The 144,179-nt window shown below is 47.6% G+C and overlaps 1 protein-coding gene and 1 pseudogene across 1 annotated transcript; one reads left to right on the forward strand and one right to left on the reverse strand.

Annotated features, from left to right (window-relative positions):
• Positions 1 to 16,863: 16,863 nt before the first annotated feature.
• Positions 16,864 to 113,035, reverse strand: PFDN1 (prefoldin subunit 1). Its single transcript, XM_078650705.1, has 4 exons — positions 112,890 to 113,035; positions 109,425 to 109,591; positions 61,085 to 61,169; positions 16,864 to 17,116 (listed from the first exon to the last, which is right to left on the reverse strand). Exons 1-4 carry the CDS (start codon positions 112,920 to 112,922, stop codon positions 17,033 to 17,035), a joined length of 369 nt encoding a protein of 122 aa, XP_078506831.1. The 5' UTR covers positions 112,923 to 113,035; the 3' UTR covers positions 16,864 to 17,032.
• On the forward strand, positions 76,040 to 79,340 carry LOC144767117 (dnaJ homolog subfamily B member 1 pseudogene; annotated as a pseudogene).
• Positions 113,036 to 144,179: the final 31,144 nt, after the last annotated feature.

The following is a 144,179-nucleotide window of genomic DNA, read 5'->3' on the forward strand; positions in this document are numbered from 1 at the left end:
CGAATAATAAAAAGTATTTTGCAAGACAGAATGATAAAGACAACTAGGCCAGGACGTTGTTGGTCTGGCTGGTTAGGGGGAAATACTCCAATTAAACCAATTTGTGTCCTCTGTCAAGAAACTAGGGCAACCACAAATTCTCAAGTTGAAATAAATAAGAAGTTGGCAACCAATATGAAACAACAATGGTTCTCCTAGAGTGGAAAACTGCCTCTCTGGAGGGTCTCTCTTTGCCATATTCAAGACCAAAGAAGTGTGAACTGATAGATATGCCCTTGACACTTAAGTGAATAATGCAACAGACCCATTCGACAACAGTAAAACATCAGGTCTAGATGAACTGCTACTTGAATTCTATAAGACTTTCTAGACATCTTATTCTGATACTTTTATTGGTCTATACAGAGGGCTTGTCTGCAGGATCTCTACCATGCTCAACAAGGGAGACGAAGGTGGTGGTCTGATCAAAACAGAGCAGAGGCACCGCACTGCATGATTTGCTGGGCCATGTTCGCCGGAATGTAACATCAAATACAAAAATCAATAACATTTGCTGTGGAAAAACAAAAAAAAAACAGTAGTGAACCCTTGGATGTGAGGTCATCTAAGCCACTGTCCCTACTTAATTATAAATTTAGGATACTGTCGAATGTGCCGGCAAAAGGATTACTAATGGCGATTAAGAATCTAGTGCACCACAATCAAAATTAGTTCATATCCAGTTGACACATACAATTGTGACACCTTTTGTTAGTACTGGACAAAACTGTTCAATGCACCAGCATGCTACGGCTTCATCACTTTATATTAAAAAGCTGTTTGAAACACTGTTGCCGCCATATTTCTTTGAAGTACTGAAGAAAATGGGTCAAGGAATGGGTATTAGGAACTGGATTGGGTTAATGTATTGCCAACCACTGGCCAGAGCACGTACAAAAAGGATACTATGAAGACATTGGCTTATATGTATGGTGACAAGGGAGGTTGGCATCTTTCACTGCTGTTTGCAGTGGTGGTGAAGCCTCTGGCATGTGCTATGAGAACGAGTGGTCAAAATTGGGCTATACCGTAACCGGACATACTGCATGCCATCTCCCTTATAAGACGATGCACTTTTATTTCTGGGCATCCAGTAGATAGCTTGCCTACTTCTAATCAGAAACATAGGCAAATCCGGATTGGTCCCAGACCTGATCACTCAGCTTACGAGGGAATTGGAGGCGTTCAGGTATTTAAGAGTTCAAGTACATCACACAGATGACAAACTGATGGCAAGAAACCTGGACAGTTGTAGCCGTACGGTGGTCCGTTACCTTTTGGTGTAACATACCCCTTTCCCTTGATGGGAAGAGTGGCTATAGCAGATCTGCTAATACTACCCAGGCTGTATAATCTTTTTTGCATTGTCGCTCATATTCAGAGATTTTTTTTTAAGAATTAGAAAAAGTTGCTATTGGAACTGATCTCGGAGTAGCAACTGGGAAAGGTATACAATCACTGGGATGCAGGGGTGTGGGGGTATTGGTGCCCACAAATTTTGATATGAACTATATAGTATCTCAACTTGAGTGGATGAGGAGATGGGTCTGACTTCGATAGTATGGGATAGTTGGCTGGCACAAAGGGATATTCAATCAATCAATCAATCATGGGTTTGTTGAGAGCGACTACTCACCCGTAAGGGTCTCAAGGCACTGGGGAGGTGCAGGTTCCAGTCCATCAAGGAGGCGGTCCATCGAAGAGCCATGTTTTGAGGTTTCTCATGAAGATGGGGAGTGATGTCGTCTGCCTGAGGTGGAGCGGTAGGGCGTTCCAGGCTCTGGCCCCTAGGAAGGAGAAGGAACGGACTCCCGATCTGGACTTCCTGGTGTGGGGGATCACGGCGTAGGAGAGCAGGGCTGATCGTAGGGTCCCTTGGGGGGTGTGGAATTAAGAGTCGGCTGTTCAGTTATGCTGGTCCGGTGTTGTGGAGGGCTTTGTGTGCGTGGATGATAATCTTGAAGGTGATTTTAGCCTCAATGGGGAGCCAGTGGAGTGTGCGCAGATGCTGGGAGATGTGGCAGTGTCTTGGCAGGTCGACGACCAGTCTTGTAGCAGAGTTCTGGATGTTTTGTAAATTTTTGTTTATCCCGGCGTAGAGTGCGTTGCCTTAGTCAAGTCTGCTGGTGACAAGGGCATGAGTGACAGTCTTTCTGTGCTCGAGGGGGATCCATTTGAAGGTCTTGTGTAGGAGATGGAGGGTGTGGCAGCAGGAGGATGCGACGGAGTCGATCTGGCGGTCCATTTTGAGTTCGGAGTCCAGGATGATTCAGAGGTTACGTGCGTGGTCTGTGGGGGTCCGCGGGTTTTGAGGGTGGGGGACCACCAGGTGTCGTTCCAGGCATCGGGGTGTGGACCCATGATGGGTACTTCTGTTTTGTCAGTGTTGAGTTGTAGGCAGCTGCTTTTCATCCATTTGGAGACTGCTTTCATGCCTTCTTGAAAGTTGTATTTGGCTGCGTCGGGTTCGTTGGATAGGGAGAGGATGAGTTGGGTGTCGTCTGCGTATGAAACTATGTTGAGTCCATGGGTTCTGACGATGGGTGCGAGCGGAGCCATGTAGACGCTGAACAGCATGGGGCTGAGGGAGGATCCCTGGGGGATTCAGCAGTAGGTTGGTGTAGGGTCCTAGAGGAAAGGAGGGAGTCTGACCCGCTGCATTTTGCCAGAGAAGAAAGAGTGGATCCAGTCAAGAGCCTTGTCCCGGGCTACCTGCGTCGTGAAGTCTGCGTGTTAGGGTGTGGTAAAAATTGCAAAGAACACAGTTGATGGACAGAATGTAGAACAATGTCATACATTCACCCCAGTACAAGGATCTGGGCCTATATCCATCGTTTTTTTGCACTCCACACCACCCTGTTAGGGTGTGGTGACAGACTGTGTCGAAGGCCGCTGAGAGGTCGAGGAGGATGAGGGCTGTCTCTCCTCTGTCCATGAGGGTTCAGATGTCATCTGTTGCTGCAAGGAGGGTGGTTTTCGTACTGTGGTTTTTTCTGAAGCCGGATTGGGAGGAGTCGAGGATGTTTTTCTCTTCAATGATTGTGACGAGTTGGCTGTTGATGGCTTTCTCAATGACTTACGCTGGGAACGGGAGCAGGGAGATGGGTCTGTAGGTTTTGAGGTTGGTGGGGTCCACTAAGGGTTTCTTCAGGAGGGGGTTGACCTCAGCGTGTTTCCAGTCATCTGGGAACGAGGCAGTTGCCAGGGAGCGGTTGATGGTGTGGCAGAGCATGGATGCGATGGTGTCGGTGGCTCTGTTGAAGATGTGGTGGGGGCAGGGGTTCGTGGGGGGCCCGGAGTGTATTCCGCGTATCTTCGGTGGTGAGGGCTGTCCAGCTGTCAATCATTGGCTTCAGGGTGTCGGGGGTGGTTGGTGAGGGTTCAGTGTGTTGGCTGTCTTCACTGAAGTGGTCAAATGTTCTTAATTTTGTGGTGGAAGAAGATGCGGAGTTTGTTACAGAGGTCTTGTGAGGGAGGGATGTCTGTAGACTCGCTGGTGGGTTGGGCGAACTCCTTGATGATGCTGAAGAGCTCTTTGCTGTTGTGCGCTTGTGTGGAGATTCTGTCTTTGATCGCTGTTTTTCTTGAATTTCTAATGAGTTGAAGGTGAGCGTTGGTGGCGGCTCAGAAGTTGTTGTCGGCTTCTGTAGATTTGGAGTTCCTCCAGGCGTTTTCGAGGCGGTGGCATGTGCATCTGGACTCTCAAAGTTTGCTGGTAAACCATCTGGCGTTCTTGGTGTGTGTGTTCTTCTTGAGGGGGACTATTATTTTGGCGCTGTCGGCGATCCATCTGTGCAGGGTTCGGGCTGCGGTGTTGGGGTCGTCTTCCGCAATGGTTGGGGTTGGAGTTGACGAGTGAGTAGATGAGCTGGTCATCAGTGATTTTGGTTCCGTTTCTTTGTGGGAGCTGGTGCTGTGGTCTGTGGATGGTGGGTGTTCTGAAGGTGAAGTTGATGCATCGATGGCCTGTCCACAGGAGTTCGGTGGTGTGTCTGAAAGTGATGGAGTTTCCTGTAGTGAAGAGGGGGTCGAGGGTGTGTCCTGCCGAGTGCGTGGGTTCGGTGACGATCTGGCGGAGTCCAATGTTGTGGAAGCTGTCCAGAAGGCACGTGGTGTTGGGGTCTAGTTGGTTGTCGAGGTGGAAGTTGATGTCTCCCAGCAAGATGTAGTTGGTGGATGCGATGGCTTGCAGTGGAGGAGTGTGGCTCACTGATTAGAGCGGCAGACCCTGATGCAGAGGTCTGGCCCGGGACCAGGGTTCAATTCCCGACGCGGCAGGGTCCTGAGCCCAAAAATGTCCACGGACTCAATAATTCTCGCCTCGGTGCCTATTCTAATCATGGGGTCCCACGCTGCAACTCTGGGCAATAGTTGCTTAATCTCCACTACGGCGGCCCACCCGCTGCGGGATGCCTGGCTTTCACCCTGGGGATACCCAGTAGGGGTTATCTCACAGGGAAAAACCAGGACGGGTTCCCAAGGCAAGCGCCTTGATGCCTTCAGGTGATACGTGCGCTATATAAGTCGCAATACATTTACATTTGCGGGGAAATGATGTCCGTGATGGAGTTGGTGAATGGTCCGCGGGGTCGATGAGGGTTCCTCAGAGGGTAGTGGTAGGGCTGGCATGTATCTTGAAGTGTAGGTGTTCCATAAGGTCAGTAGGCTAGTCGAAGAGTGTGCTCAGTCGGAGGGCGGATTTGTGGACTATGGAGATTCCTCCTCCAGGGCGGGTGGGGTGGTCCTTACAGGAGCTCTTGTAGCCTTGGTGAATGGCGATGTCCAGTCCGAGGTGGTGTTGGTCCAGGTTTCGGTGAAGAATGTGACATCCGGGGTGGTGCTGTCCAGTTCCCAGATTTTGGTGGAGTGTTTGTGGAGGGATTGGACGTTGAGGAGGATGCATTGCAGGGTCTTCGATGAGGTTGTGTTCTTGCTGGCAAGTTGTGCTGGATCCATGCTCTTGGTGGTGCTGCAGATGTGCCAGCAGCGGTGACAGCTGAAGGGTCTGTGGATGTCGGCTGGTGAAGCTAGCTTGCATTTGTTGTTGCGCCCTGGGTTGAGTGCGTGGAGTGCCGCTTGGTTGTAGCGTGGCGGTGCAGAGGTCCGGGGTTCCTGGTGCTGGTCTTGTTCGGGTCGCGGACGGGTGCAGGCGGGCTTGCCTTTGGCGCAACTTTAGCACGCCAGCGGTGAACCTGCTGCGTGGCCGCGCAGCGGCCGTCATTAAGTAGGGGTTAAAGAGGGCTAGACAGCTCAGAGGCGGGAGCGGGGAGGTGAACTGGCTTGGGCTGGTCGTGCTGGGGGGTGGGGGGGGGAGAGGAGGGCCCGCGGGGACAGCAGCGGTGGAAAAATGAGCAAGAGGTGCAGGAAAAGGGAACGAAAAACAGCGCAAAAGTAGGAAAAAGATAGCTGATAGCAAGATGAAAAAGTGAAGTAAAGTGATAGGATGAGTAAAAGGGTGAGAAAAAATAAAGAGTGAAAAACGAGATGGAGCAGAAAGGAGAGGATAAAGGGAGCAGAAAGCACAGCGAGAGATGCAGTCAGAGGTCCACTGGACCACCAGGGATGAGGCGCAAGTATAAACTGCGGGTGGAGAAGTACCTCAAACACCAACACTTCAGGAGTACAGGGGCTCAGGAGGGCCTCACAGCTTGTGGAGCTGCGAGGATGGGAGAGCAATTTCACTGACCATGAGTCCGTGGTCTTGCTTCCCTGTCGGCCGTCATTAAGTAGGGGCCGGGGAGAGCTGGACAGCTGGGATCAGGGAGGGGAGCTGGCTTGGGCTGGTCGTCGGGGGGGGTAATCGGGGGCAGCAGCTACAGCGTGAAAAATGGACGGGAAGTGCAGGGAAAAAGAGCAAAAAAACAGCGCAAGAGTAGGAAAAAGGAAGATGGTAGCAAGATGAAAAAGTGAAGAAAAGTGATGGAAGAGTAAAAGGGTGAAAAATGAGGAGACGGAGCAGAAAGGAGAGGATAAAGGGAGCAGAATTCCATACATAGTGTATTGCTGGCAGAGGTTGGATCGTTGCATGATGACCCTAGGCTGTTAGGAAAGACTAGATACTGATCTTAGACTCCTGGAAAAGGTGAAGACTGCCTATAAAACGAAGATTCCTCTATGGTGTTTGTCCAAATTTTTATCCATGCCATGCACGCACGATTAACGACCATGGCAAGAGGGAAGGACACTGTGCAGGGGACCTAGATATACATTGGACATCCTACACTTTTGATGCATTAATGGGGACATATGGGCTCGGAGTGAGTCAGGTTGTTTCCTACAATGGTTTTATGAGGGCAGGTAAGCCTACAGGGATAACGAGAATAATGAACCAACAAACTCAGAGGAGCTTTCTATGATTCTGACATATGGCAAAGTTGAAAATACAGTATCTTTAGTACCCAATGGCTTAGCACCCACTTATTATTCAGACATTAATATGTTGAAACTATAATGGGAGGAGGAGTTCGGGAAAGAGATAACAGCGAGAATAGAATATTACTTTTGAATATGTTGAGTAACTGGTAACCTCTGCTTTAAGTTTGCATCATTTAATTATCTGCAGCAAAACAGATACGCCCCAGATGAATATGTCAAAGACTGACTTCCATACAGATGGGGGGACCCTTTGGGGAGCTTATTGCATTGTTCTCGGAGGTCACGGGCAAAAGACTAGACGCAATCCTTGTGCTGTGCTTGGTGGGTGAAATGTACAAAGAGTTCTGCTGATTTATAGATTTAAGGTGAATAATTACATTATTACCTACTGGCGGTTGCCAGTAGGTAGTTCTAGTTAGGACCTAGTTTACATAGGAAACGTGTTTTGATTTGCCATTATCTTTGGTTCCTTGACAATTCTTCACAACATTTTCAAAACTAATGAGGCGCTCCGGTCAGCTCCGGTCTTGAAAGTTTCGGGGTGATTTGTCAAGCAGGGGCCCAGAAAAAAGGGGGTCCCAAAACGCGTTTTCCCCCATGTAAATTTCCGTAGGAAAATTTAGACATGGCTATAGCTTAAACTGCTGAACGAAATTACACCAAATTTGGCAAAAAAGTAGCTCTTGGTTCAGAAAGCAACCCTTTTTTTTTAAATGGTGTAAATCAGTTCAGTAGTTAGAGAAATCCAATAATTTTTTTTATATATCTGAGCACAGAGGAGGAGTCCCGACTCCTCCTGAGCTTCATTCTAATTTGTTGCCAACACACCAAACCAGGAAATGTTGGCAGCCATCTTGTGATAAAACAGAAAAAAGAAGATGAAAAACAAGAAAAGGAGGCAGGGTAGGAACACCCTGACCCCCGAGGCCTGTTCGGGGGTCCCACGAGGACCCCCAGGACCAAAAAAAGCATTAAAAAAAAAAAAACAACTTCGGACGAATTCACACTGGATGCACAAATCCAGACGAATTATTTTTGAAAAACGAAGCACGATCTCCCGCGCTTCGTTTGTTAAAATGCCTCCGGGTCGGCCAGGTCCCAGGGGCAATTCCAAATTATGATCTGGGGGCCCGTGGGGACCCCCACAGCCTCAGGGACCACCACCTCCAAGGGGCTCTATAATTTATGCGTGGGGGCACGCGGCTCCCCTGCAGCCCTGGGGACCACCACTTCCCCTGGGCATAATTAAAATAAGGGTGGAGGGGCCTCGTGGCCCCCCCAAAGCCGCGGGGACCTCCTCTGCGCTTACTTGAAATTAGGGTAGGGGGGCCTCGCGGCCCCCCCCCCAAGCCGCCACGTCCCCGGGGCTTTGAAAATAATTAGTGTGGGGGGCTCTTGCCCCCTCACACTGCCCCTGGGACCACCACCTCCCCGGTGCATTGAATATGCTAATATGGAGGGCCGTTACGGACCTCCGGCCCCGGGGACCACAACCTCCCTGGGGCTATGCAAATAAAGCGAGGGGGGGCCACAAGGTCCCCCTCCTGGGGCCCTTCATGGCCCTGGGGACCGCCAACCCCCAGGACCGGCTCCTGCAATGTCCCAGGGTGCCCAACCCTGGGACATTGCTGTTTGCTACGGCAGGGTGGGAGCACGGCTCCCACCCCGTCACAGCAAACTCTGCTTTGCTTTTTGGACACGAGAGCAAGAAACCTGCTCTTGCTTTCAGATTGCTTTTGGGCAAGGGGAGCTGCAGGTCGGCAGCTCCCTTTGCCCAAAAGCAATGCCAGCTCCTGCTGGAGGCAGGGAGCTAGCTGGGACCGTGAGGGAATTGGGACTCCCCCCAAAGTATGGCCAGGCCCCGGGGGATGGGGTCTACAGAGCCAGAAGTGGCCAGGAGGGGGGCCACGAGGTGCCCCTCCATTTTAAATATTTATTTTGTTTTTAAACGGAAGGCTGATCCTGGGGAATAGGGTTCCCGGGGCCATAATTGGCCTCAGAAGGGGGGCCACGTGGTCCCCCTCCTTAAAAAAAAACACAGGCTGGCCTGGCCCTGGGGAATGGGGTCCCCGGGGCCAGAAGGGGGGGGGGGGCATGCACCCCCCTCCCGTACTATTGAATTTTTCAAATAAAATAAAAACGAGGCAATGCCCCAGGAGATGGGATCCCCAGGGCCACTATAGGCCTCAGGAGGGGGGCCTCCAAATTATTATTTTTTAAATGCTGGCCAGGCCCCCGGGGGATAGGGCCCCTGGAACCGATAGCAGCCCAGGGAAGGGAGGCCACGGGGCCCCTCTCCCGTTACAAAATAAATAAAAAATGGTTAGGCCCTGGCGGATGGGGTCCCGAGGGCCCAAAAAATAGTAAAAGCAGGGGGCCACTCAGCCCCACTTCTACAAATGTTTAAAAAAAAAAAAGAAATGCTGGCATCTCGCTGGAGGCCCCATCCCCTCCCTGCACCACTCTGCAAACGCGCCCCCTGGCACATTCTAAGTTGTGGAATTAAGTCCCCTTGCCTCCTGAGGGTCCCTGGGGGCCAACTAGCCCACTAGGTACCTTCAGTAAGCCCCACACAGCTGGATTGCTGAGAGTGGTCCGAGGCCACGCCTCCTTTTTACACCACTCTGCAAACCGCGCCTCTTGGCTCACTGCTGGTGGGGCGCTGAGGACCTCAGGACACAAGTGGACTTCATGCCTGAGCAGCAGTGCGCCAGGTGACCTGATGAATGGGTGTGAAACATGTTTCACACAACAAATGGGATGTGGTTGATTGAGGTAACTAACAACTGTACTCCTTACACACGGGTATGAATAAATTGAACAAGACAATTTGTGGATCAGTAAATGTGTATTGAGGATGTATCATTCTTGGGTTGAGATTATGGAGCAGTAAGAACATTATTATTGAGCGAGACAAGGATACTACAGAGTTCTGGATTGGGATTGGGATACCTTAGAGATCTTCTCTACAAGACAGTGTAGACGCAAAATCTTTGTAGAAGGTCTGGGGCCAGGAAACAAAAGAGTTGATGCTAGATGTTAAACTGTTTAACTGATGTATCACGCTTCTGTAATATAGTCTGACTGAACTCCAATATCTCAATAATATACTGGTAAAAACCTAATAAAATTAAAAAAAAAAGTTCAAATCATTTGACAACTACCCTCATTATTGATCAAGAATCTAAACAGTGTATGATTGAAATAATACACAGGAAGACAGCACTTTTCCCCTTGTATTTTCCGTATTAATGAAACCCAAGGCTACAAGTGGATGTCCCAGATTTCCAGTATGAAGATTCTAACCATAAACTTAAATTACATGCTGAGGATCTTTTAGGTTTAATGTCGTACTTCACTGCTTTGCATAAAACCTTTAGAATTCAAAGGCTTAATAACGTTTTTGTGGATACAAAGGGTCCCAATAGAAGACCGGTACCTGCGAGACAATCCTGGTGCTGAGCAAGTGTAAGGGCCTAGCCCTATAGATGCAAAATCATACTTAAATCTGCAGAAAATGTGTCATAGTAGCCAGTTTTAGAAAGTGTCAATTAACATTTTGGTGTCAGAAATGAAGTGATAGGAGGTAGTAATACTATTACAAAAATGTGCAGCATTAGGTTGCATATTTGCCTTTTCTAGGTACATAATTTAGTTAACCCTGCCACATTATTTAATCATCCTCTGCTCCATAATTCTAGGGGCCTGCTAAACTATGGCACTACTGGAACATTCAACTGCAGTACATTTGGTAAACTCCAAACATATACTGATGAATACAGATATAAGAATATATGGATGTTGGTATATAATTATTTTTTTTCCCGACTGTCTGCCTTTTTTATATGCATTCGCTATTAGGGTGCAAATCAACTTTTCAATTGGTCTATCTCACAGCACTTGGAGCTTCTTGTGCCTTTGCCCTTTTTGATTTCCTCTATATACCTACACTGTATGGTGTTTGCACAGGTCTTATGGGGTTGCATGTACTTTCTTAAAAAATTGCTGAAATAGCCTTTCTCTTTGAAGGTTAGTCTTTCATCATAGTGTTTTTGGTTTTGGCACTGCTCAGATAACATCTAAACCTAGAGGCTGATAATGACAACCAAAGGGAACACAGTTAGACAGACATCAGGGCACCTGTTAGTCTGAAAAAGATCACAAAGTGGGTCTTATTCCAAATTCTAAAGCACATACCTTGTGCAGCTAAATATCACAAAATAAGGTTTTACCGGACATATGAGGAATTATAGAAGAACAATTGTATCACTGGACAGCTTACTGGCCTTAAAACAGCCACCTATTTAATTTTGCTTGTCAGTTAAAAGTAAACAAAGATAAGGATTAACAAGCAAATAAAAAAAGTGACTTAAAAGCTAAAAATGAGGATTCAGAGAAGTAATCAGTGTATGCATATTGGTTAAACTCATAGGTAACTATCTTTTCATACCTTTTGGGTTTCGCCTGCCGAAGGCTGCGCTCTGCGCAGCTCTTCAGCGCAGGTGAAATCCTATGTCGACAATAAGGAGTTCTGGAACGTCCCCCGGCTCTCATTGGCTAGCTCCATAAATGGAGGCTAGCCATTGAGTGCCGGATCTGTCCGTCAAGGCCGGACCAGATTCGGGGGCGTTCCCGAGATTTTTTCCCAGGGCGGAGTTACGTTTTTTCCCGTTCCCTCCCCTTTCACTGGAAGTCTGTCCATTCCCGCCCCCTCCGTGTGCCTTTCCGCCCCCCCTCCCCCCCCCTGTCCTGTGCACATTTCCCGCCGTCCGTGTCCTCTCCCGCCCCCTCCCGCCGTTCGTGTCCACTCCCGCCCCCTCCCGCCGTCCGTGTCCTCTCCCGCCCCCTCCCGCCGTCCGTGTCCTCTCCCGCCCCCTGTGTGTATTCTCCAAGGGTAGTCTCCCATCTTTGCCCGCCATCACTGCCTCGCCGGTTTTCCTTCTCACTAGTTGGTTTCTACCCATGGCGGCTCAGGGGCTGCCGGATCTCGCGAGAGCGGGTGCCGCGGGACGAGAGCAGCAGGCTCGGAGCGCCCTGCACAGGCCTCTGCAGCAGGGGACATGGAGCAGCAGCAGGAACCGGAGACCGAGGTCGCGCCCGCGGGGAGCCCGGCGGCAGTGATCTCGGAGGTGGCAGAGAGCCTGACGCGGATCTGTGACTTGCTGAAGAAAAAGCGGAGGCGACGAGAGGAGCGGGGCGAGCAGCGCAGGAGCCGCACGGCTCACACCGCCCCGGCCACCACCAGCAGCAGCAGCGAGAGCAGCGGCAGTGAACCCAGCAGCGAGCGAGAGGAAGAGCCGGAGGAGGAAGAGGAGGTGTCCGAGGTGAGACCCGCTCGCAGCTTATTTCCCATCCCTTAGCATCCCCTTATGAAAACCGTACCCCTGTCCGGCAGAGGGACCCTTCCACGCAGGGTGGGATCTGCCTTTCCAGGGTTGCAGACAGGGGGCAGCACCTTTCAGCCGGTGTCCCCCACTTGACCGTGAGTGACCCCAGCTCTCCCCGGTGATGCAATCCTGCAGCAGATCCGCAGTGGTCATTGACCGACTCGCCTACTTTCTACCCCCTTGAGTAACTCAGACGGTGACACCCAGATCCATACTTGTAGGATAGTACCAAGAACGCGACATGGCACTTTCCGCTGTGAGGATGATACACATGGATGTTTACATATCAATTCCACGTAAACCAATCAAGTTCAAGAAATCATCTTTTGGTATCGTATCCGATTCTGTTTAATGCTTTAGTCAGCAGATCCATTTGTCGGTGCCAGATGGTCGTTGATCCTCATTTGTTACTAAAATGTCGATGTACGCTGGCATTGCCTCGCTTTAAAAAAATATATATTTCAGGCATCTGAGGCTTTCATTGCATTATCCTACTTTGCTGAATCGCTTTTAGCCAATTTTGTTGCTTTTCGAGTACTTTCGCGTTGCGCTATTCCACTTACCTGCAACGGGTGCGGGGCATTCGTGTCAGTTTTACATTCTACCCATTCGCACATTAATGATCGTTTCCTAGGTAAGCACGATAGTGGTTACAAAACACGAATTATAAAATGCAAACCGTCATCTCTCAATGTTCTTTATGAGGAATTGCTTTTTTTTAAATACCAGTAGACGTATGCTCATTTATTCTCAGAGGTGGGTTTCACGGTATTGAGTCACCTCACATTATCCAGTTACGTTGCAGATAAGGAGGAACGGCTCATTATTTGAACGTAACACTTAAGAGTGTCTGAAGGACTTCCACGCCTTTCATCTTCGTTAGGGCGGGAACATTTCGTTGGAATTTATTTTCTGCAGTCTGATATTTAACGCCTCCACCTGAAAGTCTTTATCCTGCAGCTGTATACCAAGCTCCACCTTAATGAGTTTTTTTATTGCTGTGGGACAAATCAGGTTTTCGTACCTGTTGTGTTGATATATCAATTTGGCAAATTATTGCTAATATGTTCTGAAACTCGAGACATGTTTTATTTGTTTCCCTTTCCGTTGTTTTTCTCTTACCTCATCTCATGTTTGCTTGTAAAGTTGACCCAGACAGACATTGTCTGCTCTGCGTCATGGAATTGGACCTTTAATAATGTTGACTATTGGTTCAATGCTCAGTTTATTTTTGTCTCGACTCCGGTTTACAAGAAAGGTGTTTTTAGCTGTAGCCATGGCCGTCATTTAAGTGGCCTTTTTTATTTTGTCTATTAATAAAAAATATAACGCATGAAAATACTAGAGTAGAAATGCTATGCAGATCTGTTTAATGTAGAAAATGGATGGTGCCTAGAAAAAAGAGCAATTGCTACCCAACATGTGCACTCATGTCAAATTCAACCTCTGGTAAAAAGTTCACCATCATTAAGTTACCTTTTAAAGTTTGTGGTCGGGAGGGGGAACATGCCAATATGCATTAGGGTGTAGTGGAATGACCAGACAAACTGGATGACTCGCTTATTGCAAGAGACTGAGTGGTTCAAGGTTTACATATGTTAGTTACATTATTTTGGTCTTCCCAACGGTAATCGGAGCCCGAATCTGGCTTATTTTTTTCTCTCCCTTTTAATTGTACTTTAGAAAAACATTCTTGAATTACAAGACAGCTGTCAGTTCAGTTCTATATGCTTTATTCGGGTTGTGGAACACCCATAAAAGCGATTTACAGAATAAATAACATTCTTTTGAAATCTAGAACACGACATAATGACCGACATATAGTGGAATCATTAAGAGCCAAACGAAGCAAATTCATAACGGCATGTTACAATCTCACATTAGGTCTATTTCATGCGCCTTTTTGCCCATTCATCTCCTTCCTCGCGCCGCATCCCACCTGCTGACAGGGCGCTGATTGCCTACCTAATGCTCGAGTGACCTAGTTTCTAGTTTAGCATTGTCAAAAAATTATGGATTGCTTAAACAGTTCGCGCACAGGAAGAAAAAGACTGCAAATCCAAGAATGCTTTGAGATTTAAACGTGTGCCCATGTTTCTCGTTTAAATCTTTCTCTTGGCAGTGGTTTACCTGGAAGCTCTGATGACATGCACTTGAATTCAATAAAGTGAGGGTGTATGTGGCGCTCGAGCAGCAGGGAGAAGACAGTCCGCAAGACAAGGGCATTAGTGATGAGCATTACAGAACAAGTGAGTTTTGAGAAGGGACCTGAAACGTGCGTAGGGAGAGGCATTTGCGAGAGATTAAGCTAATGGCAATGTAAATGACAATGCCATTTATTTCTGTTTTCAAAACCAACACATAAATACAAAATTTGTCATTTACAATGCCAATAGCTCTAACTTTTCCAAAGGCGAAACCATTGCATTGTAAATGCTTGTATATCTTTGTGTCCTCCCGAAACCCCAACAGCAACCCTAGGTTCATTTAGGCATAAACATGCAGGGTTAACACTAAGTTATAGATTCTTAACTGGCATTTTTACAGCACACATTCACCATAAGGTTTCTTGGAGCTGAGGAACAGCACAAGTTGCATAGCCAAACCATGAGCCAAAATCTAGATTTGAGATGATAGGCTGGCTGAATAGCCAAGTCTTAAGTTCTTTCCTGAACTGCAAATTGTCTGTCAACCTGCGTACTGCAAATGGCAGTGAATTTAAAATCATAGGAGCTTACAAGGAAAATCAGAGCCAATCTGAGATCTTAGCGCGAGCTTCTTGTCAATAATTACTCCAATACTTTTTTGCAGACGTATTGGGGCTAGGAGGATTCCCTATATCAGTAGTCCAAAAAGAATGATTAAAAAATCAGTTTTGTTATTCAGAATGACAGTCATTTTTTTCCTTGTCGAATTAAAAAAAAATGTACTCATGCAATCTATGGTATTTTGGAAGTTTCTTTGAGAGGCTAGGGAACCATCTAGTCTTAAAAGTAAATGGCATTTGCATACTTATACAGTTCATGTTGCCAAAGGCCTGAATAAGAGTTCTAATATAGATGTTAAACCAATCAATCAGGATTTGTAGAGCGCTGCCGCATCATTAATTAGGGTCTCAAGGAGCTGGGAGAACATACTGCCTGTTCTTCTATTGGTTGAACATCCAGGTCTTGAGGTCCTTCCTGCATTGCTGGAGGGATGGTGAGACTGAGGTGCAGGGGGAGGTTGTTCCAGGTCTTAGCCGCCAGTTGGGAGCAAAAGCGGCCTCCACTGTTCATCCGGCAAATGCGTCTGAGCTGAGTTTTCCTGGTAGGTTGGTGGAAAGTAATTAAATTGTTGAGGTACGCCAGTCCTTCATTGGGTAGTGCCTTGTAAGCATGTGTGAGCAGCTTGAACTGGCATGTCTTCGCTACCGGTAGCCAGTTTAGTTTCCTGAGGTGAGGGGTGATGTGAGTCCGTCTGGGGAGGTCAAGGATGAATCTGGCTGCTGTGTTCTGGATAGTCTGGAGTTTTGTTAGGAGTTGGGTGGTCATTCCTACCCAGAGGGAGCTGCCATAGTTTAGACTGCTGGTGGCCGGAGCTGGTGTGACTGTTCGTCTGGTGTTGGGTGGGAGCAATCTGAAGGCCTTTTTTGAGCATTCAGAGAGTGAAGAAGCAAGCGGAGGAGATGGTGCTGACCTGCTTCTTCATAGATAGCTGGCTGTCGTCGAGGATGATGCCAAGGTTGCAGGCACGTTCTGTGGGTTTGGGCCCAGCTCAGGTGGCTACTATTTGTTGTTCCAGAGGGTATACTTGCCATTTCTGAAGAGGAGTACTTCTGTCTTCTCAGTGTTGAGTTTGAGACCGTTGTTGTTCTTCAAGGCGGCCACTTCTTTCATGCTTCTTAGAAATTGTCCTTTGTGGTTATTGGGTCGTTAGTCAGGGAGAGGATGAGTTGGGCGTCGTCAGAGTAGCAGATGATATGGAGTCTGTGGCTCTTGATGATGTTGGCCAGGGGTGTCATGTATACTTTGAAGAGGGTTGGGCTGAGGGATGAGCCTTGGGGTTCACCGCAGGTGAAGTTCTAAGGGAGCAAGGAGTAGAGAGGGAGGATGACCTTCTGTGTCTTCCTGTGAGGTAGGATGCGATTCACTTGAGGGCTGCTCCTTGTATTCCGAACTGGTGGAGTCTATCAGTGTGTGGTGGGATACGGTGTCGAAGGATGCTGAGAGGTCGAGGAGGATGAGGGCTGCTGTTTCTCCATGGTCCAGCAGCATTCTGATGTTGTCCGTGGCTGCGACTAGGGCGGTCCAGGAGGTTGTGGTTCTCTACAGGTCTAGTAAACTAGATTTTGATGCAGAGATAGCGAAGAACCCTGTGGAACACGGCAATCCAAATGGATTGCATAGGGCTTATAAGGGCCAAGCCAGACTAACTGAGCTTGTTCTCCAAGGAAGGTTTCAGCTAGTCAAAAGCTGAGCCTCGAAATCAGCACCCTCCACACGGTACACCAACAGATTATGGCCAACCATGGCAAAAACAACTGACAGGTCTAACAAAACCAAGGCATATTTTTAAGCGTTCACTAAAAATTGTGCATATAATGCACAATTTTGTATTGGAGATGAAAGGGTTACTGTTTAACTAAAAAATGCTATACTTGCAAAACAATTTCAGAAACAGGCAACAGAATTTAAGTTATTCTTCCACAAACATAAATGTTATATTTTGAACAGCAATTTACAAACTTAGTATTTAAATATAGTCGGTATATTATGTATTTCACTTAAGGCTCTAGATAAATAGGTAAAGGAAGGTCACAGAAAATAAAGGTGAGCATGGTAGAACAGAGGTTAGCCAACTCACAGGAAGGGCCTATCATCAACTTCCACCTGGTATTTCCTCTATCTTGAAATATAGTCTGGCAATTTGCAATCATTCTCAGTTTCCAGTGCTGGCCTTCTAACGGACAACCAACATGTCGGGCATGAAAAATTATAATCAGTACATATTTAAAAGAAAAGTATGGTATAGTAGTGTAATTGTTCATGATTAACCTGGGGTGGAGATAAACTTGGACAAGTTTAAGTCAACTGTGTTTATTTGCAACAATGAATATATAAATAATGAAAACGTAATTGTATGAACAAAATTTAGTCAGTGTACATATGCAAGATATCATGTGTCAATGAGTAAAGTTTTCAAGAACAAAACATCCTCGTGGGTATTATTTTTGGCCATATCAATTCCTGCTACTGTGCTCTTCTGGCCATCAGCATTTCCCTTATGTTATCTTCGGCATCTTTTACACTTCGTTCCAAATACGTTTTTTTCTGCTGCAAAATAGAATAAAAAAAGTCAAGAATTGTCAGTAAAATAGAAGCAATAATGCAATTAGGTTATGTTTTCTTCCACGCAAAACGTTTTGGATTTGGTTTTTTTCTATTGACCCATGCTCTCAGGACTGAATCTCAACAGGAAGAACACTGAAGCCCTTCTCTGAAAAACATTTCATGAACACCCAGGGTTGTTGTTTTCCGTTGCTAGCACCAGAAGTATGGAAAAACAACCAAATAGGAGAATACCTGCTAAGAAAAACAACAAGATCTGAAAAAGTTCATGAAGTTCCAAGCTGCGGAGGCTAGCATAAAGAAAGCTTTTCACTTTCTGGAGAACAAGTACAATTCACTACTTGCAGTTCAGTCAGTGCGCAGACTATGCTAGACACTATTTATTGTGCAATTTCAGCAGACGAGATGCCAAGTACTGCTCGATTTACAATTCCCCGATTACAACTAATGTCACTGCAGTAAACGAGGAACTGGCAGTATATCTTGGTTTTAGCCCCCCCCCCCCCCGCACTAGAATAGACAACTGCTAGACTATGAACAAAAGAGCAACATTTTTGATGAATTTAGCGATCAGCAAAATGAGAACGCTACTTGGAATGAATGTATTTGTCTCCACAGCACAGCTCCACTTAGATGTTCTACGGTGCCAAACATCATTGGGGGGGGGGGGGGGGGGGGGGGGAGTTGGGAGCGGGTCACTCAGGTCATCATATCTTTTTTCATTCACACATTCCAATTTTATGGTTTAAATCTTTTTATAGGTTTTAATTTCCATTTTCATAGCGATAATATATATTGAATATGCTACTTACCAGTATGCATCTGTTCTTGGCATGTAGGGCTGCTAACATTCATATCTTAGCATTAGATCGCCGCCTAGTGTTGGGTCCGGATGATCGCACATTGTTGTCCTGGAAGAGTCTTCGAAGTATCCTGAGATAGGTGGCTCCTCCCCTGGACTACAGTGCGCATGGGCATCGGCTCCATCCCCAGATTGTTTTTCGCCATTGTGGCAGAAGATGGAGTGAAAAGTGTAAAGGATGTCCATGCTAGTGATTGAATACAATAGTATATCTGCAGCTGCGACAGGCACCGGGGAGGAGGGTGGGCGATATGAATGTTAGCAGCCCTACATGCCAAGAACAGATGCATACTGGTAAGTAGCATATTCAGTTCGAGGCATGTGGGCTGCTAAATTCATATCTTAGCATAGAATACATAGCAGTCCCTCCATTAGCGGCGGTTGCCCGTGCCAGCTGCAGAAACCTGAAAAAGTGTCTTGAGAACAGCCTGTCCAACAGCAGCTTGCTGCTTGGAATGCACATCAACACAGTAGTGTTTTGTAAAGGTATGTGGTGTAACCCACGTGGCTGCTCTGCAAATGTCCTCTAAAGGAATGTTCCCTAGGAAAGCCATGGATGCCCCCAATTTGCGTGTGGAGTGCGCCCTTGGGGGTATCGTTAAAGTGCGCTTGGCCTTTTGATAACATATTTGGATGCACTTAACAATCCACCTGGCTATTCCTGCTTTGGAAATAGGGTTGCCTTTGTGTTGCGGTGAGAAGGCAACAAAAAGTTGTTTTGTTTTCCTAAAGTGTTGTGTCCTGTCTATGTAGTACATCAACGCCCTCCGTACGTCTAACGTATGGAGCATTCTCTCCGCCACCGTTTGTGGGTTTTGGAAGAATGCCGGCAAGTCAATAGTTTGGTTGAGATGAAACTGTGACACCACCTTCGGAAGGAATTTGGGGTTAGTACGTAGCACTACCCTATTTGGATGAATCTGAATGAATGGCTCTTGGATTGTGAGCGCTTGCAGCTCACTAACACGCCTCAGTGACGTAATAGCAATTAGGAAAGCTACTTTCCACGTTAGGAACTGGAGTTCACACGAGTGCAGTGGTTCAAATGGTGGTCCCATCAGCCTGGTGAGGACCACATTGAGGTTCCACACCGGAGCTGGCGGTGTTCTTGGGGGAATGACTCGTTTCAGACCTTCAAGGAAAGCTTTAATGGCAGGCACCCTGAAGACCGAGAGATGCTGCCTATTCTGAAGATATGCTGCGATGGCGGATAGATGTATCCGAATAGAAGTGAACGCTAGATTGCACTTGTACAGATGCAGCAGATAGCAAATGATGTTAGGGATAGATGCATCTAGCGGGTTGATGTCATTGGCTGTACAGTAAATGACAAAACGCTTCCATTTTGCAGCATAGCATGCTCTGGTAGTTGGCTTCCTTGCCTCCTTGATGATGTTCATGCATTCTGGAGGTAGGTTAAGGTATCCAAACTCTAGGACTTCAGGAGCCAGATCGCCAGGTTGATCTGTTGCGGATCTGGATGCTGAATTTCTCCATGGTTCTGCGTCAAAAGTCTGGGCGTGAGGCGCAGTCTTTGATGCGGCACCACTGAGAGTTCGAGGAACGTGGTGTACCATGCTTGGCGCGCCCACGTTGGAGCAACCAGGATGAGAGTCATCGCGTGTTGCCTTAGCTTTCTTGCCACCAGCGGTATCAGAGGGACTGGCGGAAAAGCGTACGCAAATTTGCCTGACCAGTTCATCCATATCGCATTCCCCTGCGACTGTGGGTGAGGGAACCTGGCGGCAAAGTGTTGGCATTTTGCGTTTTCCTTTGTTGCAAACAGGTCTATCTCCGGATGACCCCACTGCTGGAAGTACGGGTGGAGCACAGATGGGTGTAACTCCCACTCGTGCATTTGATGGCTGTGTCTGCTGAGCAGATCCGCCATTTGATTGTCCTTGCCCGGGAGGTGTTCTGCCATGAGGAAGATGTTCCTCTGAATGGCCCACCGCCACATGCCCTGAGCCAGATGAGACAGCTGTGGCGAGTGGGTGCCCCCCTGCTTTTGAATGTAGTACATCGCGGTCATGTTGTCCGTCCGGACTAACACTACCTTGTTGCACAGATGTACAATGAAGGACTTGAGTGCCATGAAGATTGCCATCAGTTCCAGATAGTTGATGTGCATCTTCTGTTGCTGCGTCGTCCATAGTCCCTGCACTGTGTAAGTGAGCAGATGAGCTCCCCATCCCTGGAGAGATGCGTCCGTTGTCAGGGTAATCTGTGGCACTGGCTCCTGGAACAGTCGGCCCTTGCAAAGGTTGTGTGGAGTCCACCAATGCAGAGAGTCGTATGCCCGACTGGTAACCAACACTAGGTCTGTTAATTGTCCTTGAGCCTGTGTCCACTGATTTGCTAAGCACTCCTGGAGCGGGCGCATATGTAGCCGTGCGTGAGGGACTATGAAGATGCAGGAGGCCATCATGCCTATCAACTGCATGAACACTCTTGCTGGAAGTGAGTGTTGTGGTCTGAACTTCTGGATTAGAGACTGCATGCTGTCTATCCTGACTTGGTTTGGATGAGCCATGGCCGTCAGGGTATTGATCGTCGCGCCTAGAAACTGCCGGACATGTGCCGGCTGAAGATGCGACTTTGGGTAGTTCAACGAGAAACCTAGATCGTGAAGGAGGTGAATGGTAGTCGACATGTCCGCGGCGCACTGTTCTTCCGACTTGGCTTGAACGAGCCAGTCGTCCAGGTAGGGGTAGACATGGATGCTCTGCCTCCTGAGGTGCGCCGCTACTGTCGCCAGACACTTGGTAAACACTCTTGGGGCTGTGGTGACTCCGAAGGGTAGGACCTTGAACTGATAATGTTTGCCTTGGATAGTAAACCTGAGGTATTTTCTGTGGGACGGGTGTAGTGGTATGTGGAAATACGCATCCTTGAGGTCCAAGGTTGCTAAGAAGTCCCCCTGGTTTAACAAGGGAAGAATCTGTTGCAGTGTGAGCATATGGAAATGTTCTGACAGTATATACAGGTTGAGGGGACGTAGATCTAGAATGGGTCTGAGAGATCCGTCCTTCTTTGGAATAAGGAAGTACAGGGAGTACACCCCTGTGTCTTCCTCCTCCACCGGCACGAGCTCGATTGCGCCTTTTTGCAGCATCACCACTACCTCCTGCTGCAATAAGTGCAAGTGCTCTGCGGACATAGGCCGTTGCCTTGGTGGAATGTTGGGTGGAGTGGATCTTAACTCTAGACAATAAACCGCACTGTACAAGTTGTCGCACCCACCTGTCTGTGGTGATGTTTTTCCAGACGGGCAGGAACTGCTGCAGTCTCCCCCCGACAGGTGTTAAGTGGTCGGGGGGCAGCGACAGAGAGTCACTGTTTGCTTGGGGCAGAGGAGCGGGAGTTGTTGTTCCCTCTGCCGCGTCCTCTGGTGCTGTTTCCTCGGTAACCCCCCTTGTTCTGTTTGGGGTACGAGGATTGTGCTCCACCTCTAGAGAATTGTGACTGTTGACCCATCTGTCCTCTGGTGACTCCACGTGCACCTGAGCGACGAAAATTATTGCCACGAAACTGTTGTGATTGTAGGGCCCCCATAGACTTAGCAGTTTCGGTGTCTTTTTTAATCTTTTCCAGGGTGGTGTCAACATCTGGACCAAACAGTCTATCAGGATTGACAGGCTGATTAAGTATGGTTGTTTGTATGTCAGGTTTAAACCCCGATATGCGGAGCCACGCCTGTCGTCTCAGCATGACGCTAGTGTTAATGGCCCTAGCTGCTGTGTCTGCGGCATCAAGTGCACACTTTATGGCTGCGTTGGAGATCAGTTTTCCCTCCTCTATAAGCAGTTTGGTGCCCTCTTGGTACTGCGGAGGCAGGTGTTGTAAAACTTGCTCTAGGGTGTCGTAATGCGCCCTATCATAACGTGCCAAGAGTGCCTGTGTATTTGCAATACGCCAAAAGTTGGCAGCCTGTGCAGCTACTCTTTTGCCTCCAGCCTCTAGCACCTTTGACTCCTTATCCGGGGGAGGAGCTTCACCCGTAGTTTGGGAGTTGGCCCTTTTGCGGGCATTTGCGACCACCAGGGAGTCCAGCGGCAACTGTCCCCGAATGTATGCAGGGTCTGCAGGTGCTGGTCTGTACTTTTTTCCATACGTGGATTGACCACTCTCGCCCTGGTAGGTTCTTTAAAGATGTCCGCAGCATGTTTGAGGACCCCTTTGAGCATAGGCAGTGTCTTTACTGTCCTTTCAGAGACTGAAAAAGTGTCAAATAGAAAGTCTTCTTCTACTGGGTCAGCATGCATGTCCACATCATGATTAGCAGCTGCCCTTTCAAGGAGTGCATGAAAACCTGCAGAATCTTCAGTTGGGGATGCACGTGCACTGAAAGGCTGTGGGTCAGGCTGTGGGTCTTGGCCCACATCCTGGGTGCCTTGGTCACCAATGTCATCATATGAATCCGGCTGTGCATCTGGTTCATTGATGGGGAAATTGTACTGGTCATCTTCATCATATCCCTCACCCTCAGATTGTTCTGGGGAAGGAGTTGGGCTCCTTCTTGGAGGAGGCTGGATAGGCTCCATGAGGCCTGAAGCGTCCTGAGGAAGCCTTTTCTTCTTGAGGGGGATGACATAGGAGTCCACTGGCTGTGAAGTGATCCTCCTCTTGTAAAGGGTCAATTTGCCCGTGTCTGCGTCGATAAAACGCTCCGAATCCTCATCTGAGTCGAGTACCCGACTTGAAAGTGCCCCTGCCGTTGAAGAATCCGACTTCTTTGGCGTCGATTTAGTTGAAAAGGCCTTCGGCGCCTCTTTTGGCGGCAGAAGGAAGAGAAGTTTACCCGCAGGCTTCACCGGAATGTCCATCGGCTTCTGTGGCGATGGCTTTGGAGCCGACGTAGCAGAGGCCTTTTCCCTGATTCTCTGCAGTGAAGAGGCGATGAGGGACGTGTCACTTTCAGTGGCCTTTGGCGCTGACGAGGAGGTCTTGACCTTGCCCTCGGATCCGACGTCCTGGTGGCCCTTCTGAGTCTTGGACGAAGATGCCGCAGCCGCCGATCCAGAGTCCTTGGACCGATGCGCAGATGTACCAGCCTTCGATCCATGTGACTTTGTCGGCTCCGTCTCCACCACGCGTCCGACTAACGGAGTCCCAGTCGGAACCGGAGCCGTTTCGCTGGCTTTTGCGGGCGTTGACGGCGCCGCAGCGGTTGACCCGTGCCGACCATCCTTCTTAGAGGATCCCTCCACCGGCGTCGAATTTGACACAGTGGAATCGACAGATTTCTTCGACTTCTGTGGACCGGAGGTCGACGGAGTCGATGAAGCAGCGGGTTTGGTCGGTTTCGTTGGTACGGCCGCCATCTTAGGTGTGCTCGAATCCATAAGTTTCGGTTTCGATTTTGGGTCGGCCATTTTAGGTGTAGTCGATACCGTAGGTTTCGGTTTCGATACGGCCTGCCCAGCAAGTTTGTCCGTGGCCGGGCCGGAAGGCGGGCCGTGGCTTGCGGTACGGGGTCTAGGGTAAGGCCGACAGGCGATCCCGTGACCCGATCTCGATCTTCGTAACCTTCGGGGCATAGCTCATCCCCTGAGCTATCTTCCGCGGCCCCATAAACCTCTTCGACGTCCCCTACCTCTTCGACGTATGCAAGGCCTTGACCCGCGACTCCGTCGCCGTCTTCCGGATCCGCCTCGACCTCCGTCTCGGGCGGGGAGATTTGAAGATGATGACTCTGGTCTTCGTCTTCTTGGTCGCCGAAGATGTTTTCTGGATCTGGGGCCGCTTGTCTGGCTTCAAGGCGCACCGCGCGCCGAATCTTGAGTGTTTTCTTGGACCTGAACTGCGCGCAGGCCCTGCAGTTGCCGTCGTCATGGTCTGGCGAAAGGCATTTGTTACAGACCGGGTGTAGATCTATATGTGGGTACTTGGACCCACAGAGCGGACAGAGTTGAAACGGACTCCGCTCCATGCTGTAAAGTTGCAGTCGTGTCGCGATGAGAAGGCCTCGATGTCCGAAGAGCGTAAGCACTCCGCTGATTCCGACTACAAGAGACGGAAGAACTCGAGACCGTGCGCAAACAATACCGACGCTATGAAAACAAGGCCTTTTGGCCTTAAAAAGTTCGTTTTTTCTCGGTTCCGACAGAGAGACGTCGAGACCGCATCCGAACCCAATGGCGGAAAAAAACAATCTGGGGATGGAGCCGATGCCCATGCGCACTGTAGTCCAGGGGAGGAGCCACCTATCTCAGGATACTTCGAAGACTCTTCCAGGACAACAATGTGCGATCATCCGGACCCAACACTAGGCGGCGATCTAATGCTAAGATATGAATTTAGCAGCCCACATGCCTCGAACCGACATCATAAGCAAACATAGCTCCATTGTATTATGAATTAAAGGAAACTGATAATCCCCAAACTCCTCCCTGCCCCAGAACCAGTTACGAGTTATGAGTGATGTGATCGTGCACGGTGTCCTAATTAGGACCTCTAAGGTTCGAGCAGACAGAACATCTGTCAATCGAATGAGACGGAGGTATTTGGGCCAGGTAAGCTCCCGACAGTAGGAAGATAATAGAGTAATAAAGGTGCGCCCGAGCTCAGCGTATGACATGCTCTGTGCTGAGAGCATAAGGGGCATCCTTTCCATCCGTAGTATATAGCAGAGGAGTTGAAGCCACCCCTGATAAGTAGGAATCAGGTTAGAGCCCAATGTGATATTTTGTAATGCAGCACAGAGGGCCAGACTAATCTGTCTACCCCTACGTGATTTTAAGGCAGTGGCGTAACGAAACTTGAGGGGGCCCCCCTGCACACACATAGAAGGGGCCCCTCCCCGGCGACCCGACCCACCACCTGCCACTTTGCCTTACCACCCAGAACTCTAGTATATTTTGATTTGACTTCAGCATGACATGGCCAAGTTTTCCATCATATTCACCTGTCCACCGCGTAGTGTACCCCGTCATTGGCGTCACTGCTTTCAATAAACATTATCTGATTCAAATAGGAATACCAAACTGAAAGCAGCAGATGCAAAGCAAAAAAACAGGTTCTCTCGAACTCGGAGTCGCTAATGCAGACCGAGGGAGAGCCCAGCCAGCTACCGTTTCTTACTCTTTGTCGCGTTGATCATTTATTTGTAGTTTTATATAGTGCCTACCAGACCCAGTTGTGACCAAGGCAAGCGCTTTATATAAAGGACAAATCTGTACAAATGTATGTGATGGAATCGGACAAAAGCATTTTAGACTTGGAATCCTAGGTTTTCAATAGCACAACTCTTCCTAGGAGATATTGATGGAACAGTAGGGTGGTCTCCGTTCATTTTTGGAAACCTCAAAAGAGGTGTGTGCATCTGGATGGAGGAATGTTTCCGTTTCCAGCGCCAAGGCCTCGCCCGGGAATGCATCCGAGCCCCTCTCACCACTAGGTGGTTCATGTTTGTGCCAGGGTGGGTACATGTCTCTGTACTGGATGTTGGCCGGATCAGACATCAGCAAAGCCCACAATTACATCACAGGCAATGAACGGACAACCGTCCTCACTACATATTCCTGAATGTCTCCATAAACAAGGTATAGATTACGTCTGCGAGGTTTACATTTCACTGGTGAGATTACCCGATGTATTCGTTTTTTGTGGTTTGGCAGAAATATTCCGGACTATGCCCAAAAAATCTCCAGATTTATTGGATTGGCAGGCTCCTGGCTGAGTGATTCCCCAGACCCTACACTTGCACAGTGTCAGTGTTAAGGCTTGGTGAATGGGGTGTTGTGTGTTGTGCCTTTCCCACCCCTTTTCTACCCACTCTGCAAATGTGCAAACATAGTCCACGCCCCCTTAAGTAACTGAAGCTGGGTCTGGTGGCTTAGTGAATTAATACATCCACTGTGGGGACCTATGTTCTTGTGGTCACAGGTTCAAATCCCAGCAGGCCTTTTATCCTTCTGAGGTCGATAAAATGAGTTCCATTGAGTTGGGTAACGATAAACATCTGTTATTCAGCTCAAAGATACAATTGGCTTAATGTGCGCATTTTTTCAAACACACTTTGTTATCTGCACATTCAAGGTTGGACACACCTCTGGCAAAGTTTGGATGTCACACTCGCATAAATCCAGCCCCCTCCGGTGGCAAACTGATAGCCCTCTGCGGAGGAGCCTTTGTATGCCTTAAACCGTAAACTTAGGACTAACAAAACTTACTCATGCAGCTCTGGCTGAGCCTTTGTGCGTTGTGACCCTAGGCTGAGACCCGCCTGAGTCTAGGAGCAGAGTGTGCAAAAAGTGGCACCCGCGGGGTGCATGTGTCCAAGTGGTTTATGGACAATGAAAGCATCATCAACTCTCTACATTTAAAGGTAGTCTGAAACTGGCAAGGGAGATTTAACACTACTGGCGGGCAGCTGATCGCGCGGCGCGCTGCAGCGAACACTTAAAAGCAAATTATTGTTAACATGCGCTGCAGCCTGCAGTGCAGAATCTGACTCAGCTTTTCCAGGCCGTGAGCTGCGGCGGGAGGCGGGCTGACCGGGCCTCGTCGCCCGCCTCCTCAGATTCCAGAAGCCCACAACTCTATCCGCACCCTCTTTGTGCCACTCGTAACTGTCAAACTGTGTTAGTCTCACTGTTGCCCCCCTTTATGCCAGGTCTGTGACCTCAGATCTCCGTGCCCCCATCTTCAGTCTGCCTAGAGAGTTAGCGCCACTGAACTCTGCTCTAGGCCTCACTTTAAGGCCCCTTGTCCCCTCTCCGTTTCCCGAATGTTTCACTGGCAGCAGCCTCAGGGTGCCTGTCTGCGTACACCTTTTGTCCCTGTCACTCTCATACCTTTTCTCCCAGTCACTCCCTTCTCCCTGTGTGTCGCTGCCCGTGAGTCCTCGCTGCAGGCCACCCATCTCCCTCTGCCCCATGCCCCTCCCTGCAGGACTTGTGTGTGTCAGTCCTAACAGCCTCTCTGAGCACGGCACGTCTCAGCCCCACCCCTTTCCGCCGGAGCTAGTTGACTTGTACTGACCGTTCTTCTCTAGACCCCTCTATCTAGACTACAACTGCCTGGCGCTTTCTGCTGCATGAGTGTGCCACAAATCCCCCACTGTGCGTCAGACCACACATCTCTTTCTCTGCCCCCTCCTGTCCTAGTCAGTCAGCACTAGTGAGCTTACTTTGCACGCTTCTAGCACCTTTCTATGACACCCCACCCCACCCCCACCCCCAACCCCCCACCCCCCCCCCCCCCCGGTGCCCTGTGCTCCACACGTGTGTGCGGACATTGAAATATTGGTGCAAACCACACCGGGTTTTCTCCCCTCCTCTCTGCCCTCTTCTTCTGTCCGAGTGAGTCCATGCTAGGGAGCTCTCGCTGTCTCAGACAACACCTCTGCCCTAATCCTCTCTCATGACCCTTTCCCCATCTCTGCCTCTCCCTTCATCAGCTGTCCAGGTGTCTCAGTGCCAGCGACCTGCGCGTGGTGCTTCTTTAACCCCTCTCTGCACAAGTGTGCCAGTGTGCTCTCTCTGCCTCAGTTACCGGCACCCCTCTCTCTCCATCACTCTTTTAGTGAGTGCCACACCTCCGTCTCTCCCGACCCTGCCCTCCCCTGTCCCCCTAGCGTGACACTGACCCGGATCTGCTGCAGGCCTCTGACCCCTCTCTGACCACTCCCCCGCCATCCATGTCCGAGTTTGCCGTGGCTGGTGCGTTCTCAATGTAGCCTCTTTCTTTCTCTGCCACCAGGCCCTCTCTCTGGCAGTCTCTTAGTGCTTACTTTCTCACTCACCCTCTCCCTGCCACTCCCCGGCTTCTCTGCTGTCACGGTGTGACAGCACTCAGGATCGGCTTAATGGTGCTCTCTGCTCATACTCCACCTCCCTCATGCCAGAGTGTGCCAGTGTGCTCTCACTGCCTCCACACCTCTAATCTCCCCCCCTGAACCCCTTCCCCTCTCTCCTGCCTCAACTCTGCTCGCCCTCTCAGAGCCCCCAGCCTGACAGCTCCAGCTATCTGAGGCCTGCCCAGGCTCTGGCACCCGTCTTATCTCCCTGAGTGTGACGGTAGGGTGGTCTGTGCTCAGACCATGTCTCCGCTCTCCCTTCACATGTCTCTCTCTCCCCCTCCAGTTCCTGATGACCACCAACTCCCTGACCACCTGCTGTGAGTCTGGCCGTCGGGGCCTGTCCGAGGCTGGGGCCTCGGCGCAGACTCCCGTCTACTGCCCTGTGTATGAAAGCAGTCTGCTGGCCACGGCAGCCGCCCTGGGGGTCTACAGCAGCCCTTACTCCTCTGCGCAGGTCTACGGCAACTACGTGACCTACGGCGCCGAGGCGCCTGCCTTCTACTCCCTGGGAAGTGTGAGGGGTGCGTGCACGGCTCCGGGCAAGGCCACTGGGAGTGAGGAGGCTGGGCACACTCAAGAGAGAACCACACAGTGTCCCAAATCTGAGTCTCCTCCAGTCGAAGTGAGGAAAAAACGTAAGGGAACTGTGGGCGGAGAATCAGAGGGCGGAAATAACCTGTGGATTGGGTCAGTGGTCAGAGTCAGAGGTGTGGCAGAAAGTGCAAAATATCCCAATTTAGTATTTATTTCCCATTTCACTAACCGGTTACAGCTTATTACGTTATTTAATTTAACCAATTGATACACGTTTATTTAAGGTTTAATATGAGTTATTGACATTAAAATACATTCACAAAGTGGGATATGTTTCCAATCACAGAATGTTCCAAATATCCCTAAAAGTGGAATCGCAAGCCATTTATCTCCCAACCATGGGGTTTCTGTCATCAGCAATTCTCCCTTTTTCCACAAGAGCAGTTCAAACATGAATGGCAAAATGTCCTAGTTGCAAATGTTTTCCACATAATATATCATCTGCTTCATAATCTGACAAATTTAACTAGTAAATTGTTTATAGCTCAAAGATCAAAAGTTCCTAAAAAATGCGACTTGTGCTGCTGTGAAGTGGAGGGCCCTTTGCAAAGGTTGACTGGTCACCTTTCTCACTGCTGCAGTTGTATGTTCCACTGGTACTAATAAGGAAAAATCTTTGCAGAGACTGGTAGCATGTGTAAAAATTACAAAATAGTAAAGTATCAGAAAATTTGCTGCACCACTAATACCAGTTTGGAGTGTCAGAGGATTTTACATCACACATAGACGATCAATCATATGTGTGTAAATCACTGTATAGGAAATGTTACATAAGACAAAGGACTACAAGGTGTAGGAGCCATACGACAACCATACTAGTAGGCAGCATAGTTCAATAGTGATTGGTCTGGAGAAACACAGACTCGGAATTTAAAACGTAATACCATGGTTGGTGGTTCTCTTTAATAATCAGAATTAATTTCTACCCAAATGAACCCTTTTTTCTGCAACATTAGGATAATCAAAGACTTGGGAAAAAAACATAACTCTAATTTATACCTTGCAGTTTGCATGCAGCTCTTACATGACAGTTAAGAGCTCACTGTTCTATGTTAGGATTTTAATTTATTAACTGCAAGTAACAATAGGGTCTCTCTGACAAAAGCAGTAACCCACTGCCCTATTTACATTATGTGCACTGTGTGATCTGCATGATACATGTTCTTAGCAGCAGGCACATAAACCCTCTGGGCTTCTTTTCCATGAGTCAAAATGTCCACTAGACAAAACACTATCTTTCTACTAAGAACATTAATCACTGGAGTTATCATGACATTTTTATTGTTTCCGAAAATTGTTGGAGGCCAGGAAGGAGGCAGCAAGTGCTTTTAAACCATTTTATACTTGCAAACATGATGCCCCCACCTGAAGTCAACGCCAGTCACGGTCCATGCAGGTAAAAGCGGTGGGGCGGTGGCGCTGGGTAAGGGGGGGGATTTCAAGGAACGATGCAGAGGGGAAATTAATTTGTTATTTAATTTCCCCTCTGCATCGTCCCTCGAAATCGTCTCTCACCCGGCCCCTCTGCCTCACCACTGTTACCTGCACAGACCTCGGCTGGTCAGCGCCGGGTGCAGTCGCAGTGCCTTAGAACCACCCTGCTCAAGGGTCCTCTGACCTAAGTGACAGAGTCACTGTCACTCCAGGCTGTGCTGCTTCATAGACCTGCCTGCAAGACCGGAGGTGAACTTCATTATGTATTGTGGTGGACAGATCTTCAAGGTTAGCCCACACCTGCCACTGCTAGGGTCCACCTGCTGCTGCTTAAGACACCAGGGCTTTAAAGATCTTGCTGGGCCTTCTAAGGTCTAGCATGGGAATGTGCTCCCTCAGGGGTAGTGGTTTGGTGGACTGGTCATGAAGGCTGAACCTGGTTCCACAGTTCTAAATTCAGCAGCTCTGACCATAGTGCCATATCCTCTCCCCCACTAAACGCCACGCTGCCCCACTGAGAGAAACATGCACTGACCTATACACACCTGGATGTGACTCAATTCAAATTACGCACTAGACAAGAGCAATATGCTGCCTAATAAAAAATTAACATCCTAGAAAAAGCAAACACCTATAGGTAATGCAATATTAAGTAAATCATGTGAAATGTAAGCAAGAACAACATGGTTACCTTTTTCTTTTTACACTCGTTATTCAGAAATGAGTGAATTCTTTTTCCTGAAAAGTTAAGGCCATGTCTTCAGGGCCCAGAAGGGACCTGCTCCAATGAACATTGCTTATATCCTTACAAAACGTAAGCAGTATCCATGGCTTTGTCTACACTATTTCTTGCTAAAAATATATTAGCCTTTTCAGAAGAAATGCTGCTCCTCAGGGGAACCCTGCTCTTGTGCACTCAAGTCAATACTCATGGAAGCCGCCTTGTGCTGCTCTGACGTCAAAGGCGCACGTGCCATGAAAAGAGCGTCCTCTCTTAATCCTGAGACCTGTGGGGGTGGTTTAGCTAACACATTTGGCTAAACTGGGGGATAAAAATAATGAATATCTGGTAAACACCTCTTTGAAATTGATTCTAAAGAAATCTGTTACTCAATGGTCTCTTGCAAGAGATTTTCTCGTTTGTTCCAGTTGATTATTTGTGATGTTTCGCTTGAACCAGTTAGTCCTTTCAGGACTGGCACTGGGACAACTTATATAAACACGTATGTTATCACGGACACACGCCAGCTGTAAGCTAGTGGTGCGGAGTCTGGTCTCCTTGGGCCCACTCTGAATACGATCCAGTTTGATGTCAGTCTCCAGGGAGGTCTGCAGAACCAAGCAAAAGAGATTCCCAACAAACAGATTGATATCAGATCCCTCTGCACCAGTTGATACGTCTTTAATGTGGATGTTGTTGCACATGGATCGATACTCAAGATCTTCAGTGTGGGCATTTAGATCTAGGGTTTGGTCCCGGAAACTGACGTTCTTGATGCATTTGCTCGAGCTCCTCTTCCCGGCTGGTTTTGTGGTATTCTAGGGAAGACACTATCCCAGGCTGTCAACTATTTGGCATATTTCCTTGTCCTCAGCCGAGAGGTCTTTTCTAAAGGTCTGGAGGTACTCTCTACGAGAGGCAAAAAGAGCCTCCAAAAAGGGTCTCGTCACTGGGGATTGTATCTCTCCACCTACTGAAGCAGAGCCTTTACCTTTTGACGGGAGGTGCTCACCACCCTGAGGTCCTCTGGATTGACAAGCATATCTTTTAGTGTGTGGTCCTTTTCCCCTCATCCACTGGCCATAGTGTTGATGGGGTGGGGCAGTGGGCGGGGGAGGTGCAACGTGTGACATTTGAATTTGAAAAAAGTACTTCGCCACAGTCTTACCGCGTTCGGTAGGCTGAGTTCTCTCGCCCGTTCTAAAGGCGTGGGCTCTCTTCCAGGTTTGTGCTGCCCTCGTTTGGGTCTTCTAGGCTCCCGTAGGTTGGAGTGAGAGTCGATCTTGCGAGGCAGCAGTCCAGTCACGCAGGCTATAAAATTAGAAGCCTGGCGCGACCCGCCGCGCCAAAGGCAAGCCTGTCCGTGCCTTGGCGGTGCCAGGGGCCAGACACCTGCCGCTGGTGGGTCAGGTTAAGTGCAATACTAATGAGACGAGCTACGCTGTCTCAACTGTAAGTGCAACATCATATGCCAGCATTCGGTTCAGGATGACATGGGGCAGAACACATGGCAGGGGTGCTCCTTTGTGCTACACCTGAGGCGCTCCAACCCTGCTGAAAACCCTACAGGGGCCCAATATCTTCTATTAAATTGCCGATCCCGTCCCAAGCACAAACATGAAATAGCCTACCTCATTGTAGCTAGGCAGATGAGCGCTCTCTTCCTGGTAGAAACGTGGCTCCATGATCAGTCCTCTCCAGACATTATAGATGCAATTCCAAAGGGTTAAGCCATCACCAGGCAGGATAGACCGCAGGGTAGGGGAGGCGGTCTTGCGGTGATTTACAAGCAACAGCTATGGTGCAACTTCTCACAAGTATAGATCAGTGGGGCAGAAGCAGCCTCCTTTTCCCTTAGTATCAGTCCTCTGGAAAGGATTCCAGTTTTTGCGGTACAGTATGCACACTTCCGTAATTTTAAGGGATTTAAACCTACATCTTGATGATCCAACCTCACCTAAGAGCGTGGACTTAACGGAGGACGTGAAACCACTCCAGCTTCATCAGTTGGTAATGGAACAGACACAATTACAGAGGGCACATTCTTGACTCCATTTTTGCCAATCCCGATTTAGTGAAGGTGGCCGCCCCGATTCAGATTGCTTGGTCCAACCACTATACTTTCCTTTTCAGATTCAGGACATTGATCCCCCCTAAACTAGCACAGGCCCAACCCACCAAAACTGGTCAAAGATTAGTCAGGAGGTTTTCCTATCTGCCCTGAGCAGTAGTCCTCCATGCCTAGTAAAGTGCCTACAGGACGCAACCAGCAAGTATCGGCAAGGTTAGAGGAGGCGTTAGATATGATAGCGCCGCGTAAAACACGCAATTTCTCTCGCTTCAGACTTTCAGCAGGCTGGTTCACGGAGGACCTAGCACAAACAAAAAAAGTATGCATGAGTTTAGAACGAAACTGGCAGAAGAACTACTTCTCCCAAGACAAGGAGACCTATCTGCTGCTGCTAAAGGAATACCATAAAAAGATGAGGGTGGCTCTTGTTTTTTTTACACACTTAAGATCAACAAAGCTAAGAACGGCCCCGAGAGACTTTCAGGATTGTCCAATCGCTTACTTCCCTAACGAGGGTAGCTACAGTTAGGGCTCAGAGTAGGAGCAGTTGCACTGAGATTGCCCATTTCTTTGTGGACAAAATCTCCTCGATATACACATCGTTTCCTGATATCGCATACAAGGTTGACCTTTCATCTAGGAGGGAATCGTAGCCCCTCACGGAGGGCACCTTCAAGATTGAGAGCATCTCAGGGGATAAGCTATGCTCTCTAGCGGCTAAAATCAAATCTGGTTCACGGATAGACTCGGTGCCTCCAGCCATTTGGAAACTGGGGCTATCAGTTCTGGCTTCCAGCCTATGCTCTGTGCTTAACCTGCCATTTGAAGCAGGCCGACTTATGGCGGAGTGGAAACACACAGTGGTAGTTCCACTCCTTAAAAACCCATCTCTTGACCCCCCTCCAAACCGGAGAATTTTTGCTCACTCTCTGCTTTGTTTCCAGGCAAAACTGGCTGAGAAACATGTTAACTCCCAACTCGCAGAGTTTATCACAGGAAATAATATCCTTCACGAGACTTGATCGGGTTTCAGACCACAATATAGCACGGAATCTGCCTTGCTTCTGGCCTCTGAGACACTACGCAAAGTGGAAGATGAAGGGAAAACAGGGGCTCTGGTCCTGCTGGATATGAGCGCAGAGTTCGATACTGTGTCACACACTGTGCTATTAGATCGTTTGTGGACACAGGGCATAAAAGGCAAAGCTTTTGACTGAATTGCAGACTTTCTCTACAAGCGCTCTTTCCAGGTAACACAGAAGCCCTACACCTCGAATATTATCCCTTTACTGCAAGGAGTGACCCAGGGATCGGCAGTGAGCCAGACTCTTTTTAACATATAGATGCGCCCTTTGGCGGACCTAATCAAGGAACATTGCGTGAGAATGGTGTTATTTGCTTTTGACACTCAGCTTCTGATCACACTAGCTAATGATCACAACAGGGCCACAGCAAATTTAAAATGTTCTTGCTGACCTAGCAACATGGATGCACGCTAGCTGCTTGAAGTTTAATGCTGACAAAACAGAGGTGCTGGTAGTGGGGAATCGGCCCTCTATTTGGTTCTCGGCAAGGTGGCCGGCAGATCTGGGCCACACCCCAGCCCCTAAACCTAAAGTGAAAAACCTAGGCATCTTATTCGACACTCGGCTATCATTTGCTAGTCAGATCAGGGCCACAATGTGCTCCCGTTTTTGAGTGCTGTGACTGTTATGGAAGTTTCTGAGGCTAATACCAGCCTCGGCACAAAAAACAGTTACGCAGGCCCTGTTGGTGTCGCCACTTGACTACTGCAATGTGCTGTATTTGGGGACCTCTAGAGACAGACTGGCACTGCTTTAAAGAGTACAAAACGCTGCTGCCCGGATGTTATAAAGAATACCAAAACGGACCTCCATTAGGTCAGGTTTGGCTCAACTTCATTGGCTTCCAGTCAGACACAGAATCTCGTTCAAAGCCCTATGTTTCACGCACATGATAATACACCAGAGGGGTCCCAGCTACCTCATTCCCTTGATTCATGCATACACTCCCGCTAGAGCACTTAGATTGGGAAATGCAGCACTGGCAGTGATTCACAGAGTACGCCAGGCACGACTGTGGGGCTGCTCCTTTGGTCTTCTTGCAGCCCAGCTGTGGAACTCTGTACCACTCAACCTAAGACTTGAACAGTCGGAAGCAAGTTTCAGTAGAAATCTGAAGACGTGGCTCTTTAGACAGAGCTAGAGCCCACCTGGCCCCGGCTTTCCGGACCTTGACATGATGCTACTGCTCAGTGCAGGGACACTATAAATGCTAAATCAATTCATGGTTTCATTCACTGTGTGCGGGAAGCCGAGGTCTGTTAACCCGGTCATCTATCCTAGAGTGCCTTACTTGGCAGAGGGGCAAGCTGATAACATAAGCTGCCAACGTTAGAGTGTTATAACTGAGGATAAGACCCACGGTTTTACTAGGCCCTACAGCAAACCAGTATGTCTCTCTCTGGCAGGGGGACGAAGCGAAATCCATCACCTCGGCGTCAGGTCCCCACGGACGCACCGCACACACCCAGCCAAGTCCAGGACACGGAGGCAATCTGGGGTCCCGCGGGAGAGGGCAGCAATGTACAAGGTCTCAATGTAGGCTCAGGCCCCAGTAGTGTAGCAAAATGTCCAGGAAGTAGCAGGAGTGCCAAAAGCCGAGGAGTCATGGTTGTGTTGCAAGTTTTATCCAGTGGGGGGCTCGGGTCCACCCTACCAGCAGCGGGGCTCTAAGCTGAGCAACAGAGTGCCCCCTCCCCCCCCCATCTTGGGTCCCAGGCTTTCCCCTTGTGCCAGAACCGAAGCAAAAACATTGCAGGAGGCAATCGGGATCCCAGGCATGTTGCATTCGTGCTCTCCTGACGGAATGCCTTCAAGTCTTACAGGGCCTCACTTCCTCCTCCCAGGCCCAGTCCACACAGCTCAGGCAGTCTCCCACCGCAGCGCTCACCTTGATAACTCAGCAGGAGCCCCAGCCTGGCACTTCTCAATATCAGAGTGGGGCCCATCTAGTTCAACCAGAAGGCTCAATGGAGCAGGGACCACTCCCCACTTGGGAAACGCAATAGGCCCCAGTCCGGCACTGACAGCCGCTACTGGCACTCGTAGAGGGTTGGCCTCCCAGTCCGACGCTCCCAGTTTCAGTCCCTATAGCGGGGGAACTAAAGAGCCGGTAGTGCCCGGTGAGATCCCTCTCTCTCTCTCCGGTCCCAGGGATGCACCGCCAACTGGGTGTAGGGTGTGGACGCAGAGACTTCAGGCCAGGCGAGAGTTGCTCAAGATGGAGGGGGGACCAGCAGACTACACCGTGGTCTGGTGGCAGGCTGTCTCTACCTTGTGCCCCTCTCTGGTGGTTCACCACGTCTCCAGGCAGAGGTACCCACGGTCGCAGAGGAACGATGAGTCTTCTAGCTCCGCCCACCGTGAAGCTTCGGCTAGGGCGCCACTAGGTTGTGGGCTCCGCTCGGCAATCTTCCCTTGGCGGTTCCAGGCTTCAAGGAACACCACTTGGGCCCCACGGGTCACTCAGGCGATTCTCTGTAGGCTACTCTGTCACCGCGCAGCCAACAGGGATATTTTGCCGCATGTATCCGCTATCTAGGCTGGATAGGTGGAGGGGACAGAGAGAGAGAGAAAATCACATCTCACTCATCCACCATCTTGACCATGACTCACATCTTCATTTTAGAAGACTAAAGAAAATGGACATATCTTTTGCATTGTAGAGGTCTTCACTGAAGTCAGGCACACAAACAATCCAACCAATATACAGATTCCCTGGGAAATTATTATTTTTTAAACCTAAATTTAAAGTAAAGTAAATTTTATTCAGCATTGGTTACAACTTTATGTATGGTTAAAAAAAATCTCAGGAATTCGTTATAGAAACAGTTAAAGTCCAATTACAGTTATGAAATAAAACCGAAAAAACACTGAAATCCACCAATGCTGGATAGCTAGACAATCCATTACTTGCAAAACTGCTATACAAACCATAACAGAGCCGCCAGAAAGAGGGGAGACATAAGGAGGACTACCACTAAATACCAAAGAGCACTCTAACAATGTACAGGCTACATGCTAACACGGGCTAATCCACTTCGTATGCACCCAAGAATGCTTATGTGAGCTGTAGCAAATGGGTTCCACCCATTTAGTCCCCCTGAATTTTTCACATTTGACTACCGGGTTTTTGGACTACTACTGTTAGCAGCTTTCATTATCCAAGTCTCACTCACAATTAATGTATTGTAAATGGGCTGGGATTGCTTACCCCCTGTGCGCGCCTTTTGAGAATGTTGCTGAATGCAGAGTAAGAGGTGCTGAGTTGGCTACTTGAACGCATGTGTGTGAGCTGCAGATGTGACAGTATCGCCTTGCTCAGACCTGCATCTGTGCATAGGTAGCCTGCCCGAGAAGGGACTCATCAATGAGTGGTACTGATTTGGAGTAACCCTCATCATGTGAGGGGGAATTCGTTGTGTAGGACTGGCACATACTGAAGGTTTGTGGTGCTTACACTGTATTACACATTATGGGCAAAATCTGTCCTAAAGGTCATTTTTGCGCTACTTAGGTCAATCTAGGGCATGGGTACTCGCAAACATTTCCCACGGGCCACAAAGTACTGACTGTGGCATCCAGAGGGCCGCAACGATGAGGCAGGGCAAGGGTTGGAACGTTGAAAGGTGGGCGTAGGGGAGATGCAAAGCAGATGCATGGTAAAAATAAGTTGTCTAGGAAACATTGGCTTCTTTACCTTTAGTTTAATTAACATGCAAATAAAGTTTGCCCATTTCACAGCTTTTGGTGAAAAACAGCCCAGTGCAGCGGTTCACCGGGGGCCATACTTAAGGTCAGGAGGGCCGCATGCAGCCCTCGGGCCGTACTTTGAGTATCCCTGATCTAGACATGGACACTATGATATTGAGCCCCGGACTGTGATGTTTAAGAGTAAACAGGCATCAGAGTGTAGATTTACAGTTCCTATCATACATACACTCCTTATGGCACATCAAGAATTTTCATATTTCCCTAACTCAGCCCAAACAGATGCCAAGCATTTGTCCCTGCTTTGCATTACTCTGCTTTGCAGAAGAGTCAATGGCAAGAACACACATTACAGCCATTAACAGTGCTTGAACACAGTTCATGGGAAAGAAAGAAGTTGGGAGAAACTCTGCATCTGTTAACTAGCTTGTTACACTGCACCTGGACTGAGATAGAGGAGACAGGGCAGGCCCACAAAACCAAAGGCTGAGGGCCACATTTCTGAAGCAAACACAGTAGGGTGCTCGCCTTGTAAGTTATGATGGGAAGGGATCAGGCAGCTGATTCAGCTAGAGGCGAGCTCTTTCCACAGACAACTTGAAATAGCATTATTGGATTGTCTCAGGGAGGACAAAACTTGGAACCTTGTGGACCAAACGGTGAACAAAACTATATGGCGCTTCACAGCATTCTCAAGAAATGCACCCCCCGGAGGGCCAAGGGCCTGGGAGTCGACGTAATGACATACATTTGTTTGTTATGGGTAAGGGTGTGCATGGTACCCCCCCCCCCCTCAAGGACTGTTTTGATCCTGGGGCATCCTTCTCCTTAAGGTCTGTCGCATGAAGGAAGGTTCCGGGGTTCCCAGGACTGAAGACTCAGCCGGGCGTGGTTCCTGCCCCCCATAGCTCAGTCTGTGACAGAGAAACTTCTCCCACCAGGTAGGAGCAGAAAAGATGATGTGCCGGCTCTAGCATGCAGCACAAGAGGTGTGTGCCCATTGGAAGACGGCAGGGGCTGCAAGGACCCTGGGGCTATCCCAGCAGTCATCTAACGATCATGGCAGCACCCTCGTGCCTGGTGGGCATGTGCACAAGGGATTTAGAAAAAGAAAAAAAGTGGAGCAACGCCACTGCATAAAGCGAAAAGACACTCATTAGAAATGCATCACCTCACCAAAGGAGCACCCCAGAACCCCCCCGGACCTTTCAGTAGATGTTGGGGAGGGCTACAGGGAGTGCAGCAGGCTTCCCAAAATGGTTCTTTGAAAAGTGACCCTAAGTCTCCTAGGGGATATACAGATGATTCCGGGAGAGGCTTAGAATATTCCATGAGTCTATAGTTCTAGTCATGGGCTCTGGAGGGCATTGGCCTCTAGTGGTGGGTCCTAAGGATGCATTACAAGCCTGGAGGGAATAAAAGAGTCTGGGCACATGTTTTTAAACCTATTCATTAATTGGCATGGTTTTCCAGTATACTAAATGCTATTGATGTTACCCCCGTTGACTTTAAAGGCGGGATATAACATGGACATGATGATACAGTCTACATTAATTTCAATGGTGTTACATTGGTGATTTATTTATGTTGCTACTTGTACAGATGTGGTGATACTCTGACAAAACCAGTAGGCCTGCCTTTGGGATAATGACACCCCATATATTGTGATGTTGAATCTAGCATACATGCGGATATTGTGGGTATAGGGTTCAAAACCCACCACGAGTGTAATGTGATATGAGGGGGTCAACCAAAGCTGTTTCTATTAACCCGATTGTGTATTTGTCATTTAACTTGTAGTATTTAGTAGTGTGCGTAGTGAAAGCATTTCTCCTTTTTAAAAACAAAAAAGCACTGACTGGACAATAATTTAAGTGCTGCTGCTGTCAACTGGGGTTACTAACCCACACCATCTCCGCAGAGTAGCCTCGGACTGCACTGCTTCGCTACGCAGCGAGATGAAGTGCTACGATGGGGGAGTTGGTTCCCAGTAAGGATTGTGAACATATTACTTGTACACATCCTTTGCATCTAATAACCTAATTTCTTACATGTGCTATATATAATCGGGGCTCCATTCAGTCTATTCATGGCACACTATACCAATTAAGTGGAGTGGTGTGGCTCACTGGTTAGAGGCGGCAGACCCGGAAGCAGAGGTCGGCCCGGGACCAGGGTTCGATTCCCGACGCGGCAGGGTCTTGGGCCATGGTCAGCGGACTCGATAATTCTCGCCTCGGTGCCTACTCCAACCATGGGTCCCACCCAGCAACTCTGGGCAATAGCTTGCTTAATCTCTACTAACGGCCCCATCAGCGCCGGGGATGCTTGTCTTCACCTTGGAGATGCCCAGGAGGGACGATCTCACAGGGAAAGCCAGGATGGGTTCCCCAGCGGTATACAGCGCCGGGACGCCCCTTTGCTGGGGCAGCTGTGCGCTTTACAAGTATACGACATTTAACATTAACATAGGGACATTGGCATTTAAACATTTTTTTTTTTTAAAAAGGCTTGTATCGGACTACTGTTAATAAGCTGCTAACAACCATTATTTCGGTAATGTTCTGGTCTTAGGGGTATCAGTCAATGCTGTTAAATGGAATGCACTTGTGGTGGACCCCCAGTGTAATATAGTACTCTTCTGGTTATTGAGATACAAAATCTTGTAGAGCATTTATCAGGAGACTTTAGACCCATTCTTCTGAGAGAGACATACCACGTCAATTAAAATGAGATGGTTGTCACATGGACGTTGTGCCAGTGACTTTCGATCTACCACTCAAACTGATTTGGAAAGACCTGCTCTCTACAAACATACTGGTACAAAAGGGGGGCGGTGACTTTGCCACTGGAGTCAAGCAAGCCCGGCTGAAGACGGCTGTAATGCCAGAAACCGGTCCTGGGAAGCTTGATTCTGGTCCAGGGAAGACATGGCTTGGCAGTTCGGGCTGGACTGTTCCCATGAGGCACAGGGTCAGACTGATTTGCATATGGCCATGTCTGAACTGGGGTGGCGGAGTGAGCTAAAGAACGGTGATGGATTAAACCCCGATCAGTTGACTGGGGGTGAGTGTTGGTATTGTCAACGCTCCGTCCATCACCACCTTTGGTTTTTCTCTACACACATACAGCACATTGAAAGTAAACCCTGTTGCTAACCAACTGAATTCTGAGAGGTATGTGGTGATATAGATGTTTGTTCTGGAGACAGCAGCCACTGCTGTCTACACACCATTGCAAGTCTCTCTTGGTAGCCTAAGAAATTAACAGTGTACAAGAACAATGCTCCAGCTTCTAATTTACAGCCATAAGTCATTGGATAAAAAACATTCCATGAAACAAGCATGCGGAATCACGTGAGCACTGGTCACTATTATGCAGAGAGCTCTATGAAACCACAACGCTAGCCTCACTGTTGCATAGCTGACAAAGGAGGCCATTAGCAATTTGTTTGCCAGAAAATTCTTTATAATGGTTGAGAATGTAGAAGAGACCATGACTCTAGTCAACAGAGAAGACAGAGTAAAATGTTAGACCAAGCTCAGCCAAAGGGTAAAGAATTGGGTGTTTAAAGAGATAGAGAGCACTCATGTAAAATTTACACACAATTATCATTATGTTAATGTTAATGGGCATTTGTAAAGTGCACTTTCACCGGGTGGCTTCATGGCGCTGGATAGACAGAGTAACTACCAGAAAGAAAAATTAATTATGTGCTTGCACAAACAGCCAGGTCTTGAGAAGGCCTCTGAACTGCAAGATGTCAGTGCAGGACCGAATTTCCAAGGGGAATGAATTCCAAAGTTTAGGAGCAAGGACCGCGAATCTGCGTCCTCCCTGTCTGACTCGTTTAAAAGTAGGGATGGTGAGTAATGAGAGATGGGCAGAACGGAGGTTTCGTATTGGAATATGTCCTTAAATCAGTTTGTTGATAAAAGCAGGACTTTTCCCCTGCAAGACTTTGAATACAAGGCAGCCCGTTTTAAATACACAACGCTGCCGAATAGGGAGCCAGTGTAGTTTTCTTAGCAAAGGCGTAACTGGTAGCCATCTAGGTTGTCGGGAGATCAGCCGTGCTGCCTGATTCTGAACCAGTTGCAGCCGTTTGAAAAGATAGAGTGGCATTCCTAAGTATACCGAGTTAGCATAGTCTAAATGAGACATAACAATGGCAATTATGATCTGGATTAGGGCATCATGGGTGAAAAACCGGTGTATCTTCCTAATCTTTCGCAACTGAAAAAAACATTTAGAAATCACATTGCCAACCTGTGATTTTAGTGTAAGCTCATTATTCAGGGAGACTCCCAAGGTTTTTGCCGAAGAAGAAGGGGAAGGTGAAGGACCCAGCACTGGAGGTCAATAATGTGGGCTCCAAAATGTATAGCTGTCCCCAGTCAAAACAAATTCTGTTTTCCCTGGGTTTAATTTAAGGTGGTTAAGGTTAAGGTTGTATATGCAGCATGGTAGCCTGAAAATCCAACACAGAGCTATGGGAGCCATCTATCTGAAGGACCAACTGTAGATCATCCGCGTAATTGAAGACTTTCACATTTCTGTCTATAAGAGACTTAATCAGGGGAGAGATGTAAATATTAAACAAGTGCGGAGAAAGTGCCGAGCCCTGTGGGACTCCACAAGTGATTTTGCGCGGTGGAGCCAAAAAAGGCCCTTGGCGAACTGCCTGGAACCTGTCATCCAGAAATGAAGTGAGCCAGCAAGCAGCCATACCTCCAATACCCGCGAGTCTGAAACGGTCTACCAAAATAGTGTGGTCGACCGTGTCAAAAGCTGCGGATAAATCCAGTAGTACCAGAGCATGGGGGGAACCCATGTCAGTCCGATCCCGGAGAGTATCCAGGACTGCCAATATGACAGTTTCGGTGGAATGAGCCGCCCAAAACCCTGCCTGATGAGGATCGAGGTATCTGGATTCCTCCAGAAAATTAGAAAGGCTGCTTGCTATGTGGGCCTCCAATATCTTGGCAAAAAACGGGAGCAAAGAAATAGGACGATAATTGGATAGGAGCGTTGGATCAGCTCCGAGTTTCTTTAGTAGGGGTACCACTATGGCTTTCTTAAAAGCCATAGGAACTTGGCCAGAAGATAAGGAGTCATTCAAAAGAGTAAGTGCAGGGCCAGGGAGGGCTGTAAGGCAATCTTTAAGTAAGTGGGGCGGGCAGCAGTCGGAGGGAGCACCCGATTTACCTTAGTTAGGAGTTTCTGAAAGGTTTCAGTATTAATACTAGGAATATCCTCATATGTCCTACATTTCGCCGTGCTTACAGAAAAGGAGAGTATACACCCAATACCTCCTATTTAATCAAAGATTGAATACGATTTTAACCATTTTCTGTAGCACAGGCCAACAAATAAACTGATACACAAAAAATATACAGTTTGATTCCAAAGATTATTGTGCTTGTCTTGTGTCTATTTCTTTTCGCTTGATCACAATCTTCCACTCCCTTGTGCCAACGCGTTTCGTCGTCTTTGGGTGTGTACCCACGACTTCCTCAGGGCTTGTGTATCCTGTAAACGCCAATTTGCTTTCCTCGCAGTTGCCAAACGAAGGAGGTTTATCCCAAGATAAGTCACTTATCCTCTTTATATTTTGCTTGTGTACTCGAATCTTTTGCACATTATTATTGATCCTGATCTATCAGTTTTAGTATCAAATTAACGAGAGTGCGGAACCAATAAGTCCACTTCAGTTTGCCGGTTCCTACAGTAAGGGGAAACCTGCCACAGCGGAACCAGTCCTTCCACCTCAATTCACGAATCCCTGAAGTACGGGGAATCTATCTCTCTCGTTGTTGGTGCTCTTCCCGAATCCAAAGACTAGTAAGCTCAGCCAAAGGTAACAGTGTCCATCAATAGAATCTACACTAGCAAGGGAGTCCAAATGGTCAGGAGAAAGTAGGTGTCTGAAACTAGACAGAGAAGGCCATTGACCTTGTGCTATTCTCCTCCAAGCCACCAGGTGAGAGCTTCTTGGCCACTTAGGAAGGGTGATGTTGAACTGAAAGTGGTTTCTATTTCATATGGCCCGGCAGTTAGTAAAAATCAAATAGCAAACTATCAGTGAATGGGCTGCTTGTGTCTGCCATAAAAGAAAGAGGCTAGGGCTGCAAACTTTTGGGAACAGGTTTTGAGGAAATGATAACCAGATTCTACCCCAGTCTAACAAGCAGCAAACTCAAAGTATTGATACTGAAAAAATAACTTCCAATAAGGAGCAGATGAGCCACACTTGTGGGGTTCACTCTCTTCCAACCTTTACTAACATGCCCTCAGTAGGTGTTTGTACATGGTATAAGCCAGATTTGTAGAAGAACAGAGGGTTGAGTTGTTCGGAAAAAGCTTCATAGTCATTTGACCTACAGAAGAGCAAAGATGGAGGCAACTGTTCTCAACCTTCAACCGAGTACCATTTAAGTCTGTTTTTTTTTTTTTTAAAACCCGCTCCAAACTAAACTGGGGAGTATGAGCAACCCCATTCCCTAATTTTGTGTTTCTTCTCCACTAGATGGCTGGCAAAAGGCTTATAGCACCTTTTCATCATCCAGCTAGAACGGTTTGCCTGGATGCAAATCATTCCCTCTTCTCTCATTACCTCCACGCTTATACCCAGTCAAGCTGAATTAAAATTAATTTTACCATTAACTAGATAGACTCTACCTCACCAGCAAATGTATAACACTAACTCTTAGCATTAATCAGTTATTACATTTTTATTAAAATAATGTGCACTTGCACTCCTCCTTCCAAATGGCTCTTCCTACTTTACATTTTCACTCTCTAAAATATATAAGCAAACATAAATAAGATACAAGAAACTAAAATACAAAGATCTGACATGGAAACTAAATATTATTAATTGCCATTTTTGCAAGAATGCCTTTAAGTAATCGTATATTAAGTATATTAAAAAGAAACGTTCTATCCCAGCCTACATTTCCGAAACTATCACACCGCTTGCCCAACCATCCTTCCTCCTTCACAAACAACTAAAAAGTAAAGTGCATACTGCAGATGGTACACATCTTTGGAAGTCTGCCAATACTCATTTGGTTTGATCACAATGGCAACACGCTTGGAACTATAACTGCAATACCTGGGGGCGTATCTCCTGCTACTCTTCAATGAGAATATCAGGCACCAAAAAAACATGTTATGGACTAGTCAGTTCAGAACAAAGGCGTGAAACTTCTCTTGTGCATAATGTTTTGGCAGAGCTATGTGGGCTGAAACACTCGCTTAAACAGATATCCATCAAGTATAGGGTTACCATTCAACACCAAGTTACTAGAACGTCTCATAATACCCATTTTAAGCTTCCATTTACAAGTGTGTGACGTTTAGTCTTGGGTTAGTTTAACAAGCCCATCGGACTGTCATACCTGAAAATGAAGCCAAGATTAGAAAATGGGTGTCTTTATAACATGGAGTCTTAAGATGCAACCCAAGTCCTATACATATGGAGCACTTTGTGAAGCCCTGTATATTGCAATGCAATTACTGAACTGGTTATTTAAAAAAATCCCAAAGAGGAAACCTTATCATCAGTAAAACAAAAGCATGGAAAAAAAGACAACCACTGGCGCCATGGATGAAACAAGCATTTACAATGCAATGGTTTTGCCTTTGTTAAAGTTAGAGCTATTGGCATTGCTCGACATTTTTATTAATGCTTTTTTAACATAAATAAATGGCATTGTCATTTACAATGCCACTAGCTTTATCTCCCGCAAATGACACACACAGAGCCCCCCCACACACACACACCCACACAGAGCCCCCCACACACACAGCCACACAGAGCCCCCCACACACACAGCCACACAAAGCCCCCCACACACACAGCCATACAAAGCTTCCTACACACACAGCCACACAAAGCTTCCCACACACACAGCCACACGGAGCCCTCCACACACACCCACACAGCACAAGCAGGCAACAGGGGCACACGGAGGCACAAGTAGGCAACAGGGGCACACGGAGGCACAAGCAGGCAACAGGGGCACACGGAGGCACAAGCAGGCAACAGGGGCACACAGAGGCACAAGCAGGCAACAGGGGCACACAGAGGCACAAGCAGGCAACAGGGGCACACAGAGGCACAAGCACGCAACAGGGGTACACAGAGGCGCAACAGGGGTACACAGAGGCGCAACAGGGGTACACAGAGGCGCAACAGGGGCACACGGAGGCACAAGCAGAGTCCATAAAAAAAACGGCTTTTATTTTGAATGTGGTACTAGGCCTTATGGGTGTGCACTAATTTCGCTTCCAGCACTGACATTCATTACCTCTTTCACCAGTTGTTACGTCTATACGCCAAAATATTGTTGATTCTGTCTTATTAGCTCAAACCTGGAAATTCTCCATGCGGTCTTCCTAATTCTTTACCAATGGGTGTTTACATTTTGTCTTCGCCTATTGCTTAACCACTGGAAATACACCAACCCTTCACCGTGCCCCTCCCCCCCCCCCCCCACGACACCTGTAACTGCACAGTAGGGAAGCTTATATTTAGCCAAAAATCAAAACGCAGGGTAACTTCAGGATGGAAAGTCCAAAAACTGGAAAATACAGCTGCAAAAAAAAAACAGCTGGTCACTTTTGTACTTACGCACAAGATAGCTTGTAATGCTAAAAAAAGAAATGTTCATTATGCCAAGTGCAAAAGTTACCAAAACAGAAACCAACCAGCTTTCTTCTGTGACTCACAGGAGAAGAAAAGAAACAATCTGTCACTCTTACAATCGACATAATATGACTTAAATTGCAGTGACTGCAGTTTTGCTGCACTGTTTCTTTTTGCCAACTTGACTGAAACCCTTCCAATCAACCTTTGAAGGATGAAGGGGTGAGGGGGCCTGCCTGGATCAGAACATGTATCCAGCAGGTCAATCACAATTATTAGCTTGGAGCACTTAACTCATGGCCATAGCTCAAAGCAGCTGAAATATCCATGTTAAAAACCAGGGACAAATTAAAACTTAGGAAAGAATAGTATCGAAAATTACAGATTCCACCACAATTTTTTACGGGGCGTCACACTGTCTCGATCGGGGTTTGAATCACCCAGCCGAAGATTTGGGGTGGGTTACAGTGTCACACTCTAAATCGGTTTAAGGCGTGGGAACCCACCCCATATATCTGCAAGTAGTTCACTCATTCCCATGGATGAAAAGGGGTTCTTTTATAACATCCCTCAACCGTTGAGTGATTTACACAGCCGAGAGCGTTGCTGATCGTCCGCACGCCCCCTTACCCTAACTCCGAAAGCCCTGATCGTTGCTAGCCCAAAGCTCCCTCGAGAGGACCCATGCCTCCCATCTTGACCCTTCTATCCACCGTAGCCTTTCCCCCCCTCCAGATTCACCCCACCTCCACCTTATGGCCGCTTGCTTCTGTGCTCACCTCTCCAGCCCGCAGTGCCAGCTGCACGGCGGTGTCCATGCACTCCTTCCAGGGGTCCTAGGCATCGCCGGGCCCGGCCGCCTCCTGCTGCTGTGGCCTCATTTCTCCTCTCCGGTGGAGGCAGGAATCGGGGCGAATCTCCTCTCCCACGATACTGGGCGCCTCCCCCGGTCGGTGGGGGCACCAGCTGACGCTCAGATACGGTCTCCTCTGAGGAGGGTGGCGGGCTGGTCTCTCCTCGATGCTGCAGCCACCAGAGGAAAGCAGCCTCTAGATGCTCCCGCGGATTATCTGCTCTCACGAGGCCCGTGTGAGCAGGATAAGCTATTGTGAGAGGGTCTCGGTCTCACCGGCTCTCCCGCATTACCTCCGTCTTCCTTGCTGCCCCTCAATCCCGTTTCACTCACAGCCCGTTTCCCTTATTCACAATCTATGGCGCCATCTAGACCTTTCACTCACCCCTCACTGCCTCTACCGCCCTCGCTGACTTCCCCTCTGTGACCCTCTATCTCACCCCAGGATCCGCCCACCATTCACTGCCTCTGTCTACCGCTACCTATTTTCAATTGTTGTTATTTCTTTTTTTATTTGGACCTTTCTCATTTGTATTTAAAGAATCGTTATAAATGCTGGCGTAAATAGGGGAACAAAGCACTAATTTAACAACCAGTCTCTAGGATTTTAACTTTATAATTTTTAGACGTTTTTGTCATTGGTCAAATGGTGCATTACGTGCCAAAATTAAAATCGCAACATTCCTTTCATTAGGTTAATGTTTAGTTAAGGCAGTAAGGAGTAATTCAATAGACAATAAAAACAGAATTTGTCTGCAAACAATATTTAAAACGTAGTTTCCCTTCTCCAACTCTACCAAGTTTAAGTCACCTTGGTGTCTTGGTGCCGGCGGGGAAAGGAGCAGGGGGCGGGAGGGGCGGGAAGGGGTAGAATCGGCTGCGTGGAGGAGGGGGCGGCGGCGGAATTCGGAGGAGGGGAGTGAGTGGGTGTGAAGAGGAGTCGAGGGGAGGGATAATTATTCCCGTCCGAGCCTGAGGGAAGAAACCGAGAAGGTCAGGAAGGCGGGTGCTGGCTCAATGCCGGAACAGATTCGGGGGCGTTCCTGAGGGCTTTTGGCTGACGTAGCGTGACGTCGCCAAAAGCCAAAAATTCTCGGGAACGCCCCCGAATCTGGTCCGGGATTGACGGGCAGAGCCGTCTCCCAATGGCTAGCCTCCATTTATGGAGCTAGCCAATGGGAGACTGGGGCGGATACCCGACTGCACACACAAAACATAAGGTTTTTTGGCGCATGCGCACTACGTGCGCATCGCCAGTCAAAACCTAAAAAGGGAATAAACCATTACCGGGCTGTAATAAGAGCGAGACCGGTCCTGGGTTTCTTGCGCTCCCGTTCAAGGAGGACCTGGCCTGTTCTCATTGGCGCAAGGATCAAGACTGATTTGCATATAGCTGGGTCGAAACTGAGGTGACATGATGTGTACTGGAATGCGGCCCTGCATTATCAGCAATGCTGAGATTCCTTCAAGTATTCCATCTGCCTCGTTTTGTATCCGCTTGTAAGAGTTAGGCACTACAAGAAAGCATGCTCTGTTGGCATTAGGTCTTTGCTAGAAGAAAGGCTGAGCGCTGCAGCGCCTAGATGGGCTTTGAAGAGGCTTCACGGCACTGCTGACATTTTCAAGGAAACCCTCGGCGCTAGCAGTAAGGCCGGACCCTTCTGCAAGAATCTTGCCAGAGCAGCGAAGCAAGGCTATGAGAAGTGACTCCGTTATCTAGCAAGGAAATGCTTGTTTTGTACTAGACACGCATTGCTCCATTCAACGCTGGCACAATGTTGGCATGAGCCGAAAGAATGGGCGTGGCCGTAGGAGGTAGTCACAGCTAGGGCAAGCGTGACTCTAGGCGGAGGTACAACTCTGGTCTCGCCCCAGTGTTGTTCCTGACTATGAAAGGCTATGCTCCAGTTAGAAGCTTAATCGTGGGTGCTATTGAAATGGTATTTGTGTAGCGCTTCCCAAACACCTTGCGAGGCCACAGAAACGCAGCACTAGCTGGTAAACTAATTGCGAATATATAGATATCAGCCCCGCTGCAGTCCGTGCAGCTTCAGCAGACACCCTATGCCTGGCTACTAAGAAGTCGTGTGTGGCTTGAAGGCTAATTGCCGGGAGACGAAGGTCGCCTTCAGCTGTAAAAGTAATGGCTGCAGGGGGTAGCTGGGCTCCGGCTGGAACACTGCAGGCCATTGATAACCTGAGCCGGGGCAGGCCAGGCTCCTGACGTCTCGAGAGCGCAGCTGCCTCCCTGTCTGCCCTGGGAGGGCCCCCGAGAGCTGGTACTGCAGGCACCGGTGCCATCCGTCATCCGGCGTGGCACCGCCCTGCCACGGGGTTATCCACTGAGCGAAGGCAGGCCAAGCGCCCCCGCCCCGCCAGCGTCTTGTAATTTACACGCGCTGGGAAAGTTAAAAAAAATATATGTATGTCCGCCGAGCGCCACGCAGACAAATCGCTGGTTGTGATCGCGTGAAGCGCTTGCCGTGGCATCGGCGGCGGGGGCGGCAAGGTGCCTTTGTGGGGATCGGGCGTCTGGGGGGAGGGGAGCAGATAAGGCTCATTGCTAATAATAGAAAACATGTTATCCTGGGAGGCCGGTCCTGAAGATGGGATCTGTCATATTTTAATTAGCCTGCCTGCTGTATTTTATATGGCCTGCACATAGACAGTGTACGGGAGGCAAGACTAATGAGATGCCCGCGCGCACTGTAAAACAAGGCGCTCTCTTCAATTTGTGGTGTGTCGTTTGTAGTCTAATGCGCTCAGAGCACTTCGCGAGTGCCCCCTACCTTAGAGGCGCTGCAGTCACAGTTGAGTCCCCCGGGACGGGCACGACAATTCTCCGGCATAACTGCAGCAAGTCTTTGCAAGGCCCCACACCGGGGTTGTGGAATCTTGCACGTGTCAAGTTAATGGTGCAAGCCTCACAAGGGTCACGAATGTTCACCAACCTGGGGCGGGCCTTTTCCAATGCAAAGAGTTCCTAAAACCTTTGCTGGGTCGCCAACTGCTATATGCTAGTTCAATGGATTTTGAGTTGGTCATCAACCACCTTGGAGGCATTACTGCCTGCCCACAGGGTAAACAAAGGTACATCTAACAAGGCGAAGAGAAGGCAAAGCCTGGCGTCCAGTGCACCCACCAGTGTCTCTAGAATATGGGATTTGAGGCACTATGAGTCTTTTTGAAGTTACAGCAGGCAGTGAAGAGGGGAACTGCTGCTGCAGAGCTGCGATTTTTTCACGCTGATGGTGAGAGGAAAAATGGAGAGAGCCCGACAGGGACCCGTCTCAGCACCTACTTTTGAGAACTGCCGGTGCTGAGCACTGGCAGAACCGGCCCACTTAAAGCCCTGCTCCTCCATCCACTACTATACCAAAAATTCACCTATTTCGCCTTTCATTTTCTCATTAACAATTAACTTTTGATTTAGCAACCCCAGAGGGCAGAAAACCCCGATGATCATCTGCTCATAACCTAGGAGCGTGTGCCTTGACGCTGCCTCCAGGCGCTATTCCTTCCGTGAAAACACAGTGCAACCTGCACGCGACGGGACAGGTTGTTTGGGAACTCCCGTGATACATCGCCTCTTCTTTTTTTATACGTTCGGGAAGTTCTGTTATCGAAACTGGAAGATAACGTTTTAAACGAAAAGCAAATGTTTTCGATCGCTTATCCGCCTACGAGATATGCGATTTGTTACCAACGGTCTGAGAACAGCAAAGTATTTACTTTCACACAGTAGCACAATTATATTTACATAGCCATGGGACATTTCAAACTGCTGTCTTGCATAATCACACAGAAATGCCGAAGTCTTCCGCGAGCGAGTTTCCTAATAATGTATAAATGAAAAGTAGCCTGCGACATTCAGAAGTCCTTTAAACAACGGGGCTATATAATTAAACAGAGTATAACTTTACAGAGGGAACTAACTCACCAGCTCTCTGCCTTCTTCCGACCGCAACAGCCCGAGCCTGACAACTCATCCTCTCGGGGCAGACATAAACGAGTTTCACAATATGTGAAGTTACTTATTTTCACGGCTGTGTGTAACTGCAAAATAAACGAAGCAGGAAGGCGGGTGCCGGCTCAATGCCGGACCAGATTCGGGGGCGTTCCCGGCTTTTGGCTGACGTCGCGTGACGTCGGCAAAAGCCAAAGAATCTCGGGAACGCCCCCGAATCTGGTCCGGCATTGACGGACAGGCCCCTCGTCCAATGGCTAGCCTCCATTTATGGAGCTAGCCAATCGGAGGAGGGGGCGTATCCCGACCCACACACACACAACTCAAGAGGTTTTTTGGCACATGCGCAAAGCGCATGGCCAGTCAAAACCTAAAAACGAGAATTCAAAGATCGATGCATTCTATGATGTTTATTTCCAGTAAACATTGAAGGACTATAATCTCTAACAAAGTAGTCCACGTTCGGGTGGGTGTGGTCTCACAATGAAAAACAAACACGTTCAGCCTTGATATGATGGGATCTTGTAACGACTAGGGAACACTAAAGAGCAAAGATTTGCAGATATACGTCTTTATTGTTCCATGCTTCAATTAGCAGAAGGGAGGTTAAAATATTTAGCATCCTGCTGGAAAACGATCACTTGTTCCACGTGTAATTTTCCACTTTCACAAATATTGTTTTCTCATTGCAAAAACAGTGGAAAAAGTCAGTTTCCTGAGCACAAGGAGTGCTTAATTCTATTACTAGTGACATTTTCCAAGTAAAAAATACAAATAGGTTGATATTAAAAATGGAGTTCTTTACACTAGGAGTGCCTCATAGTTACTTATACAAATCCAACTCCCAAATTAATATTTTGTAGGATGTATTGCTCTAATGTAGATGTCAGAGTAAACAGTATTTGTAGATACCGAAATTACAAGTATGTTGTTTACAGGCAATATACAAAGAGTCTATCACTCTAAAAATAAAAATAAATTAAAAAAGAGTGCCATATCAGTACTTTGCTGGCTCTTCTAGTGGGGCAAAACTTGAGGCGCAGTAGGCTCGCGAGCTAGCATTCTGGTTATCGCATTACTGAAAGACACAAATATCTTAACTCTGAGTCCACCATAACACCGCATCGGTTGTATGTGTAAGAGAACGTTGTAGGCGTTGTAGTTCAAGCAGCTATGTCTGTGTAGGTCAGTTAACAAGGTTGGCAGTGGGCAAAATTCATGGGGCACCAAACAGATCCCTAAACTGGAGGCGTGGAAATGCGACATGGACTGGTGTATGATAGCATAGAGGGTTGCCTATGAAGGTAGGGGTTGTCCCAAGAATTGGGGCAATATTTGGAAGGTCGTGAATACCTATAAAGGTCAACCATGTAGAGTACTTGGTTATCCTGGTGTGGAGGCGCTGCATCAGTTGGCTGAGACGGGAGTACCAAATGATGGGATTGAAAATGGGGGGCTTTGGGGTCAGGGGTGTTGGAAATGAAGATTATTAACACCGTGAGATGTATCACAGTGCTAGGTTTCGAAATGGTCAATAACAAAATGTGTTAAAAAAACTGTGGTCAACATTTACTGGCTTTGTAGTTTTATTTCCTCAATAATAGGACTTGCTATGGCTGGAAATTTTCTTTTCACCCAGGAATACCATTATACCCAGGAATCAAGCAAGGCTGGCTTTAGGGCGGTGCGAGCGATGCAGCCGCATCGGGTGCTGACTTTGGTGTGAGGCGCTGGGTTTAAAATAACTTATGGGTTTATAAACAGGTGATCTTCCTTGAACGTCCAGTAGTTTTCAGGCAACAATAAAAATGTCAAGATAACTCTGTTGATCAATGTTTGGAATTGTGTCTAGTGGCAGTTTTGACTCATCATAAAGTAGCCAAGAGGGTTAATGTACCTGCTACAAAGAACATGGCACCATGCAGATCACAGAAGAGTGCGAGTGAACTCGGAGTAGCGCTACAAAAAAACATGAAATGTCAGAGATGGATTATGAACACGAGGGTCACTGCTATAGAGTGGTAGTGAGGGAATTAGAGTAGAGGTAGGTCATATGGGGAGGGGGGCACCAAAAAGGAATGGTGCACTGGGCGGCACCAGCACTAAAGCCGGCCATGGAATTAAGGCTGCAATGTTAATCGCATCAGTTGCTTTACTAATTGCTTAGTCTGCCAGTGTGCAGTCTATAACTTTAAGGACCCAGACTTTAATTTCAGTATCTTGCATTGTTCAAATGTCTATTTTTATTTTTGCAGTTTTACAGAGCACAAACTTGGCCCTACTGCCTTAGAACACTTTACGTGAGAACCAGATTACATTACACAAAATCAGATTATTTTTGAGGCACAACGAGAATACATCACTTGCCCAGAATCAAATCACATTGAGCCTTTGCCAAAACTCTAATCGAGTTCACAAAGTTCCAAAGCAGGCAGCTCAGACCATTAGGCCACAATTCTTACCCATTATCACGAGTACCACTGAATTGGGTACTAGTAAGACCGGTTTTATACAGGGCTACAAACCAGCCTAAGTGAGTTATAAAATGCTACATGGAAAAACCATATGAACATTATTACCACCATTACTGTCCCTGATGCTAGTCTTTACATTAGGAAGGTAAGTCACACCAGCATAATGTAGAACAGAGCTATCCATTTAAAATCCATTGAGAAGTTAGCCACTTTCTTATTAGCCACTTAATTTGAATGGAGACCAATTACCTGGCCTTTTTCTAAGAGGTTCTTTAGTACCCCAGCAGTGCCACAGCAGTTGAACTACAACACCACAGGGTAAGAGGGAGAAATTAGCGACCACGACGAGTTAGAGGAGTGCTCAATGTAATGCTGAATACTGGTAACTAATCGAAGCATTAACACATCACCCCTCTTTTTTGTCAGTCTTTACATTATAAGAATATGCTAAGCAGAGACAAGTCTTTAGCCACTAACCCTTCGAGTTGCAACACATCATGTACAGTTCATGACCCCAATGTAGGCACTCATGAAGAAAATAGGATGCTCAATTGAAGATAAAAATAATGACTAAATAAGACTGATCATTTAACTTATGATTGGGGTCATCAATCAGTCTACCCAGAGGAGCACAACCTTACTAAAACGATTAAATGTACAAATGACGCAGAAGGCCCAAATGGCCCAAAAGACTAAATGAGACAGTAGCAGGTACTTAGGTATTCAACTTCCGATTACTTACCAGTAATCTTCATGTGTATTCAGGGGATCTAGCAAACGATAAACACCATGCTCACAGACCAAGTAACATTGAAAAGACAATTCTCTCAAAACCCTCTCTGAAACAATGGCACAGTATAACTAATTTACAAATTAACCATAAAACATCAAAACTACATGGATGCCATCAAAGATTTCGAATAACAAAATGTAAGATTTTGACTGGGAAGTGAAGGCTCAGGAAAATCCATCATCAGTGGAGCTGTAGCAAATTCTCAAGGCAGGGCCTACAGCTCTGTACAGTGTCAAAGCCATTTATTTTGCAGTAGAACCAGGTCAATCAAAGCGGCATCCTGAAAATCCCTCTCAAATAGGTCGTCTGACAATATCACCTGTCCCTAAAGAGCAGCAATCAGCTAACAGTGCTGAGTCTCTCTCAGAAAAACAGACGTGCCTTCTATGGGAAAGCTATGCCCTCATTTCATACAAGTGCAGAGACATTTGATTACCAAAAGGAGAGTAATCACATGCACCCCGTTTTCCCCGTGTGCAGCCTAGTCCATTATTAAAAGGAATAAAAGGGCAATGTTCTTGCACTATTTAACTTGAAGATTATTTATTTTAAAGATTACAGTGCACACATTCCACCTGCGTTTTTACATCGAGGATGTAACATTCAAGATGGCACACACGAGTGACAAGGAATATTTTTAAAACAAGTGCAGTATAGAGCGATCAGTATAAAGTCGGTGCATCACTGAAACCAATTTAAAAAAGAAATATATACTTTTGAAGCAAACTGTCTAGCTAGCAGTGTAGGTTACATCTATGAAGGAACTGGGATACAACAGGATGACTTAATCTTTTTAAGCGTTAGGTTATGTTGTTGGGTCCTCTGTCTGCAAACTATTGAACAGAAGTAAAAGTTAAAAGACCATTTTCTCCAATATTTGACAAGTCTTTTTCTTATTTCAAAACTTTATTCGATCATCAAATAATCATAGAAGTACACTAGATAAACTAGTATTATCATTAAACATTAAAATATCAATCAGTTAAAAAAGACAACAGTTTATATAAATGGTAAACTGACAATATTATTAATACCGAGAACATCAAAACAATTAAAACAATGTGACAAGTCAATTCCATCCGAACATTTCGAATAGATCATGTGGCTATTTGTCAAAAGTTGCCATTAATGCCAGTGAGAACTAATGAGCATAAAGTATGTGTATGCCCAGGGGATAGTTGAATGATGCTGAAACCACAGAGTAGAATTTATGTGAAGTGCACAAGAAATGCCAAGAGAACGAGAATCCGTTGCAGCTAGGCAAACAAGCATTTACAATGCAATGGTTTCGCCTTTGGAAAAGTTAGAGCTATTGGCATTGTAAATGACAAAATTTGTATTTATGTGTTGGTTTTGAAAACCGATAAATAAATGGCATTGTCATTTACATTGCCATTAGCTTAATCTCTCGCAAATGTGAGACCTATTGTACCCTACGGACGAGCTCAGCAGACAGCAATTACTACCACACACACCCACACACACCATGAGCCACACACACACACACACACCCAGAGCCAGCCACACACACCCAGAGCCAGCCACACACACCCAGAGCCAGCCACACACACACCCAGAGCCAGCCACACACACAGAGCCACACACACACACACACACACCCAAAGACACACACACCCAAAGACACACACACCCAAAGACACACACACCCAAAGACACACTCACCCAAAGACACACGCACCCAAAGACACCCAAAGACACACACACCCAAAGACACACACACCCAAAGACACACACACCCAAAGACACACACACCCAAAGACACACACACCCAAAGACACACCCTGCTGATGAGGTTATTTGGCACTTCCATGATGATAGACCAAGTGTCAATCCTAAACTACCAATCAGGTCTCCTTATTCCAGCGATAACAATCCGACTACTCCGCCACATCCTCGGCAGTCCAGGCTACCTGTTGCCGGCCTCAGTTGGCCCGCTGTAAAATGGTGCGTGGGGTCAACACGCAGTCGCAGTTGTGAGTCTATGCAAATGTGGGAGTACGGTGGCACTCTATAGGAATTTTAGCGTATATGTTTAAACCACGCCCATAATTATATAGGAGGGGATAGAACTCCAGGGCAGGAGGAGGGGGTGGACTCCGGAGCAGGAGGAGGAGGGGGTGGACTTCGGAGCAGGAGGAGGAAGGGGGTGTGGACTCCGGGGCAGGAGGAGGAAGGGGGGGGGTGGACTCCGGGGCAGGAGGAGGAAGGGGGGGGGTGGACTCCGGGGCAGGAGGAGGAAAGGGGGGGTGGACTCCGGGGCAGGAGGAGGAAGGGGGGGTGGACTCCGGGGCAGGAGGAGGAAGGGGGGGGTGGACTCCGGGGCAGGAGGAGGAAGGGGGGGGTGGACTCCGGGGCAGGAGGAGGAAGGGGGGGGTGGACTCCGGGGCAGGAGGAGGAAGGGGGGGTGGACTCCGGGGCAGGAGGAGGAAGGGGGGGTGGACTCCGGGGCAGGAGGAGGAAGGGGGGGGTGGACTCCGGGGCAGGAGGAGGAAGGGGGGGTGGACTCCGGGGCAGGAGGAGGAAGGGGGGGTGGACTCCGGGGCAGGAGGAGGAAGGGGGGGGTGGACTCCGGGGCAGGAGGAGGAAGGGGGGGTGGACTCCGGGGCAGGAGGAGGAAGGGGGGGGGTGGACTCCGGGGCAGGAGGAGGAAGGGGGGGGGTGGACTCCGGGGCAGGAGGAGGAAGGGGGGGGGTGGACTCCGGGGCAGGAGGAGGAAGGGGGGGGGTGGACTCCGGGGCAGGAGGAGGAAGGGGGGGGGTGGACTCCGGGGCAGGAGGAGGAAGGGGGGGGGTGGACTCCGGGGCAGGAGGAGGAAGGGGGGGGGTGGACTCCGGGGCAGGAGGAGGAAGGGGGGGGTGGACTCCGGGGCAGGAGGAGGAAGGGGGGGGGTGGACTCCGGGGCAGGAGGAGGAGGGGGGGTGGACTCCGGGGCAGGAGGAGGAAGGGGGGGGTGGACTCCGGGGCAGGAGGAGGAAGGGGGGGGTGGACTCCGGGGCAGGAGGAGGAAGGGGGGGTGGACTCCGGGGCAGGAGGAGGAAGGGGGGTGGACTCCGGGGCAGGAGGAGGAAGGGGGGTGGACTCCGGGGCAGGAGGAGGAAGGGGGGTGGACTCCGGGGCAGGAGGAGGAAGGGGGGTGGACTCCGGGGCAGGAGGAGGAAGCGGGGGGTGGACTCCGGGGCAGGAGGAGGAAGCGGGGGGTGGACTCCGGGGCAGGAGGAGAGAGGGGGAAGGGGGGGTGGACTCCGGGGCAGGAGGAGAGAGGGGGAAGGGGGGGTGGACTCCGGGGCAGGAGGAGGAAGGGGGGGTGGACTCCGGGGCAGGAGGAGGAAGGGGGGGTTGGACTCCGGGGCGGGGAGGGGTGGACTCAGGAGCGGGGGGGTGAACTCTGGAGGGGGGTGGACTCGGGGTGGATGCAGGGGGTGGACTCAGGAGCAGGGGGGGTTGGACTCGGACAGGAGGCTTGTGTGCACGGAAGGGACAAATATGCGCATTCACTTCACAGCTCGACGTGTTCTCCGGAGCAACCAGGTGAGGAAGGGTCACATAGGAGCGGCTGTTTACCGCCTCCCGCCCACAGTAGACCAGCCCCCCCTGAACCCTCCCCAAACACCCACACGAGGGGGGGCAGGATTGAAAGGTGTGACCACCCAAAAGGCTGTAGTCTTCATTCAACAGGTCTGTCTGCTGCTCAGGAGGTTTAAGTTAAATGCGGTTGACATTAAATCTGAAAAACGCACAACACAAATGTACTGTGCCTTCTCCACGTTCGCTGCAATGCACACACACTTTATGCAGTTTCCGCGGTCGCTGCAAGGCACGCACACTTTGTGCTGTCTCCACGGCCACTGTGACATGTACACTTTATGCGATCCCCAGCTTTACCTTAGTTTACCCTCTACCCTCGTCTCCCGGTTCTGTTTTTAATCCGATCAGCACTTTCCTACCCCCGGTTTGTGGCTTGACTTGTTGCACGCACTCACTGCCCTTACCCTGGACACTCGGGGATGCGCGTACACCTCCAGACCCATCCCTCCCACCACCAAACTCCTCCACCACACACATTTTGCACACGCCAGCAGAGCTCCCGAACCCCTCCTGCATTATTGAGGCACTCGGGAAAAGCTAACCTACTAGAACCACAATGCAAAGCAAAAATAAAACAGCTTCAGGACTACGACAACCTGGCGTGCTTGCTCGCGGACGTTACATCAAAATCGCGCGCACTGTCATCCTGATCGTTATGTGAATTTTAGGACCCCACGGATTAGTGCAGTCTGAGGGGTAAGAGGTCTCGTGCCGCACACGGGTAAGGACCGTGGACCAGGGGTTAAGGCTGTCGGGTTATCGCGGGGCTGCACAATTGTGCTCCACCCCAGCTTCGCCCGGATGCCAGGGGGGGAAGCGTCGCAATTGTGTGACAAAGGTCTCGTAAAGAGTGACAGGATCAGGCGGGCACTCATTTGGGCGGCGGCGGGGGGCTCTGAGGGAGGCAGGGAGCTGCTGCAGGTCCCTGGAGAGGAAGGATTGCTGGGCTTGTGGATAGTGGACGGTTTGTGGGTTTTCGGGTGTGCGGGGCATCATTGGCGGTTGAAGGGAAATACTCCGGGCTCTGAGAAAGCGATGCTCGGGTTGACAGGCATTTGGTTTCCCGAGGGGGGGGTGGCGGAGGGGGGGGGGGGGTAATGCGGGCGAGTGTCGCAGACAAGTTCCCCTAAGGGTTGTTGTTTGGGAGGCCCCCCAAACTGCACAGCCCCCAGCGGACGGGCCCAGGCGGGGGAGCGCTCCAGGGCCACAGCTGCGGTGGGACACACCACACACTGAGCTTAGGTCTCCTCGCATGGGGGATGAGTGAATGGTGCCTGGATGCCCAGCGTTTCTCCAGTGCATTGTGCATGTGGCTCTGTCGGCTCCTGTCCCTTTAAGAATGCACTGCTCCCCGCGGCGGTCCTTGTCAATCAGCGGCGGCGTGCTTTGAAGTCGAAGCCCCGACCCCTGTCCTCAGCAGCTCACACGTTCCGGCGCCCAGAGACTCCCAGCAGCAGAGCCGGATCAGGGAAACTTTGGAGCCAGCATAGAGCCCGGCTCTGGGGACACCGGAGACACCCCCCCCCCCCCGACCAGCACACCACCGAGAGAGGGAACAGCCCCCCCCCCCTCAAAGATAAGCAGAGCCCAAGGCAGAGAGTGGGGAGCAGACCCCACCTGGAAACAGTAGAGGAGAGTCCGCACCTCTTCCACCAAGAGCAAGGAAAAAACAACACGCTCCACCCCCCCCCCCCACCAGGAAAGAAAACTACACCCGCAGGACAGAACAGGGAACTCCCGAAGTAACGCATGAGCACATGGAGGGCTCCCGCCCCCACTAAGGATCTAGATCCCTTTAAAGTGCCTACATTAGGGACTGTGCATCTCTGGTCCTCAGGGCGCCCCCTCCTAGTGTTTCCTGCTGTGAGCCCCCTAGCGGGGGCGATGTGGGGGGCTAGTTCCCGGCCCTGTGAGGGGCTGTACCTGTTGCGTCCGTGGCTCCTCTGCAGACGCGGCAGCCCTGGTTCCCGCCTGTCCTCAGTCGCTTCCCTCAGCCCCTCTCCCCCGTGCAGGCAAAGGAGCAAGAAGGGGCTACTGGGCTCAGAGCCAACAGCCGAAGCCTCCGGCTCATAATCACTGTGGCGAGGGAAGGGGGGGGGGGGGCAGGCGGGAAGACAGGAGGGGGGGGAGAGGGAAGAGTACGGCGGGGAGAGGAGAAGAGAAGGAAAGAGAGAGAGAGGAGAGTGAGGAGGGGTGGGGAAAGGAAGCGGGGAGATGAGAAGGAACAGAGGGAATGAGGGGAAATGCAAACTAGAAGAGAGGAGGGCAAGGAAGAGGGAAAGGGGCTTTAAGAACCAGAATGAAGGAACGGAATAAGAACAAGCACTCACCAGAAGACTTCTTCTGGCGGCAGTCGGGGCAAATGACAAAATAAACGGCTGCAAAAAAAAAAAAAAAAAGTAAACGCCCACCGCCGCATGATGTTTTAAAAGGGGCGGAGAGGGAAAAAATGTACGGAATGCCCACAAATCGCCTCGGACAATGACGGACACCTCTCTCTTCCAATGGCTAGCCTCCATTTATGGAGCTAGCCAATGGAAGAGAGAGGAGGGACAAAGCCAGTACTGTTGTAACATAAGATTTCGCCTGCGCGAACACTGCTGCACAGCGCATCGCCAGGCGAAACCTAAAAAGAGAGTGCTTCTTTAGAAAAGGATGGACGTATGAAAACCTAAACACATATAAGGGAGTTTCGGGGTATGTATATGGACAGATACGTGTTTGCACCCAAGCTTTCAAAACAGCTATGTTTTAGGGTAAAAAGATGTTCCAGTACTCAAACCGGTCTAACAGAACAATACTTTACACATGAAGAGGCTATTGAAAGAGGAATAGATATAGGAGGTAAAGTCAGGAGGAATTTCAGTTAGCGAAAATGTGGGGGTGTCTGGCAACCACACCACCCCTCGTACTATTTACAAGAATATGTACAGGGCACACAATATTCAGAGCTCACTCTTTATGGGTATAGCTATACTCTCACCTGCCACCACGAGTCTTGTTCGCTGTGGGACAGTGCTCCCATATGCCTAGGTCGAGTGCTACGGCAATAGAGGAGGTGATCAAAGAACAATTTACACTGGACTACACATGGGGAAAACCAGTTACAGCAATGCAAACGAAAAAGAACAGATAGCGAGATTTTCATATTGCTGCTATATTTTAACATAAAATACTCAGAGTGCAACACATTTAGCAAAACTGCTTTGCAAAATACAGCCAATTTGTAAACCACTGTAGGCTAAGATCGAAAGTTGAACGTGACAAACATAATTTAATAAGATGGGCTGGCAAATTAAAATCAGTTATGATGAACGAAAAGCTTACCTCAAGTTCTTTAATTTTCTCATCAGCTACTTTTTGCTTCTCTTTTAGTTGACTGTGTATACATTCCTTGGATTGAAGGATGAACCTGCAAAATAAAGAATGTTACCAAGGGTTCTTAAACCGTTTCATATTGAAAGAGGTCATCAAAACCGCTACAATAGTAAACCTACTTTTTTAATAAAACTGTACAGTCAATCATTATTGCAACAGGAACCACAAGCTTTAATGATACCATTCGTTTTCAAATGTTCAAACGAGACCCACAGTGGTATATAATCGATACACGATTCAAGAGGGGCTTTGGGGCACCAATACCTATATGGTTTTATAGCCGTATGGATAGAAAGAACAGAAAGTTGACCTAAAGACAATAGGAAGGAGTAGTTTCTGTCCTGTAACTCCAGTTCTGTAGTAGGGGTATCTCTGTTATAGTCATAATCTAGTGAATAGTCCCGCCCATGTGCGTGGACCCCGGAGCAATCAAAAATAATCTCTTATAGTGTCAAAAAAAATGCAGAAAAGCATAGACACTTAAGAGAGAATTTAAAGACAGATAATGCAGCCTAAAAAGGCTACACTGTCCAGTACTTCAACTAGAAATTCCACCACAAAATCCACAAAACAGCAAAAGCCTCTACAGATTTCCCTTGCTTTAGCAGCAAACTCCCTCAGGAATGATAGAGAGAAGAACCTGGACAGACAAGCCCCATAGGCTGCCATTATGTGGCTCAAAACAGGATACTGTGCCTTTAAGAGGATCTTCCAGAACCTCTCCCAGTATCCCAGAATGCATAGCAGGTCCAACTGACTTCAGTTCTTTTTGAAGGCGTAACACGCCAGACCTGTAGCATTCCATAAAGGAATATGTCTCTCTCCACCGGGGAGGAGGGAGGGCGCTTATGACTATAACAGAGATACCCCTACTACAGAACTGGAGTTACAGGACAGAAACTACTCCTTCTGTAGTAGGGGATCTCTGTGTATAGTCATAATCTAGTGAATAGAATGGCAAGCCCATCCCCACACCAAAGCGGCGGTGGAGAAAAGAGAATTAACGCCACTACTATGCGAACAGATTTCGCAGCGAAGCCTGCCCAACCTGAGCGTCTGCCCTGGCATCAGAGTCCAGGCAGTAATGCTTAGCAGAGGTATGAACCGACTTCCAAGTGGCCGCCTTGCAGATTTCTGCAATCGGAACATTACGGAGCAATGCTGTCGTGGCAGCCTTGCCCCTGGTGGAATGAGCCTTAGGCTTACCTCCTAAGGTCTTATTAGCTTTTTGGTAACACAGCTGTATGCAGGACACAATCCACCTAGAGATAGACTGCTTAGAGGTCGCAAGACCCGTCCTGACTGATCCATAATTGATGAACAATTGGTCTGACCTACGAATATCACTGGTTTTATCCAGATAAAATTTCAGCACCCTCCTAACATCCAGGGAATGCAAAGACCTTTCCGCTGGAGACGAAGGATTCTGAAAGAACGTAGGTAAAGTCATAGCCTGATTGATATGAAAATCAGAAACAACCTTGGGAAGAAACTTAGGGTGAGTACGCATAACAACCTTAGCAGCATGAAATACAGTATAAGGTTCTTGGCAACACAACGCCTGAATTTCACTCACCCTGCGGGCCGATGTAATGGCCACACGGAACGCCGCCTTCCAGGACAGGTGCTGCCACGAAGCCTTATGAATCGGTTCAAAAGGCTCCTTCATCAATCTGGACAGCACCACATTCAGGTCCCACGAAGGCGAAGGAAGCCTGACAGGAGGGAACACTTTCTTCAAGCCTTCCAAAAAGTCTTTGATCACAGGGATCTGAAAGAAGGAAGTCTGTGAAGGGCATTTCCTGTAGGCAGTCAAAGCAGCCAGATGAACCTTAATGGAATGAACATTAAGGCCAGACTGCGCCAGATGAAGCAGATATGGAAGGATGACATCCTCCTTGCATGTAGTCGGGTCATAGTTCTTAGACTTGCACCAGATGCAAAACCTCTTCCACTTGTAAGCATAAGAAGTCCTAGTGGAAGGTCGCTTAGCCTCCTTCAGTATGTCCATACAAACCTCAGGGAGATTCAGATGGCCATATTGTACTATTTCAGGAGCCATGCCGCCAAACTCAAAGACGAGAGGTTGGGGTGCACCATCCGCCCCCCGAACTTCGTGAGAAGGTCCGGCCTGCACGGCAGCTTCATGTGAGGAAGGAGAGACCGGTGAAGCAGGTCCGTGAACCACCACTGTCTGGGCCATTCCGGGGCAATCAGTATCATCCGCGCCCTGGACTGGGACAGCTTGATGAGAACCGTCGGAATCAGGGGAATGGGTGGAAAAGCGTACAGAAAGCTGTTCGACCAGTTGATCCATAACGCGTTCCCCAGCGTCCCCTGCTGGTAGTACCTGGAGGCGAAGTCTCGGCATTTGCTGTTTTCGGCGGTGGCAAACAGATCTACGTCTGGCGTCCCCCACCTTGCGAAGACTTCTCCTAGTACTTCGTCGTTTATGACCCATTCGTGGTTTTCCTGAATCAGTCTGCTCAGTGCGTCCGCCTGAACATTCTGCACACCTGGCAGATGCGTGGCCGTTATCGACAGTCCTCGAGCCAGAAGCCAGTGCCAGATCGCCTGCGCCTCCTGCGACAGAGTGCGCGATCTCGAGCCCCCCTGCTTGTTGAGGTAATACATCGTTGTCGTGTTGTCCGTTTGAACAAGCAGAGAGTTGGTCTGAAAGGCCTTCAGTGCCAAGTGAACAGCTCTGAGTTCCAGGAAATTGATGTGGTACGTGGACTCTGTCGGGGACCATGTCCCTTGAATCTGTAGGTCTCCGGAGTGCGCTCCCCAGCCCTGGAGAGAAGCATCCGTCACGATAGTCTGAGTGGGAATGTCCTTGTGGAAGGGAACCCCTCTGAGGAGATTCTCCGCTGAACACCACCACTTCAGAGACTGAAGAGCATGTAGAGACAGTCGTATCTTGTCGTCCCAAGATCCTCTCCTCTGGTCCCATTGATCCTCTAAGCACTCTTGCAGCGGTCTCATGTGCAGCCGTGCATGTGGCGTCAGGAAGATACAAGAGGCCATCGATCCCAGTAGAGACGACACCGTCCTCACTGTTGGAGATGGAGCGGCCATAAGAGCCTGAGCCTTCCGAAGGAGTGATAATCGTCGCTCCTCCGAAGGAGACACGCTTGCTGACAGCGTATCGATGGAGGCTCCCAAGTACTGGATGCACTGGACCGGAGTCGGGACAGACTTGGACATGTTGATGTGCAACCCGAGCTTGTTCAATAGAACGCACGTCTTCTGGAAGTGTGCTTGAGCTTCCGAGAAGGAGGAGGCCTTGATCAACCAATCGTCCAGGTACGGGTAGACAAACACCTTGTTCTTCCTCAGGTGTGCCGCTACCACTGCCATGCACTTCGAGAATGTCCTGGGCGCAGACTTCAGCCCAAATGGAAGTACCGTGTACTGATCGTGGTTGGTGCCGACTTGAAATCGCAGAAACTTCCTGTGCTTGCATGCAATGGGTACATGGAAGTATGCATCCTGCAGGTCTATGGCACACATCCAATCTCCTCGTTGCAACTGAGGGTAGATCTGATGCAACGACAGCATGCGAAACTTTTCTCTGCGAATCCACTGGTTTGTCTGTCGCAAGTCCAGAATGGGCCTGAACTCGTTCTTGTCCTTCTTGAGGACCAGAAAGAACCGGGAGTACAGGCCTCTTCCTCTTTGAGACAGAGGTACGTCCTCTATCGCCCTTTTCCTTAACAGGATATCGGCCTCCGCCTGGAGCTCGCGCAGCTGATACTGCGAGCTGACCGGGGGAATCGATGGAGGAGGGCTGGTGAACCGAAGACTGTATCCATTGCAAACAATATTCAGCACCCACTTGTCCTGAGTAATTTTTCTCCACTCTGCCAGAAAAAATTGAACGCTTCCCCCCCACCGGAGCGGGTAACGGACGAAGGGGAAGTAACCGCTCAGGGTCGAGACCCAGCCGGGCCCTTGTTCGCGGTAGAGGACTGCTGTCCACCTCTACCCCTCTGACGTTTCTGGAAGGGCCTTCTGTACTGCTGCTGTTGTTGCTGCTGCTGCTGTTGCCCAGAAGACTGTCCCCTTCCTCTACCCTGTGACCCGAACCGTCGTTGGAACTGGCGGTAGGGTTTCTTCTCTTTGGGCTTCTCCAAGCCCACAGCCGTCAGGGTTTCAGCCTTGGCCTTCATCCTGGCCATTTCGTCATCTGCGTGTTTCCCGAAGAGGGTATCGCCGGAAAACGGCAGATTTGCCACTCGTTGTGCTTCAGGCATGAGCAACGTCAGCCGGAGCCAAGCATGGCGTCTCTGATTGATACCATGGCAGTATCCATGCGCGGTCAACAGGGAGATATCCGCCGCGGCGCTGATGGCCTGGTTCGAAACCAGCATCCCTTCCTGGACGATCTCCATGAAGTCCTCTCTCCTGTCACGCGGGACAAGATCCGCAAACTGTTCCATGGAGTCCCACAGTGCGCGGTCATACCACCCCAACAACGCCGAGTCGCTGGAGGCCATCATCGTCGTGGAAGACGTCCCACATGCCTTCCGTCCAGCCGAGTCAATCCAGCGGCTCTCCTTATCCGGAGGCACAGTGGAGGACGGGGAGGTAGCATGCAGTTTCCGAGCCACCGTCACAATCACCGAATCAGGCACTGGGTCCTTCCGTAAGAAGGCCGGGTCCGACTCTGGAGCCCGGTACTTCTTGACAAGCCTGGAGGGAGCAGCTTTCACCACCGCCGGCGTAAGGAAGAGCTGTTCAGCAGGCTCGACCAGTCCTGGCACCAAAGGCAGTAGGGGACGAGACAGGTGGTTCGTGTGCAAAGTCTCGAAGATCACAGAAGTCGTGGGCGTAGGGGCCGTCACCTTGATCCCCAACTTCGCAGCCCCTCCCAGGAGAACCTCCTGGAACGTGCCAATGTCATCTATTGGAGACACCCTCGTCTCCGGTGAATCCGACAATGTAGGTGAATACGAACGGGTCCCAGAGGCCGAACGAGACCTGGACCTACGCCTCCTATGGCGATGTCTGGATCTCGAGGAGGATCCATGTCCACTCCTAGATCTATCTCTCCTCCCTGAGCGAGACCTCGTACTCCTGGGTCTGGGACGCTCCGCCGGCTTCCCCGGCTCGCACGTCTTGGGCTTAGGAGGAACCTTCGACTTAGGAGTCTTCTTCGGAGGTGTCGGAAGTCTGGGCATTGACACCGATCTCGGTGGAACCGGAGGAGGAACACCCGGTACTGTGACCTGCGGTCCGGAAGGACGAGCAGGCAGAGGAGGCAATGGAGGAGGAGTCGGAGCCCTCGGAGGAGGACCTCTAGGCAAAGGAGGAGGAGGAGTAATAGTCTTCTTAGGGGTATACACCTCCGAGTACGCCGTTCCCGGCGAGCCACCATCCCGTCCTGACTGAGGGGAGCCCCCCACAGTCTTCGGCCTGTCCTTACGACCCCCTGACGTCGAAGACCGGTGTTCAGACGTCGAACGTGGTCCCCTCGACGTCGAGCGGCCCTTCGGCGTCGACCGGTTTACATGCCTCGGCCGGCTTCTATGCCTCGACGTCGATCCTGACCAGATAGACGATCCTCGAAACCTCGACGACGATCGCTTGTGCCTCGGCGTCGACTGCCTCGACGGCGACCTCTTCGACCGCCTCGACGGCGACCTCTTCGACTGTCTCGACGGCGACCTCGATCGCCTCGACGTCGACTTCTTCTTCGCCGGAGACCCTTTCTGCCTCGACGGCGATCTCTTCCGCTTTGACGGCGGCCTCGACGACGAGGATCCCCTCGACGACGATGTCCTTGACGGCGAACGGCGGTGTCGCCTCGACGGCGAGCGCCGACGCCTGGTCCGCCGACGCCGTCCACTCGACGCCGACGGCGAAGAAACCGTCACTGGGTTCGACGGCGGCCGGTGTAAGCTCCTCGACGTCGACGGGCGACGTTTTCTCGACCCAGAGCCCTGGGGAGACTGGGAACTGGCCGTGGACCTTCCTCTCGACGTCGTGGTCGGAGCCACCGATCCAGACGGAGAAATAGGACGTGTGCTGGACTTCCTGCCCCTGGGGAGCCCCCCAGAGGCCTCAGCATGGGCAGAGGAAGCCCCAGCAGACCCACCTTGAGCCTTCAGCCTCCTTTCCTCTAGGCCCTGAAGTCTGATCTTCCTCCTGCCTTTCAGGGTCCTGCCAGAGAAGCCTCTACAGATCTCACACTTCTCTGGAACATGGGAAGGGGCAGGCAGAGGATACACACCTCATGAGGGTCTGACTTCGCCATCTTCCTGGAGCACTCAGGGCATTTGTTGAATAAAGAAGGCATATTCGACAAAAAAAGAGTGCAAACACCAAGAAGAAAAGTCACAAAGTACTTTAAAAGTACTCAAAAACGAAATTTCAATGAAAAAACACTAAACAACCCTAAAAGGGGAGAGCTCAATGCTCCAGGGTCCTGCTTGCAGGAGCCGGAAAAAAGAACTGAAGTCAGTTGGACCTGCTATGCATTCTGGGATACTGGGAGAAGGTTCTGGAAGATTCTCTTAAAGGCACAGTATCCTGTTTTGAGCCACATAATGGCAGCCTATGGGGCTTGTCTGTCCAGGTTCTTCTCTCTATCATTCCTGAGGGAGTTTGCTGCTGCAAGGGAAATCTGTACAGGCTTTTGCTGTTTTGTGGATTTTGTGGTGGAATTTCTAGTTGAAGTACTGGACAGTGTAGCCTTTTTAGGCTGCATTATCTGTCTTTAAATTCTCTCTTAAGTGTCTATGCTTTTCTGCATTTTTTTGACACTATAAGAGATTATTTTTGATTGCTCCGGGGTCCACGCACATGGGCGGGACTATTCACTAGATTATGACTATACACAGAGATCCCCTACTACAGAATCGAATTATCCATGTCAGAGCACAAACTGCTGACAAGCATAGCCCGGCGTTGCGATTGGATACCTGACTCGAGAAGAATGCCAGATGTTGAAGACATTGAAGTGACTATGAGACACGATAAACAGCTTCAAAAGCTAATTTTTTCCATCCAACAAGAACGTATTAATTGCAAATCACCACTGGAATACTGGATCTACTACATGAAAGGAAACCTCGAGTGCTACTTGACAAATCCATACACGAAAAACCTATAAAGTGTTTTCAGATTTTGACCCCATATAGCCTTATTGGCAAATAGGCAACCCTGACCATCACCTGAATGCCTTATCCACCAAAAAAGCAACTAAAAAATACATTGAATCCAAGAAGAAAACTCAAACAGAGACAATCAGCCAGCTTAGCTCATTGGCATGGCCTTATCTCATTAAAGAATACTTAGAACTAGACAGTGAGGTTTAATAAGTTCCCACTGAATACAATCATGCATTATTATAGTCATTTAAAGCCACATAATTGCACGAGCTGCGACTCCACAGGAAATCACAAACATTTCTTTTTTCTTTTTTTTTTTAAAAACCTTTATTGTACAGAAAGTGCTCACAAATACGGGCCTACAACCCAGCGGGCTGGCCACCACATATCAAAAGCAGAATTAGCAGTACAAAAGCACCCACAGGATACGACAACACGAACACAGGAGACATAGGCCGAAAGCCATAGAGCAACCAGCATGGACAGGATACGTGAAGGTTGATTTTCTATTATGGGAACGGGAAGTACAGGCTCATGACGGGCAGTAAGTCAAGCAAAAAAGGGGGGGGCCGTGGTGAGCCGCGAACAAGCGATCACAAAGAGTACAGGATAAATCCGACAAGAACTAAACATATTGAGAAAAACAATTCCAACGGAAGCACCACTAGGAGAGGCAATGGCGCTCGCCGTCCAGCGCCCACCCACCACAGCTACAACCCAACTTAACAAACAGACACAAAAAAGGCCCATCGTATAAATCAATACGAAACACAGCCCAATAAAAGGAGAGAGATCCCTCACGAAAGAGGGAGGGGAAGGAAAAAGAAAAAGGAAGGGACTCCTCCTCAAACACGTGCCCCCCGGTGAACGAAACAGGAAAACATCAGCCGGCACACAGCATCCATTAGAATCAGCGACAGGAACACACAGTGAGCCGTAATCACAATACGACCGGAAGGCCAGTACAACCGAAACACCCCAGGGGAACACATGACAAGAGAGAGTCCTGAAAAAGAGAAGACTAAGAGCCATAGAACAAAATAAGGGGAAAAAAAAGGGGGGAAAAAGACCCCCCAAAGTGACAGCCCCCCCCACCCACCCCGCAAGCCCACCCTGCAGAAGGCTATGGCCTACCCCCCGGCAGCGTGCCTGTCGCCCTAATCAGAACCCGAAATATAGAAGAGCAAAGGCAAGACGGAAACATAGGACAAAAAAGAGGGGGGGAAAGGGAGAAAGGAAAAGAAAACGCACGGGAGAGGGCCACAGAACAGGATCATCAGCACCCACCCACCCGCCTGAGGAAAGGGAAGAGCCCTCGGGAAGTCAAAGAAATATAAGGATACACTCCAGGAGCACCACAAAGTCACACAGAGTCATATCGTTAAATGCCGATCATCCAACCATTACAAGACTACCGTACACTGAGGCAAGGTCGTCTCAGCCCTGTCCTTGTTTGTCCAAAGTAGTAGTCGTCCGATTCACCAAGAACCAGACCGCAAGGAACAGAAGGCAAAGAACAGGGAGATCAAACGGCAGTCCAGAGAAGATACGTGGAGCAGAACCCGGATGATCCGGAAAAGTCAGAGAACATCGCAAGCTATGCAGGCACAGTTTCAGGGACAGTTCGAGGAAGGCCGACCCAGCGGGGCCGGCACAGGAGCCACGGTCGGTCATTCGAGGCGAAGGGAGGCAAAAAAAATCATCGAGTCCAGTCCGGACGGGACCCGGCCCCCGGAACAGTGGCGCAGGAGATAGCACAGGACGATGAAGGGCAGCGGAACTCCGCACAGCCACAGACGCGGCCTTCGCCGGGCCCCCGCTTCCCAGGATAGTTCCAGCCGCACCCTGCAACGGCGACGAAGCCGCACCCAGTTTAGGGGGCCCAAACGGCCCGAAGAGAGGATTCACCTCCAGGATGACGATGGGTGCTGCCACCGAAGCTCGCCAGGAGTGTAGGGCGTCCAGGATGCTCTTAAGTGTAGGAAAACCTTTACAGTATCCGGCAACCGGGCCATGCGGCGGGCCTCCAGCGCTCGTCCAGGCCCGGCTAAGACATTCAGGGTCGGCCGCCATCTTGGAAGCCCGGCGGGGCCGCGGCGTCCGCCAACCCCCGTCCGGGCAGCAGCGAGGCTAATGAAGACCAGCCGACCGGCAGCAGGGCACCTCCCGAGCAGAAAGGGGGGCCACCAGAAGAAGGGGGATCGCCGGCTCCCCCGTGCCGCCGGCCCCGTTCTCCGAGTCCGGGCGGAGGGAATCAAAATGGCCGGACCGGAGAACAAAGGGGGAGCAAGCCGAATGTACGGTCAGCCCCGTCAACAAAAGGCAGCGCCTCCACCCACGGCCACCAGTCCGCCGGAGCCGCCCAGCAAGTCACAGCCGGCCTACACGCACAACGGCCTCCACTCCATCAAGGGCCGATCATCGCGCTCCGCCCCGTCCGGGCGCCGCCGAGAGGATCCAAGCTAGCCCGCTCCGGAGGCCCCGAAGCGAGCGGGAGCGCATGCAGGATCCACGGCACCCAGGGACAACCGGAACAACAGGTGAGTGCCTGCAAGGTATCTGAACGCTACAGCATAGCAAAGAGGACTTCCCGGGACAGGATAACAGCAGGATATATGATAAAAACAGGCAGGCGAACGGAGCCGAGCTAAAACGCGGCCATCTCTGACGCGAGCTTGGCTCCTCCCCCACAAACATTTCTTGATTGATAGCAAGGTCCGCAATTCAGTTAGAAAGAGGAAAATCTGTATTCTGGGTCCAGACCAAGGAAACAAACAATTAAAAGACCCAAAAGTATCTTTAGAGTCTCCTTGACAAACAGTAAAGCGGCTACACTTTAGTAATAAAATGCATAAAAAACAACTGTGAAATGTACATCCGGAAGGTTCAAGCTGTCTCCGAGGAGGCAAGCTATTCCTCTTCTCGGAATCCCCTTCCCAACTACCCTTTTTTCACATACCAATGCAAATCGACAAGCTAATAAGAGCTGGTTCACCCAACTTGAACATTATTGAATGCCGGCACATGTTGCATATCATACACCAATTAAAACAAAAATAGCAACGGTACTGAACAATTTAAAATAATTAAAGCTAGTTTACATGACTGAACTCACAGTGCAAAGACCAAAATGGATAGAGTTGTTTTTTGTAATAAAGAATTTGGCACTGTACCACAAAGATGAGGCAGGCAGGCAGCAGCTACAGGAAAAAAACTCAGAAAGCCTATGCTGTACGACCTCCAGCCACCATTACTAGCCTCTGGAGCAGCCACATTCTATGCTTATAATTCAGTCACACTAGATGGAATAACAAGTTCTTTACCATCAGGGGTGATTTTTTGATTAAATGACGGCTCCTTCAGGCTCCATTGTTTTAACTTTTTCTAGGCGTGTGACTATCCAGAAACTTTCACAGGTCACCAGCACCATGTGGTGCCATACAACGATGATACAATATTTAAGTGGTTGCCGGAAATTGCTTTATGCAGACATGTAGGGAGCTACAAACACCTGTGACACCAGTTATCCTTAGCAGTTTCTGCACCTATTAGAGGCTTCGGTCAGGACAGAGGAAATGCAGCTTTTTTAAATACATTTTCCAAATCATCCACATACGGGGAGAAGCAGTAGGCGGAAACAATTTGTGCAAGCCGTCGTATCCACTGGAAAGATCATAATGACGGTAAGTAACTTGTTCGTCTAATGGATAGAGGGTCGGACTGGCCTATACTTTAATCAGGCAATGCCCAACTGGCTGGTCTGACAGCTCACTATGTGGGTCGTTTTAAAAAAAAGTTGTTTCTGGTTTCATAAATACAGCATCAAGTGGCATAGATCAATAAAAAAAAAAAAGACGAGGGAAGAAAGTTCAATTGTGTGTACTCTCCAGGATGTCAGCACAAGGCTAGAAATACTCCACATTTATCTCAATTTCATCTGTACATGGGAAAGACAGGCCAGATGGCTTTTGCACAGTACTTAGTTCACATTTTTAGGGCGGTTTACAGCAACATAATAGTACAAGACGAGGGAGAGAGAGACTAGGAGCCTAATTACAACGTTGGTTGGAAAGCCTACGACCACTGGAAGGAGGCTTTACGACCGACATTGTAGATTAAACTCCGACCGCTGCGTTACCATGACAGCAGTCGGAGTTTAAACGAGCCGCAGAATCCGACTCTGTTCCACAGGTTCAAGGAGCCCGCCAGTCGGACGGACAGGCCTCATAATTCCTAACGGGCGGCGTTTCCTCCATCGGAATTATGATGGCACTTTCCAACAGCAATTCCATGTTGGCCTTTTGGACATGTAACAGCTATCGGAAAGTGTCTTTGGGGGGCCCTCCCTCCCTTCCCCCCCGGGCCTCCGCATGTGGCTCTGGGAGATACCTATTGTGCCCCTTTTCACATCCCTGCACTGTGTGTGGCAGACACCATGAGGTACCTGCTGCACAGTGCAGGGATGTTTAAAAACTTCCATTTCACAATGGGAGCTTGTGCTGTGGGCGGTTTCGGGCCGTTGCGAAAGCTCCCATTGAAAAATGCTAATTGCGGTGTTGGAACCGCCTACCTGAGGTTGGTCGGTTCCCCATCCGCAGAGATGTCGGTTGGAGGCAACTCCGACCGACATCGTAATTAGGGCCTATGTATGTTGGTAAAAATTGTAAGTTGCACGTTAGTAACCATCCTGGCTGCTCTGTTAACTCAGCCCAGGCACCAGACCCACCATTGCGCATTCTGCTTTCTGTGAAAATCTTCACTTTTTAATAGTCTTACCTTCTTCAAATAGTCTTTCAAAATCTAAAGAGAAGTCATCTAGCCTAAAATATGACTACCTATGAACATAATGACTTAGGGATAGTAGAAGATGTAACCCTGTCCTCTTCCTTTGAATGATGTGGAAGAGAATTTTGATGGTAATAAGATGCCAAACAAATCAATCGGACATGACCTTGTGCATGAATAAATGCGCAGTCCCAGGGCAAGTAGATTGAGAATGTTGTGAAAGGAAGGAAACCAGATAGGCTTCAAATTTACCTACTCTCCTCGCAGTACTACTATTAAAAAGGATGTTTTCAATTTTAGAAATTTAAGAGAACATTAATACATAGGTTCAACAGGAAAGCCAATTAGAGAAGAAAAAACAAGATTCAAATCCATATCAGGGACTACAAAGGACCTTGGAGAAAACATATTTAACTCTTTGAAAAATCTTACTGCTTGCGCAGTGACTTCTTGTTGAGCAAAGACATGGCCAAATGACTGCCAATTAACCTTTAAATGCAACCACACAGAGGCCCTATTTATCAAGTGCAGAGACGAATCTGGGAATCTTCTACCCTCAAGGAAATAATACTGTCAGGTTTACATTTTGAAGAAAATAGAGACCATCTTCATGTTAGATGAAGGAAACTTTACATACACACACACACACCACATATAGCACCACCCGAGGAAGATCATACCTTTTTGAAGTCAGTCTTTCAGGTTCCAAGCAAGAAAACTCATCTTGGTTACCAAGGGATGTAAAAAGACCACTGTGCTGAAAGAGTAGACCTTCCAGAGAAACAAGCGAAACCGAGTGTCCAGTCTCAACAGCAGGAGATTGAGGTACTAAGACCTTCTTGCCCAATAAAGGGCCATCACCACAAATGCACCTTGTGTTCTTTGAAAGTAGAGGCAGCTGAGATAAAGCAAAATGCAGTAAACAAAAAGCATACTGCCACATTAAAATCCACACCATTAACTTTTTACCAAATGACCACTGAGAGTTGCACTCAATGAAGCAAAATCCAGGGCATTTATTTTCATTACAAACAGATCGACGTGCAGAGCTTCACATCATCGAAAAAAAGCACCAACCAATTCCATATATTTGAAGCCATTCGGGCCCCTTCATGGCAGAAATGGCAACACTTTCCACTTGGGCTCCCGACCGGACGAAAGGTATTCTACGTTAGACCAGGGACCTGACCCTATAGCAGACCTGGTGACACTGTTGAATTTTGTTCACATGTTTCATTATCGCTGTTTCCCCTGTTCAATGGCACCCAGGATCTGGAACTCACTCCCTAGTGAAACCAGGCTCATCTCCTCCAACAAACTTTTTAAGAAAGTAAAAGCGATCCTCATGGCTAAATACACATAATCTATTATTCTGTATTTCGCATGAATCCGCTCTGTACCACCTGCCTAACCCCTCGGTCTATTTGTATTACTTGTATTATCGACTTATTTGATTGTATACGTTCCCACTTTGTATATTTTATATTGTTGACGCACCGGTTTGACTTTGCACACTCTACCTACACCACCTTAACCCTACTCTCGTACTACTGATGCACCTGTGTGACTATACACCCTGCACACACCTACCTCAACTATGCCTTTATGCTATCTCCAAAAGCATTTTAAGCACGCTTAAACAAGTATATGCTCCTTATTTTTGTACTGTTATACTATTGGCGCAACTGTTTGACTATGCTCCTTGGACCGACACTACCTCACCTGTGACCTACCTCTTGTATTTTGACCTACCTATGTAACCATGCACCTTGTACCTAATTACCTCAATTACTACTCTATCACCCCCTTGTACTTGTAAAGCGCTCTGATATCTGCAAAGATCTTGTTCGCGCTATATAAAACTTTCAAAATAAATAAATAAATAAATAAATAAATAAATAAACCCCAACCACAAAGCCCCTTACCCCTCCCATGCATAAACCGCACCTCCCCATGGTGCTTTCCTTGTTTATCAGGGTGGTGAATCATATGGGATATAAATCCCCCAAGTACAGACTATCAGAGTGATATAGATTACAGCAGTGCGGTCACTGACCTATCGATCTGGCATGCTATTTAGCTCCGATTCTTTTCTATGTTGCTTGGTTACACCAAACTTTGCATACTTCTCACCATAATTGCGTCCCCTGTGTTGCAAGCCCGTGGTGGCGCTATCCGGTATCAAAGTGGCACGTTATCACTAAACCTTCAATAAATAAACATTGTTAAAAAAAAAACAAGACAAGAAAAAAAGCACCAACTTCGGGATGAAGGTGCATTCATGGCTGACTAAACGTAACCTTTTGAGGCAATATGCATCCAAGTTTAAAGTTCCAGCTAGATGAACTGCTCACAACCCAATGTGTTTGTTTATTTGTCATAATTGGAGATCTGCTGTTTCATTGCAAAGAGGGATTAAGGAGACTTATACCCATTTGTTTAGAAAAGTCACAGTTGTCATGCTGCCTGTCAATATCTATACTTGCAGACTAAGAAGTTGATGAAGGAGAGCTTGAAGCTCCAAACGTAATTCCCTCAGCTACAAGAGACTGATGTGTAATCAACACTACTACTACAAACAAAGATCACTGGTCAACATCTCTTCTAGGTGGGCCTCCCATTGGGAATTGTCATTAAACACATGAGGCTCTGGGTTTAGAAACACCTACCACTTGAAAAAGGAAATGAGAGATATTCATCAACATCATTGCGATAAAAGACGAAGGTAAGAAGTTTCTCTCTAACCACTTCCTCCAAAAACTGGTTCCATCAAGTACTAAAGATCCACTGAAACTTTCTCCCCAAGTGATAAGCATACAGATCCAGGCATATAAATGAAGGCATCACACCCTCGTCTCAACACCATCCAAGCAAAGTAGAGGGGGCACATGCTGAGCATCACCTGAGCGGCGTTTGACTGCCTGTTCTGTGTGTGACGAGGTCAGCAGGCACTCGTTAGGTCAACGGGGGTGACTGGTGGGAAGCATGGGAACTTTCAACCCGTATGCTTTCTTCTCGCCAGGAGGATATATGGCCTTCGTCATACAGGAGCCTTCCGGAGGACGAGGAAGGTCCCTTTAACTGGGAAGACAACGCCCCCTCAAGTGACGTCACTGGCTTGCGCCCAATAAGGAGTCCCAGAAAGCTGAGCGAGGTGTGCACGAACTCCAGAGCAAGACTTGAGACCACGGAAGAATCGTGGGGCAGAGACGCGGAGGAGCACGCCAAACAACCAGAGCAGTCATCGGGCCCAGAGGAAGAGGACAACCGAGGAGGAGACTGGGAGATAAAGCCAGGAGGCCACCAGGAAAAAGCATCGCCGAGCCGCGCCCCTGGAGGAGAGTGGCTGACCCAGGTACAGGCAAGATTCTCTGGCTGGGTCAGGAGGCAGTAAAGGCCGGAGGGTTAACAACGCTATCGCTCACCGCCTCCTAGTGTAAATCTTGTAAATACCCATCCCCTCACCAGGGGCGGTGGGTGACATTTGAAAGTGGTGGGGCGCAAAGTTATTTGCATACAGCACCGTAGCGAGCGAGCGCAGCGAGTGAGCCCGAACCCCAAAAGAGGGGTTGGGGGGGGGGGGGGGGGGGGTACCCCCTCCCAGAAAATTTTTTAAAAAAAGAAGAAAAATCGTGCATTTTCAAGCAAATTTGAGAAAGCAGGAAGGTTAATAAAGCAATTGTGAAAGTGCAGTTATTATATTAATAGATGTCATAACATAGGTAGCTGCTTATTCAATATAACCACAGAGCTTCATACATTCCGGTCCTATTACGCTCAGGACAGGTGCTGAATTCAGACTAAGACTTTCATGAAAATCTCAAAGAGATGAAAATTCAGCACTTCAACCAACATTATGTTGAAGTGAAGCCACCCACCCAGTGCTGGGCAACACCTGAAAAGGTCCCACTACCACCTGGGTCCATCAACCACACTAATGTTGTTCTCTAAGCCAAGACCTTGCCAGTAATCCTCTCATCAGCATCTTTCATCTTCCTTGGTAACCTCTACCCATGCTACTTCATACCTAGCCCCCAAGTCAACTCTGGCACCACCATCGAAAACACATATGCATTTGCAGTTCTCCATTGTTTTGCACCTCGCTTTCTACTATATACCACCAATAAATGCATACTACTGCTCCATTTTCCACCAACCAATGGATGTCAATCCAGAAAGCAAACTTGTTGTCCTGGTTCTTAAACCGCGGTATGAGAATTACTCCAGAAACCAGAGTGCGCAGGCATGAATTTAATGGTATAACAGCTCTAAACCAACTCCAATACCAGTCAAAGTGACACGCGAGGCTCAGATGCAGCCAAAGAGCATACTCATGGCTGATGCTTCATGGGAATTTTGGAACCACAAACCCTGTACTAGACATTATAGGCCCTTCCACGACGACCAGGGGATAGCAGGAGAAATAGCGCAGAGATGGCTAGACCCGCTCCATGTACCAGCTGTAGGTCTCAGACGAAAACATATTGAGAATGTTGCTTCCTCTGCCTCTTTTTTTGCCAGTCGGCCCAAGTGGTATCCCATTAACTGAATGACGTTTGTCTCAGAAATAGTAGCTTCATCAGCATGGCCATCTCAGAACCCACCCTCTCCACCCAATCCAGGAATGAAGCAAGAACACCCTCTGGCTGCTTCTGTGAAGACTACCTTGAGAGCAAATGTTTTAACAGTATCACAGTAGATCTCAGATGCCAGCAGGAGTGGCTTTTCCATAATTTCCAGAACCATCCCTTGGATTTCCCCCTCATTGAGGCATTAAACAGAGCCTGAAAGATGATTGGGTAGAAACTGGCAGCCAAATGCACCGTTTCAAAACAGGTTTCAACAGTTGTTCTTTGAGCACTTTAAAGTTGTCGGAGAAATCTGGCTCAAACCCATCAATGGGTTTAAAATGTCGACCAGTATCTCACAGGGGTGGGGGAATCCTATCGCCCGACGCCCGAACCATGTTGTTTTTGTTGATGGGCAAGAAGATTTATTGTCTATTACGTCCGACGGACAAGTAGACAACAGGCTGTGGGCACTCTGGGGCTCACAGCCAATCAGAAGCTTGCAGAGAGCCTTTGGCTGCATCTGATTGGCTAGCAGCCCATGACTGGAGTCTAGCCAGTGATTGGCTGTGGGGCTGAAACGTCACTCAGCCTCTGCAAGCAGTAGTCTGTGTCGGCGCGAGCCTCACATTCAGGTAAAATAAGCAGGTTTGCGTATTGTTAGTATCGTGAAGTGTGAGGTTGGATGCTCGCATAAAACTATACTTTACTTGATTGTATGATAATGTGACAGAGGTGTGATTTTTTTTTTTTAGCAACCATGGGCAAAAAGATGAATTAGTGCAAAAACATAGCCCTGGCACGCCGTGGCGCCTGAGAAGAGGAGGTCAAAAAAGCAACATATCGCAAGCAGGCGCGCTGCGCTACCACCCTGACAAAAACAAGGAGCCAGGCTGCTTCAGACGTTGTTAGTGACCCCAAAAAACGAGAGTTCTTCGACAAGTACGGTGCAGATAATTATGAAGGGCATGGGTGGCGGGCTCGGTGGACCTTAATGACCCGTCATTCAGTTACACTTCACTGCGATCCTCATGCTATGTTTTCACAGTTCTTCAGAGAACGCAATCCTTTTGATACGTTCTTCAGTGCACAGAACGAAACGAGGCCATGCAAGTTAATGACACATTTGCCAGCTTTGGGATGGGGGCCGGTGGATTAGGTAACGGGGTTTCCGCGGGCTCGGCGAGGACATGATCACATCAGCAAAAAGCAAGACCCTCCAGTAGTGCGTGAGCTTAAAAGGCATCTTGATGAAATCTACACTGGCCGCAGCAGTAAATGAAGATTTCTGAAAGCGCTTAAATACAGACGGCAGAAATGCACACTCCGAAGGACGAGATCATATTAACATAGAAATCAAGAAAGGGTACGAAGATTACCTTCCCTAATGAAGGAGATGAAGCACCCACAAACATCCACTCTGATCTAGTGTTTGTTCTGAAAGATAAACCCCATCTAGTCTTTAGTGGGAAGGCTCAGACATTATCCACCGAGCAAATATCACCCCGAGAGAGGCATTTCTGTGAATGTACCAGTAATGCTCCGACCCTGGACCACAGGACCATCCCACCGGCTTCAAGGATGACGTTATTGAAACTGAGAATCCCAGGCGAATGCCTCCTGCCACCCAAAGCCCCAGAGCAGCAGGGCGACCTCATCCTCGAATCTGAAGCGAAGTTCCCAGACTAAATTCCTCCTTCCTCAAAAGAAATACTGGAGCGGATACTGCCCGCATAGCCACAACGCCGACAAGACAATCGAACCGGAAAGTTGGTGTTTGTTTACAGCTGATATAATTTGTCAGGAGAGGGCGCTGTATGGCCTGATGAAAATATTTTAAAAGCAAGAGTTACACAGAAATATTTAATAGTAACATGCTTATACACTCTTGTATTAAAACTCGTTTCATGTTAAGTTTTTATCTACTGGGCCTGACCAAAGTTAGTCTCAGTGTGTGAAACTTGGGGTTGCACTTTGGCAAGCTGTTGATTTTCACCGATATACAGCCGGGTATCATGACTTCACTGTGCACCGAGGGTTAGATTCTTGTAAAATATAAAAAATGTAAATTCGAATTTGTATAGCGCAGAGTTGAACATCTGCATATGAAATTAAAATAAGCCAGACAGCAGAGGCGCAACTAGAGCCACATTTCGGGGGTGGGGGGGGGGGGTAATCTTTCAACCATAGGCAGATAGTGGTGATGCAGGAACTCGGAGAAGGGGTGAAAGCACAATAAAAGCCTCGTTAACAAGTGAATGGTCTTTGAAAGACCTGTGAAGTACTCGGGTGTAGCTGTGTGTGTGCCTGCGAAGCTGTCTCAGCCCGGACTGACACACACGACAGGGGTTGGGGGAAGAGAATGGGGGCTGAATCCCTTTGACCCCAATGAGCGTTGCATGCCTGCCATACAGGGATACCATTTCTCCTGACTGGATGCAGCTGAGTGAGGGGAGTTCTCAATGAGGTGGGAAAGCACTTATTTGTGAAGTGTCAAAGTCGCTATCAGATGTTACTGGAAGGGGAGAGGTTTTAACTTTCCCATCCTTTGCATGGACATTTTAGGGGGTTGGAATGCTTTCATTTTTTAAAAAAAATCCTTTCATCTCTGGTAATGTCCATTTTCAGGCGTAAGGGCCTTTGCTTCTGTGGAGCTTCTGAGAATCGTGGACAGTGTTTCTGTAAATCTCGCCTCTTGTAAGTAATCTACTTAAGACAGTGATTAAAATATCTTTTTTTGTTAAAGCACTGCTAGAGTGTTCACAAACGTTATTTTTTCGAGCAGATCGCTCTGAATAGAATAGAACTGCTGCGCCTGCTGTGACGGACCTTGTGTACTGAGATACTTTTGTGGTTGCAGGAGGCGCGGGCTCCCATCGACCTCATCGCTGCTGTTGGAGCAGTGCAGACTGTGCACCTTTCCATTGGTGGGCAGAGCAGATTCAAACTCCCTTTCACACCAGACTTGTGAAAGAGGTGCCAGATTGGGCAATTTTCCTCACAAATCGGTAATATTTTTCCCATTTGTGTGAGAAAATACTCAATTGACCAGTGCCTTCTATTTTTTAAGCTTCATTTGGCCCATTGTGCGCATTTTTATAAGCTGCGGCGGCGCATCAGCGTCAGCACTGTCATTTATCATTCTTGAGCTGCAAGCTTGCTAAAAATTGTTAAAGGATACTGGCAATACTGGATAATGGGTATGGAGGTACCCTCCAGAGTATCACATCATTAGAGGGAGGCGCAAAGGTGGCATTGCATTTGCAGGACTCACTATGATGATTATGTCTACTCTTGAGGAGGGTCCTGTCAGTCTGGAACAGAGGCACGACGCGTAAATTGCACCATTCTCATAATTGTTTGTTAAGACCTAAAACGCCATGGCAGGGCTTCAGAATGTGGGTGAAAAATAAATTTATTTTGAAAAGTGAACGTTGTTTTCCATAGAACATAGTAGCCGCCTCAATGTACTAATAATATCAAACTCTGCTATTTGTGATGTTGCAGAATGCTTCATGACGGTCTGGAACTATTTAGGTTCTCTTTTGTGAAAGAGAACCTGGCTGAATAAAAAATGGATTCCATGCTTAATTTGTGTGATCTTAGGCAAATATTTATTTCATCAAAACATTATCTTCATAATGAAGAATGGAAGCACTTTCAAATGGATGCGTTCAGAATACCAGCCATACAAAAACCTGTTGTTTTTTACTTAATAGACGACAATGTTCTATAATATTCTGTCCAAAGTACAGTGTTCACATGACAACTGCCTTGCCTCTTGGTTCAATGGTATGCACGCAGTGTGGTACATCATAGAATGTTAAGACTGATGGCGCGGGCAAATCGAGCATGAGGGTTCCATTTTCTACTTATACATTTCAGATAAGACACAATCAGTGAGATTCTAGCTCCGTGGTGGGGCATGAAATAGGCTTCTGTGTCTGTAGGCAAGCCAAAGGGGGTCCATTTTTGATCAGTAAATACATATTTCCCAAACATGTACCCCTTTATTTCGTAGGTGCATGCATTTATGATGATGCCCGCATTTGCACACATCCTCATAAATCTGTGAGCCTAGGAAATTGTCCAGTAATCATCATGGCTGTTTGTTTTTCCTCTTATATTCACAATGCTACACAGCATCAGCCAAAAGCTTTTTGCTAATGATGCACAGCATGGCCAAAAAGCACTGGCAAAACCAATAGGTCAGAAAAGCAAGATCCTTCTCTGATCAGGCAGTAAATAAAAAGTCATTCTGCTCGTGCAGCTTTCTGATAAATGTACATGATCATCAAGCATGCATGTGTAAGTGGTGCGACGTGATTGCGTCATCACTTTTAGGTCTGGCTTTAGCCAAGACCTTTTGATTTTACTAAAATAATATGTATAATATTACTTAATGGGGCATTCCGCCACCTCTATTCACCTATTGGTCTGTTGTTGTCATTTCCATGTGCTTCCTCCCACTACAGCATGGGGATGTGGGTTAGCATCATCACTTAATCCTCCGGTTAAAGTCACTTTGAGTAGCTGCAGTGCATTATTCTCTTTTACAAGATGCACATGCACACTCAAGGAGGTTCCTTTAGTACCAGTGTTGCCAGATGTGATAGTAGGACACATTTGAAGTGAGCCCATGGCATATTTCAGCTTTATCAGTTCCTATGTGCTTCCAGCGCTGTTGTAAATTCTGTTTGAAGTTGACTGCTGCTATTTCATGGCATTCCTGGACTCTCTTTCACCAGTGGTTGTTTGATCAACTTTGTCCAGGGAAAAAACACATTTTATGGTGTTTAATTTGCTGCAGTTATATTGAAATATAGGTGGGGTGTGTAACTTGGTTTTTAGTATCCAATATTTCTTTATACTTGGTACCCTCTTTCCTTCCAATTTATTTCTTTCCTTTTTGTCTTCCTTTTTTCCTTCTTTATTTTCTGCCTTTCCTGTTTATCTTCACTTTTTCCATTCCTTTCTATATTACCTACCTTCATTCTTTATTTTTCTTTCCTTTCTTTTTGCCTTATTTTCTTTTACCTTTAATTTTTTTCTTTCTGTTCATTCTTTCCTTTATTTTATCCATCAATCATCTTTCTCGAGCAGTCAGTTACACATAATTTCTAATGTTTTTCATTTATTTTATTTATTGGTAACATGGATGGTAGATTTGCATTATTATAAAGCATTTAATTGTTTGCTGATTTTAATAAAACAAAAATATATTGAATGTTTCTCTGTCAGCCCTTCTAATTGTTGTAGGGACGGGAGTAGGTGGGACAAGTGGATTTTACAGGACATGTAGATCTCAGTGGCATTTTGTCCCTTGGCCAAGTAGATTATTTTAAAAATTCCACACCCCTGATCTCAGAATGGAACAAGTTTCTGTTTCTGTACGGTCTTCAGCATCAATAAACAGATGAGATGCAGAAGGTAAAGCACCAGCCGGTTGTTACTGGCTGAATACATTGTCTACACAATACTAACCCTAAGTTGAGATGTATGGATGCAGCAAGCCATGACCCAAACTACTCCTGAGATGGCACCACCTCCTCTCATCCGAGCAGACAAGCGCCATCTTGACTGCCCACCTCTGGAAACAGGAAGCCCAGAAGGAACTTGGGCGGGTCACCTCTGTTGTGATTCCTCCTGGTAGGGTTTGGGGTGGGGAGTGATACATTTTTTTTTAAATGGGGGTATTAATTGCCTATTTTTTCTAAGCAAGCTGCCTGTCATCGGAGAAGGGCCAACCTCACTATTTAACAACTCGAGCTTCCCACATCCATGTGTGAGCAGCTTGTCCATGCCAGCTTTTTCGCTTTGCATCTTGGGGCTTGTAGTCAGGATATTACCATTGGGTAATCAGGACTACATGGGACAGAATGCACCACAGAAGTCTTGGACAGGATGAACTACTCACGGATAGACCTGCGAAACGTCAGAACTCTTTGGACTCTGACAAGGTAGAGGGCTTTGTTTTGGGGGAGGGGAGGGGGGGTCAGGGGCGAATCAAACGGGTACTTCTTAGAATTTCGTCTCCGACAGTGCAAACGAAGTCTGGCACATGGGCTGTTGAACCCGTGCTATCTGGACTAACCAAGATTTTAAGGAGACGAAATGATTTAGAAGAAGAATTATTATTCACTTCTCAACAAAACAGGTTTAAACCTACGGTTTTCATAAGGTAAACGGCAGCCTACATTCCCAACTTTGATGGCTCCGCTAGGCTGTGAGCTTGTACCACGGCTGTGTGCGAGATGAGCGGGAAGTGCCAGTGGTGGGCAGCCCAGTAGCGGCTGCTGCGCCCACGGTGGGAGAGAAACGCGCGGCGTGGGTGTTTTCATCTCCCTGCCAAAGAACGCCAAGTCAATTCTAAAGGCCTGGGGCTAAATTACATACCGTGCCAATCGAAACGGAATCTTAAAAAATCTCAAATGTTCCAAAGTGTCTGTTATCCTTTACTTCGCAATAAATCATGGGGCAAGTGTGACCATAAATTATTACTCATCTGCTCCCTGTTCTTGAAGGTAAACACACTGCGTCTCTCTCTCTCTTTCTCTCTTTCTCAAACCTCTCCCTCTTTCTCTAATCCTCTCTTTCGCTCTCTGTGGTTCTGTTTCTCACCCTTTCTTGCTCTCGGTCACTTTCTCTCGGCCTCTATGCTCTACCCTCCCTTCTCTCTCGCTCTCTTCCTATCACCGACTTCCTCGGTCAATTTTCACCTCCTAGCTCACATTCACCCCCCCTCACCCTTGCTCTCCCTCTCGTTCAGCCGAATCCCAAAACTCTCCCTTCAAGCCCATTGCTTCCACCTTAACTTTCTTCATCTTTCCTTTGTGTCCATCTTGAACTTGTCCTGCGCTTTGCTATCTTGTGATAACCCGGCAGAGTTTTACCCCAGTACGGTGTCAGAGTGCCCATAGGTAAATCTTCTACCAAGTGAGGAGTAAACATTCCAGCCTGGAATGCCGTGGAATTCATTGAGAACATCCACAGGCTTGAGATTGTGCACTACAGGAGTGTGCAAGAGAGGATGTGACGAAGACGTTAAGATTGTGAGAGGGGACAGAAGGGAGTTGGGATGGACAGGGTCTGAGAGTCTGAAAATGGACAAGGTGTGTGAGAAACGAGACAGAAGAGGTGGGCAGAAATGTGGGAGAAGTCAGAATAAGAAGCGTGACAGAGCAAGGTAGCCCCGCACCCACCCGATATTCACAAGTAGAAAGGCACTGAATGTTCTCTCTCCTAATGTGTCACCTGGGACTGCAGCCTTCCTTTCCCAGCCTAATCGTTTCACTTTCATAATTTACAAAAATGTTTGCACTACCTGCCTGGAGACGAGAGTGGCTGATATCACACACGACGTGAACATCAGGGGGACTAATTATCAAAAGGCCCCGGAATCTCCCATCACAAAGTACTTGAGAGACAGAAACAGTCGTACGGCAGAAACAACCCGACACCATTTTTTTCACTCTTAGAAAAGTAACTGAACATTTAATACTATAATCAGAATGTATACCTCAGTCAATGGTTTGTTTTTATTCTCTTCCTACTTTGACACTACTCCTACCTCGCGGCGCTATGTGAAAAAACAAGACAATGCGGGCAGGGGATCGGAAAGACCCAGGGGGCTGGCAGTGTGTAAGAAGGCGAGGCGGAGAGATGTAGGTGAGATGGCATACTCCTGTCCTGGAAACCTGTGACCATCACAGCTTCCCATGAGCACTGTGGGAATCTTTTGTGAATTTCTTAAATGTGTAAATCTGTACCCGTGTGAGGTAGTGAACCTCCAGTGCAGGTTTATATATGTACCTGTGCGTTGCCAGAGTTAACCCTATATTTAATTAGGCACTCACAGTCTTCGGCATCTCGCACCTTCTTGGAAACTTTCCACAACTTCCTGCTGCTCCTCTCGCAGCCCCTCCAGGGACGACTGGCACCGGGAGGCTGTGGGGGTCACACAACGGGCCTGGGGGGCTCTCGCCGGGGTCTGCTACTGCTTCTCCTCCTGCCCGGGGTCGCGCCACTCTGCCCACACGCGGCATCCAATAATGGATGTTGCGCGGTGGACCAGCCAATCCTGGCGCCGCATGCAGCACCAGGATTGGCTAGGAGGGGGGGGCACACTGTGTACTCGCCCTGGGCAGCCTTTTTAAACCCGGCCCGGCTGAAGCCTCACCCCCTGGCCCCTTCTCTATGCCTAAAGTGTTTTGCTGGCATTGGCGCATGCGCGGGCAAGTCTCAGCCTGGCAGTTTCATGCGCACAGTGCTGGCCTGCTGCAGACTGTCACTCAAGCAGCTGCAGCAGACCAGAAGCCCCCCCCCCACCCCCCCACCCCCTGCGCACTCGGACGGATCTGTGTCACTCCCGCGCTGCGCTGCTAATTTGTGAAGAATTAGTTTATTAGCTTTAAAGCTTAGCTGCAGTGCCACGGTGCGTCCAGGGCTTGTGGGGCTACGCCCCTACGCCCCAATGGACGCACCGCGGCTGCCCCTCACTATCACTCCTCACAACATCGCGCTCTCGTTATTTGTTCACGAGTGCACCAATTGCTTTCCACTCACCCCCTTCCTCGTGTGCTTGTAAAGTCAGGACGTGATACTGACACGTATCCTTGTTTTTGCTTCCTTTGGGGAATACCAGAGCCTACTCCCTGCCTCGGCCTGACGATAAGGAGAGGACAGCTACGCCCGGAAGAAGAGGAGGACTCCTCGTGATTACCTTGTTTTGTTTTTCATACCCCTTTCACCTCGATTCATTATCTAACTGAGGTGCAAAACTGGCAACCCGCAAAAGACGTGACTACCTAAAAATAAAAGTCTTTACCACGACATAGCGTTCTGCGTGTTCCTTCAGACCCTGTTACACTGTGAAAGGGAAAAGGTGATCTTTTCAAGTTTATAAGACCCCCAGCAGCTGTTAAAGGGCAATGATATTTCTCAGGAGCTTTAAAATCAGCCCTGGGAAAACGGACTTGATAAGACAGTAGCTAAAATAAAGGTACAGATGCAACATCTGACAGTGCAGGAGAGCAACCTTTACAGCCAGCGCCAGGATAAACACACCAGGGGACTTCATGTTGGCATGCTGAAATACCTTAAACTGACAGTACTAGCTACTCGCCAGAACCTCATGAATTGCCGGTCCTTCAATGCTATTGGTATGTGAAAGCATGCAGCTTGTAAACCCAGCTACTCCATCTAGACATTCAACCGAAAACCTTTAAAAAAAATTGAACACTTGTTCGAAAACTGAAGATTTACCCTAGGGTGTAAACCTTAGTCTTTCTTCCGTATTTTAAATAACAGGTATAGTACATATTTTCTTTACCAGAATGAGGAACTTTCTAAACAATGCTTTTCACTAAAAAAGGTGGTAAATCCCTGCATTAAGTTGTGTTCAGTGGTGCTGGGAGCACTTGGAAGACTAAGAGGCATAGATGTAAGAGCACGAGAATAACCTCTGTGAACAGCCTGTATGACCCTCTAGTCTGAAGTAACTTTCACTTTTTCAGAGGACACTTCTAGCCCTCACCTGAGAATAGAATGGCTGAACCTCCAAGGGCAGAGATTTTTTGGGGCGAAACTGGTGCATTAGGAGAGGAAGGGGGTGACTGGTTCTGCTTAACTCTATTTTCTCACCTACCCGGGAAAACTGCTGCTCTGCAGGCTGAGGCTGCAGGCTTACCCCATGAAAGCACCTGTACTGCTGACTGATTATCCTCATGGAACAGGCCAAACCCAGAGCTCTGTAGCTTTAGCCTGCCTAAAACACCCAAATGAGCAACGACCCTTCTTCCCAAACCACCTTTGGTCGTAGACGCTCCTGTCAATGAGTTGCGCATCCATATCGCTTAAGCCAGAACCCTTGGCGTACGCTTACTTGAATATCACAACTACAGTACCCATACAGCATACAGTAGGGTCTGTCACATCAAGGCCAATTTGTATAGACTGCTTAGCACCTCCAAACCATCATAAACCTTGGACCCAAAGAAATCTCTCATGCGATAAGACTGTACACTGCCAGTTTCCACTTCTCACAAAGAATGGGAGTACACAGCAAGCATGCAAGCAGCACACACTAGCTACCCACAGAGCTATACTCCCTGAAGCAAAACCTTTCCAACTCAAGGTATCCAATTTCTCTCACTCCCTATCCAGAGGACCAGTGGGAAAAGTATTATGTTAAGTCAGATTAATCCTTAATGAGTTAGCATTAAAAGGTAATACTAAATATAAAAGCAGACACCAAAGCAGGAGCTCTGATGGGGACTTTGGAACAAGAGGTATATTGTTGTCAGGTGAGAGACTTTATGAACATAACATTTCTATAGGAAAGATCATTTATATGCTTGGATTGAAATGGGGTCAATGGATTTACTTGGTGAGCAATAATCATTTTGGAAATGGAACTGAGGCATATGAATGACCTATTATTAAAAGGAGACAAGTCATATTAATAGACATACTAAAATGGGAAAACGCTAAATACTCAGACAGTCTGTGAGTAAATCAAAGTAGAATCGTAGTTCTTATTTAGGGTAATGATGTCGAAGTTATTTAGAAGCCAATATAGAAACTGGTAGTATCATAATACATAACAAGTCTTTTAAAAGACAATGAGGCAAGTGAATTTCTTGGCAACGGTTTATTAGAGTGGTATGCCTTTGAGCAATGGATATTTATACATGTTGAGTAGTTCACAAATCATGTGTTCAAGTACTATAATAAATTATTAAAAGCTGTGTGCGCTGGGTTACTAATAGCAAGCTCTAGAACACAGAGCATCTAGCAGTAGTGTTTAAAACAAATTAGAAGCCCCTGGAAAGCTGGAAAAACCATTTACAGAGAGTACTGATGTACCACAAAATCTATCCTTTCCTCTCAGAGCCCAACGAGAGCTAATGTAGTTTGCAAGGCCATGCAGACTCTTAGTACTGTGTTTTTTGCCTTAAGTTACTCCCACCAGTTGCTCATACATCTGCACATTGCTTTAAACAATAACAATTTAAAATTCCCATATAGGTAGTAGAGTTCCAAGCGGCGAGAGTTACACTTTTTTGTGACCTTTACTATGACGATAAATACCACCTGACTTATTACATCCGGTACCTCCATGACGGCTCAGTGAAGCCTGGGGTACCGACGGACAGGTGAGCATGCTAATATTAGACCGCTTTTGTAATCTTTGTGGGAATATCCTCTCCATATTTCCTTCTCCCGATTAATATCCATCTTTTGAAGTAATTAAGCAGGAGGCTTTACGTTCTCTATATGAGTTGTAATGAATACATTGCTTGTTGCTATAAGAACCTTTGTGAAGTGTACATAGTTGTACAATAGTCCCGGTATCTACGGGAATTCAGCCTAGATACATCTGCCAGCTTTGTTGCAGGCTCCGTGGTGAGCATATTAATCGATGTTTGTACTTTTGAGGCCGGGTTTACAAGTACTATGGTGACTGCTTTGTGCATATCATGCTCCATATTATTTACTCGACTACAAAAGGGAGTCTGAATACTTAGGAGTATAGCGCTCGATTTACGGTCGAGTGATTTAGACCCCTTTTTATTATACTATACTAAGAGAAGCCAAACAAATGTGCTGGCGCTTTTTGTATTCTCTATATGCACAGTGTCTCTCTAAAAGTGTCGTTTGGGCCAGTGCATAATTTGTAGTCATCATATCTCATACAAGTTCATAAAAAGATATGAACCTGTTTCTATTGAACCAAGTGACTATAGACGTATTTGTTTTTATACGTTTTCATGGAATTGACAGACTAATCTGTAATTGTTGGCGTTTTAATGCTGTCTGTTTTATGGATTTTCTTCTACAGCGGGGCCTCACGTCCTGAGCAGTTGCCAGGAGAGGTGAGGGGAACTATCCATACTTAAAGGGCGAGTCATTAAATTTATAATTATCGTTTTTTCACCAATGAGTGTTGAAATATTGAGTACATTTGACTCATTTTCCATCACCATTCAAGTACAAGCACTGTATTTCAATTTCTATGTTCATACCTCTTTCTCTCTTTTTTCTCACACAGATCTGACAAATATTACAGTCCAGAATTTGTAGATCTGCTGTGTAAGGTTGTATCTGTTCCATCGTGAACAGTAACTACATCATTTTTTTAAGTTCTTTTTTTGCACTTTTTCACCTTTTGCAGTAGCTTTAAATTATAGGTCCTGAGGAATGGTTGACACTCTGTAGGTCGCAGAAGCAGAAACATGTAGACCAACCCTCACATACTTGATAACTGCAGTTATTTTTTCAAACTGCACGAGCACTGTTTTTATTCCTGACACCATGAGATATATATTAAAGTTGTTTTCTCATAGTAGCCAGTTTTAAAAACACTTCACATTTTTTTCAATAAGCACTGCACCTATCACTGTAAATGATAGTTAACTCTTCACTTGACTGATCTTAGTGTATCCAGTGGTACCTATTAAAAACATCCCAGAGCTCCTCCCATGTAGCTGAGGGGGTTGTAGCCCTCGACTGTACTAGGTTTACAGTTGAGAGGAGATCCCAGATGATGAAGCATGTCACCTTTGGGTGAGTGATGAGATTCCGTCCTTCAAATAGGGCTTTGCTCTGAGAGGTCATGGTTGTGAACATAGTTTTTAGTATTTAGGCTCAGAAATAGGATGCTTAGGCACCAGGTGATGTATGAGACCCACAGCTATATTGTTGTATTTTCTAATAATATAGATTATGCAATACAAACATGGTTTGGGGAAACACACTCATGATATTTTGGTACCATTATTCTCTGCTTGCTTTTTAATTTGTTGTGAATTGCTTGCATCACAGGCAGGATTAAAAAAAAATACGATAACAAACAACGACAAAAATGGGCCGTAACTAATCAAAGCTGTGCTGATTTGCCTATGGCCAAGATAAGAGATTGGTTAGATTCTTTGCCTAGATACTGCCCCATGTTAGACTCCTACTCCATAATTTATATTAGAGGAACAGACATTTTCCTTTACCTAATGGAGCAGTAGCCACCCGTGGCAAATTTTGTGAAAAGATTAGTCTTTAATACAAGGCAAACCACTGGGCCTGTTGACCTTGGCATCCAAGGATTTTGATGGAAAGGGCTCCAGATGAACTTGTCCAGGTCCATATAGCAATGGACTAATCAGTTAAAAATATTATTCCAAATAACTGCTGAAATTGAACAGATGGAGCTAATCTCAAGAAAAGTACTAAAAACAGTCTTAGAGAAAGGACATTCAAGGTTTTTTTGGATACTTAGGTTCTTGTTCAGCACTAAAATCAGGAGCTTTATTAGTAATGTGCACATTTTCCTAATCAGGTAATGGAAGAACTGGTTGGTCCTTTCACGCCTAAGAAGCAAACGGTAAACACTCAACTCCAGTACAAAGAGGAAAAGCAACACTATCAGGTGCTGGCATAGCAATGCTGTACTTTAAACAGGCAACCAGTGTATTAGGAAATACACCTGAAAAATAAATATGTACCTCGGTCTGGGTTATCCCTTTCCAGTGTAGATTCTTAATCAGGCTTTATCATGTTCACTGATGAAAACAGTGGAGAAGTATCAATCTTCCTTGTAATGGAGGAGTCGGAAGAACTAACAAGGGAGCAGACAGTCCAAGACTACTGGTCTAGGAGCCGTATGAAAAACAGGTTGATTCCAACATAAATTAGAAGATTAAAAATCCAGTTCAGTGAATAATGGGCAGTTGTTCAAATGTTACAACGAATATATTCAGTAGGAGGACACCCAATATTTCTCCTTGTGGTTCCTAACAACTGCTTAGATAGATAGAAAATTCAGCACACTTTGAAAAATTGATATTCAGTCGAAATATTTATTGTTTCAAATAAGGAATGCTTAAGAGCTTGAGAAACAAATAAAAATGGATTACTCACACCATGGAGGGATCCTGGAGCACATTCATCAAGCTAAATTAAATTATTCTGCTCTTTCATTAGAAAAGTCAATCTGCAAAATTGGGAGGGTGAGATTTCTTCTCTCAATGACTTTTCAATGAAAAAAGAGAAAATATGAAGAGATGGAACCAGATAAGCAGCAACATTCCAGAGGTAACATTTGACACTGCACCTTTGAGGTAGGCTGCAACTCCACCTACCCATGCCTTGTATTGGCAGTTACTATAATTTGTTAAGAGAACTTGAGATCCTGGCTTAATATAAACTGCCATTGTGATGCCACTGGCAAGGAGGAGGGTGGGTCCTTGAGGATTTTTATGAGGAGTCTCACTGCAAAATAAGTGTTAGGTGACCAATATGGTTACTCTGTTACTCTGTCTGCAACACCTTTTGAAACGTAGCCACTTGATTGTTCCTTTCTGTGCAAGTTTAGTTAAAAAAATCTCACTCAATTACTTTATAGCTACCTTTGTACCAAGCGCGGGATATCTGAAGGCTTCCAATGTTGTAGACTCAGTGAGCGAGCAACAGACACTGAAACACTTACACTCCAGGCCTGAAACAGCAGTGTTATTTCTCATATATTTAAACACGATAATAAATGGGCCTGGAGAAAAATCCGTACTTTGTTAAAAATCTAAATAAGAAAAATGTTAAAATTTGCATGTTGCCAGTCTCCCAACCCATTTTGCTGACATCTAAACCAACAATTAGGGAAATATGGAAAAAAACGTATTGATAATTAAGCAGCAGTCTTGATAAACATTCCAGACTTCTGAAATTGGCTGCTCTAAACCCTTTATAACTATATTAGATGATTAAACCCCGTTTGCGCATTGTAAATCTACTACCAGTTTCATTTTCAGTTCTATCAAAGCGGTGGGAAAGGAGTGATGTTTGTTCAATGTGATACAAGCAGCTATACCAGATCCCAAAACCTCTAAGATTAAACTTAAATAGCATTTTTACAATCAGGATAGCCTTCTCATTAACCAAAAGTGGAAACTGTTGAAGCATACTTTGAATCTTTAAGAAGCGAACCCTGAGCCCAGACTATTTTTACTATTGGATATCTCCGGATGTTCCCAAGACTTAAAAGAAGAATTAATTTCATTATTTCATTTCCCGAGTTCATGACTTGAAAAAGCCAGGCCCAGGCCATAGCAGTCTTTAGCAGAAAAGTGTGACAATCTGATATATTATACTCTCTAAAAAATATTTTTTTACAAAATGAAGCGTGTAAATTATTTTGTATAGAGTTCTATTGGGTACTTTAAAGATCTTAGGGGTAAAATAAGGTAAATGTATTCCTGACTCAATCATTATATAAAAGAGATATTTGTCTAATACTTGGGTAATCAATGTATCATTAAAACAAGATATAGTATCCATAAAGCGGGATGGTAATATAACCTTAATTGTGGCAAGACCTAACCCATCCCCCCCCCCCAACCTACAATTACAATGAAAAAAAGCTTGTTGATTATTTAAGAAAAAGTAACAAATCAATGCATCAACTTTATGAAAGTGTTTGAGGATTTTAATGGGATCATTAGAAAATAAAAATATAAAAAGCTGTAGAATTGCCATTTTGACCACAGCTACTCTATCAATGACAGGGGGAATTGCTTCTATTTGTCAAGACAATTCCAGACTTTAATAAAAGTAGCTATTTAGCTGAATTTGAATAGGCCAGATTAGTAGGTGGTAACATATCCGTAATAGCGAGAGAGGGCTATACCCGCATTGCCACCTAAAGGGAAGACCATTAATGGGGGCATTAGAAAGCAGTACTTACATTTTTTTCTAGGATTGATTTTATAATCTCTAATCAGAGTTAAAGTGTACATTTTACTTAATGTGTTTTATATGTTCGATTTCACGCCTTTTAAGTAAAGAATCATGTTGTCGGCATATAGTTTCAATTCTGGCATGCCAGAAACTGAAGGGAAGAATGTGGCCGCCTTTTTAAACACCAATTAGTTGAGGCAGAAGCCCAGACTTAGAATTTTGATAATTAGCATAAAATGTTGAGTTATAAGCAAACACTTGGAGAATACTTATTAAAAAGCTTTTTTATCTATCATTATTATTGCAGATGTATCAGTTTATGAAAAGTACTTGATTGCTTGAATCAAAGAATTCAAATTAGCCGAAATGGATATAGCCCAAAAAATCATTCTGATCGTGATGTATTAAAGTAGAGGCTACTTGTGATGATATAATTAGTCAAACTCTTTGTGGAAAGCTAATAATCTGCATTCAATAGACAACAAGAAGTTGATTCTGTAGTGGGTTTCCCACTCTTCAGAATACGGACTACCATTACTTCTGAAAAAACAAACCTGGAGTTAACTCATCTTGCATAATTTGATTACATAATTTTACTAAACTTCCTGTAATTCAGGAAATAAGTCTTTATAAACCTTTATATGTGTCCAGGCACAGTCTGTAGCTTTTGACTGGCAAGCCCATATAATACTATTTTAATAACTTAAACAGAAATATAATAAAGGTTGTTTGTTGATCAGAAGATATTTTTGGAAAATATATCTACTCCAAGTATTTAAATCTGCGTCAATTACTTTGAGGGATTCATAAATTGTTTTGGAGTGATTTAGGAAGACTTGCAAAATAGAGCTTCGATGGAAGACTGGTAGTTTGATCACAGGATAAATAGCTTCTTAATAATATTTTCACTTTGCCTCGCCTGTGACGATCTTTGAAGATTCTCTTGAAGACAAACAAAGCAAGGGTTGCCTTATCACCCACAGTACGAAGTGAGATTAAAAATTATTTTCTAGCTCTATACAATTTAGCCATATATGCGAAAGCGGCCAGATGCCCCCTAAAAGTGGAATTAAAAACATTTCACATTATAGGAACTGGAGTGGTTTCAAGGTTGTTGTGGAAAAACAAATCTATACTACTATAATAAAGGAAGAACTTTCAGCCTTTGAGGCGGGTAAACTCGGGAACCACAGCGCCAATCCACACAACCGATACACCGTTGGAATCGTCAGGGTGTGTAGATGGTTATAGGCTATATACATTTCTAAAAAAACGTTATTTAAAAAATTTAAAGAAAAAAAAAGTAGTCCCTCCGAAGTAGCGCCGGCCGCGACGTGCGTGCTCACGTCATGAGCGCGGGGAGGAGCGACGTCCAGGAGCGCGACGAGGAGCGGCGGACATTGCACGGGGAGGAGCGGTGACGTGAGGAGCAGCGGACAGGCCAGCGGCGGTGCGAGCAGCGGACAGGCGGGAGGAGCGGCGCCTCAGGTAAGGGGACCCATGTCGGGGCAGGCGGGGGTCGGGGCAGAGGCCGGGCGGGGGCGCGGTCTGCTGCATAATGTCGGGGCGGGCGGGGAAGCCTGTTGCACCCGGGGCAGGCGGGGGTCAGGGCAGGCGGGGGAAAGGCCGGGCGGGGGCCCGGGCTGCTGCACAATGTCGGGGCGGGCAGGGGTCGGTGAAGCCTGTTGCACCCGGACAAGGTCGGGACGGGCTGCTAGTATACTATAAAACTGCAAGATGAAGTTAACCACTTTGTCTCTAAAAGTAGGATCTTATTAAAGGACTACCTTGTATTAAAAACATGCTTCGCCTCCATCGCTGAAGAGCAGATTGCAGCCGGAGAAGCAATTTTAACAATTGAGGGGCTCTTCCCAATTAAGTTCTTGGAAATGTAAAAGAAGTCTAATCAAGAAACAGAGTTTAACCTTTCCTGAAAAAACAGATCAGAGCTGCAAAGTCTCTTCTACAAAAAAGAGCAACATTAGTATTTAACATCCATTGCAGAGATCTATCCGTCTTGGAATAAAAGTAGTGCCGCCATAATTAGTACAACAACCTCCAAGCCGTAATGTACAAATCAAAACCGCAGCTTGAAATTAATAATACTAAACCTTATCATCATTGCCTTATTCAAGCATTCATGGACATGTTACACAGCCTTTTAAAAGGTCAATTTAACATAATCGAGACTGATCACTGATTGGGAATACTATAAGAATCGATATTGAAAGATCAGATTTAATTACTAATCATACCGTCTCTTATTACTTTCCCCTACGTAGTTCCTTTAAAAAAATCTTGGTTTGGTGAAACCAAAGGAAAACAAATCCAAAATCTGCCTTTGGAGAGTACTTTCAACGTTGACTGTTGATAAAGCATAGCTTGAGCCCTGCTGCCTTAAAAGGGTCTAATATACTCCTAAACTCTTTCGTTCATCGGGCAGAGATTGTCATATCTGAATAAACCTGGGACATAAATTCTTCCGAAGTCCTAAAGGATCTTTATTTGATTGCTTTAGTTAGTATTTACTCCTTTGTGCAATATTCAGCAAAGTTAACAAGCATAGTATGTGGGAACTTGGCTCGTGGATTACGGGTATGGTTGGGACTCATGATAAGTCTGCTGTAGAATTTAATTAAGATGCGTTTCTGAGTTAACCTTTTCACCAAGGGGATCATACAGCCTTCATTTGTGCAATTTTCAGAGACACCCAGAAACCTAAGATTTGATCTGCACAAATGTTTTTTTTTTAGTTCTTCCAGTTTGTCTATTCATATCATAATTTCCTACTCATACACATAAGAGCAGCTCTGTAGTACATTCTGCTGACTTTCAAGATCGGGGACTTTGGGCTACAGTTCCTATAGACTTTCAGGGAATTGGGAAGGGGAGCTCCAATTTGAGTGCTGCATGTTCTCCACTTCCAACTCCTTCAGAAAGTGGAGTGCACTCACCTTAAGGCCTGATAAAATCAGACAGCCGGCGGGTCAATTCCACCAGTCACAGCAACGGCCGATGATGTGGCTTGACCTTCTCCACAATCCTTGTTGTGTAAAGTTCTCCTGCTGGCTGGATCAAATTGTGCTCAAAGTTTTCCTCACATCGCCTCTCTGCCCTCCAGTCTTCCTGACCGCATGCACTAACCGATTGCTGCTGCACACAGCAGCTCAGCACAAACTTCCTCCGGGATGCAAAGCAACAAGCAGGTATAATAATAATTCCAAATTTGTAAAGCGCAAACTTATCACCCCCAAGGGAATCCAGGAGCTGGGGGCTGTCAGGGAGATTAAATAAACTATTGCCCAGAGTTACATGATGCGGAGCTGAGTTGCTGCCGGCGAACGAATCGTGAGCCTTGTACTCCAGGTTCAGCCGCTATGGCTGCTGCGCCACACCTCTCAGTCAGTGGGAGATCCACGCTCACTTGGAAGAGACTTTCTAAGGTGTCAAAAAAAAAAAAAAAAAAAAAAGCCCTTCTCCCATATCTCCTACATTTTATTATCTTGGGCCTTCAATTCTTCTCTAAAAAGATGCACTTTGCTACAATTAGGGCCTGCATAAAGGGTTCTAAGAGTCCCTTTTCTGACGGACAGTGTAGCAAGAATTTCTTGAGATACATTAAGACAGTATTCCTTCTAGTGAACTTAAACATATTTCTAACAAAATTGATGTGCAATCCTTTTCAATCTACTGAAGTTAGTTCACAACACCTTTCAGGGGAGATAGCATTTGTGGTAGCCATCACTTCTACATGCAGTCCTAATGAGAGAGAGGCCCTGTGTTTGCAGAATTCATGAAGGTTTTCCAATCGACACAACGACGTAAAGTTTTTTCTGCTATAGGCGATTGCAGGCTTTCACATTAACCAAACCATCTTTGTTATCTTTCTTGTAAAATCCTAACTTTCTAGGGCAAGAATTATTACAAGCACTGGGCATATATAATGTTCTGTATTCATATATAAAAATCAAAAAATAAAGAATGAGCACTTGTTTGTGAATTGTGGCCCTATCAGAATAATATGAGCCTCTTCCAAGCAATCCGTTTCCTGATAGGTGGTGTCCAAGAGGTTAACAGGACTCTGCCTCCATGACAAATAATAAAAGGGGAAAGCTGCCCCTGGCTTTATTGAGAATCATCCTCATGTCTGACATTTGCAAGGAGGCAATCTCCAGGTCCGTTCACATATTTAACAGGTAGTACTATTGGGACTCTGCCTCTACAATGGACCCTATAGCAAGTAAGGCCTCCTTCTGTAACCTGCTGTGTGGACTTATTTACCTATATAAGGAATACCATATTGGAAGTGCTTGCAACACTGTTCATTACTAGTTCATATAAATCTAGATTGCATTACTTACTTGCAATTCTAGTACTGTTATGCACTGTCTGTCACATTAACCAACCGTGGGAATCCCTGTCACTTAATGCTGGCTCTGGAAATTGCTTTTGCAGCAGTTTTCTAAACAACATTTGCATGTTGGAAGCCTTAGCCAGTTCCTTTTAATTTAACATAGGAGGCTATCAGTGTGGCTGCCTAACCATTGGCAGAGGGCCTTGAGAATGGTTAAAAGCCTGGTATCTAGGAGTAAAAATGTACTACTCTTACAGTCAGGCTCTTTCCAACAGGCCATATGCCTGATGAACCTAGCGGTGGCAGAAAATGTGTTTGGTTAGGTTACGTAGTCGCATGGCAAATGTTCTCAATATGAAAATAGCATCGACCATGGATGTGGTGGGGCTCCATGCTGAATGTAGCAATGATATTTGTAAGATTTTATCGAAGGGAAATGGTGGCTTAATTGCTGCTTAGCCAGCCTAAATGCCTTGAAAAGTCTGGTCGAAGAATTAAAGTCCTTGGTTTGAAACTAATAGAAGAGTAATTCTCACTTTATGTCCAGGATGTGGAGAGGCTCTTCCAGCAAGAAGATATAGGGACGTATAAATGTCAGAAGAATGATTTCCTCCTTCAGCTGGAACATTGGCTGTTCTTAAAAAACACCTTTTCCTTGTGAAAAGTTGTGAATTGAATACAAAGGACTTGAAGCTCACGTATGTGCCTGGCCCATGTTCTAGCTACTAAATCTGTTTTCCAATAAATTATACTAATTTGCAGGCTGCTGCAGTCCCCAAATGCTTCTGAATTCACTCAATTAGAACCATATTATGGTCCCACAAGGCAACAGGGTGGAATACCTCCGGTTTCTTAGGACAGCCCCATTAATCTAAGAATGTTTCCACAGGTCTCTTTCATTAGGCACCTATGAACACCAGAAATGATTTCAAGGGTTTGTACAGCACTCCTGTATTCCAAATGAATACAAGCTAAGTGAAAGTATGCATGTTAGTCCATCAGAAGGCTATTTGTGTCCGTTACCTTGCTACATGTGAATTCGCCTCCTAGCATATCATATATATGTTGTATTGAAGAATCGCTGATATTACAGATATGATGGTGTGATGTAACAAACCTATGTAGTATAATTCACCTTATGCTCATAACGTATACTTTTTCCATTCCCTTTTCTCTCTCGAATTTTTTGTTTCCTCCTACATGTTTCACGCCTTACCTCAGGCATTTCCCCATTTACAATTATGTGCACTTCCTGCGTTCTTTTCTACTTCCTGTATTTCAATGCCCATTCCACCATGCATTATGACTTTATATTGCTGTACTGATCAGCCTTGAGAAAGCCCTTGGTGGGATAGCCAAATGGGTAAAACACATGTTGGCTGTTCAATTCCTATGCTATTTTGATTACTTGTTCTCAAAACTAATAAAATGATGCTCTATCACGCAGTGGCTTTGACATTTGGAGAATTACTTCCAAGAATTGATGTATAATCCACAGGAGCTGCCTCCTCATTGACAATTACTTGAATATGATGACATTGATGATGCAACTGCGTTTTAGGCCAACTTGGAAGAAAAAAAAGCCATCAACGGAAATGAACATTCGGTAATCTTGCTCCTGAGCTGATGTATTTGGAAGAACCAGCTGAGACAGATGTACCAACTTCCTTTTATGTGAAGGTGTTCGATGGTGCTGCTGTGGTGCACCTCCTCTTGCCAACTGCAGGTGCCTGGACTTTCGAAGACTAAGTCGTTGAGGTTTTCATGCCTTGCATTGTGCAGCAATTTGATAGCTGGTGATAGGTGTACACTGTCAGGGACAGGTATGTGAAAGGCAGCATCAAATACTCGGTCTAAGAGGAAAAGGAAAGTGAAGAAATAAGATTCCAGGACAGTGGCAAAACGTCTTGGGGATGCAGACAACAAGCAGGAGTTGTTCACATTCCTGGCCAACAAGATTGAGAGCAGTAAATGCCCCCCGGCAAGGAAGTAGTGACAACATATGGGGACGGCATTCTTGCAGTAACCTATCCATGGCAGCCTGTAACCACAAAGAGGCAGAAACAAGACTGGTATCTTGCATTGGTATGCACTGTGGACACAGAGGTCGTAGTGATTCTGAAAGGAAAGTCTCACCAGCTACAAGTGTTGTGTCCCCAGGCCAATATCTGGGTAGCATTCGGTACAGAGGAACTTTCCTTGCATCCACATCCATGCCATTGCCCCGTCACATCGGAAAAGGATCATTCTAAAGCTTTTCCGGTGTTCCACAGCTTTACTGGCTGTGACACGGTCTCTGCATTCCTTGGAAAAGGGAGGAAGTCAGTATGGATAGCCTGAAAATATTATCCAGAAGTTACAGCAGCCTTTACCAACATTGCCAGGATTCAATTCATAGCAGTGGACATTCAGAGTGACAGCTTCCGAATTCCTGAACGCTTCCTTGTAATACTGTACTAGAGAACAAGCCAACTGGAGTCAGTGAATGAAGCCCGTAGAGAAATATATTGTCAGCAAAACAATGGAAGCCATCCCATCAACATAGTCTGCTCTTCTTGTACATATAAAGGGGGCTTTTTACCAAGCAAGGATCTACTCACTACGGAAGGGTGGAGAATGGAGAGACACGTCAGTGCTGGACCCCATTGTGGACAGGACTACTAGTGACATCTAAGGTTTGTGGTGTACTTGTCAAGTGTGGCTGCAAAGCTGCAGCTTGTTGCACAGGCAAGTGTACTTGCAAGAAGGCTCTGTGGACCTGCACTTTGCAAGTTCACCTACATCAGAAACTGAGCTCCCAATTTTATTTTTAGGAAAGTTTATTAACCTAAGCAAATATCGGGGGCGTGGCTTGGACGCCGATCGGGATGGCGGCGTGAGCTCGCTGCTCCGCGCGGAATCCCGCTAATTCTCCTGTTTTTCGGGACCCTAGGCGACCCGGAGACGACGTTCCTGCCCTCTGAAGGGTGAGGGGACTGCTGGCCGTAATCGGTGAATCGCTGGGGGACTGCTGGCCCCGAGGAGATCGAGGAAGAGGCGGCCGAGGTGTAGCCCGGGGTGTGAAGAAAATGGCGGCGAGGTGGTCGGACGGTCCCGAGCTTCGGCCCTGAGTCCGGCTGTCGCCAAGCAGAGAAGGACCCTGCACCCGGCTGCTCGCGGCACTGGGATTGGCGGCGCGACGTCCTGAGACCGGGGGACGCTGCCCGACTCACCCAGGAGATCGGGGGTTCCCGTCGGCCGCCGTCCCACGACTCATCCTCCCCCCACGGGTCCAGTGGGGGTGACGGACCGGGGCTCGTCCGACTGGTCATTGTTTTTGAGACCCTTGGCGGTGGCATTGCATTGCCCGGTGCCCGGTAATCAGCACGGACCCACGAGAGCGCCCGCAGTGCGGGTGGCCGGACTTGTGACGCAGCACCCTAACATGGCGGCGACCGGAGGGCCGATGCCCGGGTGCCATGAGGGGGTCTCGGCGACATCGGCCCGGCTGAGTGAGAGTCCCTCCCCGGAGCTTGACCAGGAACAGCGGCTGAACCGGCGCTTGGATGCCATCCTTGAGGCGATCACCTCCACCAAGGAGGCGTTGCACAACGACATTGCCCAGGTGGCCACGGGCCTGGGGCTGCTACGCGCGGACCACGCAAAGCTGGCGGATCGGGTCAAGGAGCATGACCAACTGTTGCTGGACCTGAAGCCCTCGGTGGTGACCGCGGAGCGCAGGATTACAGACATTTTGGCCCGACTGGACACTCTAGAGCGGAGGGCGGAGGATGCCGAAGGCCGCAATAGGCGGAACAACGTGCGGGTCGTGGGCCTGCCGGAACGGATTGAGGGGGAAGATGCGGTGGCCTACATGGAGAACTGGTTCCGCACTGTGGTGGCGCCGGAGGGGCTTACTCCATTTTTCACTCTGGAGCGAGCTCACCGGGTGCCCGCTCGCCCGCTGGGACTTGGCCGCCCCCCCCGACCAATGGTGGTGCGGCTCCTCCACTACAAAGACCGGGACCTCCTCATCCAGCGGGCCAGGTTGTCGGGCCCTTATGGGGTGGAGAACAGCAAAGTGACGATCTTTCCGGACTATACGCAGGCGGTCCAGAAGGCCAGGGCTTCGTTCCTTGCTGTGAAGAAGGAGCTCAGAGAGGAAGGCATTCAGTACTCCTTGCTTTACCCGGCCAAGCTGCGGATTATCATGGATGGCACCACACACTTTTTCCAGTCTCCGGATGAAGCTTGGCAATGGCTTGAGTCGTACAGAGCAGGGACGGACAGACCGCACCAAAGTAGGCGAGACCAACCCAAGCAGACCCGGGTGCGGCAGTCACAACGAATCAGGTCCCGTAACAGGCGCCAGCGGGAGAAGCGGGAGGCTCAGATGGCGGCGGAGAAGAGGGATGCACTCGCGGCGACGGCGGCCATTACAGGGTCACAACAGAACAGTGAAAGGGCCGAAACGGACTCGGGAGGAGAAGGCAGCAGAACAGGAGAGGATCTTTCCGAAGCAGAGAGCCAGAAGGGGCCGACAGTGACCCCACAGACCTCGGATGAAATTTTCTGCGGCTAAGATAGACTTTGGCCTAGATCGGGACTTCATGGTAGGGTGATATCCTGTTGCTGGAGGCAGGGTCGCCGGGTGGGGGAGCTGAGTGTATTGGAGGGGATGAAGGGCGGGACGCGGGCTCCGCTAGCTGGGGTCGGCGGCGACTCACCCCCCCTAGGCCCTTAAGGTCGACTGTGGTGGAGACCACAGGATAAGTGTGCGAGAAGTTGGATCAAGGTTTGGATGGGGGCGGCCATTGGGTTCGTGTGCTCTGTCCTGGGGAGTGGGGTTTGGGGTATGTTTCAGTTTTGGGGTTGTTTGGGGGGGGGCAACTGCATTGGGGGGGTCATGGACCGTTGGAGTTTAATTCGGATTGTACGGACTTGGTATGGGGACATTACCTAATTTGAAATGCCTAACGTGGAATGTCCGGGGGCTGCGGACTATGGTGAAACGTCACAAAGTACATGCATACCTGGTACGCAGGGGGGTCCAGATAGCTATGCTCCAGGAGACTCACCTCACCAAAAAAGAGTGCGCTGCCTTGCAGAAAAGATGGCGGGGCCAGGTTTTTGGCACCACTTATTCAGCGTATGCCAGGGGGGTCTTGATCTGGGTGAGGGCGGGGATACCCTTTCAGGTGTTGAATCAGGTAATGGATCCGGATGGCAGGTTTGTAGCGGTGGAGGGGAGATTATACGGACAGGATGTGGTTTTATGTTGTGTTTATGCACCGAACACGGACCAAGGCCGATACTTTGATACCCTCTCGGGGTCCTTGGCCTCTTTCCTGGCGGGTCCGATAGTGCTAGGGGGGGACTTCAATTCGATTACGGATGTGGCTCTGGATAGGTCCCATCCCCCCTTAGTAGACTCTCCTGTGCGCAGGCTGGCCGCGCACAGGAAGGACTGGCAAGACCGGTGGGGGTTGCTAGATGTCTGGAGGGAGAGGCACAGGGGAACCAGGGATTACTCCTTTTATTCCGCTTTACATGATTTACATGTCAGGATTGATTCGGTGCTTTGCGGGAGCTCCCTTGCCCCATTGATTACCCATGCTGAGTACCTTGCTAGGACGATATCCGATCATAACCCCCTATTGGTACATTTTCAATGGCAGAGGGAGCGCTCCGTAATACCAACATGGCGGCTTCGGCCGGAGACGCTAGAGGATTCTGTGTTCGCCGATGCGGTCCGGCAGGGCATTGATAGTTATTTCGGTGTGAATGAAGGAACAGCGACGAGCAGGTCTGTTGAATGGGATGCACTGAAAGTGGTGGTGAGAGGGGTGTGCTTGGGCAGGTTCTCGAATGCTCGAATGTCTGTGCTGAATGATTTAATGAAAGCGGAAGACACTTTGAGGGACCTGGAGCGCCGCAGGCCAACTAGGCCGGGTATACGGGCCCAGTTATTGGAAGCGAAGGAAGCGGTAGCCGCGGAGACGGAACGTTTGCGCTGCTATGATTATAGGCAGTACATTGTCAGGGCACACGCAGAAAGGGACAAGGTGGGTACCCTCTTGGCCAGATTAGCTAACCCGGAACTTAGGGGTTGCCCGGTCCTCAGCATTATTGACGCGCAGGGAGGGATGGTGTACTCCCAGGCAGCTGTATTGGACCGCTTTCGGGGTTACTATGAGGAATTGTACCGGAGTCAGCTGGGAGTGGGGGTTCAGGACATCGTGGAATACCTGGGGGAGAGGCCGCTCCCGGTCTTGGACGACGACGACGCGGGGGACCTGGGTAGCCCGATCACGCTAACGGAAATTCGAGTGGCTATCAAACATATGGCCCGTAACAAGACGCCCGGGGTGGACGGACTCCCAATCGAGTTCTACCAGCAATATGTAGACGCTCTGGCGCCCAGGCTGCTGGTGGTATATGCGGAGGCCTTCGAGAAGGGGGCATTGCCTGCCTCCATGCGGGAGGCCTTGATAGTGCCACTCCTCAAGCCTGGCCGGGATGCCACGGACGTGAGGTCTTATCGCCCGCTGTCCATGCTGATGGTGGACTATAAGATCCTGAGTCGCATCCTAGCTACTAGACTGGCCCCGCACATGACGGGCCTGGTGCACAGGGATCAGGCCGGGTTTATACCCACAAGGAGCACGGCGATGAATATCCGCCGCCTGGTGGGAATAATGGACGCCATCTTGGATGGGGAGGGATCGCCGGCGGTTCTGTCCGTGGATATTGAGAAGGCCTTCGATAGTCTGGAATGGCCTTTCTTGGATGGAGTACTGGAGCGGTTTGGCATGGGCGATGGATTTCGGAGGTGGACGAGAGTCTTGTATAATTCGGCGACGGCGAGAGTTCGATTGGGCGGCTTGGTGTCTGCCGCGTATCCGGTTGGCAGGGGAACACGACAGGGGTGCTCTCTCTCCCCTCTGTTGTTTGCCCTGGCGATGGAACCCTTAGCGGTCCATGCGAGGTCAGGCGATCGATATGCGGGAATAGTGAGTGACGGGCGGTGGCATCACATATCGCTCTATGCGGATGACCTGCTCCTGTACCTAGCTGACACTTCGGGGGCACTGGTTGGAGCGATGGATCTGCTGTCCGAGTTCGGCCGATTGTCAGGCCTTAAGGTCAATTGGGCAAAGACCTGCGTGTTTCCACTGAGAGCGGGATCTCCAGCCCCTAGTAGCGACCTGGGTGTGGCGTGGGAACCCTCTTGCATCACCTACTTGGGTGTCCGCATTTACCACTCGGCTGCTGACCTGTTGGAGGGTAACATTGGCCGTTGTGTCCGGTCACTACGGGGCAGCTTGTCTTTCTGGTCGACCCTCCCGCTGACAGTCCTGGGCAGGATAGCATTGTTGAAAATGGTGGCGCTCCCCCGCTTCCTTTATTATTTCCGAACGCTACCTGTCTGGATTCCCCAGGGGGTGTTTAGGGAACTGCGGTCAATGATTATTGGCTTTCTATGGGGGCATGGCCGACGCAGGATAGCCTTGAGCACGCTACTTCGCCCCAAGCTGGAGGGGGGCATGGCCGTACCCGATCTTGAGCTGTATTATTTAGCAGCGCAGTTGCAGGTCCTTACGCAGAACGTGGCCAGGGTGTTCCGGGGACCGGAGGAGGACCGGGGTCGGGGGATACGGCGCCATGTGCTGTCGTACATTATTATGCAGCAACGGCTCGAATTACGGGCCCTCACCATGGAGGAGCGGACGCTTCGGCTGTGCTGGCAGAGGAGCCTCCGGAGGGCGAGGGCCTCGCGGCCTTATGCCCCGGAGATCCCGATTGGGATGTTGACAGCTCTGCCGCACGGAGGGGATTGGTCCCCGTTGATGGAGTGGGAGGCCGCGGGGCTACAGGTGGTGGGTGACTTGTATATAGATGGGGCGTTGGCACCGTTCGACGTGCTCCGGGACCAGTTCGGACTGCCTGAAGGGGGCTTCCTGCTACACGCGGCTGTAGTGTCTGCCATGCAAAAGCACTGGAAGGAGGGGCTCCTGGAGCCTACGACGACTATGGCGTGCCAATATGTGGTGATGGCGGCTGGTACCTTCAAAGCTGTGACGTGCCTCCATAATAGGATGCTGCATGACGGGCTGGAACCACTCCATGGGCTCAAAGCTAAATGGGAGGGGAGCATTGGCCGGCCCATACCGGATACGGCATGGGGCCATATCCTGCGACGCACGTGGAAGGGCACCAGGAACGCGCGCTTTCAGCAGGTTCATTTTTATGTGCTCCACAGGGCCTATCTAACTCCGGAGAAACTACAGCGGCACTTTCGGGTGCCGGATGCCTGTTGCCCCCGGTGCTCGTCCCTTGGGGCGGACATGGACCACTTGTTTTGGGGGTGTCCACAACTGGGAACTTATTGGGCTGAGGTAGGGGAACTCCTGAATGAAGTGACTGACAGGGAGGTAGACTTCGACATGGCGACGTGTCTCTTGCTCTGGTTCCCGCATACTAAGCGCACCAAGGTGACCAGTAAATTCATAGATCTGGGTCTGATATTGGCTCAAAGGGAAATATCGTGGCACTGGAAGGCCAGGGGGGGTCCCTCACTGCGTAGATGGAAGAATGAGTTGCTGAGATGGTCTGACTGCGAGAGCGTGCTCCGGATGAAGCAAGCGGTGAAGTTGGGGAATGAGAAAGCTCTGGATGCGGCCCGTGCGTGGGAGTTAGTGGTACAGGCTCTGCGTGATGCTTTGGTTGTGGATGTGGACGGCGAGAACTAAGCCGCTGGACACCGCAGGGCGAACACAGCAGTATGTCATTCAGCACTGTAGTGGAACCATCCAATTCGGTGGAGCGATGCGCACACCTTTGCAGTTGCCAAGGGGGGGGGGCGTTGGGGGGATTAGTTGTAGAGGGGTTTGGGGGGGGCCGGAAGCCATTGAAGGGTTGCTGGTGGGGGCCTGGAACTACTGGGACGGGGGGTATTGAGTGGCGGGAGGCCTGATTGGGTGGGACGGCCTGGTACGAAGGCCCATATAGCCTTGGGCAGGCCCCTATGGGGGCAACTACGTTGATACCATGGGGATGGCTGACGGGAATGTTGTTGTGGGTGGGGGGGTAAACGCAGATACGTAACTCGACCTTCCGCCGGGGTCCCAATGGGACGTACACTATGCTGTGCTCCTCCAGAGCGAACTGATGTGCCGCCCGGCCTCCGGGATGCGGGCTGAATGGCTGTGTACAACCGTGAACTGTTATTGGACGGGGGGGCCCGCAAGTGCACTGGCTGTTTCCTTTACCTGCTGTTTATAACTCTGCAATAAAAATATCTTTAAAAAAAAAAAAACCTAAGCAAATATCTGCACATTTCAAAGTGCTGCTTCTATTTTTTTTTAAGTTAATTCAACAGGTGAAATCTGCAATTATATATAAGGTCTTATTTTACTTTTCGTTCATGACCTCTTCTGAAGTCAATAGCAGACATATTAATGCTTACCATGTTCCTCGGTGTGTGTTGTGCAGCCCAATTTCCGAAAAATGTCACCCGAGAGGAGAGGATCCATGAGAACTGATCACGTGGATCCTACCAATAACTATTAGCAGACAACCAAACAAAATTCCACACACAGTTTAGTGCTTTTGTCAAACCCGTCCCTTGATCTTGCTAAGGGACCTCACTAAAGTGTTATCTCGACGTCTCAATCGATTTCTAGGCTGCACTCCAAATCACTTCCACTGCAACCTCAATTTGCAGAAGGCCAATAAAATCCCTGAACGCTTCAATATAGAAAACTTTCCAGTACATGGGCAATCTAGTGATAAAAGAATCTCAAACCATGATAGTTAACCCTCATGCTCTCCAACAGTATTGGAAACTAAAAGAAACAGAAGATACTATATCAAAACCACAAATCACTTCTGGAAATTAACTTACAAAGAAAACTCCTAAACAAAAACCATTGTAAACAAGAAAATATAATATTATGGTCATTTTTTCAACACTCCATTGTTTCACATCATACTGAAGTACTGCTTAAGATCACCCTAATATTTCTGAAAAATATTCATACACAATAATTTATGTGCTTCAAAAAACAGCAGCATTTCAAATCCACCCTCATTTCATGCAAGCATCCTTGCTCCGTGTTTTCTGAGCATATGGACTCCCTCACATTTCCGACTCTCACCTCTCCAAAACCTTCTGACATTTTAACACAATTAATCAAAGTGTGTAGTTTCTCTGAACTCAGCATTGCAGAATAAAAAATAATCAACCACTATTCCATAGAATATACCTTTTATAAACTGCACTTTCCATAAACCTCCAAATCAAAACAGATAGAATTCATAAAGAAATCTAATCTTTACTCCTCACGTTTCAAAAACTTCAGACGAGTAAACTCATGTACTGGGGGAAAAGAACTGAAAAAACGACTTTGCTATATCAGAAGAAATCAACAATCTATCTCTTATCAATCTTGATTCAGACCAAACAACAGCATAGAGACAGTGATCCTCAAGTGATTGGATGATGTTCTGTATTGCCCTTTTGCAGGGGAGCCCTAATACTATCTCTTCCTGGTCTAGTATCTACATTTAACAAAACTGACCTTGCACCACTTACGACATAACTCTTTACATTTTGCAACTGAAGGAACTGCCCTGGGCTGCTCTTCGTTCCTATTTAGGATATGAAGATTAGTGAAGATGGAGTCCTCAGGATCATATTTCCTTCCATTAGCCTACAGGAGGTTTCGGCATTCCATTCTCTCTATGACCACGTACGATCTCTAAATTGAATCCCCGGGTACAACCACGGCAGGCCAGTAAATTTCAATTTGTCACTTTACAGAGGATACCAAACAATATTGCTTGAGACATCTGCAAACTAAAGAGAGTGATACTTGTCTGCATGACACACAGTTAGATTTTCATTAGATAAGAAATCAGGGTAACAATTGCATTTTTCTAAAACAAAATGGTAAATGACCCCGACACTATCCAGAACTTATTTCAGATCTTAAGTAGGCCGGTCTCCAATTTCTTAAATTACTTACTAAATACGCCCCGAAGACCAATGTGAGTGCAAAATCTCACATTCCCTGCGTTACCAACCAGTCATGTCAGTACAGCCATACATAGTTCACAAAGGAGCTGTGGGGGAAGAATACAATCAGAATTCCTGGATGGTGTACAACCAACATTTATGATACAATGTACAGGTCAATATGTATTTTGATTTAGAACACTGAAAACAGAGTACCCACACGACAGTAACATTTATTAGAAGTATATCTGCAAAGAAAACAAATATTTCTTGTATTTTACAGAAATATGTAAAATGCTTCATATGTGGGGCATAATCAATAATCTTGGCTACCTGGTGTCAAACATCTGCCACTTTCTTTAATGTGAAATGTTTCCAGTGCTTTCCAATTCCATATATCTCAATTAGATAATCCTATTGACTGAAATAACTGGTACATAAAGTCCTGGATCTGTCACTTTCAAATCGTCACTTTACCAACCACACACATGCAGCCTGCCTCGCTTTGACCCACAGTATCGGAATCAAACTCCCTCATCAAAAGGTCTTCAGTCATATGTGTACCCTGCAATTTGACAATACAGGTTGCACTGAAATGAATAGGCACATCCAGCAGTCAGTCGTACATCATGTTACCTGTAGCTGAATGATGAAATTTCAAAAGTGTAAAAAGGGAGAGAAAGTAACTTATTCAAGAATTCAATTACATTGATCAATAAAATCTGCTTTAGTTAATACTCACATTCTTCCTACTCCTTCATACATGCGAGTTTGATCAGACAAAGTCTGAATCTCTGTATCAGTTAGGTGGGCATGTTTCTTAGTTCTGTTTAATTGCTCAATTTGTATGTCCGCTAGTTTCACTTTCTGTTGAGTATCAATAACTTTTGCCTGAAGTTCAGTGAAAGCCTGCAATAAATTTAAAAAAAACAGCAAATACATTAAGCAGGAGTTCACAAAACTGTTAAAACGACTGGATAAATGCAACTCAAACGTTTCTTATAAAAAACTATTTCCTATGTTCAAATATAAATTACATTAGGTGCAGTTTTTCCCAGAATAGCCAGTAAGAGTTATCAACAAATCTTAATTTCAAGCCAAAGTGGTTTTGATAAATTAGCACTGGAAGTCTTACATGAAGTAAAGTTGTCAAACTTAAATTACAGACACATACATTCTGCTGATCTTAACTGCCTTCTTGGTCTGCTGCGGTTACGTTGATGCTCTGTTCTCAACTTTAGCAGAAGGTGGTATCGTTTCTTAAGATTGCAAACATGTAACGTATGCCTGAATGGAGTCTGAGTTTCTAGCCATAGGCTCCATGTGCCAGGGCAGTCAAGAGCCAAATCAGCCCTGGAGACTATACCAGGGCCTCTAATACAAGGATTTGATTGCAATACGACAGCACTGGCTGCAATAAAATAAAGATGCAATCATGACCGCAAAGTGGGTGAGACATTTACACCTTGGTGGGGTACTTAAATTAGAATCTACATTTTTTTTAACCTAATACCTTCTGAAAAAACAAGATATGATAGCCTGTTTGAAATAGCTACACCACTGAAGAATGTGCTAAAGCCCAGGCAGCTACATCTAGAAGTGTGGGAAATTGATTACTTTGTTTCTTCAGTTACTTAAGTAAACAAAAAAACGGGTGCTTTACTAAACATGTATACATCATACAGCACCGGCATTCTAACATACGACTTTGAATGCTATAAAATGGCTGATTATCAAATTACTCTCTAAAGTTGAAAGCACTTTTTGGAAACACTACCCGATAGCCATTAAGAATTGTTCAGTGGAAGCATTACAGCTAGATTTAGATATGGTCGGTATTTTGTTTCGTGGACTTTTATCTAGCTACATCTTATATCTACGCTACAAGCATCCACGTATGTTATATGCATCCAACCAATGGAAAACTAAACACCCAATGGCAAAAAAACATGCGTTCTTCGGCACAACATTTAAAACAAATAAACGCTATAAAGAGTACCCAAAATCAAACACAATTTACATTCACAATAATAAGCATAAGCCATTTCTAAAATAAACACCGATTATACATTACCAATTATACATAAAACCATCAATAAACATGCTGCACAATCAGCCTTCACAGTTGCCCACGCCAGAGCCTCAAGCGGACTGTCTTCATTTGACTTGTGCGATAAGCTAGGGTAGATGTACGCTGTTTTGCTCAATTAGACTTTTTTCTGAGGAAGAGTATTGATGCCATGATCTTTTTGGGGGACACAAACGGAGGAAAATAATGACTTCTTTCCTGCTGTTTGCAGTCCAAGGAATTTGCACCAGAGGTTTTAAACATCAACTTAAAATTACTGTCACTGGTAAGGCATCGAAACAGGCATCATTTTACAATACCAGGAATATAGTTGTTAACTGTGTGGCTCTAAGTTAAGTACACAAGAATAACGGGTCCACATTAAAGAAATACGTGATTTATTTAATAGAGAGGATAAAGGAATGCAGTAGCTTAATTACAACAAGGAGGACAAAGCCAATTTGAGGTAGCAGGAGAAGTCATGAAATAGGTGAAAAGGTATGGGCATATGCTAAATTGTTTGAAAATGAGTTTTCAGAGCACAGTACCAAAGAGTTGCCAGGGAGGGTGGTGATAAAAGGAGTTTGGCAAAGGACTGGCTTAAGATTTTGTTTTCATATTTGCCTGAAACACGTATAACCAGTGACCTGAAATGTGTCAACTAGTTCAGAAAGATGGTTGAGTGAAGGATTTTACAGCCAACACAGTTTGAAGAGAACATGGTAGACAGCAATGAGCATTCAGGCTGTGGGAGGCAGCATGGCAAAAAACACAGCAGGCTGTTGAAATCTGCGTGAAACTTGTAGGTCATTTATTGGAATGACTGGAGGGCTTACTTAGTGCATCATCCTTTCGAGGTTAGAAACATCAGCACCTTTGCATTAAAGCTGCATGTCAGTGGGAAAGTTTGTGGTCATTTCAATGTAAAATCGGCTGATTACAAACGACAGTGTGCAACCACTTCATGCTTTAGTTATTTATTTATTAAAAGTGATAGTTTTTAAACATGATTTGAGAAATATTCCTGCCCCCACCCTCATAAAAATACTGATAATGAACTAAGAGGTGAGTCAGGGGTCATGTGTATCCTATATGTAGCTAGATATGGAAAAAAGTTAAGTCTACGAAATCAAATTAAAGAACTTTTGGTAAAAGCAGACAGCTTTGAAGGTGCTATCATATGTCAAAATGGCGGCTCAATTATTTAAATTATTTGCCCTCGATCACATAATTTGAAACCAGTTTATGGGTCAAGAGCGTTACAAATAGGTCGAGTACATTAAGTCACTAGACCTGCAGATCTAGTAACATTTTCATGATTTTTCGAGCCCCGAGTACACTTGCTTATAACCAGCTATATTAAGACTGTCAGAGGAGTGATTTTTAGGTTTACACTGAAAAGCTAATTGAGTCAACCCTCTAAAATGAGAAAATACAGATACTGAAAGTACTTAATACCAATTAATAGTCTCATTGACTGGAAACAAGGGAGCTTTCAGCATGATAAACCTCACACATTTAAGAACAAAAACAAAAGTATCAGGAACAGGGGTAGTCTGGCTTCAGAGCAGCTACATTCCTACAGAGCTCCACCTTCACTCTGTGGGTCTTGAATTGCGCCAGGCCTTGGAGTTCACCCCACTGCATACTGGCCATATGAGGGAAACCGGAGTGCACCAAAGGGATTTAGTCTTGCCTGTTGGGTGGAGACAACTAACTAAGATTAACATGCGAGGCAGTGAAATTCTGGCAAACACGCGTGAGTAGTTGAGAGTGGTTCCACGCATGATTTCCGAGTTGAAAGAAAATCAGAACGCGTCCATCAGTTAGGTCGTGTGCCTTCTTTCAGGCACAACAGGGAATATGGGAAATGGGATGTATGACACGTGGGGCACAGCGAGATGCTTCTTGATTGAACGATGGGGAGGGGGCTTAACGAAAAATACGTGCTGTACACATCGCCACTGGGTTTAACGTATGTCAAACTAGAATATTTGCTATATGCAGTTTCGGTATGAAAGATGGCTAAATACAAGACATCTTGTGCCTGAAACAAGGCTACGGTCTTGGTACTTAAACTTGAATATACTTTCGGTCGGTCGAATCTGTAATTAAAACAGTTAAATAACAGCACGATACCTTTTTCAGCTCCATATCTATAGGAGCCGCCATAGCGAGCCTTGTGTCTTTAACTCAAAGAACGACAGCTCCCATCAGAGATCACACAGCCGGCTACTGCGTCTCTACGCGACAAGCACGCAACGAGACGTCTTACGTCACATAAATTCGTCTCACCGTTAAAGGGAAACGACTACCCGTTAGAGAAATGACACTTAGCAACGCGACTCCTTTACTGTTTGTCACGTGATTCCGTGAGATGCCTGAATAGCGAGAAAAACTTCAGGGTGTAAGTAACCCAGGCCCCTGTCGGGCAGGGCGGGTCCCACACAGCCTAAAGTCTAGAGGTGGGGAGCTAGCATATAAATAGGGAGAGCCGAGTCAGAGTTGGGGTCTGACATGGTTCTTAGAGTCCGTGTATTTGCCGAGCCCTGAAACTATTTACAATATAACTCATTCAACAACAATCGCGTAAACAATGGAAAAGTCTCTTTAAAAAAGTGTATTTCTGTAACTGGAAGTTTTCACATTAATAGATCACATTGTAGTACTGCACTGAGAAGTACATATTAAAAGTGATAGTTTTTAAACATGCTGGTGACAGTAAAAAAGAGGCAAGACAGTTGTTATGTGATCCCTGTATGTGGCCCAGATAATTATTGAACAACATTAGAGTCTATTAAATCAAGCATAATAGATGTTTGTACATCTGGTATTCTGAACGCAGTATTTGAAAGCAGGGGAGATTGGGATCAGAAATAGGCTCCTTCGCGCCGAAAACAGTGGCCCGCATTTGGGTGTTGCCCCCGTTTCACAGTACACTGCTTAGTTAATATCGGAGGACTTTCTTAACATCAGCAGCCTACACCCCACTGGAGAATCTAATCTGTCTTACTCTGGGGACATTTGGGATCATGAGCATACTCCAGGCAGCTAGTCAAGTTAGACTGCAGCGCCTTGGTAAGAAGTGGAGAGAACATGAATGATGGATAGAACACATTTGCTTTACATTAGTTTATTCTTGTGTTTGGCTGAAAGGGCAATGGTTATGAGTGTGCGAGTGGCATAACTGGTGATAGAGCGCAGGCTCACATGCTCAGCATACTCACCTGGGCCCATATATCTATGTATATATTAAACAGGTAAACCTACACACTCTATTTCAATTGGGGTTTTTACCATTTGGGTTTTTATACAATTTATCTTACCAATCCAAGTCACCGATACCTAAAGTCCTAAGGATCAAGGGAGTTAGAGAGAAATAGATAGCAATAATAACATTTAGCATTTCATAAATAACCACAAACTCGGGAAAGGTTTAAAATCTTTATCTAAGTAAATCTTTGAAAGGCTAATAAAACATGTAACTCAAATTAATTTCTTATTATGTTTTAGACTAATGCAAATTTAAAAACAAACATTTGCAATAATTTGGAGAGAAATTGTCGTTGAACATTTGAACAGAGGGTGGGCGAGAGAAAAAGGAAAACAGTACAATGACAAACCCACACTTCATAGTTACCTATTCCGGTGTGATGACCAACTCTGGTCATAGGCTAAGTCAAAGAAATAGAATCCCAAAGTACAGGTGCCAGCAGAAAGAACAGGTGCAAGACAGAATCAGGACAGGTTACGGATCAAATTGGATCAGGACAGGACCACCACAGGTTAAGACTCGCCCCAGAGTTAAATTTCAAAACGCTAGCATTGTAAACCCTCTCTGCAGCTAACAGTCGAACCCCAATTGGGTCATCGATCTCCTTACCAATAACCCCGATTGGATTATCGAATCTTCTGACAGAGCACTCCGCCAGCAACTCTGCTCCCGATCACCTATTGAGTGCGTTGGGTCAGTGACAGGTCAGCTATTCGGACAAGTCGGACAATCTAGTTAGCTAAGCCCACCGTAGTTATACTATTTTTCAGATCAGTGTACCACCCTCAAATATTGCAAATGTGTGAATCCCACAATTTTATTGGATAAGAACGAGGAGTAGCCATCACACCATATTTTTCTAAAAGGCAACTTGTTAATCATGTATTCATGACATCCCCTCCCATAACTTTATCAACCCATGTTCTTTTTTATTTCTCCCGGTAATGAAATGTATCAAATGAGGAAAGAGATGAACGGGGAAACCTGGTACTAACCTCAAACAGGCGTAGGGTGAGATGGCAAAAATTTTCCAAATCGGAAGTAAACATTGGGAAAATTTACCATCTGGTGCTTCCCAAATTTGAGGCGTTGGAAGAACTAATTAGTCTATCAAGTACCCAGGCTTTGCAGAAAACCCTCCCTTCTATTCACGAAGAGTTAGTGGGAGCACTGGGAGAGATTCTCTATCCAGTGGTACCTAAGCCCAAGTACAATACTAGAACATCTACTTGGTATAACTCTGATTGCAGAAAGGCCAAAGCGGACCTTATCTACGCAATTAAAGAGGGCCTACCCCGGACCAGTGTATCCACTTTGCGGCGACAGTACAAAAATATAATGGCTCGCGCGAGGTCAGATTGGGACTGAGACAGATGGCAGGACCTCTCAGCAGCCCTAACAACTAGGGACCCAAAAAGATTTTGGTCCTTAGTCACAACTGGCTCAGGGGAACCCAAAGCTGCTGTCAAACCTAATATAGCAGCACAAATATGGGAAGACCACTTTGGGAAACTCTATGCAGATGTCGTTGAGAATACGTACGCCTCTGTTGCAACAATCCTCTCCCTCCCTGGAGATATTTTGGAATTCACGCTAGGGGAAGTGGCAAGTGCAATAGACGGCCTAGCGATGGGTAAGGCCCCCGGCCTTGACAAATTACCTGGTGACCTTTTTAGGTCCCACCCAGAGATCTGGGCGCCCTACCTTCACATCGTTTTTAACTCACTTGCACGTGGTATGGCGATCCCCCGGACTTGGCTGGGGGCAGAGATAGTCCCCATCTTTAAGAAGGGCTGTCCTCTGCTCCCATCCAACTACAGGCCGATCAGCCTGATAGATGTTCCCCAGAAGATCTATTCGCGACTCCTACTGGACCAACTGATGGACTGGATGGAGGAAAATGAAATTCTAAGTCCTCTCCAGGCTGGCTTTAGGAAAAATACGTCCACCATGGACCAAATCTTCCGCCTAGTTCTCCTCTTCTGGAAAACAGTGACCATCGAGGGCGGGAGATTGTATATGGTCTTCGTGGACCTAAAGTCAGCATTCGATCTGGTGCCGCGAGGAAAGCTCTGGGAGGTCCTGAAGGAGTTGGGAGTGCCAATCAATCTACTCCAGGCTATAATTAGACTGCACCAGGGTAACTACGCCCAGGTACGCTGTGGGCGGGGTGGCGCACTGACAAATAGGTTTCCTGTTTCCCGGGGTGTTAGGCAGGGCTGCGTTCTTGCCCCTACTCTTTTCTGCCTATATGTGAACAGCGTCATCTCACACTTAGCTAATGTTGGGGACAATGACGCCCCAGTCTTGGCAGGCAGGAGGGTGCCAGCAATCATGTTTGCTGATGACACCCTCCTGCTATCCAAAACACCCATGGGAATTCAGAGAATCCTTGATGGCTTCGACCTATTCTGCAGGCAGCATGGCCTCGAGATAAACGCAGGGAAGACCAAATATATGATTTTTAACCCTTCCTCTACAACCAGACCTAACCCATCCCTAAATTCTACGGTCTTAGAGAGGGTTAAAACATTTCAGTATTTGGGTGTAACCCTCCAAGAGAACCTCTTATGGGGCCCTCAGATCGCTAGCTCGCGATTAAGGCTCTCTCAACTCTCCGGGGCTATTCTAAAGGTTACTAATACCTCAACATATAAACCCATAGCTCCTGCAGTTGAGATGTACAAAGTGCAAGTGAAACCTGCTGCACTTTATGGTAGCGAGCTATGGGGGCACCAAGCGGCAACTGAGTTGGTAAGTGCCCAAAATAGTTTTTTGAGGCGTCTTTTGGCCCTCCCCACTGCAACTCCCCTGTTCCCCTTACGTCTTGACCTGGGCTTACCTTCTATTAGGGAGGACCTCAAATCCAAACCCATAAGATTCTGGCATAGACTCTGGACAACAAAGGAGCTTAGTCACTATAGGCAAGATCTTGTTCACGTTATGAACTTAAACCACAACGACAAGATCCCCTGGCTAGCCTTTGTTAAAAAAGAATTGTATAGGCTTGGCTTTAATGAGCTGTGGGTGACCCCAGAAATTGGTTGTAACAAGGTCTCCAGGAAAAGACTAGTGGAAGTATACAAGGAACAAAATCTTGCATCCCACATGACTGCACCTAACACTGGCACCCTAACTAACTGTTTTATCCAATCCAAAAACATTTATAAATTTGAAACTTTTTTGGATTTTATCTATCCGATTATGGCAAGGAAGCTGTTCATACAGTGGCGCTTTGGCTCTCTACCTATTAAATCCTTCACTAGCAAATGGACCAACGGAGGGGACAAATTATGCCCTGGCTGTAATCTGTGTGATGAGGAGGAAATCCATGTCCTGTTTTTTTGCCCCACCTATAAATCCCCAAGGAAATATTGGTTGGTGCCCCTATGCAGGAACATGGCTATAAGGAACTGCTTGACATCCTACAGAATATTGAAATCTGACCCCTCCCCCCACATTGTTTTTGCAGTTTCAAAATTTCTCCTTGCCATGTGGCATATTAGGTCCAAGCTGGTTAAGGATAAACCAATGTAGAATGAATGTCCATGCCTTAGCCCCACTGCAACTTATGGCTTCTGCTGGTCAATGCTTTTTATTATACTGTTATTTTATCACATGAAATGAGCTATGCTGTTCCCTGTTTATGTATTTTAACTATGTGCTCTTTTTATATATTGCTGTATATATTTGCATGTTTCTTTTATGGCCTCAACGGCCGAAATAAAGATTATTGGATTGGATTGGAAATGTTTTATTTTAATAAACAATTTTATCAATTCAGCTTCCTCTGTCAAGGCAAGAAGTTCATTCTTCTCCGCCTTCCATGTCCGTCTTGTCCATGATTCAAGGCTACAGCTTCTGTAACTTCAGGACTTGTCGCGCAGTCGCAGTTTCTCCAAATATGGAGTTCAGCAAAGCATTTAGGCCCATTCAGTTTATCATGTAAAAATAGAAAAGAACAGTTTTAGAGACACAGAATAAATGAATACACTGTATACCACTTCTTTCTACGCTACTCCCATTATTTTATTTTATACTATTGCGTTAGAGATTATGCGAAACAGACAGCTTACTAAGGCAGCGGTGCAAGCTTCTTGCACGTTAGGACACACAACGGACATCTCAGTTCTATTGCGCAGAAGCAGAAGTTTTCCCTCCAAGCATATCATGTGGGCATGACAGACGCATGCGCAATAGAAATCCCGCGTAGCAGCAGCCATTTTAGTGTAAGCGGATTATTGTTAGTAAAAGCACATTGACAAGCTTCCCTTGGATACCTATTATGTCGTGTAGTGCAATATTAATAAGATAAAAACATGTTAATTAGTACATTAACATTATTACAAGAAGGTTGAGTACGAGCAAGTCCCTTTACGTGTAAAAATTTGCTCCATCACTGGGAAGAGTTTTGGTGTCCTGCCTGATGAATATTCGAATGCACTCCCCCTAATTCCATGGACGTTTAACCATTGTTTTTTTCCAAACTGTTTTGATTGGGGTTTTCAAGAAAGAAAGTTGATAAAGCACACAGTGATACAGCAATACAATTTGTCAAGACGGTGTCACAGGAGTGTGTTTAAGCTCTGTACAGTCTAATGGAATGACGATGATGATAGTGCAGTGCCACATCAATTAGCTAAGTGTTTTAGATGTTAGTTCCCAATTTGTTGTATGAATATCTGTGAATTGCTTCCATGTGTAGGTGAAGGTAACCGCCCTGCTAGTGCATAACCCTCAGAAATGGGAATGAAGTGCGAAACTGGGTCGATTTGGGGAAAAAGGGGAGGGGGAGGGCAGGGTGGGGCATGGCTGAAACCAAGTGTTGTAAGAGGGCATTGGTAAAGATCAGGTGGCTGGAGCGGTGGTAAGGTGTAGGTCTGCAGTTCTGGAGGTTGTAAAGGGGAGTCACAGGTGGTATTATTTTTAACATCTTCATGACTCCACTGGCGGTACTTGCGGAGTCCATGGGTGCCCAGATCATATCATACGCTGACGACACCCAGCTTCTCTTCACCTGCAAGAAGGGCATGGAGTTTGACGGGGAGAGCATCCGGGGTTGCCTTGGGGCTGTCTTCGACTGGTTTCAGCGAAGCAGCCTCAAATGCAACCCTGATAAATCTGAGGTGCTTTTCTTCGGCTGTCAAGCAGATCCACCGTGGCAGGAATGGCGGCCGGTGTGTATGTCACCCCCTTCCTCCTCCTCTGTGGTTGCAAAAAACTTGGGGATCAAAATTGATAACACCCTTTCGCTGAAAACACAGATCACAGGTCTCTCCAACACCTGTTTTGGTCTGTTAAAAATGCTGCGAAAATTTCTTCCTCTGCTCCCTTTAGTCCACAGGCAGCTGACGGTACAGGCTTTGATTTGCTCCAGGATTGATTACTCAAATGTCCTCTACCTGGGTTTACCGGACTACCTCCTGCACCAACTTCAGGTAGTTCAAAACTCCGCAGCAAGGGCGATCTTTGGCCTTCCTCGACAAGCTCGGGCTTCAGAGCTGCTTTCTTCCCTTCATTGGCTCCCAGTTAAGAAGCGTATTACTTTCAAGGCTCTCACTTTAGCCCACAAGGCACTCCATTTGGTAGGGGCCTCGTACATTCAGAAACGGCTTCTTTTCTATAAACCCACCAGATCTCTCCGATCTGAATGTCTTGGCCTGGCAATGGTTCCTCCCATTAGAAGGGTCAGGATAGGTGGTCGTTCCTTTACATATCTTGCCCCAAAACTATGGAATTCCTTGCCTGTGGATCTGCGCCGTACTTCTAATCTGCTTGCCTTCAGAAAGGCCCTGAAAACCTGGCTTTACAAGCAGTAACTTGTTATGTTTGTGTTTTCTTCCATCTTCTTTCTCAGTTTGGGGTCAGAAAGCGCCGGGACACTCCCTGGAGTAGCCGTGCGCTATATAAGCAACCCCAATAACATAACATAACATTAATGCGGGGGAGGGACGGGGTGCGAGCAGTGGGGCAAAGCTGGATGCAGGCAGGGGTCGGTGGAGGCCTGATCAGGAGTGTGTGGGGCCTATCGCTATGGTTAGAGTGATGAGATAGCTGGCTGTGTAAGTTGACGGAAATGGTCGAGAAGAGTGTCCCATGCTGTAAAAAGTGGGTATTTGTGGAGGGGGAGGGCTTCTGTGTATCTACGAGTGCCCCTTTCCGCTTTCCCCCATCTATTTATTGCCTCATGCCAGGCCCTAATCAGTGGTACAAAAGGGGGTGGTGATGGACGGAGCATCTGAACCAATCAAACACTCACACCCAATCAACAGATCTGGGTTTGATCCATCACCGTTCTTTAGCCCACTCTGCCACCCCAGTTCAGACATGGCCATATGCAAATCAGTCTGACCCTGTGCCTCATGGGAACAGTCCAGCCCGAACTGCCAAGCCATGCCTTCCCTGGACCGGAAACAAGCTTCCGAGGACCGGTTTCTGGCATTTCAGCCGTCTTCAGCCCGGCTTGCTTGAATCCAGTGGCAAAGTGAGCAAGGGACTCACGTCTGAGCATACACTGCCAACTTATGGCGAACAAAGTGGTACAAAAGGGGTGGTGATGGACGGAGCATCTGAACCAATCAAACACTCACACCCAGTCAACAGATCTGAGGCAGTTCGGGCTGGACTGTTCCCATGAGGTACAGGGTCAGACTGATTTGCATATGGCCATGTCTGAACTGGGGTGGCAGAGTGGGCTAAAGAACGGCGATGGATTAAACCCAGATCTGTTGACTGGGTGTGAGTGTTTGATTGGTTCAGATGCTCCGTCCATCACCACCCCCTTTTTTAGGCCCTAATCAGTGGCGCCACCGTCCTTTGCCCCCCTGATTCCATGACTGTATAGTTGTGCTTGTTCTTGGAGTGGGATGAAGCAGACAGGGAGATTGTTGCACACATGCCTACCATCCTTGATTTATTTTAGCTGTGACCTTGGCTATGGGTGACTGTGTGGGCAAAGCAGAGTGCCTTGAAGGCAGAGCAACGGACCATCGGGAGTCAGCGAAGTGCTTATTGCACTGGTGTAATGGTGTTAGAGCACGGTTGTGCTCTTTTCATTGTAGGAATGCATCATTATCACAAGTAGTTTTCACTTACATTTATTCTTTTGTTGTATTATAATGGAACTGTAGAATGTGTGCTGTAATAGTATGAAATGTGATGTCCTAGGTTTATAGTTCACATAAACGTGAAGAAATTAACATTGCAATACACGTGTTTAGCTGAAATATTACCGTGCACAATTTGTGTAGGATGCTCACAATTATACCTGTATTTGATGTGCTAATGTAACGTGTTGACTTAGAAGTGCTCAGTAAAAGATTTCATTTATATGTGGTTCGTGAGGCCTATGTGCTATTTTCTTATGGTGGCCGATTTCTGTAGGCCTGAAATGCATTCTCCCTGAAGGTCTTGTATTAGAGATTTAATAGTTGAATTTCATGTGCATGTTGGATTTGTTCTTTTCTCACGTTTCTGTTGCAGGTGGAGAATTTCATCTTTGTTAGTTTGAATAACACTTTTGTTTTAGAAGCTAGGCTCAGGGAGGAGAGGATACATTTGTACCGGGAGTGCTGATAATGTGAGATGGTGTTCTTTCTCACTGGAGAAGGCCTGGGAATCGAGATCATCGAGGCAGGAGCTGGGAGTATCGAAACTGAGCAGAAAATCACCTATGAGGAGGTGCCAAACAGGATGAGGCGATCAGACGATGTGTAATGGGCGTGTCTTATGATTTTGGTGTTGGAATTAGGGCCCATGCCTCGGGGGGTGAGGAAGGAGATGAAGAAAAGAAGGAGAAAGTAGAGGAGAATGATGGTGAGGTAAGTAGTATCTTAGAATGAGCTCTGTAGCCTTTGGCTACTTGACCCATATTTATTTATTTTTATTTTTATTTTTTAAATTTGTAAGGCGCTACAGCTACCCAAAAAGGGTTTCCCGGTGCCAAGACCCAGCTTGAAGAAGTCAGGAGTAATTTCTGGCTATTCTTGTTATTGTTCGAATAGCCCATACAACGTGAGTGCACCTCTTAGGAAATCTTCATGTGCTGACACCTTTTCCGACTTGCCTGGGAATGCTAAGTAGGGGTGACACGTTAATGGTATTGCAGGGACAGACTAATGCTTTATACTTACAAACCCGGTGAAGTCTTATATTGACGTGGGGGCACTTATTGCCTGTGTTCTGATCTTGGAATTCGTCATTCTTTTCATGATCCAGAGATTGAACATTGCACGTAGATTTGGCTTTGTATTATTTCCAATGTATTTCTACAACCTCGTCTTGAGGTGCTTGTATGTTCAGCTATTTTTGGCTTTGTAATAAACCCACTAAATTTAGAACCTGGAGTCTGCGATTCTTCGGAGTCATAAATCTTTGTGCTTCTGAACCTGATGTGAAAAGTTATTTCTTCCCTCTACACTACTAAGCAGGCCCCAACGGTCCCTTGACCTAGGGTTTCAGAGTAAGTTGGAATCAGGGAACCCGGCACCATCAATGGGATCCATGGTGGAAGGTTTAGGAAATGTTTTTCTGTTGATTTTGGGATAATTTGCTCTTTTTGGAGTGCAAAGAGTGAGGCCCAACATATCCACAATTTGCATCATCCACTTGAGGCCTGTCAAGGGCGAGCATGGCCTGTTGATTCTGAGGTAGGACTAAACAGTAGGGAATATTTGTGGAAGGATTTACATGGTGTTAAAGGCACATCTTGACACAATTGACTCTAGGAATTAAGGGAAGTTCACGGTTCATGATCTGAGGTTTCTTACTTCGTTTGATGTCGCTGGTGGGCACTCGCTTCGTGGGGCCAGAGGGTTTAAGGTTGATTGTTTCTGCTGTGATTGATGCTATGCTCATCCATGGCGTACTAACATATGTGGTCTGATATTGTGCCAACCAGGGACTCTGTATCACCAGTGGATTATTATTGTGTTCCAAAGTGACTTTCTAGCCTCAGTGTATCGTTATTCCATACACCAATGCAACACAAAAATTGACAGACGGAATGTTGAACATTGTCAAACATTCACCCCCAGTCACAGATCTGGATTGAATCCATCGTTATTTTCCCTGCCATGCCATTCCAGTTTGGACCTAGCCATATGTAAATCAGCCTTGACCCTGTTCCCCATGAGAACAGTCCAGCCTGAACTGCCAGGCCAGGTCCTCCCTAGACTGGCAAACAAGCATCCTGGGATCGGTTTCCGGGCATCACCCCTCATCAGCCAGGATAGCTTTCAACCGGTGGCATAGTGAGTACGGGACCCACGTCTGGGCATACCTTATGATAAATTCAACCCCTATCTGTGACTGGGGCTGAGTGTCTGAAAAGTTTCAGCGCTCCGTCCATCATCTCCTTGTGTTTGCTTTGTTCGCCTATGTTGGCAGGGTATGGCCAGACATGGGTCTCTTGCTCACTTTGCCACTGGATTCAAGCTAGCCTGGCTGATGAGGGGTGTTACCCTGAAACCGGTCCTAGGATGCTTGTTTCCGGTCCAAGGAAGACCTTGCTTGGCAGGTCGGGCTGTACTGTTCCCATGAGGAACAGAATCAAGACTGATTTGCATATGGCTGGGTCTGAACTGGGTTGGCAACGTGAGGTTAAGAACAATGATGGATTCACCCCAGATCCGTGACTGGGGGTCAGTGTCTGAAAAATGTCAGTGCTCCATCCATCATCTGTTTGCTTTGTTCGCCCTAAGTTGGCTGGGTATGCCCAGAGGTGGGTCCCTTGCTTACTTTGCCACTGGGTTCAAGCTAGCCTGGCTGATGAGGGGTGATACCCCGAAATCGGTCCCAGGATGCTTGTTTCTGGGCCAGGGATGACCTGGCTTGGCATTTTGTATGAGTGATTTCCAGACTGATTTGCATATGGCTGGGTCTGAACTGGGGTGGCGAAGTGAGCTAATGAACGAAGATGGATTCAGCCCAGATCTGTGACTGGGGGTGAGTGTCTGAAAAGTTTCAGCACTCCATCCATCATCTTCTTGTGTTTGCTTTATTCCATACACTGATGTCAGGCTTCAAGATCCTCAGGAACAGTACTCTCCTAAGAGGCCCACCTTTCGGCAGCTCCGGCTAGGTATATGTATGTACCAGAGTTGCAGAGAGCCCAAATGGCGGCAAGGGATGTTAGGGAGAGTACGCCAGGGTGGGAGACCCATGAAGGCAAATATGGTGTAGATCAGATGAGTAACAAAGATTACGCCTCAATATGGTCTGACCCAATTGGTATTCCAGTCAACCCAATATAACTCAACGTAGATAATGCCAGCCTGGCATTCATAAATAGAAATAGGAAAAAGTTTAAGCACTGAAGGAAGTTAAGAGCGCATTCCGTATTTGATTCCGAACCTAAGAGCATATGGGGAAAAAACTTTAGAATTTCCCAAGCGTACACCATATGTCAGGGATGGTATACCATGTCACAATGCAACAAAGCATAAAAGAGAATACCTACAGTAACCACAACATTAGTTTATCAATTTTTAACTACGACTACCATAGTCAAATAACATTACACAACGTATCTGTTTGTCAGATAGAGAGAGAGCATTGCACTTTCCACCACAGTACATAGTATTACATTGCAGTTGAGTAAGATCCAGCTCGCTTGCTCCTGTCTGCTGCTCCTGTTGCTGGGCCAGGGGGGACCACATCCACCAACTCTCCTTGCCCTCCCTGTGGCGCGTAGCCGCTAGCGTCATCGTGTAGCACCAGGAGGAGCAACAAAAATGGCCGCGGGCTCCCGCAGCGCGGGACCCACTCTGTTGCTCCTGTCTGCTGCTCCTGTTGCTGGACCAGGGGGGACCACATCCACCAGCTCTCCTTGCCCTCCCTGTGGCGCATAGCTGCCAGCGTCATCATGTAGCACCAGGAGGCGCTACAAAAATGGCTGCAGGCTCCGAGACCATAAGAGGCCGGGCTGGGCTACATTATTGATATTTTGTTTTTGGGGCGTTTCTGCATCTGTTTCTGCATCCGATTTGAAAGGTACTGTGCTAAAATCCAACATTGATACTAGTTCTAGGGATCCCCAAATTGAGCAAACAAAAGTCTATTATAGGGCAGGAAGTTGTGGGGACACTTGATGCTTTTCTCTTGCGGGCAGAGTCAGCACTTATCCATGAGATTGAGCTCACAAAGCGGAGATTATCATTAGGACCCCAGCTTTCCCAAAATCGATGTACACCTACAGAGCCCCTTTTGCACAATGACTCTGAAGACATATCTCTCCAAATCAACCAGTCCCTACCCATATAGCTTGATTCTCAGTCTAACATATCCTCTGAGCCAGCAAGTAGACCAAGCAGGCCTAACGTAACTACAAGGTGTTAGAAGGCTAAAATGAGGCCAAGATTACAGTTATGAGCCACCAACAAAGAAGAGGAAGGGTCGGGGCCCTCAGAAGCAGAATCATGCTCTACTGGGGCGTAAAACTAAAACTGATGAGAGACTCTGTAGAGAAGGGCCTACCATAATCCCTACGCCTGCGGCATCCACGGTATCAGACTGAGTACCACCTTGGACATCTGAGGAGTGTTTTTGGGAAAGGCTAAAAACAGTGGTATCAGTCTTGTTGGACCCTCTGTCCCAAAAACTGTCCATCTTGGAAAGTAGATTAACCCCTTAACCGCGGCCATTATTTTGCAGCAGTGCGGCGGTTCCGCTGAGTGGGCAGGGCCGCGTCGGCCGTTGGACGTTCGCAGCACCAGTGAGGTAGTGTTCGTGACAACCAACGGCCGACAGCAGCAGGAAAGGGCTTAATACACCTGGAGGGGCTTGTCACCAGCCTTATCCCAGCCCGCCATGACAAATGTCTATGTATCAGCAATGGTACAGGGTATTAACATCTTACCATTGGGGTACTTTTACCAACCTCCTTGGAGCCTAGGGTTTACTTACCTAGATGAGAGATTCATAGGAAGTAGATACCCTAAATATGCGGTCCCAGTCAGGTACCGCTACGACACTCTGAATCCATTGGAAGACATAGACTGACTGACTTATCTGGGTTCTCCCTCTTTAAAAAATAGTTTTATCCCAATTAGAGATTGAGGCGACAAAGCCCACAAACGGAAAATTATTTCTGACCTGGCCTAAGTAGTTTTAGATAACCATCTTTCACCTCTAGTTCATATTGAGCAGGGGGAAGATGTTGGGGGAACGTTATCCTGAACTTGGGTGTGTCCTTGGAATGCCACGAACACGTCAGCCAAGATCGAACATCTTTCAATGATGGCGAACCACCATGTGGTAAAGCAGTAACAACCAGCTTCGCTGCTTGCAGTGACCGAGCCATGTGTAATCTCGTCTCTTGGAATATCTCTGGGCTGCGCTCTAAGCTGACTAACCCCATATGGGGCTATTTTGTACTATACTATGACATACTGTGCCTTCAGGAAACATGGGCTAAGGAAATAATACACATTAATGGGCTTAAAACATTCCATCCCCAAGATGTGGAAGGGTCAAGTGGAAGGGCAAAGGGTGGGCTTTGTACTTTCATCTCCAGCATGTTGAAAATTAAAAAACTGGAAATGTACGTGGAGGAATCGTTGTATCAATTGATTAAATCCATGTGGATATTAGGCACTGTATTTCATTGGTCAACTTTATAACAATATCCCCTCGGATAAAGTTGGGCTGTAGTCAGAAAATTGGGTAATGACCTGAATTGCCTGTGTAGTGATGATGCTAAAGACACAATGTTAATCCTGGCAGGGCACTTCAACTGTCAATTGTGCCCAAATGACGAAAGTAATTTATGCGGTTTTACAAGCGAAGAATGGCTATGCAATTCCCATTTTAGGCATTTACCATTGGGGAACCTGCCTAATGAATTCGTTTTTAGTCTGGATCTGGGCTTTGCAAATGGTCTATGTGCGGAACATGTTCCTATGAGTCATACCTTTAATGGCAGAAGCTTATGTACTACTGTAGATTACATATTAGTGTCAAACCGTCACATGTGTAGAATTCACTATTTTTCTGTTGACGATATTTCACTCAGTGACCACTTTCTTTTGAGTCTTTCTGTTCAACTGCCAATAAATCTGATAGTCACGATGAAGTTAACCGGGCGTTAGCAAATATAGCAATTGACAGGACAAATGGGTACTCTCTGCTCTGGTCAATGATGGACCCACTAGTGATTACTAAACAAGTGGTAGCTAAGTGTAAAATGGCTCTTGAGATGTGCCTGAGTGAAAATGCTTCCCCAGATAGTATTTTATCTTACCTTTCAACTAATATCAGCTGCTATAAGGGAGGCTTTATTCACTGAGATTCGACCCAAAGCCAAGTCCCAGTGGTCGTTTGATTCAATGTGCACACAAGCCTACACACATTTAAAACATGAACTACATAAGGCACCTAGAAATGTAAATGGCGTGAGGCAGGCAAGAAGAGAGTACAGGTGTGCGCTTAACGAGAGAAGAATTACCCTGTGAAATCAGGCCTGGGAATCCTTGCATAAAGCCTCTTTAATGAAAAATAGCTCGGCCTTCTGAAAAGTAGTAAAAGCTCAATGTTTGACTTCTGGAGAGGGCCCAATAATTGAAATTGCTATAACTGAGGACCAATGGATCTAGCACTTTTCTAGGGTATATAACGATGAGGGAAACCTTGAGGTACAATTAAATAACAACCAGGGGGAAGATACCCTGGATCTTTCGGGCTCTTATTCTGATCTCCAGTTTACACTGGAGGAAGTGAATCAGTCAATTTCTGCAAGTGTGGGTGGTAAGACCCCTGGGCCGGATGGTGTCCCTGTAGATTTATTCAAATCAAATATGGACCTATGGGGTCCAATCATTACACAGGTAATTACTGCTAGCTGTGTTGCCCCTTTTTTACCAACTTGGGTGAAATCTATCTGTCCCAATTTTGAAAAAGGGGGACCGTCAGGACCCCCGATGTTATAGGCCCATTTCTTTACTGGATTCTCTGACCAAAGTAGTTGGTCGAATCATCCTAGAATGCTTACATGAGTGGGCCGAGGATAATAAGGTTTTATCCGACCTTCAATACGGTTTTCGTGAGGGCTTAGGGACGACTGACCAGTTTAATTTTAGCTATTCTTGTGGGGAAATATACTCAGGCAAAGAAGGGGCGGCCGTTTTTAGAATTTGTGGATCTCACCCCATCCTTTGACTCCATGATGCACGATAAACTGTGAGAGATCCTCAAGCTTATGGGGGTGGATGGAAAAATCATTTATTTTCTTAGGCGCCTTTATAGCTAAGTTAGGGCGCGCGTAAGATTCGTCCTGTCTGGTGATCGTTCGGCCTCATTCCCCATAAGGAGGGGGGGTAGGCAAGGACGTGTTCTAGCCCCCTTTCTTTTTAATCTTTATATCAACGGTCTGGGTGAGGCGCTGCTTAATGGTAATCAAGATTTCCCCCAGGTAGCCGGTCATCCAATACCCGCCCTCCTGTACGTGGTTTTGATGTCACGTATGCAAATAGGTTTGCAGAGGGTGCTAGACAGCTTCTCCAATTTTATGAGCAATTTAGGTCTCAGAATCAAATACCCCAAAGACTTACATAATGAGGTGTGGCTGTAGCAGTCAGAGGTGCAGGGACATGTTTGTGGAAGGCCAGAAAATAGGAGCCACTAAGAGTTTTTCATATCTTGGTATACTCTTTAATCATAATGACCCATGGGCCCAAGCTGTATCAGCAAAAAAATTGGCGTATTTAAGGGCAACTCCTGCCCTTGCTAATTTTTCTAAAAAGCTGGGTAGGAGACCACCAATAGAGCTCATTCAGATTTATAAAGCAAAATATATCTCCACTGCTATGTATGGGGCGGGAGGTATAGGGTTTTGCTGACTCGTATCCGTTACAGATGGTGGAAATCTCTTTTTTAAGATACATTCTGAGTGTACTGAACAGTACCTCTTCATATGTTTGTCATGCAGAGTTGGGCCTTCCATACACTTCTGATCTTATTAAAACAGAGCCAGTTCTTCTGTGGCATAGAATCTGGTCAAAAGCGGAGACAAAGTTAAACAGGGACATCTTAATGGACAGTTTGAAATTGGAGGGGGCCCTAAAGATCCCATGGATTAGATATGTCAGAGATTTTACGTGTTAATTAGGTCACTTAAGGTATTTCACTGATCCGAGTACCATCCAGACGATTTCGAGAAGGGAGTTAAAAAAGGAGTCTCTTCTGTTGCTGGACACACTGAGAATATCGGTGGAGATCATCAAGCCGCCTGTCCAGCATAATCAGTTGATTTTAACTACTTTTAGTATTCAACCCTACCTAAAATTCATTGCTGGGGGTTACAATAGGTTTTTACTGACCAGATTCAGGCTGGGGATCTTCCACAGATTTGTTAGTTTTCCAAAAAGGAATGACTGGGCTCAAGAACTACAAGTCTGCCCTTGTGATAATCTCTCTGAACAATCTACGATCTATGTAGTTTTCATTTTGTCAATTTTACAGTGAATTAAGGAAATCATAGATAATATCAATATTAAAATCTATGGGGATTAGACAATGTCGCTCGGCTTTCATTAATCTACAGTTCCTGGATAATGAACATAGAGTATGGAAGATGTCAATTTTTATAAAGAAAGTACTCTGGTAAAATAAATCTATTGTGATCTAAGTATTGAGGTCCTAAAAGCTGCATTGGACTGTTATTATTCATTTTAAATTTCATCTTGAATTTTATAAACAAAATTGTAAAATTGCCTGTTTTTATGTGCTTTTATGATTGTATGTAACAGCAATCGAATAAAGTTATTCTTGACTTGACTTGACTAAGATCCAGAATACTTCCAGGTTAGACACAGCATCCAGTTCATTACAATCCAGCATAGAGTAGAGTTATTCCCCGTTTCCCTCCTGGGCGGGCAGCATGGGAGTGCATGCCAGGGGGGATAATCCTCGACTCTGCCTCCTTAATACAATTGAAAATTTCCTTCATGTTAACTAGGACATTTTTCATTTTATGTCAGGACTCAAGGCGAGGATTATGCATGTTTAAAGTTTACTTACCACCAGTGTGGTGTCCAAGAACCAATCTGCCGCATTCATGATGTCCTCGAGTCTGCCCCCTACCTGGACAGCTTTGGAGGCCGTAGCCCCCCTGGCGAGTGAGCTCCTAAATCAGTGACATCAATGCCGGCCTCTGCTATGACCCATCTCACCAATCTGGCAATGGTCGGAGAGGACAGTGCCTTGTAAGGCTTTTTGATGGCAATCAAAAGTTGCTGTTCTCCTGGGGGCAAACCACCAATGCCATGTCTTCGTACACCTTAAGGCACCTAACCACACATAGTTTGGGATCATCAGAGAAAGCTGGATAAGATACCGACGTGGTTCTCTTCTTCGTTCTCCTGGAGATGTTGAAGGTGAACCCTTCGGGGGTAAAAATTCTATCAGAGAGATCTAGAGCCCGTACATCCGAAGCTCTCATACACGAGATGCCAGTTTCTCTGATATCTCCTTCCCGAAGAGGTATTGATTGTCTTGCCAGGATGTCAGCAAACGTAGGACCAGGTTGACGTCCCACAAGCCCTCATATCTGGGCTCTGGGGATTGGACATCCTGATACCCTTGAGTAGTTTACTTACCCATGAGTGCTCACCCACTGGAACATTGTCAACAGGAGTATGGCCCGCTGAGATAGCTGACCTGAAGGAGTGGATGGTACATTATGCCAAGCGTTCTTGAAAGAGTTCTGCCAGGAAGTTCACAATGTCAGTCATTCTGGTGCCCACAGGATCCAAGTGTTTCTCCACACACCACAAAACCATTGTCTCCAAGCGGATTTGTACCTCTTGGTAGTTCTGCCTGCTGGATGAGGAAGTCAGCCCCTTGCGAACGTCTGACACCCTGCCAGCATCGCCTAAATCCGCCATGCCATGAGATGAAGATGGCCCTGGAGGACCAGGGGATGGGGCTGGGCCAGAGAATCCGTCAAGATCTCGGCAAAGGTTGGAAGACGTACTGGCACGGCCCATGCAAGTTCCAGAGTGGAAGGGAACCATGCTTGTCAAATCGGAGTGATCAGTACCAGAGAGGCCCGTTGATGCCTGGCTTGGGCCGCCAATCGCTGGATAAAAAGGAAAGGAGGAAAGGCATAGGCTTGAGTTGTCGACTAGCCCTGCAGGAATACGTCCACTGCCTCCGCCCCTGGATCCAGTCTCCAGCAGACATAGCGCGGAAGCTGGATGTTGTATCTGGCGGCAAAGAGGTTCAACTGGCAAGGACCTCAAAGTGACATGAGAGCTTGAAATACTCCCGGGCAGAGCCTCCAGTCACTGGCGTCCCTGAGGAATCTGGAGTTCCAGTCTGCCACTGATTTCGTTGCTCCTGGGAGGTACTCTGCCATCACCGAGACCTGTCGTTGGAGGCAATAATGCCAGAAGTCCTTGGCTAATTCCGCCAGAGCCCTGAACGGCTACCACCTAACCGATTGACATATTGCACTGCTGTTGCATTGTTAATCCTCAACAGTATGCAGCAGGAAATCCTGTCTCTCGTGTGGAATTGAATAGCAAACTAGCCCGCTAGAAGCTTGATGCAGTTGATGTGGAGGGTGAGTGTCTCCTCCGTCCACCTGCCTTCCATGCTCCCCAACCCAGATAGCTGGCGTCCGACTCTATCACCAGCTCTAGATGGGATCCGAAAATTGCCATCCCATTCCAGGCTTCCATGTGGTCTATCCACCATTGCATCTCCGTCCTGGCTTTGGACATCAAATGCACCAGCTCCCAGTAGGTAAGGCCCCTCCAAAGTTGAGCTACCTTCAGCCTGTGGAGAGCTCGGTGGTGCTATGGGCCCGGGAAGATAGCTTGTTTCGAGGACAATAATAAGCCAACGATCCTGGCCAGTGGACGAAAGGAAATACTGTTCCTCCAGAGGACTGTCCTCTGTTCTTTTTTGATCTTGTTTATATACTGGCCCGGTAAGCTGAGGGTCGCCGCCCTGGAGTCTATACAGAAGCCTAGAAAGGTCATGGTCTGTTGAGGCGTAAGCTCCAACTTCTGTTTGTTTATGACAAATCCCAGGTCTTGCAGGAGATGTATGGTGGTGTTCAGGTCGGCTATTAGGTGATTCCGTGATTGATCCATTAGCAGGATTTCAACCAGGTAGATGATTAAACTAATGAACAGAGTCCAGAGGTACTCCAGTACCGGCTTGAGCTTCATGAAGCACCAAGGTGCCGAAGATATGCCGAACGAGAGAGTCCGGAACTCTAATATTTGCCCTTAGCATTCAAATTGGAGGTACGTGTAGTGAGGTGGAAAAATGGGGACCGTCAGGTAGGCGTCCTTGAGATCCAGGTGCGCCAGCCAGCTGTCCTGAAGCACCTTGTCACTGAGGAGGTGAATACCCTCCATCTTGAAGTGCCAATAAACTAGCCATTTGTTAAAGGACCTGCTGTTGATCACGAGACGGAAACCGCGTCCCTCTTCTCCACCAGAAACAAGTTACTGAAGAAGCCATTGGGGTGAAGGTGGGAGAAGCATATTGCATTCTTGGCCAGAAAGTTCTGTACCTCTAGGTCTCTTAGGGGGCATCTCCTGGGTGGAAAAGGTTAGAGGGCGGGGTCTAACTGTTTGTGACGGGGTTCTGTGGAATTCTATGTAGTACCCTTGGACAATGTCCAGTACCACTGGTCTGCCGTTATCTCTGCCCACTTGTGCGCGAAACCTCCCACCCCATTGTTGTTGGATCCTCCTTGAGGTCAGTTTTGTTTCCCTCTACCGCCGTCGTGGGAGGGGTAGAAAGTTCCCTCATGGCCATCATCCCATCCATTGTTCCTCCTCGCCTAGGCTCTGTTAGGGCCTTGGTTGGACTGACGGCCGGAGGAGCGACCCCTGTCTCTTCTGGCCCCTCCAAAAACCTTCCACAGACTGAGCTTTGTCAAGGGCTGAGAACGTGGTGACAAACTTTCCTATTTCTTTGACAAAAGGGTCGCCGAACAGGGAACCATGCGCTAGGGGGCCTTCCTCAGTGGATGGAAGTTCTCCCATCTTGGGGTAAATTTTGATTTGAAGGAGACTGTGTCGTTCCGCCGAGAGGGTGTAGTTAGCATTGCCCAAGAGGCAGATCCCCTCTGCACCCAGCCCACTACGTCATCTGTGGGTAGGGGGTTCCCTGACCGTCTAGCCCAGATGTCTTCAAACTGTAGGGCTTGTAAATTAAGATGGCCAGGAAGCGCAAACAGGCACGTTTCCAGGCTGTCTTCATTTACATGCAGTCCTTGAAATGGTTCATGAAGACATACATTCTCAAGTCTTTAAAGAATGTGTTTCCATCCCATCAGACCAACTTACAATTATTTTTCATTTAAGGTGCCTGTATTATTTTATAGGAAACATAACAACAGGGGGGAGAGAGAGAAAAGTGGATTCAGTCTCCCTAGGCATCATGAATAAACAAAATAGAATCCACTTGGAGGGTGGCAGTGGTCCCTAATATGATGGGGAGCACACAGTGTTGTTTAAATGCCCCTCACACACCAACAGGCCCCTTGATGTCATGCTTCATCATCGGGGCCTTTGCAACCCTCTACGGGATGCGGCGTGCTGCAACAAATGACTACGTAGGAGCACTTGGTAGTGAACTATGTGAGGGTGTGTGTCTAATCAAGGGTGTGAGTGAGGTGAGGTGAAAAACGTGAATAAAAAATACCTGGCACATAGGAAACAAAAATGTATTCTATCCTTGGCTGGTATTAATAAAAGGTGCAGAATCAGGTTGAAAAAATACGTACTAGGGTATATCAACCATTAACAGTGTCAACATGTTTCGGAGCACAAGGCTCCTTCTTCAGGACGAGGATATGCACTTTATCCTCACCTTACTCACATGAAATGTGAAAGTGTTCAGAAAAGTTAATAATAAAAAAATCAATGTGTAATGTACCTATCAGTGTTTATATGAATAGGTATGTTCGTTGCGCCCAATTGGCGTTTGAAAAAGATCTGTAAAAGAAAGACATAATAAATATACTAGGCGGATGTCCAGGAACATAGTAGACATGCTAGTCGGTTGTCCAGGAGCTGAGGAAAAAGAATTGCTTTCCTACTCAAATAAGGGTAAGTGAACACAAATGAGGCTCAGGTACCTTGTGAAAAAAAGACACATAAGGAGGGACACATAGACCATAAACACACAAACACACATATATGTAATCTCCCAGGTATCAATGGAGGGAAACAGAGTAGACAATGGTGTAGGCTTACTTATGTTCAAAGACTCGGAAGGCCTCATGAGCCTATGCGTGGTATTGGGGGTATCTCTCTCCGTTGCCCAGTAAACAACCTAAAAAATAGTAATAGCTGTATTGTAGGTAGTGAAGTAGAGATTAAATAAACAAAACAAGGCTGCTGACACATGAGGTGCATCCCTGGTCTAAGGTTTTTCTACTCACGGTATCCGCATGGATCAATCGCCTGCCTTCCCCTCAACGCTGCTCCGGTGAAGTGAGTCGCTGGTAGAGAGGCTCGCTTTTTATACTCTATTGTTTGGTAATTAATTGAGGCAAATTAGGTAATTGATAGCAGAAGGACGCCCAAATAAGGTAAGAGTGGCCCATAGCGGTTCCGGTATACACGTGATCTCGGGGAGATTGTGCTCGATAGGATCGCGCTGGCTCGAGGGTAATGCCTCGTTGAATGCGCATGCGTAAATCATGCATAGGGCAGTGCGCATGCGTCAAGCGGAAGCTGCCTGCGCATGCGCGACAGAGTAGTGTTATGCTGCCTGCGCCTGCGTGCAAGAGTAGTGTTATGCTGCCGAGCATAACGGACCGTTCTATCTCCTATCAGCTCCGGTTGCGTATACATCACTCTGTTTACCTCAACCGGCAGTCAAAGATTATGAGGTTATGATTGGAAAAGCTAGGTAATTATTATTTATTAAGTATTATTTTATAAGCAGGTAACTGAAAGTGGAAAAACAATACACTTGGAACATATTTTGTTTCTTTTAGCCACGTGGTGGCAAAAAAGAACAAAATATTCTTCAAGTAATTAGTTTTTCACTTTCAGGTAAATGCATGTAAAATAATGGAGAAATCTTAAACAAAAAATAAATGCAGATTAAGCTAATCAGATAGTAACACATTGTTTATGTTATGAAATTTCATTGGGGTAATGTGATAACTGCAGATTTGAGTATTAGCAACATGTCTCGGGCGATATCCTAAAACCCGGGACATGTATCGGGTCTAGAGATTCATCAGTCCAACAAGTACCGACTTGCACCCACCTGGGTGATCCACTAAAGAACTACAAGTACCAAAGTCTCGAGGGGCGATCCGGAGGAGGGGCTAGCGGTGTGCGCTCCATTGATGACTAAACACAATATGGCTACCTTGAGCTTTGGGCCGACGGGCTCTTGGACGACGCACCTGCGTGCCGGTTCTGGCATTGAGGCCTTTGACTGTTGTGTGGCGGCCTTCTCTTCCACCACTAACAATCTTTCTCTACTGATGAGGGAAGTTATCCCGAAACCCGAGACATGTCTCGGGCGAAATCCTAAAACCCGGGACATGTATCGGGTCTAGAGATTCATCAGTCCAACAAGTACCGACTTGCACCCACCTGGGTGATCCACTAAAGAACTACAAGTACCAGAGTCCCGAGGGGCGATCCGGAGGAGGGGCTAGCGGTGTGCGCTCCATTGATGACTAAACACAATATGGCTCCCTTGAGCTTTGGGCCGACGGGCTCTTGGACGACGCACCTGCGTGCCGGTTCTGGCATTGAGGCCTTTGACTGTTGTGTGGCGGCCTTCTCTTCCACCACTAACAATCTTTCTCTACTGATGAGGGAAGTTATCCCGAAACCCGAGACATGTCTCGGGCGATATCCTAAAACCCGGGACATGTATCGGGTCTAGAGATTCATCAGTCCAACAAGTACTGACTTGCACCCACCTGGGTGATCCACTAAAGAACTACAAGTACCAGAGTCCCGAGGTGCGATCCGGAGGAGGGGCTAGCGGTGTGCGCTCCATTGATGACTAAACACAATATGGCTCCCTTGAGCTTTGGGCCGACGGGCTCTTGGACGACGCACCTGCGTGCCGGTTCTGGCATCGAGGCCTTTGACTGTTGTGTGGCGGCCTTCTCTTCCACCCCTAACAATCTTTCTCTACTGATGAGGGAAGTTATCCCGAAACCCGAGACATGTCTCGAGCGATATCCTAAAACCCGGGACATGTATCGGGTCTAGAGATTCATCAGTCCAACAAGTACCGACTTGCACCCACCTGGGTGATCCACTAAAGAACTACAAGTACCAGAGTCCCGAGGGGCGATCCGGAGGAGGGGCTAGCGGTGTGCGCTCCATTGATGACTAAACACAAGATGGCTCCCTTGAGCTTTGGGCCGACGGGCTCTTGGACGACGCACCTGCGTGCCGGTTCTGGCATCGAGGCCTTTGACTGTTGTGTGGCGGCCTTCTCTTCCACCACTAACAATCTTTCTCTACTGATCAGGGAAGTTATCCCGAAACCCGAGACATGTCTCGGGCGATATCCTAAAACCCGGGACATGTATCGGGTCTAGAGATTCATCAGTCCAACAAGTACCGACTTGCACCCACCTGGGTGATCCACTAAAGAACTACAAGTACCAGAGTCCCGAGGGGCGATCCGGAGGAGGGGCTAGCGGTGTGCGCTCCATTGATGACTAAACACAATATGGCTCCCTTGAGCTTTGGGCCGACGGGCTCTTGGACGACGCACCTGCGTGCCGGTTCTGGCATCGAGGCCTTTGACTGTTGTGTGGCGGCCTTCTCTTCCACCCCAAACAATCTTTCTCTACTGATGAGGGAAGTTATCCCGAAACCCGAGACATGTCTCGGGCGATATCCTAAAACCCGGGACATGTATCGGGTCTAGAGATTCATCAGTCCAACAAGTACCGACTTGCACCCACCTGAGTGATCCACTAAAGAACTACAAGTACCAGAGTCCCGAGAGGCGATCCGGAGGAGGGGCTAGCGGTGTGCGCTCCATTGATGACTAAACACAATATGGCTCCCTTGAGCTTTGGGCCGACGGGCTCTTGGACGACGCACCTGCGTGCCGGTTCTGGCATTGAGGCCTTTGACTGTTGTGTGGCGGCCTTCTCTTCCACCACTAACAATCTTTCTCTACTGATCAGGGAAGTTATCCCGAAACCCGAGACATGTCTCGGGCGATATCCTAAAACCCGGGACATGTATCGGGTCTAGAGATTCATCAGTCCAACAAGTACCGACTTGCACCCACCTGGGTGATCCACTAAAGAACTACAAGTACCAGAGTCCCGAGGGGCGATCCGGAGGAGGGGCTAGCGGTGTGCGCTCCATTGATGACTAAACACAATATGGCTCCCTTGAGCTTTGGGCCGACGGGCTCTTGGACGACGCACCTGCGTGCCGGTTCTGGCATTGAGGCCTTTGACTGTTGTGTGGCGGCCTTCTCTTCCACCACTAACAATCTTTCTCTACTGATGAGGGAAGTTATCCCGAAACCCGAGACATGTCTCGGGCGATATCCTAAAACCCGGGACATGTATCGGGTCTAGAGATTCATCAGTCCAACAAGTACCGACTTGCACCCACCTGGGTGATCCACTAAAGAACTACAAGTACCAGAGTCCCGAGGTGCGATCCGGAGGAGGGGCTAGCGGTGTGCGCTCCATTGATGACTAAACACAATATGGCTCCCTTGAGCTTTGGGCCGACGGGCTCTTGGACGACGCACCTGCGTGCCGGTTCTGGCATCGAGGCCTTTGACTGTTGTGTGGCGGCCTTCTCTTCCACCCCTAACAATCTTTCTCTACTGATGAGGGAAGTTATCCCGAAACCCGAGACATGTCTCGGGCGATATCCTAAAACCCGGGACATGTATCGGGTCTAGAGATTCATCAGTCCAACAAGTACCGACTTGCACCCACCTGGGTGATCCACTAAAGAACTACAAGTACCAGAGTCCCGAGGGGCGATCCGGAGGAGGGGCTAGCGGTGTGCGCTCCATTGATGACTAAACACAATATGGCTCCCTTGAGCTTTGGGCCGACGGGCTCTTGGACGACGCACCTGCGTGCCGGTTCTGGCATCGAGGCCTTTGACTGTTGTGTGGCGGCCTTCTCTTCCACCACTAACAATCTTTCTCTACTGATCAGGGAAGTTATCCCGAAACCCGAGACATGTCTCGGGCGATATCCTAAAATCCGGGACATGTATCGGTCTAGAGATTCATCAGTCCAACAAGTACCGACTTGCACCCACCTGGGTGATCCACTAAAGAACTACAAGTACCAGAGTCCCGAGGGGCGATCCGGAGGAGGGGCTAGCGGTGTGCGCTCCATTGATGACTAAACACAATATGGCTCCCTTGAGCTTTGGGCCGACGGGCTCTTGGACGACGCACCTGCGTGCCGGTTCTGGCATTGAGGCCTTTGACTGTTGTGTGGCGGCCTTCTCTTCCACCACTAACAATCTTTCTCTACTGATGAGGGAAGTTATCCCGAAACCCGAGACATGTCTCGGGCGATATCCTAAAACCCGGGACATGTATCGGGTCTAGAGATTCATCAGTCCAACAAGTACCGACTTGCACCCACCTGGGTGATCCACTAAAGAACTACAAGTACCAGAGTCCCGAGGTGCGATCCGGAGGAGGGGCTGGCGGTGTGCGCTCCATTGATGAATAAACACAATATGGCTCCCTTGAGCTTTGGGCCGACGGGCTCTTGGACGACGCACCTGCGTGCCGGTTCTGGCATCGAGGCCTTTGACTGTTGTGTGGCGGCCTTCTCTTCCACCCCTAACAATCTTTCTCTACTGATGAGGGAAGTTATCCCGAAACCCGAGACATGTCTCGGGCGATATCCTAAAACCCGGGACATGTATCGGGTCTAGAGATTCATCAGTCCAACAAGTACCGACTTGCACCCACCTGGGTGATCCACTAAAGAACTACAAGTACCAGAGTCCCGAGGGGCGATCCGGAGGAGGGGCTAGCGGTGTGCGCTCCATTGATGACTAAACACAATATGGCTCCCTTGAGCTTTGGGCCGACGGGCTCTTGGACGACGCACCTGCGTGCCGGTTCTGGCATCGAGGCCTTTGACTGTTGTGTGGCGGCCTTCTCTTCCACCCCTAACAATCTTTCTCTACTGATGAGGGAAGTTATCCCGAAACCCGAGACATGTCTCGGGCGATATCCTAAAACCCGGGACATGTATCGGGTCTAGAGATTCATCAGTCCAACAAGTACCGACTTGCACCCACCTGGGTGATCCACTAAAGAACTACAAGTACCAGAGTCCCGAGGGGCGATCCGGAGGAGGGGCTAGCGGTGTGCGCTCCATTGATGACTAAACACAATATGGCTCCCTTGAGCTTTGGGCCGACGGGCTCTTGGACGACGCACCTGCGTGCCGGTTCTGGCATCGAGGCCTTTGACTGTTGTGTGGCGGCCTTCTCTTCCACCCCTAACAATCTTTCTCTACTGATGAGGGAAGTTATCCCGAAACCCGAGACATGTCTCGGGCGATATCCTAAAACCCGGGACATGTATCGGGTCTAGAGATTCATCAGTCCAACAAGTACCGACTTGCACCCACCTGGGTGATCCACTAAAGAACTACAAGTACCAGAGTCCCGAGGGGCGATCCGGAGGAGGGGCTAGCGGTGTGCGCTCCATTGATGACTAAACACAATATGGCTCCCTTGAGCTTTGGGCCGACGGGCTCTTGGACGACGCACCTGCGTGCCGGTTCTGGCATCGAGGCCTTTGACTGTTGTGTGGCAGCCTTCTCTTCCACCCCTAACAATCTTTCTCTACTGATGAGGGAAGTTATCCCGAAACCCGAGACATGTCTCGGGCGATATCCTAAAACCCGGGACATGTATCGGGTCTAGAGATTCATCAGTCCAACAAGTACCGACTTGCACCCACCTGGGTGATCCACTAAAGAACTACAAGTACCAGATTCCCGAGGGGCGATCCGGAGGAGGGGCTAGCGGTGTGCGCTCCATTGATGACTAAACACAATATGGCTCCCTTGAGCTTTGGGCCGACGGGCTCTTGGACGACGCACCTGCGTGCCGGTTCTGGCATCGAGGCCTTTGACTGTTGTGTGGCGGCCTTCTCTTCCACCCCTAACAATCTTTCTCTACTGATGAGGGAAGTTATCCCAAACCCGAGACATGTCTCGGGCGATATCCTAAAACCCGGGACATGTATCGGGTCTATAGATTCATCAGTCCAACAAGTACCGACTTGCACCCACCTGGGTGATCCACTAAAGAACTACAAGTACCAGAGTCCCGAGGGGAGATCCGGAGGAGGGGCTAGCGGTGTGCGCTCCATTGATGACTAAACACAATATGGCTCCCTTGAGCTTTGGGCCGACGGGCTCTTGGACGACGCACCTGCATGCCGGTTCTGGCATCAAGGCCTTTGACTGTTGTGTGGCGGCCTTCTCTTCCACCCCTAACAATCTTTCTCTACTGATGAGGGAAGTTATCCCGAAACCCGAGACATGTCTCGGGCGATATCCTAAAACCCGGGACATGTATCGGGTCTAGAGATTCATCAGTCCAACAAGTACCGACTTGCACCCACCTGGGTGATCCACTAAAGAACTACAAGTACCAGAGTCCCGAGGGGCGATCCGGAGGAGGGGCTAGCGGTGTGCGCTCCATTGATGACTAAACACAATATGGCTCCCTTGAGCTTTGGGCCGACGGGCTCTTGGACGACGCACCTGCGTGCCGGTTCTGGCATCGAGGCCTTTGACTGTTGTGTGGCAGCCTTCTCTTCCACCCCTAACAATCTTTCTCTACTGATGAGGGAAGTTATCCCGAAACCCGAGACATGTCTCGGGTGATGTCCTAAAACCCGGGACATGTATCGGCTCTAGAGATTCATCAGTCCAACAAGTACCGACTTGCACCCACCTGGGTGATCCACTAAAGAACTACAAGTACCAGAGTCCCGAGGGGCGATCCGGAGGAGGGGCTAGCGGTGTGCGCTCCATTGATGACTAAACACAATATGGCTCCCTTGAGCTTTGGGCCGACGGGCTCTTGGACGACGCACCTGCGTGCCGGTTCTGGCATCGAGGCCTTTGACTGTTGTGTGGCGGCCTTCTCTTCCACCCCTAACAATCTTTTTCTACTGATGAGGGAAGTTATCCCAAACCCGAGACATGTCTCGGGCGATATCCTAAAACCCGGGACATGTATCGGGTCTATAGATTCATCAGTCCAACAAGTACCGACTTGCACCCACCTGGGTGATCCACTAAAGAACTACAAGTACCAGAGTCCCGAGGGGCGAACCGGAGGAGGGGCTAGCGGTGTGCGCTCCATTGATGACTAAACACAATATGGCTCCCTTGAGCATTGGGCCGACGGGCTCTTGGACGACGCACCTGCGTGCCGGTTCTGGCATCGAGGCCTTTGACTGTTGTGTGGCGGCCTTCTCTTCCACCCCTAACAATCTTTCTCTACTGATGAGGGAAGTTATCCCGAAACCCGAGACATGTCTCGGGCGATATCCTAAAACCCGGGACATGTATCGGGTCTAGAGATTCATCAGTCCAACAAGTACCGACTTGCACCCACCTGGGTGATCCACTAAAGAACTACAAGTACCAGAGTCCCGAGGGGCGATCCGGAGGAGGGGCTAGCGGTGTGCGCTCCATTGATGACTAAACACAATATGGCTCCCTTGAGCTTTGGGCCGACGGGCTCTTGGACGACGCACCTGCGTGCCGGTTCTAGCATCGAGGCCTTTGACTGTTGTGTGGCGGCCTTCTCTTCCACCCCTAACAATCTTTTTCTACTGATGAGGGAAGTTATCCCAAACCCGAGACATGTCTCGGGCGATATCCTAAAACCCGGGACATGTATCGGGTCTATAGATTCATCAGTCCAACAAGTACCGACTTGCACCCACCTGGGTGATCCACTAAAGAACTACAAGTACCAGAGTCCCGAGGGGCGATCCGGAGGAGGGGCTAGCGGTGTGCGCTCCATTGATGACTAAAAGCAACTCAATCTATAGTGCTACAAAGTCCAAGCCTAGAGCAGAAAGCAATGAATATGCAAGTAAATATTTAAAACATATATTATACACAGTATACGTTAGACTGCTGCAAAATGATTTGATGTTTTAATATAAAGTAAGTGCTTTAAACATATATATTTTAGTATTAAATCTGTTTATTCAGAGCAAAATGTTTACCGGCCTGTGCTCAAAGGTGCACCGGCCACTCTGTTACAATGCTTAGATGAAAACATAATGGGCACAGCGAACAGTCAGGATCATTAAACACAGCAAGCCGCCTCCAACCCAGATGGGCCGGCCGCGTCAAAAGGTAGTGCAACATGTCGGAAGCTGAAAGTAGCTAAGCCTCCAATTCAAGCCCCAAACAACCCCCCCAAACAACCCCCCCAACCCATCCAAACTACCCCCCCGTCCCATCCCCCACCCCCTTCTTGTCCGTCCAGTGATCCTCCCAAAACCCCAGCCTGCCCAGCCATCCGCCAGGGACAGTTCCTAAATTTGTCCATTCTGAGCCCTACGCCTGCAAGTCTTCTTCTTACGCTCTGGTAGCGGGGTGTCCGCGAGGTGCAACAGGCGCAGGTATCGGGGGCAACTCAGCTCCCTAAACTCCCCAGTGAGCAAAGACAAGAATGGCCTCCAGATATCCGCAAACTCCTCGCCCCGTCCTGCCGCTGTCAGGGACAGCTTCTCCATCCCCAAAACTGTCCAAAGTCTGTGTAGCCAGCCCAGCTGAATAGGGGGCTGGGGGTCTCTCCATCGTGCTACAATCTTCTGTACCGCGGCACCCACCGCTATGGCAATCAACCTCCCCCGCATGGATTTCAAGGGGTACATTAGTGCATTCGGCAGACCAAGGAGGATATAGGCCGGGAACCTAGGGAGCTGGGTGTCTAAGTGTGCATCCACAAGGTCTAGAATGGTGTCCCAGTAATGTCGCAGCTTCGCGCAGTCCCAAAGTAGGTGCACGAGTGTACTCCGCTCCCCACATCCCCTCCAACATCAATCGCTGGTCTTGGGATCCCAGCGATGGATACGCGCCGGAGTATGGTACCAGTACATGGCCACTTTAGTCAGGGTTTCGGTGAGGCCGGTGTGATAGGCCGAGTGTCTGGCCCTGTGGTAAATGCCCTCCCACTCCTTCCGCTTAAGCTGCCTCCCCAGGTCCTCCTCCCACCTGGCTTTACCCGGGTGGTAGGTGTATATGTGAGGGAGGAGCAAGTGTTGGTACAGGTCGGAAAGCAGTTTTTTCTCCGACTTGCGCGTGAGGAGCCATTTCTCATAGGGGGTAAGGAAACGCTGCGCCCCTGGCCGAACTGAAGGCTGAAGAACCCAGTGCCGTATCTGTAAATACTGGAGCCTGTCCGCCTCCTGGATCCCGTAGTCGTCTTTCACTTTCTGAAAAGAGAGGACGCCTTCCAAATTGAACATATGTCCCACCCCTCTACAGGGAGTGGATCTCCACGCTTTATAACTCTGTGGGTCAAGGCCCGGGGTGAAGTCGGGATTCCGGAATATGGGCGTCAGCGGAGATGGAAACGAAGTGAGTTCACTCCGGACTGCCACTTGATCCCAGACCTTCATCACCGTGCTTGTGATGTAGGAAGCGTAGAGGTTGGGGGGCCTATGGCATCGCGGCAGGAAGGGTACACCCTGGAGCGGTCGACCAGCGACCGCCTGGTCCTGGAAGAGCCAGTGTTTGCTAGACTCCAGCTGGTACCATTCAACTAGGGTGCGCATCTGTGTCGCGTGAAAGTACAGTGTGAGATCTGGCATACCCACGCCACCATGTGCAGGTGGGAGAGTCGCTATCCGCTGCTTGAAGCGGGGGCGTCGTCCACTCCAGATAAAGCGTGTCAGATCCGCTTGCGTCTTCTGGAGCCAGCCCGTCGGGGGGCGCAGGGGCAGGGTCTGGAAGATGTATAAAATTTGTGGCAGAAGGGTCATCTTGACCGCCGCGATACGTCCAAGCCAGGAGAGCGTAAGGCGGTTCCACTTCCTCAACGTCTGTTATTTGTGCGCTCAACTTGGTGTAATTGGCTTCTGTCGTTCCCCGCACCGTCGGCGCCAGTAGAACCCCCAAGTAGGGGACTGTGGAAGCGGACCAC

Source organism: Lissotriton helveticus, chromosome 7 (genome assembly GCF_964261635.1).
Source record: "Lissotriton helveticus chromosome 7, aLisHel1.1, whole genome shotgun sequence".
Lineage (NCBI taxonomy): Eukaryota > Metazoa > Chordata > Amphibia > Caudata > Salamandridae > Lissotriton > Lissotriton helveticus.

What these genes read in the sequence shown, in the direction of transcription:
- PFDN1 (XM_078650705.1), bottom strand. Translation starts at nt 112,922, where the DNA reads ATGGCGGCTCCTATAGATATGGAGCTGAAAAAG. An exon ending in TAGATATGGAGCTGAAAAAG is followed by an intron (nt 109,592 to 112,889) that starts GTATCGTGCTGT and finishes AATTTATTGCAG; the next exon opens with GCTTTCACTGAACTTCAGGC. An exon ending in TATGAAGGAGTAGGAAGAAT is followed by an intron (nt 61,170 to 109,424) that starts GTGAGTATTAAC and finishes TTTATTTTGCAG; the next exon opens with GTTCATCCTTCAATCCAAGG.